A 144,179-nucleotide genomic window follows, 5' to 3' on the forward strand; every position below is an offset into this window, starting at 1 on the left:
ATCATGTAGATCTTGTATATCTTGTGATAGTGGAATGTGTATGCATGTGTGATGAGGGGAAGGGCCTCAATATGGGGGAGACCCTTCCCTTGTGGCCGAACCTTTATTTTTCTTTTATTGATAACCTTCTGATCATGAGTGTGTGGCCCACCTTGTGGACCAAAAATATCCAGACCGTCTATGGAGGGTGAACGTCCATGACAGTCCACCCTTGGACATGTGGCCCTAAAATGCACCTATAAGGGGCATATGCAAAGGGGTTTAGATGATGGTAAGGATTTGGATGTTTGTGGGGCCCTCTAGGGTGGTCCATACCATAATTTTCTTAAATTAAATTCCCTTTTTAAATAGTGTTTATATTTATTTATTTTCAGTTATATGTTGTTGTCCAGAACTGTTTGGACAGATTTTTGGGTCATCTTGAGGCCAGATTTTTGGACTTTTGGTGGGTGTTTGGTCCCGTGTAATACATGTTTCTTGAAATGTGGACCCTACCTATAAGCATGCAAAATTTTAGCCTCAAATGATCTCATTTGGGCCTCCAAAAGAGTGGGCCAATATGGGTGGACTACCAAATTTTCTGTTGTACAGTCCAGCAACATTGTCTCATGAAAACCTTAATTCAAAAATATTTCCACTGATAGTGGGGCACCTTTATGGACTCTCTCTTAGTATATACATGATGAGAGACCTTGGCCCTCAATTTCTAAAATTTAGAGGCCCTTGACCCACTCCAATGGAGTGCCCAAATTTAGGACAACAACATGCATTGTAGAAATTTCTTCCATGCTTTGCTGTCCTCTTTGTGTTTGCAGCAGATTTTGGGCCCCAACCCACTGGACTTGTGCATGATTTTTCGGGCCCACCTCTGATGAATCTAGAGGCCCATTAGGCCATGATTGTGGGGCTAACCAGCTAAACCAGCAAGCCTTATTGGACGTCCAACTAGTGGGCGTCCTGCATGGCTGGCCGTCAATGTGTTGGCCCACCATGATGTATGTTTCTTCCACACCGTCCCTCATTTTTTAATGGCCCATGTGGAGGTTGGGTCCACCTTAGGTGGACGTCTCCTGTGTGACCCACCATAGGGATGCGTGGAGCCCACCTTGTTAAATGTATGTGCCCCAGGCCGTCTAGGCCTTGGACCGCCCAAGCCTTGGGACGCCCAGGTCTTTGTGTTGCTGTTGGGCCCGCAGTTCAGCAGCAGGCCCACCTGTTTTGTGTGCCACCCCTTTTTCTTCATCTGGTGGGGCCCCCTGTAAATATTGCGGGCCCTTATAATAACGATTTCCACATATTGTAATAAGTTTTTGGGCTTCAGCAGGCCCAAATAGTTGGGTGGGCTGAAAATCCAGCAAGGGCCCCAAATGAACGTTGTTTTGACTGAAATTGCATTAAATGTGGGGCCCACCATATTGAGAAATCTATGATACATGATGCACACTTATATCTGGAATTTTTCTTGGGCTTAATTAATGCATAGTTGGGCTACCTTTCGATGGTCTTTTGTGGACCCAAGTATAGACCAGATTTTGGGAGTTCCTAGTGGGCCCAGAGTGGGCTAGAACGTCCTAGCTTGGCCCAGCCATATGTTGGGCTAACTTCCACCATTTTGATGGACTTATGGGCTGAGATAAGGGTGGTATTGGGCCCTTGGTTGCCTACTTAAATTACTAGTTATTGGGCTAATGTAGTGGGGCCCATTTCACCCAACTTAGACTTATTTTTGGGCCATGTTTTTGTGCTCATGGGCTGCCCATTAAGTTCAACTAAATGTATGGGTCCTATGGCCATTGGGACTTGGGCCTTGGGCCTTGATTTCCCTCTTTGGGCCTCTAATTGTTAATGGTAGTATTGGCCCTTTCCTTATGCCTTTTGTGGGACTTGTGTATGTGGTTCGAATGTGGGCCTTGGGCCTCGTAGCTGTATAGTTGTAGTTAGATGCCTTGGGAAAATGGTGGTTGAATGTCCCCATTATGGACCCCTCTAAGTGTAGTTGAATGCCCACCATAGTCTCTTGTTAGGCCTATCTCTATATTATTTAGGCCCGTAGCTTATATGCTTAGTCTCGTGGGCTACCCCAGGTAAATGAGCCCCCACTAGAGGTTATATATTCCTTATGAGGGATTGTCTAAGTGCCTAGACCCTGCTTGGTTAGGTAGAGAGTATATCTTCTCATTCACCTCATTAGCACCCCTATTCATCTTCATGGTGCACTCCCATATGCATCATATGCATGATTGGTTGAGGTATGATTGGCCATAGTTGTGCCATTGTCTAAGACATGTTAGTATCTCCCTGAGTGATGGATTTTTCCCCTCTTAAGCACAATGGATGCTTAGGATTGATGCATGGGTGATTATGTGATTCATGCATCTGGCATTACATAGCATGTGGATGTCTGCCCTTACTTCATCAGGGTTGTAGCTTCCACAGGTATATCGTGGATGGCCATGTGTGGACACGAAAATGATACTTAAGCATTTGGGGTGCATAGGATATCCTTGGGTGAAAGCCCCTAAACCTTCACGGTACCGAGAAAACGCTTCAACACCGAGACCGACTGGAAATCATGAGCCCCCGAGTGCCTTATACTGTTAGGTCGCGACTCCTACTGTTGCGAGGTTTGTTGAGATGGGGTTTGGCCTTACCCACCTGAGTGAGGGGGCATAACTAGGCTGAGTTTGACCAGCTCATAAATAAGTCCGCTACTATCGATCCTCGCTAGTGATTGGTTGTCCAAAGGCAAGTAGTGAGGTCTCCTACGCTCGTTTGACTGTGCGGGTCTTAGAGAGCAGCAGTTATCTTACAGTGTACTTAACCCCGGTGGATTCCTTATGATGGAATTGTACTTGATGTGTGGATTGGATATGAGGACTGGCATTACTTCGTATTACATTGGCATCGACTGTATAAGCCTTATATTGCATTGCCTTGGTATGGCGCTCAATACTCATGTATTGCATTGCATAGCCCTGGGTACGGCTTACTGCATTCATAGCTTAGCCTCGGTACGACTAGTATCATTCATGTTTCCTTTTGCATTCTCCCCTATCTTCTTCTGAGCACCATTGTCACACACCTTCACCGCTCTTTAAGCTTTCCATAAGCTTATGCACGATTGATGCGTGCAGAGATCCTAAGTCGGCGCAATAGCGGTGGGGCATTGGATTGGCACGAGCTGAGGACTAGTTACAAACCTTTCTTTTCTCCTTTTGATATTATGTATTTCCCTTTGAGCCTCATATACCTGTAAAGTTTTAATTCTTAGTGGATTTTGTAATGTGTTTCTTGTGGTTATGTTTCTGAGATTTACTTGCAATGATCTTAGGTATACTCGATTGAATCGGTTTTATGATATAGAAATCCTTCTTGTAGGATCCCTGGATCGGAACCTGTCTCAGGAGTCGAGAATGGGGTACTACGGAGGCTGTTGTGACCGGAACCGCTATCAGGTTCCTTGTGAATCCGGTCACTGAGTCTGGGGCGTGACAAAAATAGTTTTGCAAAATCAGGAAAATCTCTCTAAGTTTTCAGCTTTTGTCGATTTATCGAAAAGTGCTTTGATGAAATCAGACTCTATTATCGATGTCCTCGATACTCACTCGATGTTATCGAAATGAGGACTTCAGATGTCCAGCAACCAAACTGAACCTTGGGCTGAATTATTGATGAATCGATGGCAGGATCGATCCCATCGACATTCGAATATCGAGTTCATCGAAACAGCTTGATAAAATTGTAACGCCCTAAAATTCGAGGGTCGAGTATAACTCAGCTCCCGAGTTTCAAAACATCACTTATGCAACATATTTAATGATGGATGTATGTTGTCTGTATGAGTGCATAAAACATGGAATAGATTAAGCCAGACTGCAAATATAATTCAGGGATAAGTGAAGAACGCAAGCGGAAGACTTAAAGAAATACAAATGTACATGTGTAAATCCCTGAAATACATATACATACCAGGTCATACTTACAAGTGTTACTATCAAAATTACAAGTATTAAATGACATTATGTAATCCCAAAAGAAATCCCAGAATCCCGCGCATCAGAACAAGGCTCACTAGAACCCGCCTGAAAACTGCATAAAAGAGAATGCAGCCTCATCATCCTCGAACTCTGGCTCTGCCTCAGAGGTCGCATCAACATCTGCATCTAAGACAGAGTCTGGTGGGTGTTTAAACACCGCCCCAGAACGAGGGGATGAGTGATCAACTCAGTGGAACAATAAAGCAAAGGTTAACATGTTATCAATTCAATCAAGCAGTAATGATAAAGTAAAATAATCAAAAATGTCCTAAGTACTCTTGTTAATGCAAGGATGCATGTAGAATGATGCATGCCCTTGTGCGTACACCCTCAGCGTCTTCATCTTACATTACGCATGACATCGCCTCAAAGTGCGCCACCTCTTCCAGGCACATGCAAATGCGGTGCATGAACATGATTACCAAGTTGTTATTAGTCCTTTTCATACAGCAGGATTGGGAAGCTAAGGTACCTTCCTCATATCACCATCTAAACAGTGATCCATTCTAGGGTCGTCAGTCCTACACAATCTCATACGATCATATGGTTTTAGGTCGTTGCAAAGGGCTCATCACCAATCAATGCACGCCTATCATACCTTCGTTACTACAGTAAGGCTCGTCACCTCAATGCGGTATCCAGATATGCTCGAGGTCACTACAAAGGGCTCGTCACCAATCAATGTAAGCCGACAGCACGAATATAGTGTCCCATACCACCATAATCGGCTCACGAGTTTAGTTGCTCACTGGTCACTACGGGGAGGCTGGTCACCCCAACGTAGGCCGACAGCTCGACCATGGTGTCCCATACTACCATGTCCGGCTTATGAGTCTTAGCGGATCAAGGTACAACGGTTAATAGGATTTGCACTGATAAGTTTGGTACCCTAGATTCAAACAATAGCGTCCATACATGGTGAACATACATCGGACAATCGGGTTACTTGACGAGCTCGACTAGCACGAGCGCACGTTGGGTTGAACGACATAGAGTGCGCAAACACTCCGTGTGGCCAAACCACTGCCGACAACTCTAATACAACTCGGGTTCGTCAAATCACGTCCTTTGTGGCGAAAGCAGCCTCAGCCACAATCTCAAGGCCGATTACTGATTTCCTGGACTATTCCAGAGTCCCAAACACATTCCACTACAACAGATGTTCATATCGACAATTTAGAATAGTAATGGAACAACAACTCAAATCATGTGGTACGTAAGCATTTGAAGAATATCAACTTAACATGGATTTTCACATAAGTAATACTTGAAATTAAACAACAAGGAATGTAACTTGCATGAAGGAAATCATACACACTAATAAGAGAGTTGAGAATCGCTTCTCAACGCCCATACTAGGTTGATATATTACACACCAGATCATTCAGACATTTCTACAAACACTTAGAATACATAGGTCAACAAACATGACGTATGTTGGAATACACACATCTGGACAATTCCTTTTGCCAAGGAGTGACACACATACATCCTGCATAAATACACGACAAATAATCATGGCAATCATATGAGCATATTTTATACGTATACGGTACTTCCTACATACATATAGAATACACAAATCTCAATGTAACACATGCATATCAGGAACGCAAAATAAACATAACATTTAGCATGTGAAATCTCATCCATAACAAGAATAAACCATTCACTGGCATTGAAAGCCTTGAAAACCATAACCTATACGATTAAAGTCCGCACCTTAATCCAGAAATAGAGCACCGAATTGATTCAGACGACATGTCTTCGTCAACGGCGACTAGGCAACCTAAAGCAAGAATAAAAATGAGATACAACAACACATAAATTATTCTAAGCTTTAAAACAGATTAGGGTCAGGTTAACTTACTCAAGGATGAACCTAGAATCGCCGGAATAACGATTCAAAAGTGAAGGTTTAAGGATGAAGAAGAACAGGAAAGAATCTAAGATGATTCACCAACTTTCTCTCTCACTTTCTCTCTTTTTTCCTCTCTCTTTCTTAGTTAGGGTTAGGAAATTCGTATGGAAAAGAGAGTTAGAGTTTTAAGGTCTATATATAAGCCTAGCATTGATGAAAATAGCCCCAGGGCCAAGGTATACTTAGGTTATAACCAAAACAGGCCTCTCTCGATCCAACGGAATACTTTCGATGGGCCTTTTTCCATGAGACGTCGGACTTAAGCTCACTGACCATGGATCTAGGTCAGACTGAGTTTTCGTACCGATCGGATCTACAGATCAGCCGTGGCGGACCATACTCAATTCAACGGTCACCAAAACTCGATCAGGTCCACAAGCATAATGACATGCATGGGCCGCCTTCCCTGATCAGAGGGTGAAATTGGGTCAGAATCCAACGGTCAGATTGCTTAAAATTATCGCGCAAGCGACACGACTCAGATTTCATAAAATCACCTTTTAATTTTCACCGTTCTCACACTCTACACTCCGGACTCAAATAAATCGACCCAGAACATCATCTGGACTTGATTTTTGAGGTGATGGTCAAGTCCAACATGGTGACCATAACAGCCTAAGATCATCACCATCGGACTTTCGACGCGCGGTCCAGGTCCGATCTAAAGCTTCCAAAAATTTTCAAGAGCAACTAGATTTAACGATGAATCCCAGATTTCAGAGTAACATAGCACTAACTATTCTACAGGTTTTGAGTATGCAAATCAAATTTAAAGTGATTGATGCAAATTTCACAAGCAATCGAGTTTAGCGCTAATTACCCACAATTAGCTTCTAAGGAAAATAGAGGTAGTACTTGGGTCTTGGCACAAAATTTTTCGGGTCATTACAAAAATAGACATCTAGTCAGTTTGTGTCCAGAAAATAGCTAAGAAAAAACATGTGATTATCGATGTCTCGAAGAGAGTCTCAATATCTTCGAAATTTAAATCTCGATGATATCGATGGACCTTCGATGATATCGGATTGGGACACAAATCTGACCAACAAGCTTTCAGGTAAACTCTTTGAAATGTTCAAGGTATTGAGTGTCACTCGACGATATCAATATTCAAAGATCGATCATATCGAGACCAGGTCAATGTCATCGAAATGGGACACAAACTGTCCAGCTAGTTTATAGGAAAATTTCTTAAAAATATCGATGAATTGAAACTGGTATCGATATCATCGATAATCAAAATCAGATGATATCGAGGGATACTCGATCATATCAAAACCTGTTAAAAATTCTAAGGCAAGTTTGCTCTCATGTTTTTAAATGTCGAGGAATCGAACCATGTGTCGATGAAATCGGAGTTCGAAATCCGATGACATCGAAGCAGCTTCGATATCCCCGGTCAGTTGGCAAAAAAATTCAAAAGCATTTGATAGATGAAGTTTGTGTCATCAAGCAGCCATTCGATGTTATCGAGAGTGTACGCTCGATAATATCGAACTTAGTCAAAAATATGACTATTTTATTTCCGTTGGATCTTTTTGCCTATTTAATGAGAGCTTGTCTTAGGTTGTGCAGACAGAAGATAGATAGAGCTTTTGAGTGTTTAATTCAGATCATCTACCCTAAGCCCTTTTCTCTCATGGGAGTTCATCTTCCAATGCACCCTCATCATTGATAATCAATAGAGTGGATTAGGGAATGAACTTCTACATTCAAGGATCATTCAGCTACCACCTTAATGGCAAATCATTGAGCTAGGATACCTTGAATGCTTAGATGTTTGAATTCACTCTTGCTCTAAAATAGGTAAATATTTAATAGAGTAGGATTCTAACATAACCTTAACCCAACCTGTCGCCTATATTGGTACATCATCAAGTGTTGTGGATCAAGTGAGCTGAAGAATCTTCGTCACCAAGGAGGAAATCTTCATCGACGTGTATAATGGGGCTCATCTGCTTATCTATAAGTCATTAGAGTCCAGAGACCCTTTTGATCATTCCTTTTGTAGGATTGGATCAAAGGTGCTTCTCACCCCTTTCAAGTCCTCATAGGAGGCCTCCGACGGGAGAATATGTGTGGGTGCTGTGTGTTGACCCTTGCTCCTGGGGAGCATAAACTCGAGGTTCCTTGTGTGGATCCTTGGCCTGTGTGGCCTAAAACCTAGGTGCTATGTGTTGACCTTTGCTCTTGTGTAGGGCATAAACTCTAGGTTCCATGTGTGTATCCTTAGCCTGTACGACCTAAAATATGGGTGTTGTGTGTTGACCCTTGCTCCTATGTGAGGCATAAACTTGTGTCTCGAGAAGACATATTAGGTACCTTGTGTAAGTCTTAGAGTTAGCCTCGTGTAGGTTGCACTAGTTTGAGGTAAACCTGATTTGAAACCTCCGTTATTGAGATCCGGTACACTCAAGGGTTGAGTGTGTCCGCCGGAAGTGGAGTAAACACATAGTTGAACCACTATAAAAACAACTGTGTTTGGAATTGCTATTTACTTTTAATACTCGTGTGATTTCTCTGAATGTTCTCATAATGCTTGCTTACATGATTACCTAGAACTGATTAGAATCACATCCCACACACAGTCACATTCATCATGAATTATGTTCCTCATTTTGTTTATGTTTTGAATAGTCTCATGATTAGATCTTCTATTTGGCTTGGCAGCCATTAGAGTTACATTGAAGAAATCCTAGTACTCACATATTAATTCAGGATAGGGTTGATAGGTTTTCAGCCATCATAAAATTTTAAAAAGTCCTATTCTCCCGCCTCTAGGACACCTTAGCATATTCTGACTTCTATTAAAGCGGTCATTACCGCAATTTCAAGACAGAGGAGAGGAAGCAAGACGAAGGGGTAGGCAGGAGGTTCACTTGGTGGGAAACCAAGTTAAAGAGCCAACTGGCTATTGACTCACCTTTGACTCGCAGGTGCGAGTGTGGGACGGATTTTTGGTCCAACAAATCTTGCTGGACATACCTAAAGGAAGAAGAGAAAGGGAAGGAGAGAGAGAGAGAGAGAGAGAGAGAGAGAGAGAGAGAGAGAGGAGAGCTCAAGGTTGCTGAGTTGGAATCGAGTCGACTCGGTTGGAGCCAAGTCTGACTGGGCCGAGTTGGACGTGAGCCTGGTCCAAGCCTAACTGGATATTCCAGCAAAATGTGGGTGTGAGGGAGTAAAGGAAAGAATAGAAGAAAGGAAGAAGGAAGGAAGGAAGGAAGAAAGGAGAGTTCTGAGTTGACTCAGTTTAAAACTGAGTTTAGCACGAATCAAGCTTGCAAGATGAGATTTACTCTCGAGAAGGAATTAGAAGCTTTCCAACATCTCAATTGGATTTTGAAAATTGGCTAAGTCTAGTTAAAACCAAATCATTTGGGTATGTGCCTCTCAAAACTTTCATCGTTATTCTAATTTAAATTTAATTATTGTCGTTAATACCCTTATTAGAACATAAGAGTTCGTCCTCTCCAATTCCACTTCTAATCTCACCACGACTCTACACTAGATCGCGTGCAGGTGATTCATTCACAAGGTGAGGACTCACCCTTTGAGCTTCTCACTTAATTTCATCAATCTGGATATAGATGATAGCATGATTCCTCTGAGTTACTTACCTTACTATTGAATATGCTAAATTATTGTGCAATTAATTTATGTGTTAGATGATATACATCTCTCTTTAATTGTAACATGCATAAATGATTTGATGAAAACATGCTATCTTTTATTGTACCTGTATTAATTAACTATATGCTGCCACTTGCGCTTAAATGATTAATTGAATGGAACCTATCTTGGACTTATTATCTTGCGGTCCACATTTGCCTTACACGGCTTAGATCACACTTTTGCCTTACATCGCTTAGATCACACATTTGACTTATGTGACTTGGATCGCACATTTACCTGACATTGCTTGGACCACATGTTTGTTCTACGTGGCTTAGATCGTTTATTTGCCCTTCGCGGCTTTGATGGAATATTAATGCCATTCTGTGGCGTGTTAGTTATATTTGCATATCTTGTTGATTCTCAGTTCATTATACGAAGTTCGTTATGATTTTCAGGTGGAGCTGATAGTCGCTTGTCGATTTTCTAGCCATCTTGCGGAGTTCATACGATTTTCAAATGACGCCAAAGTTCCTATGTTGATTCTCTCTTCATCTTGCAATGTTCATTCGTATGATGATTTTCTGGTGGAGCTGAAGTTCGTTTATCGATTTTCTAGCCATCTTGTGGTGTTCACATATGATATGATTTCCAAGTGAAGTAGAGGTTTAAAGGTTGATTTTCTATTCACCTTACGTACTTCACTTGTACCATGATTTTCGGGTGGAGCTGAAGTTCGCTTATCAATTTTCTAGCCATCTTGCGGAGTTCACGTACAATGTGAGTTCGGGTGCAATAGAAAGTCGTATGATTGATTATTTGATTATCTAGACATATTCTCTTATATTGGATTGCTATTATATTTTTCTTATGATGAGATTCTATTGAATAGCTTAATTTTTTAGTACATGTGTATGATTATGAAATGCCCTATTTAATATATCTAATTTTGTGACTTGCAATCTATATTAGATTATGAATGATGAGTGCGCAATCTTAGAGGGTGTTCCTCACTGCGATAGCCATTGACGCTATCAAACTATAACAGTTGATGCAGGTGTAGAGCGAGTCGATGTTGTTCAATGGGTCACTAGGGCAAATCGGGTAGCTGAGGAGCTAGACGAGGTCCCTGCGGCCCACATTAAGCTCCACCATTAGATGATAGATGTTATGTCTTTAATTAATGAACTTTGCTATTTGAGGGTTATATAAGTCCTGTATGGGCGCTACATTTGGATATTTTTATTATGGTTAGAATGTTTTTATACAATGCATACATCCTATGTTCCCACGAAAACCCTCATAACTCCCTCATCGGAGGTTAGATTTGGACGATTTTTATCTCGTTGGAAAGCTAACTTGATAAGATTTCAAATGAAAAAAGAATCGCCTAATTCGTAGACTGTTTGATATCACAAAAACACGCTAGAAGGCTTCGATCCTCGTTTCTAAATCTCGATCATTAATCTTTAGAAATCCCGTGATGCAAATAAAACACTTGTAACTGACTCGTTATATGTCAGATTGGGTCGATTTTAGGTTCATTGGAAAGGTGAGTCAGTGCTCTGTCAAACCCCATAGAAATCATCACATTCGAAGACCGTATGGGCCTCCAAATGTAGGGCGAGAGTAAATGGTATAGAATTTTTCTGACATGCCTTGTTCCCACGAAAACCCTCATAACTCCCTGATCGGAGGTTGGATTTGGACGATTTTTAGCTCGTTGGAAAGCTAACTTGACAAGTGTTCAAATGAAAAAGAATCGCCTAATTCGGAGACACTTTGACATCACAAAAGCACGCTAGAATGCTTCAATCATCGTTTCTCAATCTCGACCGTTAATCTTTCGAAATCGCGTGAGCAAAGGTGAGTCAGTGCTCTTCGAAACCCCACTGGAATCGTCGCATTCCGAGACCGTTTGTAACTTCGAAAGTGGGGTGAGAGTAAATGGTGTAAAATTTTTTCAACACTGTTATTCCCACGAAAACCCTCAAATGAAAAAAGAATCGCCTAATTCGTAGACTGTTTGATATCCCAAAAGCACGCTAAAAGGCTTCGATCGTCGTTTCTCAATCTTGATCATTAATCTTTCGAAATCGCGTGATGCAAATTAAATGCTTATAGCTTCATCATTATATGTCGAATTGGGTCAATTTTAGGTTCATTGGAAAAGTCAGTGCTCTTCAAAACCCTACTGAAATCGTCGCATTCCGAGGCCATTAAAGCCTGTAAAAGTAGGGTGAGAGTAAATGGTACAAAATTTTTCTAACATCTCTGTTCCCACGAAAACTCTCATAACTCCCTCATCGGAGGTTAGATTTGGATGATTTTTAGCTCATCGAAAAGCTAACTTGACAAGATTTTAAATGAAAAAAAGAAGAAGAAAATCATAATTCAATGACCGTTTGATATCCCAAAAGCATGCTAGAATGCTTCGATCGTCGATTCTCAATCTCAATAATTAATCTTTTGAAATCACGTGATTCAAATAAAATGCTTGTAAGCCCCTCGTTATTTGTCAGATTGGGTCGATTTTAGGTTTATTGGAAAGGTGAGTCAGTGCTCTTTGAAACCCCAATTGAATCGTCGCATTTCGAGACCATTTGTGCCTCCAAAAGTGGGGTGAGAGTAAATGGCGCAGAATTTTTTCTGGCATCCCCTGTTCCCATGAAAACCCTCATAACTCCCTCATCGAAAGTTGGATTTTGACGATTTTTAGCTCGTTAGAAAGCTAACTTGACAAGATTTCAAATGAAAAAAGAATCACCTGATCCGGAGACTGTTTGATATCCTAAAAGCATGCTAGAAGGCATCGATCGTCGTTTTTTTAATCTCGATCGTTAATCTTTTGAAATTGTGTGATGCGAATAAAATGCATGTAACTCCCTCGGTATATGTCAGATTGTGTCGATTTTAGGTTCATTAAAAAGGTGAGTCACTTCTCTTCGAAACCCCTCTAGAATCGTCGTATTTCGAGACTATTTGGGCCTGCAAATGTGGGGTGAGTGTAAATGGTGCAGAATTTTCTTGACATCCCCTGTTCCCATGAAAACCCTCATAACTCCCTCATCAGAAGTCTAATTTAGACAATTTGTAGCTTATTGGAAAGTTAACTTGACAATATTTGAAATGGAAAAAAAATTGCCTGATTCGGAGACTGTTTGATATCCTAAAGGCACGCTAAAAGGCTTAGATTGACGTTTCTCAATCTGGATCATTAATCTTTCGACATCATGTGATGCAAATAAAATGCTTGTAACTCCCTCGGTATATGTCAGATTGTATCCATTTTATACTCATTGGAAAGGTGAGTCACTTCTCTTCGAAACCCCTCTAGAATCGTCGTATTTCGAGACCGTATATGCCTCCAAAAGTGGGGTGGGAGTAAATGGTACAAAATTTTCCTAACATCCCCTACTCCCATAAAAACCCTAATAACTCCCTCATCGGAGGTCGTATTTGGACGATTTTTAGCTCGCTGAAAAGTCGACTTGACAAGGATTTAAATGAAAAAAGAATCGCCTGATTCGGAGACCGTTTGATATCCCAAAAGCATGCTAAAAGGCTTCGATCGTCGTTTCTCAATCTCGATTGTAAATCTTTTGAAATCACGTTATGTAAATAAAATGGTTGTAACTCCCTTGGTATATGTCAGATTGTGTCTATTTTAGGTTCATTGAAAAAGTGAGTCACTTCTCTTCGAAACCCCTCTAGAATCGTCGTATTTCGAGGCCATTTGGGCCTCCAACTGTGGGGTGAGTGTAACTGGTACAGAATTTTTCCGACATCCCTTATCCCCACGAAAACCCACATAACTCCCTCATCGGAGGTCAGATTTGTATGTTTTTAGCTCGTTGGAAAGCTAAATTGACAAGATTTCAAATGAAAAAAGAATCGCTTGATTCAATGACCGCTTGATATCCCAAAAGCACGCTAGAAGGCTTCGATCATCGTTTCTCAATCTCGATCATTAATCATTCAAAAATACATGATGTGACTAAAACGCTTGTATCTCCCTCATTATATGTCAAATTGGGTGAATTTTAAGTTCATTCGAAAGGTGACTCAGTGCTCTTCGAAATGTCATTGGACTCGTGCCATTTCGAGACTGTTTGGGCCTCTAGAAGTGGGGTGAGAGTAAATGGTTCAGAATATTTCTAACATCCCCTGTTTAAATACTCATACCTCCTTCATCGAAGGTCGCATTTGTATGATTTTTAGCTCGTTAGAAAGCTAACTTAACAAGATTTCAAATGAAAAAAGAATCGCCTAATTCAGAGACCGTTTGCTATCCCAAAAGCACAATAGAATGCTTCAATCATCGTTTCTCAATCTTGGATCGACGTTTCTCAATCTGGATCGTTAATCTTTCGAAATCATGTGATACAAATAAAATAATTGTACCTCCCTCATTATATGTCGGATTGGGTCGATTTTAGGTTTATTGGAAAGGTGAGTCAGGGCTCTTCGAAACCCTCATGAAATTGTCGCATTCTGAGACCATTTGGGCCTTCAAAAGTAAGGTGAGAGTAAATGGTACAGAATTTTTTTGATATCCCTGTTCCCACAAAAACTCTCATAACTCCCTCATCGAAGGTCAGATTTAGACGTTTTTTAGCTCGTTGGAAAGCTAACTTGACAAGATTTCAAATAAAAAAAGAAAATCCTAATTTGGTAACCATTTGATATCGTAAAAGTATGTTAGAATGCTTCAATCGTCGTTTCTCAATCTTGATCATTAATCTTTCAAAATCACTTGATTCGAATAAAATGCTTATAACTCCCTCGTTACCTATCAGAGTGGGTCAATTTTAGCTTCATTGGAAAGGTGAGTCAGTGCTCTTCGAAACCCCACTTGAATCATTGTATTTCGAGACCATTTAGGCCTCCAAAAGTGGGGTGAGAGTAAATGGTGCAGAATTTTTTTGACATCCCCTGTTCCTACGAAAATCCTCTTAACACCCTTATCGGAAGTCGGATTTTGATGATTTTAGCTCGTTGGAAAGCTAACTTGACAAGAGTTTAAATGAAAAAAGAATCGCCTGATTCGTAGACCGGTTGATATCCCAAAAGCTTGCTAGAAGGCTTCGATCGTCGTTTCTCAATCTCGATCGTTAATCTTTTGAAATCGCGTGATGCGAATAAAATACTTGTAACTCTCTTGTTATATGTCAAGTTGGGTCAATTTTAAATTCGTTGGAATGGCGAGTCAGTGCTCTTCGAAACCCCACTGCAATCGTCCCATTCCGAGACAGTTGGGCCTCCAAAAGTGGGTGAGAGTAAATGTTAGAGAATTTTTCCGACATCCCCTATTCCCACAAAAACCCTCATAACTCCGTCATTAGAGGTTCGATTTGGACATTTTTTTATTTCATTGGAAAGCTAACTTCACAAGATTTCAAATGAAAAAAGAATCGCTTGATTCGGAGACCGTTTTGATATCCCAAAAGCACGATAAAAGGCTTCGATCATCGTTTCTCAATCTCGATCATTAATCTTTCTAAATCACGTGATGTGAATAAAATGCTTGTGACTCTCTCTTTATATGTCGGATTGGGTTGATTTTAGGTTCATTAGAAAGGTGAGTCTGTGCTCTATGAAACCCCACTGAAATTGTCCCATTCTGAGACCGTTTGGGCCTCCAAAAGTGGGATGAGAGTTAATGGTGCAGAATTTTTCTAACATCCCCTGTTCCCACGAAAACCCTCATAACTCCCTAATCGAATATCCAATTTGGACGATTTATAGCTCGCTGGAAAGCTAACTTGTCAAGATTTTAAATGAAAAAAGAATCGCCTAATTTGGAGACTGTTTGATATCCCAAAAGAACGCTAGAAGGCTTGGATCGACGTTTCTTAATCTGGATCGTTAATCTTTCGAAATCACATGATGTGAATAAAATGCTTGTAACTCCTTCGATATATGTCAAATTGTGTCGATTTTAGGTTCATTGGAAAGGTCAGTCAATTCTCTTCGAAACCCCTCTGGAATTGTCATATTTCGAGACCGTTTGAGCCTCCAAAAGTGGGGTGAGAGTAAATGGTGTAAAATTTTCCCAACATCCCCTATTCCACGAAAACTCTCATAACTCCCTCATCGGAGGGCGTATTTAAATGATTTTTATCTCATTGAAAGCTAACTTGACAATCTTTCAAATGAAAAAAGAATCACCTGATTTGGAGACCGGTTGATATCCCAAAAGCATGCTAAAAGGCTTCGATCGTCATTTCTCAATCTCGATCGTAAATCTTTTGAAATCGCGTGATGCGAATAAAATGCTTGTAATTCCCTCAGTATATGTCGGATTGTGTTGATTTTAGGTTCATTAGAAAGGTGAGTCACTTATATTCAAAACCCCTTTGGAATCATCGTATTTCGAGACTGTGGTCTTCTAAAAGTGGGGTGAGTGTAAATGGTGCAGAATTTTCCCGACATCCCCTATTCCCACGAAAACCTTTATAACTCCCTCATCGGAGGTCAGATTTGGACGATTTTTAGCTCGTTGGAAAGCTAACTTGACAAGCTTTCAAATGAAAAAGAATTGCCTAATTTGGAGACCGTTTGATATCCCAAAAGCACACTAGAAAGCTTCGATCATCGTTTCTCAATTTCGATCATTAATCATTCGAAATCGCGTAATGCGAATAAAACGCTTGTAACTCCCTCTGTATATGTCGAATTGTGTCGATTTTAGGTTCATTGGAAAGGTGAGTCACTTCTCTTCGAAACCCCTCTGGAATCGTCGTATTTCGAGATTGTTTGGGCCTCCAAAAGTGGGGTGAGTGTAAATAGTGCAGAATTTTCCTAACATCCCTTATTCCCACGAAAACCCTCATAACTCCCTCATCGGATGTCGGATTTAGACGATTTTTAGCTCGTTGGAAAGCTAACTTGACAAGATTTCAAATGAAAAAAGAATCGCCTGATTCGATGACCGTTTGATATCTCAAAAGCACGCTAGAAGGCTTCGATCGTCGTTTCTCAATCTCGATCATTAATCATTCGAAATCGCGTGATGCGAATAAAACGCTTGTATCTCCCTCGTTATACGTCAGATTGGGTCAATTTTAGGTTCATTGGAAAGGTGACTCAGTGCTCTTCGAAACGCCATTGGAATCGTCCCATTTCGAGACGTTTGGGCCTCCAAAAGTGGGGTGAGAGGAAATAGTGCATACTTTTTTCGACATCCTCTGTTCACATGAAAACCCTCATAACTCCCTCATCGGAGGTCAGATTTGGACGATTTTTAGCTCGTTGGAAAGCTAACTTGACAAGATTTCAAATGAAAAAAGAATCGCCTGATTTGAAGACCATTTAATATCCCAAAAAGACGTTAAAATGCTTCGATCATCATTTCTCAATCTCGATCATTAATCTTTCAAAATCGCGTGATGCAAATAAGACGGGTGTAACTCCCTCGTTATATGTTGGATTGGGTCGATTTTAAGTTCATTGGAAGGTTAGTCAGTGTTCTTCGAAACCCCACTAGAGTCGTAGCATTCCGAGACCGTTTGGTCCTCCAAAAGTGGAGTAAGAGTAAGTGGTTTAGAATATTTTCAACATCCCCTGTTCCCACGAAAACACTCATACCTCCTTCATCTGAGGTCGAATTTGTACGATTTTTAGCTCGTTGAAAAGCTAACTTGACAAGATTTCAAATGAAAAAAGAATCGTCTAATTCAGAGACCGTTTAATATCCCAAAAGCACAATAGAATGCTTCGATCGTTGTTTCTCAATCTTGGATCGACGTTTCTCAATGTGGATCGTTAATATTTTGAAATCATGTGATACGAATAAAATGCTTGTAACTCCCTCGTTATATGTCAGATTGGGTCGATTTTAGGTTCATTGGAAATGTGAGTCAGTGCTCTTCGAAACCCCACTAGAATCGTCGCATTCTGCGACCGTTTGGAACTCCAAAAGTGCAGTGAGAGTAAATGGTGTAGAATTTTTCTAACATTCCTTGTTCTCATGAAAACCCTCATAACTCCATCGAAGGTTAGATTTTGATGATTTTTAGCTCATTGGAAAGCTAACTTGACAAGATTTCAAATGAAAAAAGAATCGCTTGATTCGTAGACTGTTTGATATCCCAAAAGTACGCTAAAAGGCTTCGAGTGTCATTTCTTAATCTTGATTATTAATCTTTCGAAATTGCATGATGCGAATAAAATACTTGTAGCTCGGTCATTATATGTCGGATTAGGTCGATTTTAGGTTCATTGGAAAGGTGAGTCAGGGCTCTTCGAAACCCTCCTTGAATCGTCGCATTCCGAGACCATTTGGGCCTCCAAAAATAGGGTGAGAGTAAATGGTACAGAAATTTTCCAATATCCCTGTTCCCACGAAAACTCTCATAACTCCCTCATCGGAGGTCAGATTTGAACAATTTTAGCTCGTTGGAAAGCTAACTTGACAAGATTTCAAATGAAAAAGAAAATCCTAATCGGTGACCGTTTGATATCCTGAAAGCACGCTAGAATGCTTGGATCGTCGTTTCTCAATCTCGATCATTAATCTTTTGAAATCACGTGATTCAAATAAAACACTTGTAGCTCCCTCGTTATCTATCAGATTGGGTCGATTTTAGGTTCATTGGAAAGGTGAGTCAGTGCTCTTCGAAACTCCACTTGAATCATCGCATTTCGAGACCATTTGGGCCTCCAAAAGTGGGGTGAGAGTAAATGATGCAGAATTTTTTTGACACCCCTTGTTCCCATGAAAACCCTCTTAACTCCATCATCAGAGTTCGGATTTTGACGATTTTAGCTCGTTAGAATGCTAACTTGATAAGATTTCAAATAAAAAAAGAATCGCCTTATTCAGAGACTGATTGATATCCCAAAAGCACGATAAAAGGCTTCGATTGTCGTTTCTCAATCTCGATCGTTAATCTTTTAAAATCATGTGATGTGAATAAAACACTTGTGACTCCCTCTTTATATGTCAGATTGGGTCAATTTTAGGTTCATTGGAAAGGTGAGTCTGTACTTTACGAAACCCCATTAGAATCGTCCCATTCCGAGATAGTTTGGGCCTCCAAAAGTGGGTGAGAGTAAATGGTGGAGAATTTTTTCGACATCCCCTATTCCCACGAAAACCCTCATAACTCCCTCATTGGAGATCCGATTTAGACGATTTTTATTTCATTGGAAAGCTAACTTGACAAAATTTCAAATGAAAAAAGAATCGCCTGATTCGAAGACTATTTGATATCCTAAAAGCACGTTAAAAGGCTTCGATCGTTGTTTCTCAATCTTGATCGTTAATCTTTCAAAATCGCGTGATATGAATAAAACATTTCTGACTCCCTCTTCATATGTCGGATTGGGTCGATTTTAGGTTCATTGGAAAGGTGAGTTAGCGCTCTACGAAAATCCACTGAAATTGTTCTATTCTGAGACCGTTTGGGCCTCCAAAAGTGGGGTGAGAGTAAATGGTGCAGAATTTTTCTGACATCCCCTGTTCCCACGAAAACCCTCACAACTCCCTCATCGGAGGTCCGATTTTGACGATTTGTAGCTCGTTGGAAAGCTAACTTGACAAGATTTTAAATGAAAAAAGAATCGCCTGATTCGAAGATTGTTTGATAACCCGAAATAACACTAGAAGGCTTGGATCGACGTTTCTCAATTTGGATCGTTAATCTTTCGAAATCGCGTGATGCGAATAAAATGCTTGTAACTCCCTCGATATATGTCAGATTGTGTCGATTTTAGGTTCATTGGAAAGGTGAGTCAATTCTCTTCAAAACCCCTCTAGAATCGTCGTATTTTGAGACCGTTTGAGCCTCTAAAAGTTGGATGAGAGTAAATGGTACAGAATATTTTTGACATCCCCTATTCCACGAAAACCCTCATAACTCCCTCATCGGAGGTCGTATTTGGACGATTTTTATCTCATTGAAAAGTTAACTTAACAATCTTTCAAATGAAACAAGAATCGCCTGATTTAAAGACCAGTTGATATCCCAAAAGCATGCTAAAAGGCTTCGATCGTCGTTTATCAATCTTGATCGTAAATCTTTTGAAATCGCGTGATGTGAATAAAACGCTTGTAACTCCCTCGGTATATCAGATTGTGTCAATTTTAAGTTCATTAGAAAGGTGAGTCACTTCTATTCGAAACCCCTCTGGAATCATCATATTTCGAGACTGTTTAGTCCTCTAAAAGTGGGGTGAGTGTAAATGGTGTAAAATTTTCCTAACATCCCCTATTCACATGAAAACCTTCATAACTCCCTCATTGGAGGTCAGATTTGGACGATTTTTAGCTCGTTGGAAAGCTAACTTGACAAAATTTCAAATGAAAAAAAAGGTCACATGATTTGGAGACCGTTTGATATCCCAAAAGCACACTAGAAGGCTTTGATTGTTGTTTCTCAATCTCGACCATTAATCATTTGAAATTTCTTAATGCGAATAAAATGCTTGTAACTCTCTCGTTATATGTTGGATTGGGTTGATTTTAGGTTCACTGGAAAGGTGAGTCAGTGTTCTTCGAAACTCCACTGGAGTTGTAGCATTTCGAGACCGTTTGGGCCTCCAAAAGTAGGGTGAGAGTAAATGGTTTAGAATATTTTCAACATTCCCTGTTCCCACGAAAACACTCATACCTCCCTCATTGTAGGTCCGATTTATACGATTTTTCGCTCGTTGGAAAGCTAACTTGACAAGATTTCAAATGAAAAAGAATCGCCTAATTTAGAGACCGTTTGATATCCCAAAAGCACAATAGAATGCTTCGATCGTTGTTTCTCATTCTTGGATCGACATTTCTCAATCTGGATGGTTAATTTTTCGAAATTGTGTGATACGAATAAAATGCTTGTAACTCCCTCATTATATGTCGGATTGGGTCAATTTTAAGTTCATTGGAAAGGTGAGTCAGTGCTCTTCGAAACTCCACTAGAATCGTCACATTCTGGGACCGTTTGGAACTCTAAAGTGGTGTGAGAGTAAATGGTGCAAAAAAATTTTGACATCCCCTGTTCCCATGAAAACCCTCATAACTCCATCATCGAAGGTCAGATTTTGACGATTTTTAGCTCGTTGGGAAGCTAACTTGACAAGATTTCAAATGAAAAAAGAATAACCTGATTCGTAGATTGTTTGATATCCCAAAAGCACACTAAAAGGCTTCGATCGTCGTTTCTCAATCTCGATCATTAATCTTTTGAAATCGCGTGATGCGAATAAAACGCTTGTAGCTCTCTCGTTATATGTCGGATTAGGTCGATTTTAGGTTCATTAGAAAGGTGAGTCAGGGCTCTTCGAAACCCTATTGGAATCGTTGCATTCCGAGACCATTTGGGCCTCCAAAAGTAGGGTGAGAGTAAATAGTACAGAATTTTTTCGACATCCCTGTTCCCATGAAAACTCTCATAACTCCCTAATCGAAGGTCAGATTTGGATGATTTTTAGCTAATATATATGTAAATATGTACATATGTATATGTATGTGTATGTGTATGTATATATGTGTGTATATATATGTATACATATACACCCATACATGTACACGCGCGCGCGCACACACACACATATATATGGGTGCGTGTGTATACACATATACATACATATACATATACATATACATACACACATACACATATACACACACATATACATATACATTCATATATATAACCATATATGGTAGTTTATCTTATAAGAGTTATGACCTTTAAGAAGACGTGTAGTGTTCGTAATTTAATACCTTATGCAAATGCACTTCTCTTAGATAATTCCTTACAAAATCTTCATATTCTTGAAGAATTTAAAACAGCTCTTGACGAGCAAGATGAGAATGAAGTTAATGAAGTAGGGCAAGCTCCTTCACCACCACCACCTCCAGTGAAGTATTGTATCCAATCCGTCCGACCAGTCAAGCAGGGCACTCGACTGGTCGAGTGACAAGGAGAAAATCCCCATCACGATGTTCAAATGAACCACACCACAGGAAACAATGTGAATTGAACTTCTACCGTTGAAAAATTCTTGGGGGCCATAGAAGTTTTGGATCAAGTTTTTATTTGAATTTTCCCTTCATCCATGTTTGTATGATCTTATAAACATGTTGGATGACAAATAAACATCACCGTGGGGCCTAGCAAGGTTTCGATGGTGGAAATCATTATTCCCGCTGTTTCATGTGGTATGATCCACTTGAGCTCTGGATTTGCTTCAATTTTGGTCTCAACCCCTTAACTAAGCTGGAAAAATGGATGGACCGTATGGATAAATCATATGTATTCACTGTGGGCCCAATTGAGTTTACTTAGTACGATAAGAGATTTGATTTCCTTGTCAATAGGTTGGATGGGAAATCGGATTACGTATTGACTTACTCGGTATGCTCTTATCATACTGAGTAAACTTAGTTAGGCCCACCTTGAACGTATGTGGTCTATCCATGCCGTCCATCCCTTTTTCCATCTAATTTAAGTGGTTAAGCCCAAAATTGAAGCATATACACAGATGAAGTGGACATACCTCAACACAATTAGGATAATGATTTCCACCAATGAAACCTTTCTAAGCCCCACAGTAATGTTTATTTGTCATCCAACTTGTTTATAAGATTATACAGTCATGGATGAACACGGAAGATTAAAATATAAGCTTGATCCAAAACTTCCGCGGCCCTATGAAATTTTCAATGGTAGAAGTTCAAGTCAACTATTTCTTGTGGTGTGGTCCATTTGAAAATTGTATATGATTCATTTTTAGCCTCAGCCATAAATTTATCTGGGAAAATGGATGGACAGAGCGGATAAAATATATGAATCATGGTGGACCTCAGACTTTACTCAGTACGCTAAGCCTAATGAGTAGATGTGTGTATGTTTTCTATAGTAAGAAATTAGTTAAGATTGTTTCTTGTGGTGTGGCCCACTTGAGATTTGGATGAGCTTTATTTTCGGGTTCTACCTAAATTGAGCTTTCAATATGGATGGAGGGTGTGGATGCAAGGAAAGTACATCACTATGGGGCCCAGAGTTAGGCGTCCGAAACCGCCACTGCCAAACAGCCCCGTTCCACACGCGCGGATTAGCTACTGCAGGTTGAGCAGCGAGACTGGCTACTGAAGTGACATCAGCAAGTTTTGTGGGCCCCACTATGATGTATGTTTTGTATCCACTCCTTCCATCCATTTGGAGAGATCATGTTAGGGTGATAGCCAAAGAACGAGTTAAATCTAAAGCTCCAGTGGACCACAGCACAGAAAACAGTGGGACAATGATGCCCACCATTGAAAATTTCTAAAGACCACTAAAGTTTTAGATGAAGCTGGTATCTGTATTTTCCCTTATTTCATGTCTTTTTAAACTTTTGAATAGGTTGGATTTCAAATAAACATTATGATGGACCTTAGGATAGTTTTAATGGTGGGAATCACTCTCTCCACTGTTTTCTTTGGTGGGGTCCAGTACAGATTTTTATTTGCCTCATTCTTTGGTTCATCCCCTAAAATGATATCTAAGAATGGATGGACGGTGTGGATATAACACATACATCATAGTGGGGCCCACAGAACTTGGTGACGTCACTTCGGTAGCCGACTCGCTACTCAACCTGTCAGTATCTAATCCGCGTCCGTTCCGCACTTACACAAAAGAAAAAAATGGAGGAGAGTTAAAAATAAAAAAGAAGAACAGTAAGGGTTAGGGCTTCCATTGCAAGAGCAGAGAGCCGGAAGGAGACGCTGAGTGAGAGAGAGAGAGAGGGGGGGAAGGAGACGCTGAGAGAGGGAGAAGGAGACGCTGAGAGAGGGAGAAGGAGACGTTGGGTCAGAGCAGGTAGGTGCACTTTCAATGCAGCTGCGTTTCCACCACCCTCTCCCAAATTCGAAATGGATAGCCGTTGCCTGTAACAAAGTAACCTGTGACTTGAAAAACACCTAATTCCTCTGTTACATTTCTTGCTATCTTACCTGATAGAAAGTTACAGGTTGAGACTTTGTTACCTGTAACATTTCTCCGCCAAACACTAACTGTAAGAAAGTCACCTGTTACTTTCTTACATTTTACACAAGTTACAGGCATCCAAACGGCCCCCATATCTCATTTTCATTTTCCGTCCGTCGTCGACGCCGTATCTTCCTCGGATGATCAAATGGTGGAAAGAAGGAAGCCTCTCATCCTCTCCTCTACAAAAACCCTCCTCCATTCCGTGCTCAATCCATCACCAACAGAAAGGAGTCCTCCATCCGATCATAGCAACCCGTCGTCTTCACTACGATTAACGGCTGGGATTCTCCGTCGCTCGGGGGATTCAATCTCCGGCATTGGTCTGAAGGAGGCCTCATTGGACAATTCAGCTTTCATCGGTGTCTCCGCATTGGTTTTGAAAAGATTGTCCGTAGCTTCTGGCTCACTGGTAGAATTGCTTACTGGTTGTCTTCATTATCTTTGTGAGTTTGATTTTGTTAAGACTCCGTTTGGTTGTGCCATTCAATTGGATTGCAATAATTAGTTGGTGGAAATAACCATATTGCAATTAAATGCTTCTGGCAATTGAATATCCTATAATGGCTTGAACGGGGCGTCCTGCAATTTGAGGCCTACTTCTCTCATTATGTGAACATAGCCTCAGGTAAACTCAGTTGTGCATCCAAACTCAGTCGTACTGCCACGACACAACTGTAGCTTCTTGGTAGTTTGAAGAAACCATTGAATAATTGTGCCAAACTCACTGGCTCAATTTTTTCTTTTTCTTGATTTTTTTAATGTGTTGGCATTTATTGGCATGCATTTAAGCAATTGACTCTCACCAAATGTGTCCCACTGCCGATGTGGCACACCCAAAAATCAAACTCATCAACGATCCTAGCCATTTGATCAACGAACATTTCCCCATTTGATGGCTACCAATTGTGTATCCCACAAGTAGATATCATTCAGATCTTATGACTTGATTTTAATCTTATCAAAATGATGTGTGATTCAAAGTGACTCTTGTTTATTGAAAGACCAGTAGGTGAATTCAAAAGTAAAATGTAGTGTTTTGCAATTGTTGATGCTTGTAAAGGTAGCTTTATTGGATGGACTGGAAGGTGATGAAATGGAGCAACAGGTAACATACCACTTAGAATACTTGTTTGCAATGTTTGATGGTCTGGATGTTTTATGCAATTTGTTGCTCAATGGGAAGTAACAAACAGGATTCAAAACAGAAACTAGTGCAAAAATTTGAACTGATTCATAGCAGATTCAAAACTTGAAATCTCCAGAAAACTAAGAGAAAATCCACACATAAGAAATTGGGGATATATATGAATGGACTTTGAACCGTTTGTTCAACAATCTACCAGCCTGAGGCTAGTAATCATCATAAAGAAATGCTCCCTCCCTTCATTACTACCTCATAAAAAGAAACTCAAAATTTCGTTTAATTAGAAATCATTCATAAACCATCTCTTATATATTATGACCAAGAAGCCATATTTATAATCATGCATATACATATTTCTATATTTAAGTCCAATACTACTCTGAGAAGACAGTCTGATCTTTCTAAACATAAAGAAGCAGGTAAGGGAAAGACTTGAAAAATATCAATGTAAATATGAATAAGAAAATAAGGAAAAGACTCCTAGCAAGTCCTTGAAATTAGCTTATGTACGAGAAGAGGGATTCTATATGTTATATGCATGTCAATATTAGAAGATAATTTGAGTCTTAGGAAATCCTAGCACGTGTGGTCAGGTGGGCCTAAATGCCCAATCTAGGCCTCTATTGTACACACGTGGAATTGGCGTGTCCTGTATGGACTATGGAGTATGATTGCATTAACTCCCTCCCAGCTTGAAACAATTTTTCTTATGGGTTGATGCGTTTGAAATCTGAGAAAAGGACCTTTAATGTATGTGCATGTATAATACATGCATTCAGCCCTAGGCCTTTTAACGTGGGTTCGGTCTAAAGGTCCTACTTATTCAATTGTTCTCACTAACTTGTTCAACTATGTGGACAACCTATTCAATCAAGTACGGATTTATGTTTCAACACTCCCCCTGAAGCTGTAGCATATACATCAAACATGCCTATCTTATTAGTAATAAACAATCTTTGTGTACGTGGCAGAGGCTTGGTGAATACGTCGGCTAACTGAGCTTTGGATGGAACATATTGGGTGAGAACTTGGCTGCTATCTTCTCTTTGATGAGTTGCAGTCCACCTCTATGTGCTTCGTCCGTTAATGGAAAACCAGATTGTTGGCTATGTGTGATGTTGCTGGATTATCGCAGTATGGAATCATTGGTTCTCCATTGAAGAGTTAGAAGTTCCAGCAAAAGTGATTGTATTTACAACATATCACATACTGCATGACCCATGGCACTGTTTTCCGCTTCAGTGTTTAATTTGGTGACAACTATTTGTTTCGTGCTTTTCCAGGTGACCAAGTTCCCTCTATAAAGGTACAATATCCAAGATGTAGACTTCCTGTTTATGACGGAATCTGCCTGATTAGCATTTGCGTAGGATTTGACTTTGAGGTGCTCATGAGATCTGTAGAGAAGACCTTGCTTAGGAGTATTCTTCAGATACTGAAGGATGCGGACGACGACTTCCTAGTGCTGAACCTTTGGTTGATGTATAAATCTACTCACTGCACCAACTATGAATGAGATATCTGGTCGAGTAATAGTTAAATAAACCAGTCTTCCAATCAACCTTCCGTATTTCCCTAGGTCTTTCAAATGGTTCACCTTGATCCGAAAGTTTCTTGTTTGGATCCATTAGAGTGTCACGTGGTTTGCCCCCCAATAGTTTTCTTTTAATAAGTCTAACAATACTTCTGCTAAGATAAATTGATTCCTGATGCTAATTGGAAGCCCTTACATCATGGAGGGAGAGTGATGGGCGGCTTGGATGGGCCCACCATAATGTTTATGTGAAATCCGCATTGACCGCTAGGTGCCTCACCCCATGTTAGACAAAGGGCCCGAAAAAAATCCCTATCTGTGATTTAGGTGGACCACATGATTGGAAATAGTGTACAAGGCAATGCTTGCCCTTCGAATTGTTTCCCTTGGTGTGGCCCATATGAATCACGCATCGGCCTAATTTTTGGGCCCCATGCCTAAATATTGATGTGGCATCTAAATCTAATGGTAAGAATGATTTTCATATAATCATCACGGTGGGCCTTGTAAAAGTCAAGGGTGGACATCTCTCTCCCAAATGTTTCCTTTGGTGTGCTCACATGAATCACAGGTTAGCTTGATTGTTTCAACCTAGGCCTAACGTGGGATTACACATCTAATGGTTAGAGTGGATTTTAAATACACATCACAATGGGCCCCATAAAAAATCAAGGGTGGCGTCCCCTTCACAACTGTTTTAAAAATATAGATTTCTGCTCATATATTAAAAAAAGAATTTTATGGGACACCTATACTTGGTTTTTAACAGGCCCACCGTGATGTGTATGTGAGATCCACATCGACCATTAAATTTTGTAATCTCACGTTATGTCCAGAGCTAAAAAATCAGGCTAACTTGTAATTCATGTGTACTACACTAAAGGAAATAGTTGGGAGAGAGACGTCTAGAACCCTAAGGTGGATCTCTTATCTGTCATAGAGCCCACCCAGTCTGTGTTAGCATAGGACTCCACTCAGAGATGCCTGTTAGATTGATAAACGAGTCCTTGCCCTGGGGCTCCTTTCAAGTACCATAGGATGTGAGCTATGGCCTTCCAATGTTGAGTCTTTGGTTGGTGCATAAACTAGTATGCCATTTTCATTGTAAAAGAGTTGTTTGGTCGTGCGATAGTAAGGTTTATGAGTCTACCCACTAACCTTCGGTACTTCCCATGGTCTTTAAATAGCTTGCCTTTATCATCAGATAATTTTCTATTTGGGTCCATTGCGGTGTTGGCTTGCATTGCACCATAGCAACCCTATTTCTTTTAGAAGACCTTGCATGTATTTTCGTTGAGATAAAGCAATCCCCGAAGTAGATCGAGCCACTTTGATACCTAGGAAGTATCTCAAGGCTCCAAGGCCCTTTGAACCTCTTATGCATGTGATTCTTGAATTATGTGATGCCACCTTTATCGTTGCCCATATATTGTCTACATAGACGATTAGAGCCACCATTTTCTTTGGAGCCTGTTTGAGAAAGACAGTAATCAAAGACAATAATCGATGTAACAAATATGAAAACCAAAGGTGACTAACACATTGCTGAAATTTTCAAACCAGGCTCATGGAGAATGCTTCAATCCATAGATAGCTTTTCAAAGTTTGCATACTCTCCCTCTCTCTCCCTGAGCAACAAACCATGGAAGTTACAGCATGTAAACTTATTTGGATAACTCACCATGGAGGAAAGCATTCTTGATGTCCAACTGGTACAACGACTAAGACCTGTTAGCTATAACAAAGATCAAAACTCGAACAAAAAAATCTAGAGAAGAAAGTAGAGATATATTACCCATCATGTGATTGGTGGCCCCTGAGTCAATCACCCAAAGTGATGAACCAGAGGACACAACAAGGGCGTTACCTAAATTGGTGAGAGAGGTGGAGCTAGAGCTGTACACGAGTCGAACTGAGTCGAGCTTCGCATAGCTCGGTTCGGCTCGGCCAATAGCTAACCCTAGCTCGAACTCGGCTCAGCTCAGTCCTTAAGCCTGTCTGGCTAGCTCGGCTCGTTTCGGTCAACAGCTTGGGCCAGTTCAAGCCGAGTTCGAGCCTGTGCGGCATTTTCTCAAACACGTAGAATGCATCTTCAATTTCTCAAAGAATGCAAAACAGTAACAACATTTTTACTGGTATTTTATCAAACACCCGGAGAGCAACATCAAAATCAAACACCCAGTGAGCAACATCAAAATCAAACACCCGGTGTATCCATTCCTTCCTCACCAACACTTTGTTGAGTCATTTCATCAAACACTCGGTGAGTAGCATCCATATCAAAATAACCGAGTCACCTAGCTTAAGCTCGAACTCCCCTCGGAATTTTTTCGAGCTCCAAAAACCAGCTTGACTCGGTTTGAATCCAAATTTGAGTCGAGGCGAGTCGATCTTTTCCGAGTTGAATCGAGCAAGCTGACCGAGCTAACTTGACTTGTGTACAGTTCTAGGTGGAGCCAAACGAGGCCGAGTCTACAATAGTGCTCTTCCAAAGGTATTGCTCATCTGCATGATTGGTCTTTGGATCCAATTGATCCAGCCAACCAACCAAAAAAAAAAGAAGGAAAAAAAGATAAGCACCACATCTCACCACATTGGATGCCTTAGAACCCAATTGGTTCTGAAAGGGCGAAAGAAACGAGTAGATCTAATCAGCCAATCAAAATGACAAGATGATGGAGGCTTCAAACGATCACATCTTCACATCTAAGCAAACTTGATTGCATGAAGTATCAACGCTCTGATATCATGTAAAAGGTCCCAATGGACATTAGGATCAGCGTGTGGTGCATAGAAGAGAAGCAAGAAGTAGGAGAGGAAGAAGAGGAGAATGATAGAAGAGAGGGGAGAAGGTGGATACATGAGTTAGAGAGAGAATGGGAGGAAACAAACTTCGGGTTTTGCTTCTCCCGTATTGCTTTTATTAAAAGGATAATTACAATGAGAACTGAGTTCCATGAACATGCCAACCCAACAACACAACTACACATGCGTCTAATAGAATAGGCCTATACATGAGAATGACCCACGTGGATTTCTACAATCTTAATTTGCATTGTGCCAGGTGTTGACGTAGATTTGTACTCGGATCTGAAAATTGATTTTGCATTGAATCGTACAAATTATACTTCGACAAATTTTGTTTAGACCTTTATTGAAGGACTGGATCTATGGGGACATATGGATGGGAATTCATCTAAATCGACTGATAAAATGGAATACGCAAAGTGGAGAGTTACAGATGTCAAGGTATGAACATGGATTCTTAGCTCGGTTAATGCTAGATAAAGGGTCCATACTTCTCCAAGTGGCTCAAGAAATGTGGGAATATCTGTATGACTTCTGTAGCCAGACAAGCCAAGCTCATAAGTAACAGGTCAAATATGATGCAGGACATGAAATTAAATATGGAATGCAAGAAATCAAGCTTGTGATTATACCAATTTCAAACAGTCACAAAATTCCACATCCTACATACTATCAAACATTCAAAAAGGGGAATCTATGGGGTCCAAACCTACACAATTTTAGGGCTGGATCAAATAAAATTATAAGCCAAATAAGCCCAAAGGAGTGTAAGAATCATCCATTCTTGCAAAGGATTGTTTCCAACTTAAGAGATTCACGAAGTTTCAATTTGGGGGAAAATCTAGAGTTTGAAAATTGGGGATAATTGGGATTTGAGACTCTTTAAGGTTAGAGATTTGGATTAAGGGTTTTTATATATATATATATATATAGCCAAAAGAGAAGGAAATAGAGGAAAAAAAGAACTCGGGATGACCCATGCATGCTGGGCGGTAGATGGGCCTGGACACACGTGCGTGACAGGTCGTCCGCACGTGTGTGGGGCCCACAAAGTCGGAAATCGACTTCTAGGCTGAGATCAGCCAGGGATGGGCTGCCTCCATGCTAAGTTTCGCGTCGATCCATCGTAAGGCATGTGCATAGTATTCCGTCGAAGTTTCAGCCCCTCAGATGGGCCAGAATCTGAAAATTTGTTTGTGCACTGCTGTAGGAGAAAACTTGGATACGAAAGTGGGTGTATCTGAAGGTGGAAGGGTTGTGGAGGGTGATGGATATGGTGCATAAGAAGATGAAGATGATTTTGAGCGGATGTAGCTTCACACCATGGTAGTTAGCCCTTCGAGGAAGGGAGGGCTTCGCACCCAATTCGATTCTTCAACCCAAAGAGAGAGAGAGAGAGAGAGAGAGAGAGAGAGAGAGATGTAGGAATTTTTATTCATCAAATATCATTGCAATACCTACATGGGATTGCTATATTTATAAGAAAACTCTAAACCCAAAAAAGACAATTACCCTTGCGCCATGTGCGCGCACTAATATCAAAGCTAAAGCAAATAAAATAACTAATATAGGCAATTAAAGTCGTTCATGAAGTTTCTAATAACAAAAATAGTTAAAACTCAAAATCCTAGATCATCTAAAGTAGTGGGCCATGATCATGAGATCCGATGGAAGAATCTATGTGATGATCGGGTCCACTCCAATGTTCCATAACGGAGCCCCCTAATTATGAGGCCCTTCAAAGATGTCATCATCGATCCAAATCGAAAGTGGGGCTCGCCTCCTCGAATACGTGTGTAGAGGGGGCGTGTGCATGATGTCCCTATCAACTTTCCCCAGCTACGAAGGTTTCACCACTGGCGAAACAAAGCTCCTGAATTGCTCCAAGATGTCTGGATCAAGTCTTTGAAGCTCCTCCTCAGTGAGCCACATATCGTCTGAAGTTGGGTGTGACTTCCACTTGACAAGGAACTTTTGAAAACCGCCGGCTAGCGTCAATACAATCTGATGGTCTAGAATATTATGTGGGAAGGGTAGGTATAGGAGGTAGAGGCTGGGAAGATAGGTTGGGAAGAGGCCATGGGTCAAGGGAAAGATCTGGGGAACTGGGATGCTTAGGTGAAAGGCTGGACAATGTGTCAGTGGTCCCCTGAAATTAAACTAGATCCTCCATATTGAATGTGGAACTAATTCCCATGGAAGGTGAAAGATCTATAACATACGCGTTGGGACCATTTCATTTTATAATTTTGAATGGTCCAGCAGTACGCACGTTTAATTTCCGAACGGTTCCCTGAGGATACCGCTCTGGCCTGATGCGGACCATCACAGAGTCCCCTTCATTGAATCCCTTGAATCGTTTATGTTGGTTTGCAGAAAATTTGTATTGTTCATTATTAGTATTGATCTTTCGCTTGATTTTTTGATGTAATGAATGAATATGATGTGCAAAGGAATCTGCAGACTCTGATGGCCTATTAGATAGGAACATAGGGACAAGATCAATAGGCCTTCTAGGTTTCTAACCAGTAACGACTTCAAAAGGACTTAAACCTGTGGATCTATTGACAAAACTATTAAATGCAAACTCGGCGATAGGTAGTGCAGTGTCCCACGTCCTGGTGTGCTCCCCCACTAAACACTTTGAGCAAGTTTCCTAGGCTCCTATTGACCACCTCAGTTTGACCATCAGTCTGAGATTGGGTATCTTCACCAATGGTGGTGTTTACTCCGGTGGAGGTTTCAACTTGATGGACGCGTGCATCTAATTGGTCCAAATGATTATTAACCTGTTGTAAAGATGCTTGCATCCATGGTGTTCAACTTTTGGGTTATTCTCTTAAGAGACTTGGTAAGTTGCTCGGTGTTCATGATGGGGTGCAGACCAAAGCCGCGTCCAGTACGTGTGGGCATGCACTACACAACTCAAGGGGTCCTAAGATGCAACTATATGCGCCTAGACTCCACTATATGCACCCTAATGACCTTAGATGAACCTATAAGATGATATATGGACGAAATTACGCAACTCTACAAAAATCCAGCAATATGGCTGTTAAAATAAATGGACAACAGAAAATTCAGCAGCCTATATCATGAATTATGGACCTCTAAACAGCCCTAATTGAATGGGTGCGGTGCATAAAAAATAAATAAATATGAACCAACCCTTAATCATGCATTGTATTCCCCTATGACAACCTTGGTCTCTAATACCAAATTTGATGCAGGACATGAAATTAAATATGGAATGCAAGAAATCAAGCTTGTGATTATACCAATTTTAAACAGTCACAAAATTCCACATTTTACATGCTATTAAACGTTAAAAAATGGGAATCTATGGGGGTCCAAGCCTACACAACTTTAGGGTTGGATCAAATAAAATTATAAGCCAAACAAGCCCAAAGGAGTGTAAGAATCATCCATTCTTGCAAAGGATTGTTCCCAACTCAAGAGATTAACTAAGTTTCAATTTGGGGGAAAATCCACGGTTTGAAAATTGGGATTTGAGACTCTTTAAGGTTAGGGATTTGAGACTCTTTAAGGTTTCCGACTTCTAGGTTGGGATTGGCTAGGGATGGGCTGCCTCCATACCAAGTTTCGCGTCGATCCATTGTAAGGCGTGTACGTAATACTTCGCCGAAGTTTTAGCCCCTCAGATGGGCCAGAATCTGAAAATATGTTTGTGCACTGCTGTAGGAGAAAACTTAGATACGAAAGTGGGTGAATATGAAGGTGGAAGGGTTGTAGAGGGTGATGTATATGGTGCATAAGAAGATGGAGATGATTTGGAGTGGATGTGGCTTTGCACTACGGTAGTTAGCCCTTTGAGGAAGGGAGGGCTTCGCACCCAATTCGATTCTTCAACCTAAAGAGAGAGAGGAAGAAACGCAAGAATTTTTATTCATCAAATATCATTGCAATACTTACATGGGATTGCTATATTTATAAGAAAACCCTAAACCTAAAAAAGACAATTACCCTTGCGCTATGTGCGCACACTAATACCAAAGCTAAAGTAAATAAAATAACTAATCTAAGCAATTAAAGCCGTTCATGAAGTTTCTAATAACAAAAATAGTTAAAGCTTAAAATCCTAGATCATCTAAAGTAGTAGGCCACGATCATGAGATCCGATGAAAGAATTTATGTGATGATCGGGTACACTCCAATGCTCCATAACGCAACCCCCTAATTATGAGGCCCTCCAAAGATGTTGTCGTTTATCCAAATCGAAAGTGGGGCCCGCTGCCTCCTCGAATACGTGTGTAGAGGAGGCGTGTGCATGATGTCCCCATCAAAATAGGACCTTCACAAGTTAAAGCAGGGCTTATTTTTATTCTAAAATTAGCAGTCTATGGAGTGAGTCGACTAAGATTGAGCAGCACGATATTAGCATTGCTAAGTTGTCAGCGGTCTGGAAAATTCCCAATGCGCGGACATTGATGGAGCTTTTCATTAAGCTTCACAGTGACTTTGAGCTGGTGAGGAGTGCAATTCTAAATAGGAAAGATCCTAGGATATCTATGGATGCATATTCAGAATTACTTGCTGAAGGGACAGCTTTACATCCCCGTTCCTTCACCTATGTCAGTTGGTGATGCTGCCTGCTATGGCTGCAACCCCTTTAAAAGGGAAAGGAACTATATGAGTCAAATTAAGTGCTTCCATTGTGGTAGGATCAGTCATATATCCACTCTGTATAGACACCTAAAATTTTGTAATTTCAGTCAGAAGTTGGGTTATTTAGTTGTCAATTGCCATACTTGGATTGTTAAGGAACATGATATAGCTGAAGGTTCAAAGGACAACGCTACTCATGTTGTTGCTGTTGGTCCCTCTAGAGTCGACACTTCTCAATCAGATGCATTCCATTCACCGCTAGCCTACCTCACCCTTGAGTTTATTTCCCAACTTGTTTAGGTTGCTTAGGCTCTTTCTGCTTCAGGTATATCTGTTGGGAAATATTTAGATCAAAGGACTTCTGAATGTGCTTCTTAATGGCCAGGCTCATCTGCCTAAGAATAAGTTATTGAAGTGCACTAGCTTTATAATTTAAAGGTAAAAAGCTCCTTTTCAACTTGGCCTCCATTTAATCCAAGTTGAGATAGGTAGAACTGTGTCAGAGATCTCTAACAATCTCATGACACCAATTCAGTGCCAACCCCCTTAATTTTGAAGCAGCAAAAATGTAACTTGGCAGGCCGTGACAACTGTTACCACTTGAAGTGATTCTCTAATGACCTTAACCAGTCATGGAAGGCATTGGGGCTCAAATTTCCTATATAATCTTTAATTTCTATATTCATTAGATAGGTTGGGTCATCAACTTGAGGAGTTTGAGTTTCCTCAGCATAATTAGGATAATCATGATGAGGTGTAATAACCCTGATTTTCGTGACCCATTTGAGATCTCGACTAAAACAAATTAATATTTGATTTTTTGTTATTAATAAAAACCAAGCACTTAGCCCAGTTAGTAAAAACACTCTTGATGGAAGGATATGTTAGCGGATCGATTCCCCACACCGCATGAATTATATTTTTTGTCAAAATCCACCAAAACCTAGTGGAATCTTCTAAAATCAGGGTTCTCACTCTATTTAGTGGGGAGATCTACAGGAAATTCCTGCAGAAAACCCTGAACTTAAGAGCTGTTGGGAGAGAGAAGGAAGCCCTGCGAAAGGAGAGAATCCCCCAGGTAAGATTTCACCTTCCCGTTCTTATTTTTTGTCTAAAATCCCTAGATCTAACCAATGGCTTAACCCTACGTCCATCGTTTTGACTTATGGAGCTTTTGAATAAGGAAAACGGTTTCTGCGCAATTTCTGTGTATTAAGAAGATTGACTTTGAGAAAACCGGTCGTGTCATTCTAGGAGATTCAAATATAAGGATCCTAAAGTCATATTATGTTGGGACTTCGAATTTTAGAGTGATTCGATTGAGGAATTTCCATAGCGATCTATGAAATTGTATAACCTATAAGAGCTTTTGTCGAAAACAGATTTCAACTATCAATTATAGATGCCAGATATTCGGATTTAAGTGATCTTTTGGTTTTCCTGAATTCGATTATGAGAAAAACCTTTGGATGGGTTAGACCCAATTATGTAATCAATGGAATTAATCAAAACTAAGGAAGAAGAAGAAAAACCATAAATTTTTTTGAAAATCTGGATCGCATAACTGAACATATTCGATTTCGGTCGATCGATTGAAGTCAATGTTCAATCGATAGAAGGAGGTCGATTTTGTCGAACGACCAAAATTTAAAATTCGTAACTTTGTTCGACTAATCGAACTCGAGGTTCGATCGATCGAGGGTATCCTCAAGCGATTTCGATCGATTGAACTCGTTCGATTGAGGACGACCAAATTAGTCCAGTGAGCAAATTGATTTAATCTCACCATGCTCGATCGATCGACGAGCAAGATTTGATTGATCGAAGGTGGTCAAAAGTGTCCAAACTTAAAAAGTTAATTTGAAAATTTCATCGATCCATGGTCGATCGATCGAGAGATCGATTGAGGGTTCTCAAGCAGGCTTGATTGATTGATTGCATCGATTGACGGTTCCTGTTGTTTTCCAAATTCCAAGTTTAGAATTTATGTTTGGTCATCGTGCTTGGGTCAAGGGTGGAGCCCACTTGTTAGAATGTTATGATTGAATTTGAGGATGCTAAATCATCTTAATATGGCTTTGAAGCATAATTATACAAAGCGTTCGATTGATTGAAGTATTCGACCCTACCTCGAATAGGTGAGTGAATCCTAACGTGTCTCATACTTGTATGGTTAAAATAGATGATGTGGATGTTATGTTTGATATGACTGTGATGATTGCTATAATTGGCATGAATGATATGATTATCGTATTACGGTGCTATCATGCTAATTCAATTCTTGATATATGATTTCCATTTGAATATGTGAACATGTATGTCATTACAACCATAAATTTATTGTTTCCTCTCGTATTGGGAGATGTATATGTGACTGTGTATGTCAACGCATGGACATAGAGCATGCATCACATGCATCCATAGTGTTCCTGCGCTGATTCCTAGAGTCCAGCTCTAGATGACTGCATGCACCTTGTGCCTTGGAATCCTGGGGGATCTTCCTTGATGGTTGCACCTGGTAGATTCGTTGCCAGAAGCCACGTAAGTGGAAGCCTACTCATTGAGTAGATGAATGTATTACCCATGCCTACCTAGGTGGATGTCTGTAGGGTACAAGCTACTCATGCCTACCAAGGTGGATGTCTGACGGGGATGATTACGGGTTGACGGATATCGAACTTAAGCAAGCGGATGATCATTCCACTTGACATGCATATCATGACATCTCTGCATTCATGCTCATACTGCATACCCTTTTGTTTGTACAATCTTATATTGTGCTATGTACGAACCATGTTGGGTTTACTCACTAGCCTAGCCAACTAACGTCATGGATTAAGCAACCGTACAAAGATGGATGATGCAGGATGACTCAATCATGTGTAGGAATATGAGGCTGGGTTGGCGGATGAAACTTAGGATTAATGGTTTTACTTGGCGGAGGACGAGCTCGCTGCATTAGATGGATGAAAGATATTATTTATTTATTTGTTTTTTTTTTTTTTTTTTGAGATTTATATTAGAAACTTTAGTTTTCTTTCATGTTAACTGTTTGATTTGAATCATGTTTATAGTTATAACCTTGTTAGACAATGATTGATTGTTTAGTGGAATAAAGTCCTAAATGGGTGGACTTAGATTGTTTTTGGGAATTTATCTTACGAATGTGAATGTTTTGAATGAAGTATTGGTAGATGGAGTAGGACGGTTAAGTGTGTGAATGTTGATGTGATGACATTCTAGAATACATATAAGTGTGCCTCTTAACAATCGTCTAATGGATGAATTTATGTACACTTAGTGTACGAGTCATGGATCATAACTTGGGTCTAAAGGTGTCCACTCTGTATTTGAAGTGCGGGGCATGACATGAGGGGTTTTGGGTGCTCATAAACTTGCCTAAGGTATTAGGGCTGTTAATAACCTGTGTAGGTCTCGTTAGAGCTGGGCATCGAGTCAAGTCGGACCGAGTTAGCGCTGACCCAACTCGATCCGGTTTTGAAATAGGCCTGACCCGAACTCGACTCGACTCGGTATCGAGTCCAGCATGTAAAAAGTATCAAGTCAGTTCGAGTTGGCACCGATTCGAATCCGATTTGGAGAGAGAGAGAGAGAGAGAGAGAGAGAGAGAGAGAGAGAGAGAGAGGAGGTTGTGCAAACTTGAAGGGTGTGCCTGTGGAGCCTCTGTTTCTGAATTTGCAGAGATGAGTTTTTCCTAAAAAGAAAAAAAGAAAGAAAGAGTAGGGTGTTTGTTGGGCTTGGAAGAGGAGGATGAGGAAGGGAGGGTGTGCATACCTTTAGGGTGTGCTTGTGGAGCCTCTGTTTCTGAATCTGCAGAGATGGGGTTTTCCTAAAAAGTAAAAAAGAAAGAAAGAGGAGGGTGGTTGCCATGATCGGAAGAGGAGGAGGATGAGGGAGGAAGAGAGAGTTTAAGATCGGGTTAGGGTTTGTGTGTGTGTGTGTGTGTGTGTGTGTGTGTGTGTGTGTGTGTGTGTGTGTGTATATATATATATATATATATATATATCCGAAGCCGAGTCGAGTCGGTTTCGGATCGAGTTGAGTCACGTCGAGCTACTGGGTAACTCGAACTCGACTTGGTTTGAGTTCGGATTGGGAGAAGCCTACTCCGTTCGGACCGACTCATCCATTTGGTTCGGGTCGAGTCGGATCGGAACCGAGTCGGACGAGTCGAGTTTGCCGGATTGAGTCGTCCATGCCCACCTCTAGGTCTCGTGCTCATACCTAGTGTTTTAAGTATCGACGATATCGGTTGATATATCCCACGATATATCTTGTATCCCACTTGTGTGATGCAAAACGCACAAGTAGTGGGATATATCCCACATGTTCGATTTGGTAAGCATTTTCGATTTTCAATCCTTTTTTTTCCCTTGTAAATCATGTTAAATCAATGTCAAATTGTTATAAAACATGAAAAATCATGGATTGGGAGCTTCAATTTCGAGATTTGGAGGAGATGGGCCGAGTTGTGAAAAATTGAAAAAAAATTAAAAATTCCCAATTTCTCGCAAATCAGTTGCAATCTGTGTCCAAATAAAAAATCAAACATGTATGTAACCTTATCTAGTGATTCTTCTTTTGCTTATGAATGTATTGCTTGTGTTTCCACACGTCTTCTTACATTTATAATTTATATGAATAGACTTTGAATATTCTTGCATCAATTTAGTTAGACAGCGCATAGATTAGGACCCTATACAAAGAAAACCTATTATGTGCACTTGTTTTTTGTAATGTTTTGATTTATAATTGTATATTGATGTCTTTCTTAACAATAACTGAAGTTTCATTGAAAAATTCGACCAATTTCCCAATGTTTCCCCATGTTTCTAACAATAGCGATACATTACGCGATACAACTGATATATCCCATGCGATAACTGATATGTATCTGTTTCCCAAGGGTGTGATACGTAACGCGAAACCGATATTTCGAACACTGCTCACGCCCATGGTTCAGGCCATCTTTACCCAGCGTTTGAAACCTGTGTTGCCTATGCAAATAATTCCCATGACTCCATATACACTTTGGGATTGGCACGTGGCTTTCTAGAGTTTTTCCTGCTATCCTTTTCTAGGGTGGTGTCACCCAGCTTTGTTTTGTGCTGTTTACCTTCCATCTTTGCCATCTGGTCATCCATTTGGCTCAACTGTTCTAGAAATTGTTGGTGCACATCTCTCTGTTTTCTTCCGCTGTCCTAGAACTGTAAAGACTACGAACTGTTGTTCAACTGTCTACTAGCCTAAAGCTAGCAAGCACAATAAAAAAATTATTCCCCCCTTCATTGCTTCTGCACAAGAAACTAAGGATTTCGTGCATTCATAAATCATGCATAGATGAGACCTACATATGGCAAAGAAGCCATATTTATAATTATAAGCATGCATATACGTCTTTCCATTTTAATCCGATTCCAATCCTAGGAGACAATCTGATCTATCTCAACATAAAGGAAAGTCGTGCCAAATTTCTTTCTAAGCATTTAGGAGCAAATAACGAAAAAGACCGCTACTTAAAAGTAACATAAGTATGAAAATGAGGATTCTATATGTTATGTATGCTAACATTAGAATAAGTTCTCCTAGGAGAGACTGCCACGTGTGGTCAGGTAAAGCCTTGTCTAGGCCTCTTCTTGTACATGTGTGGAATGGGGTGCAATTGCATCTACACGTCTGAATTGTAAATTCGCTAAATTTGGATGTAGAATGTTTTAAGGTGTTTTACTTTAATGCACCTGAATTCTAAGATTTTCTTTATTTTTAATTAATTTTACGAAAATCATAAATCTTATGATTTATGATCTAATTCAGTGTATTCCTTTAATGTTTCTAAAATGTAGCCTACATTCAAATGTTGTGTGCATTATTCTTCAGAGAAATGATGCATGAGGACATGCTGAACAATGTGCAATTCCCTATGGATTGGTGCTGTACAGTGGAGCTCACCTCCACAGTCCAGTCTTTTCCCATTAGGGGGCACTGACTTTATTTAGAACTTCTTTCCTCTAGTCCTCCGTTCGTAATTGTTCTTCTTTCTAACTTTGGGTCCTTTTCTGTAGCAAAAACTATAAGATTCTTGTATCATTCACTGCAGTTTTGAGGTTTTGGTTGGATTTTTTTATTGGTAAAAACTAATATATTATGATCGGTTTCTTTTTCTAGGATTTTGCTGGTTGATGTAAATTTTCTGAAACTCATTCACTTTTCTTATAGGTGCTGGTCAAGAATGTTGAGACAAATTTAGGGAGGATTGGTACAGTCATTGTTTTAGATCCTCCTGACACAACTCTTCGAGGATGCACTAATGAGACAAAGTTACCTTCTCAATCTCAGCGCGTGATGGCCATTCTTCCTTCTTATGCTTTCCCTCGAACAGATCATCTGACCTTAGATCGAGAAGTTGCATATCTATCTCCTGTTTTAGCATTTAACCTTGGATTGCATGTATCGTGCTGGAAACTTCTTGTCCATGGGGGCCAAGAGTCTTTGAAGTTGTTGTTTGAAGGCAAAGAGAGTGAGTCAGATGAAAATGGGATCAAGGGTTCTGCCGTCCATGTGGAACTTCTTCCTCGGTCTCTTTCGCCTAGGTTTGCCTCACATTTGAGGGTTTCATTCGTGAAAATACCAGAATGTGGTACTCTAGAATCACTTAGGGGAAGTTCACTGATTGAAGCCGAAGATCGTCAAGAGATGATTGATTCAGCTTTGCATGATTACTTCAAAGTTGATAGGTATCTTGCAAGAGGTGATATTTTCTGCATTCAAATAAATTGGAATTGCAATTCAGAGATGTGCATTCCGTGCAGCAAGAAGACCCATAAAAATATCACAGGCATTACTATCCATTTCAAGGTTATTGCATATGCTGTTTTTCTCTTTTCTCATCAGAGATGTTGGAGCTATAAAGAAAAATTAAAGCAGAACCATACATATCATTGGCTAGGCCCGATGGATTATACACGTACAGCCTACATTTTGGTGATTCTAAATGTTCCTATGGGGTGCTCCATAATGGATGGGGGATATCTGAAAATCTCCCCCATTGGATGATCGTATCTTTCTGGTTGAGCTCCTGCTGAATGCAAATGTTTATAATTGGCTATTCTAATCAGATGGCTTGAATCATCCAATGAGGGAGATACTAGTCCATGATCAGACAAACCACATCAACAGAATAGCTTACCAAGAAGTGATCCCATTTGTACCATTACTTCGTCCAACAAAACAGAAGATGCTGTTTCTTTCAGTAGATCATCACATATTACTTCTATGATTGCAATGACAGTTCTGGTTGGTGGTAATTTTTGTTTTTAGGTCATAGCAATGGAGCCGTTAATTGAACCTTTTCTTCGTGTCAATTGCAAACAAACAGCACTTGTACTTGGAGGGAGTGTGGCTTCTGCTCTTCCCCCTGATTCACTGATTGGTGATTCCAAAGTACGTATGCCTTTGCAAGGGGATGTAGTTAAGAGTTTGGCATCTGTTCTTACACCACCTTTATGCCCGTCAGTGCTTTCTTCAAAATTCAGGGTCGCCGTTCTCTTGCATGGTCTTGCAGGTGAATTTCTGCCCTTTTTTCCAGCTTCAAAAATACATGGATTTCTATTTTCGACGTGCTTACTGACTTTTGCTTAAAGCTTGTAAAGTGTATTCTCAATGGAAGCTGATTTCTTCTTATTTGATAAAGCATGTTGACATGTTGACTATTTACATTCTTGAATCTGTTGAATATGCACTATTTGTTATAGGAGTTGCTTGTAACATTGCTCTTCAAATAATTCCCACAGGGTGTGGGAAACGAACTGTTGTTCAATATGTTGCTTGTTGCCTGGGACTGCATGTGGTGGAATATAGCTGCTACGATTTAATGACGTCTTCAGAAAGAAAGACATCTGTTGCACTTGAAAATGCCTTCAACACAGCTAATAGGTATTCTTGAACATATTGAGTTTTTTACATAATCTCCAGGGCCCTAGGCATGTTGTTCGTTAAATCTGTCTGTTGCAATATGATCACTTTACAATGTTTCTACTCTGTCTTGAGTACTTCTGCTTCTTTCAGATTAACCAAAATTTCATAATATCATATAGCTGATTCTACATATCTGGTAGTCTGATGCAGGACCATCCAATCACTACACAGGACCCACAAGGGGCTTCAATGCTGGCCAGTGGAAGATCAGGCCTAGATTATGGTCCAGTTGGACTGTGGTGTCCACAGTCCAATTGGGCGGTCCAGAATATCCATTGATTGGACTGTTGGGCACACGGATCCAACTGTAGTCTTTTAGGGGTTTTGAATACAACCATACAAGTGAAAAGGTCCTTTTCTACGGCTATAGAGACCTAGATTAGAATACAATTAATATTTGGACTCAGGATTTTTCTCTTATTTATTTTATTACGAGTTTCTAGGATTAGGTCAAGTAAGAATTGTTGAAAGGAATTTTTTCTGTATACAATTGAATAACTAATGTACATAGGGTATAAAGACTAGCTAAATAAGTAGGGAACTGGGCCTAAGCCCACAGCCAAAGGCCCATTAAGCCCTACACATTGTACATGATTTGGGAATTTATAAAAGAGGGGAGAAGCCCAGGGTTGCGTGCATTGAGCAAACCCTAAGTATACTTCACTCTTTTTTTTTTTTTTAAATTCTTTTTATTCTCATTCTCTCTCTTTTCCCTTCTTCCTTCTCTTGCAACTTCTTATGTTATCAGAGCTTGCTGCTTTGATCGGCTGAACAGATTCTTTTCCTTCATCTTCTTCTTCTCTCTGACTGTCTGGGTGCATCTTAGACTGCCATTTTGATAGTGTGAAATCTTCACATTTTATTTTTATTTTTTTTTAATTTTTTACAGGTAGAACCCAACCGTTAATGGCATAAGTGAGTGTTCCTCCTAGAGATCAATTGGATCAGCCTTTTTTTTTTTTTTGTAAAGCACCATTGCAAAAACATGCCTTATTGACTGCCTCATTGATACTCCGTTGTTCTTGATGATGATTGTGATTGTAAGAAGGATGCTGTGCAGATCATCTCACTGCAAGGTCCTTTGATCCTCAGATCTTCTGCTGGGATAGCAGTTCATTGGTGGGCAGTTGTTTATCCGTCCATGACTCTCCATCATTGCTGTGAGATCAGGATGCTGCTGATGACTCAGCATCACATCTGGACCTTTGATCTTTGGATCCACTTCGCTCAGCACACCCTTTTTTGTCATCTCTGCCCACCTTTATTTTATTTTATTATGCTCTTCCATTTGTTCCGCGGCGGTCAATCTGTTGATCGCAAATCCTCTTACATATGTTGGATTCTGTATGGATGTGGCCCACCTTTGGGCTTGCTATAGACGTCGCTGATCTTTTCCCAGACCTTGCATTCTGGCCACATGCTAATACATGTTTACTGGACTCTGTTTGCTGGTCATTTGTTGCTATAGACTTTGTTGCTGAATCTTCTATATCATCACATCTGAACTGTTGAACACCTACAAAACATTATTACTTGGCCAAGTGAGCCTATATCTCTAGACATATTGTTCATCCACGTGGGAATCTGCTCTTTTAAAAAATAAAAATAAAATAAAATCTGGGCCATTGCCGTGATCAATGGTTGTTGGAGTGCTGGAGTTATGGCCCTGGTTTGTGTTGTTGGAGTGCTAGTGACTCCCAGGTGGTGCATGATTTTGCTAGTTATTGATTTGTTGGAGTTGTCGGAGAGCTGGTAACTCCCTCGTGACCAACCTTTGAACACTTGTTGATGTGTTGGTGTTTAGGGCCACACGTGTTGGGGCCTTTGCTGCCGGACCTTTCCCGTGTTGCTGGACCGTTGCTGTGTTCTGGCATTGTGGATGTGGTAGTGATCCATTGTTGATGGTGATTGGACGCTGCAATTAGTGTGTTGGCCCCTTGCTGGCCCATCACCGGCCCACTCTGCTGTTCATGTACTCAACTTATTTTAGTATTTATTTTTCGCCGCTGATGGGTGTTCACTATTAGTGATGATTGACTGGCCCATGAATTTGACAGTTGCTAGTTGTTTGAAGCCTACACAGGGAATACAATGACAGACCTCTTGACATCACTTGCCACCTCAGGGATTGTGCTTGCTGCCTCTTTTGGATTGTCATCTTGGGTAATTAACTCAGGAGCCACTGACCATAAGACAGGTTGTTTGTCCCTCTTCTCTCTCCGCATCCAATTCTTGCTCTCCAGTTTCCTTGGCTAATGGTTCTCGGTCAAAAGTTCTTAGTTGTGGTAGTATCTCAACACCAAGTCCTCACATTACCTTACCCTGTTGTATGTTCTTGAGTTTCCTCTTAGCCTGCTGTCTGCAAGTAAACTTACCAAAACATTGAACTGCTCTGCCACCTTTTATCATTCCCATTGCATATTTCAGGATCTCAAGACAGATAATTGGTGGTGGGCGTGAATTACGAGGATTATACTGCTCGGAACCTTGCGTCGGTATAGCTGGTCTAAGTGCTCGTGCCCCTCTATTACAGTGGCATGCCCGGTATGGACAGCCCTCGTTAGACTCCTTGAGAACTCTTGTTCCTTATAATCTATTTCCTCTATTGAAAGTGAAGCATGTCAATTGGCTAAACGTAGATATACCTTTTTGCCACAACTTCGTAAACGGAGTCTATCATCATTTGAGTTAGTCCATACGGGTGTTTGGGGACCAATTCGATTACCTAGGTTTCATAGTTTCAGGTATTTACTTGCATTTATTGATGATTATTCTGTAATGATGTGGGTATTTCTGATGAAGGATCGATCTGAAGTATTTGACATGTTTAAATTTTTTTAGATTTGATATACGTACTGAGTTTGACACCAAAATCAAATGCCTTCGGTCCAACAGTGCTCTTATGTATCTCTTAACCCGTTTCCAAGAATTCCTTACTTCCACCGGCATTATCCATTAGACATCCTGCTCTATACTCCACAACAGAATGGGGTTGCCGAAAGGAAGAATTGACACTTGCTTGAAGTGGGATGGTCTCTTCTTACTCATATGCATGTACGTAAGCGTTTTTGGCACTTTGCTATTCGTACTGCATGTCATTTTATTAACCGAATGCCCTCCTCCATTCGTAATGGCAAAACTCCATTTTCTATGTTATTTCTCAATGCTTCACCATTTCCCATACTCACACAGGCATTTGGTTGCACTGCATTTGTCCATGCTCTACATCCTAGTTCTGATAAGGTTGATCCCCATGCCATCAAATGTGTTTTCTTGAGGTGTTCTCACACTAAAAAAGGGTATAAGTGCTTTGACCCACCCCGTAATCGGATACTGGTTAGTGTAGATGTGAAATTTTTTCGAGGATACACCATTCTTTTCCCCGCCCAGTCAGGGAGAGCATCTCTCCTCCATGGGAAATCTCTTTCCCCTTCCTCGGCCTTCCGTTTTCCCTCCTTCGGATGCCCCACATTCCTTGAACAAGACGATATCCCCTCGCAGGACTGTTCCTACGGTCCCCACTTCACGCCAATCAACATCTCCTTTGGTAGAGATTCCTGCAGCATCTCCTTCACCTTCGGAACAATACATCCTGATTGCTCTTTGTAAAGGTATTCGCTCTTATACCCTTCACCCATTCTCTAATTTTGTGTCCCACTATTGCTTGCGTCCATCCGCTCGTACATTTGCCATGTCTGTCTTAGTCGTTGTTCCTACATCGCTTCATGAGGCATTAACTCACCCTGGGTGGAAAAGAGCAATGGAAGATGAACTTGCTGCTTTGCATCGCATTGGCACATGGTCTCTTGTCACTCTTCCTCCTGGAAAGAAAGCAATTGGCTGTTAGTGGGCCTACACTATTAACTACCAACCTGATGGCACTATTGGACGCTTAAAGGCAAGACTTGTGGCTGCCCCATAAGGCTACACCCAAACTCCTAGAGTGGACTATGATGAAACTTTTTCTCCTGTGGCTAAGCTGAACTCGGTACGAGTGTTGATTTCTATTGTTATTAGCCGGTCTTTACCTCTCTATCAACTTGACATCAAGAATGCTTTCCTAAATGGAGATTTAATAGAGTTTACATGGAGCAACCTCCTGGATTTGTTGCTCACGGGGAGAATTGGAAAGTGTGCAGGTCAAGGAAAGCCATTTATGGACTAAAACAATCTCCTCGGGCATGGTTTAAAAAATTCAGTCAGACTTTGGATTAAATATGGCTTCCACAAGTGCCAGGTTGATCATATTGTTTTTGTGAAGCGGAATTCCGGAGGGATGGTAGTGTTGATCATTTATGTTGGCACCATAATCATCACAGGAAGCAATGGAGTTGACTACATAATCATCATAGGAAGCGACGAAGTTGGCATTTTGAAAACCAAGAATCATAGCAAAAGTTGGTTATAGATAAGGATCCTTACTCTTGCTCCGGTGGTAGACCTTCAGGAGTTTCAACACCCGGTCAAGGGTTCGAGCATCCATAAGTGGTGAAATCCCACTAAGGCGTGAGTGTGTGGGGTGTGTGTGCGTGTGTTATGAAAAAAAAAGAGTTGGTTATAGATAAAAGATTTTGGTCTTCTATGGTATTTTTTAGGGATTAAAGTGACCTAGTCATCCACTGGGATCATCTTATCCCAAAGGAAATACACTCTAAATCTGTTGGAAGAAACTGGACTAAAGGGGTATAAGCCATGTGATACTCCAATGGACCCTTATAACAACTTATCCAACAACAAGGGAGAATTCTTCGATAGTCCAGAGAGATACAAGGAAACTTATTGGCAAGCTAATTTATTTAGCCGTTATGCATCTTGTTGGCAAGCTAGTTTATTTTACTGTTACACGTCTTGTTGGCAAGCTAGTTTATTTAGTTGTTACGTGTCTTAATATATCATTTGCTATTGGCATGATGAGCCATTTTATGCATCAACCATGGGTCCAACATTAGGATGTAGTCTTACAAATTATCCGGTACTGGAAAAATGCTCCAAGAAAAGGATTTCTCTACAGGTCCAATGGATATCTCCAAATTGAATCTTATGCAGATGCAGATTGGATTGGTTCAGTAACAGATAGAAAGTCCACTTCTGGTTACTGCACATACATTAGAGGCAACCTGGTTACATGGAAAAGTAAGAAGCAAACTGTCGTTTTCAGATCAAGTGCCCGAAGCAGATTATAGATTTATGGGTAATGTAGTATGTGAGCTATTATGGATATGATCACTTTTACATGAACTTCCACCCTTCAGTAGTGGACCACTGATCTTGTATTGTGATAATCAGCAGCACATAACCAATAATCCAGTCTTTTACGAGCAAACAAAGCACATATAGAAGTAAACTGCCACTTCATTTAAGAAAAAGGTTGAGTCTTCATCCAATACATTCCATCCAGGTCCAATTAGCTAATCTTAGTGTTTGCATGCCGATAATATTAGTCGATATTATCTGTATCATAGCTAAGCAATACGAAACCCCAATGGAGTATAAAAAAAATCCACAATATTACTCAATTTATCACAATGTATCGTGCAATATCAAGATGCCGCGAGATATTGTCAGTCTCCTTTTATTGTTTCCTATGTATCAGATATTGTCAATACTATCAGCGAACTGCGACTATGTTGAGAGAAAACGCAAAAAACCTCAATTTCTCATCTTTTTCCTTCAGTCTTCCCTCTTCTAAACACCTTTCGGGTGGATTTTGGTCCATCTTGTTGAATCTTTTAGGAGAAAAACAAAGATTTCAAGCCAGAATCAAGATCAAATCGGATTTGGGGCCAGTTTCGATTCGGTGAGTATTCTCGCAATTTGATCCCTTTTTTTTTCTTTTGTTTAAATCATATCAAATCCGTGCCAAAAGGTTAGAAATGCTTGATTCTTTATGTTTTGCATGGAAAAGCAAGAGATTTGAACCTTCAATTTTGAGATTTGAAGGTAGGTGGTCTGATTTGGGGAAAAAAAAAAATTCCTCAAATCTCCCAAATTGGTTGCAATCAATGTTGTCAAAACGCATATGCGATTGTAAGCGATTGCATATGGTTGTGCGCACATGCGATCCCATATATATATATATATATGGGAAAAATTTTAAAAATGCAAAAAAAAAGAAAAGGGAAACTTCCCTAAGTGATTAGATAACTTATTTTACTTATTTTAGGTTCATTTGTGAGAAATACAATCAATTAAACAATCAAGTATGTCAACAAACTATTTAACAAAACAATCAACAAGCTATTTAATGTACAAATATGATTTATAAGCTATTTAATCATTAAGAACTTCGAATATATTGCAACTTAGTTATAAGAATTTTATTGATATAGCAACTTTCTAGTTTCAAGTTGCAACATAGGACTTGTAACTTACAACTTACAACTTAATGTACAAATAGAATTTATGAAAAAGAAAAACAACTTACAAAATAATGAAATATTAAAAATAAATATACGAATATTAAAAATAAACATACTTAGTACTTATAACATACAACTTACAACTTAATGTACAAATACAATTTACAAAAAGAAAAACAACTTACAAAATAATGAAATATTAAAAATATACATACTACTACTTATACTATATACATTGACCTAGTTGCCATTGTGGCATTTGATCACAACCATCATCGTCATCAGTGTTGTCTCCTTCTTTGATGTGTACTTCAACTTCTTCTGTTTCTCCATCATCTGTACGCACTAGTACTTCATCAACATCTAGTGGTTGATCTTAATCATGTCCTTCTACTTCCTCAATCTCGTCCACTGGTTTATTGTTGTTGCTACCCCCCCTCTCCTTTGTCTTATAGTGCAAGTACATTCTTTAACTGCCGATCCGAATGCAACATCTTCGACTTGGGCCTATGTTAGCTTCTCGCCAGCAAAGACTTGGTCCTCTGTTTGTATGAGCCACTCACTATCTACATCTAAATCATCTAGGCAGATAGGATGATAGAAATTAGGCTTTTCTCGCCTAGCTTAGAATTGTTCTCGTAGCTTCTAGTTGTTTTGGAGGAAGACCAAGTCTTTAAGCTTCTTTTATTCAAGATGATTTCTATTTTCGGTGTGAATCTGCATTAAAGAAAGTGCATTAGCGATGACTCGTGGATGTTACTTAGATTTAACTCCCTTGGATTTAAAACTAAATTCAATATTAAAGAGTGCATTGCCAAACTTACTATCTCGAACGTGCTCCAGTTGTGCTCTCAACCGCTAGCAGTAGATGTGAGTACAAGAATCTTCACGGTCAACTTCTTTAGTGTTGGATCCTTCTTGTTCTGGTCCATTCCATATGCGGACAACCTGTCAGCTAAAAGAACAGTTAAAGTAGGTTAGACTTTACAGATTGCAAGGAACTCTTTCTATATTACTTAGACATACTCGTGAAGACGTTCATACTTGTCAATTTCATTGTTCTATGCCTAATGATTATATATATTGAGAATATACTTGCGCTCTTCATATAGAAGTCCAGTAGAGCTTAAATATTGTCTTGTTCTTCTTTATTTGGAATCATTCTTTCCAACACATCAAGAAAGTCATCCATATACATTACTTCTTCCTCTGTTTGATCGGCGGAAGTGAAGAATACGACCTGATTAGGGATGTAGGCAGCCAAATACAATGGATATTACATTTAGCTCCCTCATCTTCTATATATAATATCTAAAATGGGCATGTAATCACGCTCTCTATAATTAAAATGGTCCATGATTTTATTTACAACCATCTGCATAGCATCATAGATATAACCAATTGGTGGCTTTCCATCTCTAACCACAATTGCAGCACAATCACCAAGGGTTTTGACGCTTTTATTGCCTTTAGCACTTGTGGCTAAAAGATTGCAAAGGGATGGTGTGTAGGATTAGCTTCCCTTCGGCCTTCTTTGACCAAGACCCATTGGTCCAATTGGCTAATACTACAAAGCTTCCAAGTCTGACTGTCTTTTAAATGCAATCTTTGTAGTGTTAAGAAAGCTGTAGCAAAATGAGTGACAATTGGATGTACCTAATGTGTTTTCTCATATGATGGAGAAGGACATGTTTGTACATTAAGACCATGATTCGTCTAGCCCTCGTAATCACTTTTATGTACAAGCTACTTATATTTTCTAGCATAAGATCTACACAATGTGCCGTACAAAGGGTCCAAAATAAATGACGCCTCTTCCCCATAAGAAAGCACGATCGGTGACTATATATGAGGCTACGTTGTCCATCATTACATGGACAATGTATTCCCCTCCTACTTCCTCATCTACACTATCTAATAATTTAAACAAATAATTGGGTGTGTGAGGATGGGCCGATGCATCAATGGACTTGAAGAACTTTGTCCCAGCTGGACAATTCACTAGAACATTTTATTAGAGTCTGACCGAATTTATTGGTCCATTCATCAGCTATGAAAGTATAGCTATAGGTTTTCCATGATTCTTTATATTCAACCATAAAACTTCTTTTATAATCAACCTTGGTTTTGAGGCCTGTCTCCCTCTCGTCCTGATATGGAGGAGGCTTAAGCCCAGTTCCAAATTGACCTATTGCTTCAATTATAACCTTGAACTTTTTCAACTTAACAGTGTTGAAAGCAACATCGGCTTGGTATAACCACTTAACAATATATTGAATCATGGTTTTCCTATCTTTTCGCATGCATCGATTTTCTAATGTGGTTTGTGCTCGTCTTTTTCTTCTACCCCTTTGGTCGACTACATCCTCAGGATGTGGTTTACACCACCTATCCATGTGCCCATGCCCACGATCTCATTTTGGCACTGATGGTCTAGACCGATTGGTCGATGTAGGGCAGGTAGGGCTAGGTTCATCCACATTAATCACATCTATATTCTCATATGCTTCTTGTTCCCATAAATTCCAGTCGAAGTACGACACCATCGTGTTTTTTTTTTTTCTTGATTGTTTATCCACGTACTCTATGATTTCCTTACGATTTGTGGAATAATATTGGGACATGCTCTTGCATTTGATCCTGATGTATGTGTAAGGTGTTGCTTGTGTTGCGCATTGCCACAGACAGTTACAAACCCGCATAACTCACCCACTATGTGAGCCTTTTCGGATAATGCCTGTATTTCCAATACGGGTCATTTGACTTAGATTTCAATGTTGAAGATTGGGAAGAAGAAGACATGATTCTTGTACACTTGTAAAGATAAAGAGAGTTACACACCTACACTTGTAGAGAGAGAGAGAGAGAGAGAGAGAGAGAGAGAGAGAGAGAGAGAGAGAGAGAGAGAGAGAATTACACTTGTAGAGAGTAGAGTGTAGGATCTAGAATCCTAGATAGAGTTGCACACTTACACACATACACTTTGTCTTCTTTAACCTTGAATCTTGATTCTTGTCTTGAGATTTGACTCTTGAGTTTTGAATCTTGTAGTTTGTACTTTAAGCCTACGTTTGTACACTTATACCACACTTGTAGATTCTTGAATCTTGAATCTTGTAGCTTATATCCTTGTACAATTGTAGTCTTTTTTGTACTTGTACACTCGTGTAAAAACGCACACTTGAAATAGAAGGTAAGTAATAGAGAATATAGATAATGTAGAGACTAGAGAATGAATGAGACTTGAGAGAGAGAGAGAGAGAGAGAGAGAGAGAGAGAGAGAGAGGGATTAAAGAATTTAAGAGAGAAAAATGTAGAGTGTTGATGTAGAAATCTGGTTAGCCTTCCTTGGACCTTCAAGTACCTGCACAGTGAACGGACAAAGGAGACCTTGGCTCATACATGGGACCCTTCGATGCCTAAGTCAGACAGGGAATCTGGGTCTGGTTGTAAACGAGGTTGTTAGGCTAGAGATTGTGCGTACCTTTCACCATTGGAGATGCTCCTATTTGTAGGTGAGGAGAGGCAGTTGCATAGAGATCTCCTTACTTGGTAGGGACGTGTTGTAGTAGGATTCTGGTTTCGAACACGTGGGGGAATATCTTGAGATCCTTGGCGAAGATTTCGGGATCATGATGTGTCACGGACGTCCTCCGAGATCTTTGGAGAAGATTTCGGGCGGATCTCTCTTAGATAGGATCTGATTGTTCGAAACCAGTTGGAGGCCGAGGTGGGGTTATGTCGACCTGACCTGGTGATAATATGCTGACCTAAGGTTATGCCGACCTAACTCCTTCAGTGAGTAGTCAAGCTTCGTTTGGCGTCGCGCAGATCAGTGGATCTTTCGACCTGCTGATGAGAGACCGAGCTCGACCTCATTCCTTGCTCGGTCTAGGGCCAACAGGTCAGATTTTTAGTCGCATATGTCGTTGTCTGATCTGGTGAAGTGCACTAAGTTCCGACCTGACCTTTTCTTATTAGTAGGTCCACTTTTCCCATAACAGTAAGCCCCCCTTACTTTTGAGTTTGCATAGCGGACTCGGGAATTAGATTGGTCTCTGTGAGGTCGGACTGTCTCGTACTTGGGAGTAAGATCTGCTTTTCATTAATATCGGATAAGGTGGCACGCCCAGGGATTGGGGTATATCCGCTATCATAGTACAACGCGCTCGAGGGTTTGCACACTGCTCGAGGTCATGTGCGCTAGGGGCACGCCTGCTCGGTTTCTAGCCTACGGGGTGTCGACGCGTGGTGCCTTCTGGAGAGACGGGACGGTTGGGGAGTGGGGACGCTCCACGTGTCTGAGCATGGGCGCTGAGGAGTCGTTTCTAGCTGCGCATTAAATGCGAGCATTGAGTGCTCACACGTGCAAATCTGCTATAAAAGGGGATGCCCTAGCATCGTCCGAGGCTATTTGCCCTATTGCCCTTCTGTTGCATTTGTCGTTCTTCTCCGGCTTCAGGCGATTTCCGGCGAGATTTCAAGCTTTCTTCCTCAATGAGCCTTGCACTCGTTCTTCTACCCCCTCCACTCCTTTGTCTCTTTCTTTTTCTTCGGGTTTCCGGTAGCCTTCCTACCTAGAAAATATGTTCGGATCACCTGATCAATGGGGAGGGGCGTTCCGGTGTGACGGTGGGGCAGATGATCTCCACCAGTGTTCGAAGTATCGGTATCGCTACAAGTTACGGTGGCCAGGGATACAGAAACAATACCGATATCGCCAATAATATCGCTGATAATTGTAAATGCGGGGAAACATAGGAAAAATGATGGAATTTTCAGCAAAACTTTAGGAGAGGTTAAAATGTACATATTCGTATATTTAGAACTAAAAAAATTGCAAAAAGAATGCATATGTAACAAGTATCCATTTAATGGGGCCTTAAAAGCATGTGTTGTTGTAAGAAATTAGTCCAACCATCTCATCTGACCTATTTAACCATCCAACCTTCCTTCTAAACATCCATCGATATTGCAAATATCAACAACACATGATATTTCACCGAGCAATCATCAACAATTGGAAAGGAAACGAAAGATTGTGGTCTCAATATCGCGCATGTTGTGATATCGATAATATCGAGATATTATCAATATTATCAATAAAAAATTGAACACTACAAACAACCATGTGCCCACGAAAGAAAAATTGAAATAAAATTTTTTTTAATAAACAAAATTTTGATGATATTAATACGTTGGCGATATTATTGAAATATTTTCGATACACCTATGATACAAGCATTACCAAGAATTTACATAGTCGAAAATATGGGGGACATTAGCGATATTGATGCATTGGCAATACAAGCGATACTTAGAATTTACATAGTTGAAAATATTGGTGATTATATTAGCAATATTGATACGTTAGCGATACTTAGCGATAAATTGCTAATACCTGAAATTTCTAATACTACCAGCGTTATTGGTATTGCTACCAGTGTTATCGGTATCGTTGAGCTGGAGGTAAAGATAATATCGGAAATATTTCGATAATATCAGAGATAATTAGAACGTTGATCTCCACCCTATGTCGAACCCATCGTCATTGTTGGTGGTAATGAGCAACAGGGACTTTCGGGCATCCCATGAGTCGCGGATGGTAGAACGGTCCTCCACTGAGCGGCCAAAGGATGCAGAGGCTGCCGCCTCAACGATTGAGGAAACCAGTGGGTCTTTGTTAGATGTGGAGTATAAAGGACCTGTAGGGTCCGTACTGACGGAGGCGGACTTGGTGCGGATCAGGTAGGGGTATCACATTCCAGACTTTGTGATACTCCGAGCTCCCAAATGAGCCCCAGGAGGGCGAGGTGGCCATCCACCTGGTTGCCCTCCAATGTGGGTTGAGGCTTCCTTTGCAAAGAATAGTGAGGAAAGTCCTCGCGCATTTGTGGTTAGCTCCTGGGCAACTAATCCCTAATGCTTGGAGGGCGCGGGTGGGGTCATTCATTCTCTGGTCCGAGCTTGACCAGATCGAGTTGACCGTGGATGAGTTTCTCCATTTGCACGAAGTGAAATCCAACCCTTTTCATGAGAGTTGGTACTATTTTGTTGCTTGGCCGAAGACCGGCAAGGCCATGATTATAGACGTCTCGAACTCGAATAAGAACTGTAAGAGCAAGTGGTTCTGGGCGTCGGGGGATTGGGAGGCGCTAGGAACTTTTGGGCTGCGTTCTTGGGTTCCAACCTCCTTCACTAAACAAGGTCAGTATATCTGAAATGCTTTTCCTGGACTTATTTTGTTTTCTCTCTCTGACTGTAGTCTTGGCAGTTCCGCCTAAGTTTCTTGTATGAGTGAGCGTGGAGGAGTGAGCTCGGATCGCCGAAGCCTAGTTGGTAGACGCCGAGCTGAGATCTTAGAAGCATTTGATCGTGCCCGATTTGCTACTCAAATCAGGTCTTGACTTATTCTTAACAGGTACATCTTTTTAGGAGATAGCTGAAGATCCTTTTCGCCCTTATGCATTTACTGACTACTATTTTTTGTCATGTAGAGATGCCCGATCAGAGCCGGTCCAAGTGAAAGGCTCCTTCTGCAATCAAGCTGGCCCAGAAGAAGCCTAGGTAGGCTCCAAGGTAAAAGGCGGTTGTTGACTACGCCGCTGTTTTTGCTGTTTGCTCCTTCAGACCAGCCAATGGTCTCTGGAGGTGTCGGGGTTGTCGCAGGGGCTGCCTTTGCTGCTGAGGCCCAGGTCCCTGAGGTGTGGGCAACCTCTAGATGTGAAGTCCAACCTTCCTTGCCCCAATTGGGCAGTCGGCTGGGGGCTGGGGCGGTGAAGCTCGGGCCTCCCTCTAGTCGCCCACTGCCGCAATAGGGGGCCTTATGCCCTGGATAGCTCGGCATGTCCCTGATGTTGAGTTCACCAGGGTGATAAATATGGCTCCGGATGCCATCGTTGGCCATTTGAAGGCTCTTCTACAGGGGTAAGTTGTTTTTCTCCGCTGTGGTTGTCTTTTTTTACTTAATAACTCTTGCGTCTTCTGATTGTGGGTTTGTTTTCAGTTCGCCCCTTCCCTCGTAAATGTCCGTTATGAGATACTACGTAGTAAGACGGAGTGCAAGGAGGCGTAGGCGACCTTATTACAAAAAAGCGTTGAGTCTGAGTAGCTCTGCTCCGAGAGCGCTAGTTTGAAGGCCTAGGTGGAGGGGTCGAGGACTGAGCTGGAGGGGGGGAAGGCGCTCCTCAATGAGGCTCTAGAGAAGGGTGCTCGGTGGAAGTCCGAGCTGGGGGAGCTGTGGCACAGCCACAACGTGAAGATGGAGGCCCAGGTGGCCATCTTGAAGGCTAAGGAGACGGAAGGCCTCCAAAGAGTGGAAGGAAGAGAGGGATGCTTTCTATAGCGTCGGGTACGACAAGTGCCTGGAAGACGTTAGGGAGGCGTACCCCAGGCTCGACCTATCTGCTTTTGAGGTTGGTCCACCTGAAGACCCCACTCCGCCGGGAGCTGAAGTCTTCCTTTCTGAGCAGCCACCCCTAGTGGAGCTTTGAACTTTATGTATTTCTGCTTTCATTATCTACTCATTTTATTATATAAATGAAAAAGAGTTTTTTGTTGCAATGGTTGTCATGCGTGAGTATTCAAAGTAGATTAATTAGATTGGTTCGTCGTTAGTTGGTGGGTCGGCCCTTTTTGGTCGTGCGTGGTATTAAGTACGAGCCCTTGTAGACCATGTAGTCTTGACGACGTTATTTATCTAGTGGCCTGACCTCTTCTTTAAGAGTCGGGCGGCTGGTGAGGACTGTTTCTCCCTTGCACTAAGGTAAGTCCTCGATAGGCCATGTAGATCAAGTTATTGTAGGCGACGAGTGAAAAGTAAAATATCCTGACTTCGGGATTTTTATTGTAAAATTTGAGGAAAACATGCGGGTTCCGACTTGGTCGGTTATTGTAGATTCTAGGTAACGAAATTGTAGCTTTTGGCCCTAGGCCTGCTCGGCTTTCATGGGTAGTAGATCTTCAGGTGCTCGACGTTCCATGGATGTGGTAGCGGTCGCCCTTCTATATTTTGAAGCCGATAAGTCCTAGTTCGGGTAGTGCCTATCACTTTGTAGGGTCCTTACCAATTCCGTCCCAAGACTCCCAAGCCGTGCTCCTTGGTGTTTTGGAAGGTTCAGTGGAGTACTAAATCTTCAGCTTGGAACCTTCTCGTCCTTACTCTGGACTTGTAGAATCAGGCGACCTGCTGTTGTCGAGCTGTGACCTTGAGTTGGGCCTGCTTCCTTTTTTCTTCGAGTAGGTTGAGGTCCAACGCCATCTATTCGGTATTTTGATCCTGGTTGTAGGAATGGGTCCGAGCGGTAGGGAGTCCGTTCTTGACTGGGATGACGGCCTCGGCTCCGAAGGCTAGGGAGAAAGGAGTTTCTCCTGTGGCTGTTCGGGCAGTGGTTCGTTCGATTTGCCTGGAGGACATGGGGGAGCTCTTTGGCCCAAGCCCCTTTACCTTTCTCAAGCTTGGTTCAGAGATAGCTCTTGATGATCTTGTTGACCGCCTCGACTTGACCGTTGGCTTGGGGGTGTCGAGGTGATGAGTAGACATTTTGAATCCTAAGGTTTTCACACATGCCTCGGAATCGATTATTGTCGAACTGCTTCTCGTTGTCAGAAACGATCATGTGCGGAATCTCGTACCGACATGTAATGCTTTTCCAGACGAAGTCGGTAATTTTCTGCTCGGTGATTGTGGCCAGAGCCTCGGCCTTGACCCATTTAGTGAAGTAATCGACCGCAAATTTGGTCTGGTTTCTGCCAGTTGGCAGAGGGCCAATGATGTCTATTCCCCATTGGGCTAAGGGCCATGGCTCGGTCATGGGGGTTAGCTGCTCAGGCGGCTGATGGGGTACTACTGCGAACCTCTGACATTTGTCGCACCTTTGGGTGTATTGTTTGACATCTTTCTAGATGGTAGGCCAAAAGCATCCTTATCGGATGACTTTGTGGGCGAGGGCATGACTGCAAGAGTGGTTGCCGTAGATACCTTCATGTATCTCTCTCAGGACGTACTCGGCCTCTTCAGGTTGGAGGCATATGTGATAAGGTGGGGAAAATTCCTTTTTATACAAAATGTCCCCGTCCATAGCATACCGGGCCGACCTGGATCGGAGTTTGTAGGCGTCGAGTTGGTCTTTGGGCAGCTTCCCTTCCTGAAGGTAATCGATTATTGGGTCATCCAGCACGATGTCGAATTCACTGGGAGAATCGTATTCGAACCGGAATTGCTAATACTTGGCTTGGTAAGAAACTCGATTGGGATCGACTTCGGGATGTCGTCTTCGGCCGCTGTGGCCAGCTTGCTAGCGTATCTGCTTTGGAGTTCTCCGCCTTGGGGATCAGGCCGATGTCGCACTTAGGGAATTTGCTGATGAGTTCTTGGGCCCTTTGTAAATAGGTGATCGTTCTCTCTTCCTTGCCATGGTACTCGTTTGCTATTTGGTTGACAACTAGTTGTGAATCGCTGCAGACTTTCGGGTTTTGGGCTCCCATTGTCGCTGCTAACCTAAGTCTGGCGAGTAAGGCTTCGTATTCTGCTACGTTGTTCGATGTTTGAAATCCAAATCTTAAGGAATATTGTGTGTAAGTTTGATCAGGAGCCTCCACGACTACCCCGACCCCACTGCTTTTAGAAACAGATGAGCCATCGATGTACAATGTCTAGAGCGGCAGGTTTGGCTTGGCCTCTTGACTTACAAGCTGATCGGTCTTGCTGCTCGGACTGGTTTCCAGGTTGTTTTCACATGCAAGCTTGGCAATAAAATCAGCCACAACTTGGCCTTTGATGGCGGTTCGGGGCTAATATTTAACATTGAACTCGCTGAGCTTGATCACTCATTTTGTGAGTCTCACCGACACTTTGGGTTTTTGGAGTACCTAGTGGAGGGGTTGGTTGGTCGAGACTATTATAGTATGGGCCTGGAAGTAAGGTCGGAGGCGGCGGGATGAGACGACCAGAGCCAGAGTGAGCTTCTCAATATCTGGATACCTAGTCTCGGTTGGGGTCAGGGCTTTGCTGACATAGTACACTGGTAGCTGTTTCCCTTTTTACTCTCGGATGAGGGCCGAGCTTACCTCTGCTGTTGAAACTGCTGAGTATAGCAAGAGTGGTTCTCTTCGCTCGGGCTTCGAAAGTAGTGGTGGTGAACCCAAGTACTGCTTGAGCTGTTGGAAGGCCAGCTCATAGTCCTTGGTCCACTCTATCTTCTATTTTCCTTTTAGCTGTTTGAAGAAGGGGAGACTTATTGGTGGCTCGGGATACGAACCGGTTGAGGGCGGCTATTCTTCCTGTGAGGCACTGAATTTTCTTCGTCGTCTTGGGCGAGCTCATGCTGAGCAGAACTTGGATTTTGTCGGAGTTTGCTTTTATGCTTCTCTGGCTGACCAAAAAGCGAATGAACTTTCATGAACTGACGCCAAAGGTGCATTTGCTTGGATTTAATTTCATCTGGTATCTTCGCAGGATTGCAAACATATCTTCGAGGTTGTTGATGTGGTCTGCAAATTTGATGCTTTTGACGAGCATGTCATCAACGTAGACTTCCATGGAGTGTTCGATCTGTTTAGCAAACATTTGGTTTACAAGTCGTTGGTACATGGCCCCAACGTTCTTCAACCTGAAGGGTATGGCGTTGTAGCAGTAGAGTCCTTTGTCGGTGACAAAGGTTGTCTTCTGCTTGTCGTAGGGGTGCATGGCGATTTGATTGTATCCCAAGTAAGCATCCATGAAGCTTGGGAGTTCGCGCCCAATAATGCTGTCGACCAGCTGGTCGATCCGTGTAAGAGGAAAATTTTCCTTGGGGTAGGCTTTGTTCAAGTCGGTGTAATCAACACAGACCCACCACTTCCCATTAAACTTTTTCACCAAAATGACATTTGCGATCCAGTTGGGGTAGTATATTTCTTCGATGAAGCCTGCTTCGAGGAGTTTGCCGACCTCTTCATCGATTATTGCATACCGTTTTGGCTTAAACGCTCGTCGCTTCAGCCTCACTAGTCGGTGGTCGGGGTTGACATTCAACTTGTGGACTATTACCTTTGTATTGATGCCAAGCATGTCCTGGTGGGACCAGGCGAATACATCGACATGTTTTCGGAGGAGATTCATGACTTCATCTTGCAAGGCTAGATTCAGTGATGAGCCGATCTGCACAGTTCTGGTTGGGTCGGATTCGTCGAACAGGATGCTTGCGAGATCTTCCGTTCAGCACCTTCTATCTACCGAGTCTTCCCGAGGGTCTAGAGAGGTGATGGTCATCGTTTGGTGCCAGGTTCTCGATGCTATGGAGTAGCATTGGCGAGCTTCTTGCTGATCTCCCTTGACTAGCCTGGCCCCCGTGCTTGATCGAGAATTTCATCGCGAGATGGTACGTTGATACCACTGCTCGTAGAGTGTTGAGAGAGTCGTCCGAGAATGATGTTGTAGACAAGAAGGGCAGTAGACCATCGTGAAGTCGATCATGGTTGTTGTTTGGTTCTGTCCTTCTCTCACTGTGACTGGGAGTTGTATGGATCCTTTCGAGGTGACTTTTGTCTCCCGCAAAACCGAGCAGGGGAGTTTTAACAGGTCGGAGTCGGGATCTCCCGAGTCCCATCTTATCGAAGGTTTCAACGAAGAGGATATCGGCTGAGCTGCCGGTGTCTACCAATATTCGAATTACCATACGGTTGATTATAGTCAAGGTCACTACTAATGCATCGCCATTGGGCTAAGGGCCATGGCCCGGTCATGGGGGTTAGCTGCTCAGGCGGCTGATGGGGTACTACTGCGAACCTCTGACATTTGTCGCACCTTTGGGTGTAATGTTTGACATCTTTTTAGATGGTAGGCCAAAAGCATCCTTATCGGATGACTTTGTGGGCGAGGGCATGACTGCCAGAGTGGTTGCCGTAGATACCTTCATGTATCTCTCTCAGGACATACTCAGCCTCTTTAGGTCGGAGGCATATGTGATAAGGTGGGGAAAATTCCTTTTTATACAAAATGTCCCCGTCCATAGCATACCGGGCCGACTTGGATCGGAGTTTGTAGGCGTCGAGTTGGTCTTTGGGCAACTTCCCTTCCTGAAGGTAATCGATTATTGGGTCATCCAGCACGATGTCGAATTCACTGGGAGAATCGTATTCGAACCGGAATTGCTAATACTTGGCTCGGTAAGAAACTCGATTGGGATCGACTTCGGGATGTCGTCTTCGGCCGCTGTGGCCAGCTTGCTAGCGTATCTGCTTTGGAGTTCTCCGCCTTGGGGATCAGGCCGATGTCGCACTTAGTGAATTTGCTGATGAGTTCTCGGGCCCTTTGTAAATAGGTGATCGTTCTCTCTTCCCTGCCATGGTACTCGTTTGCTATTTGGTTGATAACTACCTGTGAATCGCTGCAGACTTTCGGGTTTTGGGCTCCCATTGTCGCTACTAACCTAAGTTTGGCGAGTAAGGCTTCGTATTCTGCTACGTTGTTCGATGTTTGAAATCCAAATCTTAAGGCATATTGTGTGTAGGTCTGATCAGAAGCCTCCACGACTACCTTGACCCCATTGCCTTTAGAATCAGATGAGCCATCGATGTACAATGTCTAGAGCGGCAGGTTTGGCTTGGCCTCTTGACTTACAAGCTGATCGGTCTTGCTGCTCGGACTGGTTTCCAGGTTGTTTTCACATGCAAGCTTGGCAATAAAATCAGCCACAACTTGGCCTTTGATGGCGGTTCGAGGCTAATATTTAACATCGAACTCGCTGAGCTTGATCACCCATTTTGTGAGTCTCCCCGACACATTGGGTTTTTGGAGTACCTAGTGGAGGGGTTGGTTGGTCGAGACTATTATAGTATGGGCCTGGAAGTAAGTTCGGAGGCGGCGGGATGAGACGACCAGAGCCAGAGTGAGCTTCTCAATATCTGGATACCTAGTCTCGGCTGGGGTCAGGGCTTTGCTGACATAGTACACTGGTAGCTGTTTCCCTTTTTGCTCTCGGATGAGGGCCGAGCTTACCTCTGCTGTTGAAATTGCTGAGTATAGCAAGAGTGGTTCTCTTTGCTCGGGCTTCGAAAGTAGTGGTGGTGAACCCAAGTACTGCTTGAGCTGTTGGAAGGCCAGCTCATAGTCCTTGGTCTACTCTATCTTCTATTTTCCTTTTAGCTGCTTGAAGAAGGGGAGACTTATCGGTGGCTCGGGATACGAACCGGTTGAGGGCGGCTATTCTTCCTGTGAGGCACTGAATTTCCTTCGTCGTCTTGGGCGAGCTCATGCTGAGCAGAACTTGGATTTTGTCGGAGTTTGCTTTTATGCTTCTCTGGCTAACCAAAAAGCGAATGAACTTTCATGAACTGACGCCAAAGGTGCATTTGCTTGGATTTAATTTCATCTGGTATCTTCGTAGGATTGCAAACATCTCTTCGAGGTCGGCGATGTGGTCTGCAAATTTGATGCTTTTGACGAGCATGTCGTCAACGTAGACTTCCTTGGAGTGTTCGATCTGTTTAGCAAACATTTGGTTTACAAGTCGTTGGTACATGGCCCCAACGTTCTTCAACCTGAAGGGTATGACGTTGTAGCAGTAGAGTCCTTTGTCGGTGACAAGGGTCGTCTTCTGCTTGTCCTAGGGGTGCATGGCGATTTGATTGTATCCCAAGTAAGCATCCATGAAGCTTGGGAGTTCGCGCCCAATAGTGCTGTCGACCAGTTGGTCGATCTGTGGAAGAGGAAAATTTTCCTTGGGGTAGGCTTTGTTCAAGTCGGTGTAATCAACACAGACCCACCACTTCCCATTAAACTTTTTCACCAAAACGACATTTGCGATCCAGTTGGGGTAGTATATTTCTTCGATGAAGCCTGCTTCGAGGAGTTTGCTGACCTCTTCATCGATTATTGCATACCGTTCTGGCTTAAACGCTCGTCGCAGTCGCATCGACCCACGAGCTCTCTGACGGACGCGTGTTTCAAATGAGAGCATTTCATACAAAGTTCTTGCATGGGATGCTAGGTGGGTCCCACCGTGATGTTTGTGATAAATCCACACCGTCCATCTGTTTTGGGAGCTCATTTTAGGACATGCGGCTAAAAATGAATTGTATCCAAAACTCAAGTGGCCCTTACTAGAGGAAACAGTGTAGATTCGATCCGAACCGTACCTAACCTGATCCGACTCAATTTTCCTGACCAAGTCGGACTCGGTTCGGGTCAGGTCAGCAATTCAACGGGTTGGATCGAGTCAGAGGACTGGGACTCGGGTCCGGATCGAATCGAGTTCGGGTCAGTTAGTGGAAATTTCGGGCCGAGTCGAGTTGAGCCCAATCTGATCCGACTTGACTTGATGCCCACCTCTAGTTGTGGGGATGGTGAACACCTCAGACATCTTCTTTGGTGGAAGTCAACTCACAGGATGCCACTTTCTGTTCTTTTAGAGTTCTGCTGGTGACATGGATCTGATGCTCTAAGCTGTAGTGACTGATACTTTGGGCGTGAGCTCTTCGTGCTCGGTTTGAGTCTCCTCCCCTGACGGGTTCGCCAAAGATGATACGGATTTCCTCGGTGGCTTCATTATTGATGGGCTGCTTGTTCTTCCGATCTGGTCGTTCTTCCCTCTTGTTGACGTATTCCCGTAAGTGCCCATTGCGGATAAGGGCCTCGATCTCCTCCTTTAAGTCAAACAGTCACTGATTGAATGGCCGTGGTCGCGGTGGAAGTGGCAGTACTCCCGCTTGTCGGTATCGGATTTCATCTTGTTCGACCACTTGAGGATTCGTCTGTCCCGAACTTCCATGAGAACCTGTTTGGGCGTTGCATTGAGGGGGGTGCACGAGCTGAACCTACTTTCAGGTTGCCTCCTCGGGCACTGTCCTCTTGTCGGCTCGTCGTCCTTTCTCCTTTTGTTGCTATTGGTGGAGGTTGGTTCCTCCTTAAGTCGTTTCTCCCTAACCGAGCTCTCCTTGTTTCGAGCAGCCTTTCATGAATTGAAAAGCTTTTCAGCGTTGGAATATTTCTGAGATCCATTGAGGAGGTCGGCTAATGTTATTGGAGGGTTATTGCCGAGCGAGAAGAGGAACCTCCCCTCCCTTAGGCCTCCCATCATGGCGGTTAGGACAATCTCTTCCGAGTGCCCTTCTATTTGCATCGCTTCCAGGTTGTGATGTAGTCTTTCAGTAGCTCATCTTCCTTCTTAATAATAGTGAGGATGTGAGTAGTTTGCTTGAGCCTCTCATTTCCTCCTATGAAGTTAGTAATGAATGCTTTGCTGAGTCGCGTGAACGAGCTGATAGCTTCAGTTGTTGAAACCATTTTCTAGCCGCTCCTATTAGGGTTAAGGAGAACGCTTGGCACATAACTGTGGTTGATGCATCCTGAAGTTCCATCCAAGCCCTGAAAGATTCCAGGTGCTTGGCCGGGTCTGTGGTTCCGGAATAAGGGGCGATCTGTGGCATTCAGAATTGGGGTGGGAGCTGGGCGTGCATGGTGTCGGTAGTGAATGGTTGCTCGGTTTCTTCCAGTATCACTTCTACTGAAGTTGGAGCGTGTGCGCAATAAGCCTGCCGTATGTCGCCGATTTGGCCCCACAGTTCATTGAGCTTGGCTTCCCACAGGTCCTCGCTTTTGGCCACTGCCTCGACCACGGTTTCAGAAGCTTTGCTGCGCTCAATGTTGTCAAATCGCATATTCGATCGTGTGCGATTGCATATGCCTATGCACATATGTGATATATATATATATATATATATATATATAAATATATATAAATATAAATATAATATAAATAAATAATTTTTTTCGAAAAATTTAAAAAAACAGAAAAATAGGGGGAGAATAAGAAAAAAAATGAATAAAATATAAGAAAGTAGGGGGAACTTTCCTAATCCTAGGTTAATAGATAAATAATTTTATATGCCCTTGCAATACATTTAAGTAAAATAAAACCAATTAAACAATGAATTAAATATTAAGTCATCAACATTCGACAATATAATTAACAAATATCAATCAACGATTCAACATTCAACAGTACAGTCAACAATCAACAGCAACTTACTTAGTAAGTAAACAAAGTGAAGAAGCTATTTATTTATTATTGATCTAATCATCTACTATATACATTGATTTATTTGCTATTGTGGTATTTGATCACCACTACCATCGTCATCATCACCATCATCATCCGAGTCATCTCGTTCTTCCACATACACTTCTTCTTCTTCTTCTGTTTCTTTATCATCTGTATGTACTAATACTTTATCAACATCCAATGGTGGATCTTTAGCTTGATCATTATCATCTCCTCCTTCTATCTCTTTAATCTCTTCAATGGGTTGACCGCTATTACTCGCCCCGCGGCTCCCCCCCATCCTTCACCTTCGAGTGATACTTTCTTCAGGCACCGATTCGGATGCGGCATCTTCAACTTGCGCCCATGTTAGGTCCTCTCCAGCAAATACCGAGTCCTCCGTCTTTACAAGCCACTCGTTATCTGCATCCAACTCATCTAAGCAGATAGGGTCAAAGAAACTAAGCTTTTCTTTTCTAGTTTAGAATCGTTCTCGCAATTTTTGATTATATTGGATGAAAACCAAGTCGTCGAGCTGTTTTTGCTTAAGGCGATTCCTTTTCTTGGTATGAATCTGCATGAAAGAAATCGTATTTGATATTATTTATTTAGGTAATTAATTTATTTTACGCCTTACACTAAAAAATTGAAGTTTACAATTACTAAACTTACCACCTTGAACGTGCTCCAGTTGCACTCGCAACCACTAGCGGAACACGTTAGTCCAAGAATCCTTATAGCCAACTTCTTTAGAGCTGGATCCTTTCTGTTCGGGTCCACTCCATAGGCAGCCCACCAGTCAGCTGAGAAAAACAATTTAAGTAGGTTAGAGTCACTTTGTAAATTACATTGTAAAAAAACTATTTGTAAGATTGACATTCATAGTACTTATTGGGTAATTTCATTGTTTGATGCCTGATGACGTTATCTCTTGAGAATATGCCCTCACTCTTTGTATAGAAGTCCAGTAAAGTTGAGATCTTGTCCTGTTTTTCTCTATTTGGAATTATTCTTTCCAACATATCAATAAATCCAACCATATGCATGGTAAGTGCTTCTGTTGGATCAACATAAGTGAATAAACATGCTGGGTTAAGGATGTAAGTAGCCGAATACAATAGAGATGACATTTGTCTGCCTTATTTTCTATCTATAATATTTATAATTGGCTTGTAATCACGGTCTCTAGTTAAAATGGTCCATGATCTTATTTCTTGCCCTCTCCATCGCATCATATATGTAACCCATTGCAGGCTTCTCATCCCCGTCCACCAATCGCAACATAGTGACTAAGGGCTCAGATGCTTTTAGTGCCTTTACCACTTGTGTCAAAAAACTTTGGGAAATAATTGTTTGTGGAACCTGTTTCCGTTCAGCCTTTTTTAACCAAGTCCCACTTGTAAAATCAGCTGACACTACAAAGTTTCTAAGTTCCGATTTTTTTTTTTTTTTTTTGCATGTAATTTTTGTAGTGTTAAAAAGGCTGTAGTGAAACGGGTGAATGTTGGACGTAGCAAGTTACCCCCAATGTGTTTTCTCATTTAACTGAGAAGAAGGGCGTGTTTGTACATAAAGACCGTGATTCTTTTAGCCATTGCAATTACATTTATAAATAACCCACCTATATCTTCTAACATAAGATCAACACAATGGACCGCACATGGTGTCCAAAATAAACGACGCCTCTTCCCCATAGGAAGATGACCGGCCATTACATATGATGCTACGTTGTCTGTAATTACTTGTATAATGTATTCCTCACCTATTTCCTCAACTACATTATCTAGTAAGCTAAACAAGTATTCTCCAGTATGTGAATGATTGGATGCATCCACGGACTTCAAGAACATTGTTCCAGCTAAACAATTTACTAGAAAGTTAATAAGAGACCGACTGGATCTATCGGTCCATCCATCGGCCATGAGTAAACACCCATATGTTTTCCACAATTTCTTATATTCAGTTATAAAGAATTGTGTATAATCAACTTGGGTTGTCAGACATGTCTCCCTCATTTCATAATACGAAGGAGGTTTAAGCCCAAGTCCAAATTGACTTATAGCCTCAACCATAACTTTGAAGCTTCTTGATTTAATGGCGTTGAAAGCAATGCCAGTTTGGTAAAACCACTTAGCAATATTGAATAGTGGTTTTCCTATCTTTTTGTTTATATCGGTTTTCTAAAGTTATTTGAGACGAACCTTTGCCCCAACCCCTTTGGTTGACCACATCCTTAGCATGTGGTCTACACCATTTATCCATGGGCCTATGCCCTCGGGCTCTTTTCGAGACCATTGGTTGTGGTCTAGACCGACCTATCGAAGTAGGGGGAGTGGGACTAGCTTCATCTCCATTAACTACGTTTATATCTTCATATGCGTCTTATTCCATATATTCCTTGTGATGTGGGGCACTATCGTATCTCTTTCTTGATTGTTTATCCATATACTTCATGATCTCCCATTGGATTTCTGGAGTAATTTTGTCTTATGCTTTTGCACTTGACCTCGGTAAATGTGCAAGGTGTTGCTTGTGCCACGCAATGCCGCCGGAACCCACGTACCCACATAACTCACATACTATCTGAGTTTTATCCGAAGCACTACGATAGTGCCTATACTTCTAACCTGGGTCATTCGACTTGGGTTTCAAAGAGAAAGATTGGGAAGAAGACATTATGTTGGTGTGTGTATTAATTACTAAAAAGTAAAAAAATTAAAGTAAAGACTAAAGAGTCAAGAGACTAAAGAGATGAGAGAGAGAGAGAGAGAGAGAGAGAGAGAGAGATTTACACACAATTACAAATTTACAAAAACACAAATTCTTCACTTCTTGTCTTCACTTTTGACTTGAGTCTTGAGTCTTGAGTCTTGAGAGAATGTTGTAGACTTGTATTGTACTCTTGTAAGTTGTAACTAACCTGTAATAACTTGTAACTTGACAAACTTGTAAGTAACTTGTAAGTTGTGTTGTAAGTAACAAACTACAAAAAAAAAATGTTAGAGCTTAGAACTTGGAAGAAACTTAAACTATAACAAACTAACTTGCAACTTGTAAGTTGAGTTGTGGATTTGTGGCTGACTGTTTGAAACTCCATCAGGAAGTACCCTTAATCTTCAGGTAAGACTTGAGCATTGAAGGATATTGTGGATTTTCTTTGAACGCAGATGGGAGTTTCTTTTTTTTCTTCAAAAGGTGGAACAAAGAACACCCACGAGAACTGCAGTGAGATAAGAGAGAAACAGATGGATAACAAAGGAAGTGTAACAGTGAAGCTAGTTCAAAACAAGCAGTGTATGCAGAAAGAACCAAGATTCATGAAAAGTGAACTGAATGGAGGTAAACATGGATGTTCACAATTTTGTAGACAAAAAATACCAAGGTAGACGCTGCAATACCGTCGGGCTGATACCACCTTGACTGATGTTTTTGATTAACAAAGCTAATGAACAGTAAAATAGAGAGAGAGTAGGCGCATGCGCGTGCACATACACACACACAACCTGTCATGTGCACGAGCGCGCACACACACACACACACACAACCTGTCACGTGGACGCGCACACACACACACACACGACCTGTCATGTGCATGCAACATCTAAGCGGTCCAACAGGTTGGCTCCATCATGGTATAAAATTGTTCATAATGTTATATAGCCATTTATATGGCCTGTTTTGGCATTCACAAGCTGCGCTTCTCTTTTTCACTTCATTTTGTTGGTGTTAATTATTGCTACTCTGAAGTACAATATTGGAACAGATACTCACCATCAATAATTCTTCTACGACATTTTGAATTGTTCGCGAATTTATCCTCCAATGAGGGTTCACCAAGTGATCAAGCTGGCATTATGTCTGAAGTTGCATCTGTTATTAGGGAGTTCACTGAGCCAGTTCCTGAATGCAGAGATTATTACTCTGAAGAAAATGCAAATGTTGGTTCTGTAAGATGCAATTATTGCCATTGTCATTATTCAGAGGTTTGTTAATCTCACACAAACTTCTCTATGAACACACACATGCACACGTACATGGAAGCATATGTTCTGATGTGAAACGTATGCCACATGCAAGTCAATAATGTGCAAGTCCTGCTGCACATTAACTGGCCCTAAATTAGACAATTCTACTAGTCCACTCATCATGTTTCCCTACATGTATGCTGAATATAGCCCTATGGCCTATTTCTTCCACACATTTGGGGACTGCCTAGAGAGTGGACAGACCTTGTAACTGGATCAGGTCATCTTGAAGTGTCCCTTCTGAGCGGCTTGGATGTTGCATGGCATTGTCATGTATGCATGCATGTATATGTGGATTGAGAGGCACATGTGGGATCAGCAAACTTGCACTTTTCTGTCGCTTCTCTAGATTTGTTAAGAGTACCAAGAAGGTTATTGTTATTTTCTTCCAATACAGTATTTAGTGGAGGCTGAGAGGATGAGCAGACACCGGATACTGCTGGTTGCAGCTGCTGACAGTTCTGAAGGTTTGCCACCATCCATTAGACGTTGCTTCAGTCATGAAATAAGCATGGGTCCACTAAGCGAAGCTCAAAGGCTTGAAATGTTATCCCAATTACTTAAGCCTGTTTCAAAAGTTCCTACACATGTGAGTGAACCAAATGCATCCTCAAACTTAGTTTATGAGCTTTCTCTTCATAATGGAGGATGATCCTCTTGTCCTAGCAGTTATATAGTTACATACGGTGACGTTTTTCATGGTATCTTTGAAAACCAAATATATCAGGAGACTCAGTATTTTCCATTTATTGTTGAACTATAAAATATCTTTATGTTGTGTTGATGTTTTCATGATAAAAGATTCTTTTCTTTTCCTCTTAATTCTGTTTTTTTATCACTAAAATAAGCCTTCTTTACCACTATTTATTTATATTTCCCCTTCTTGAACTTCGAACTTTTTAGTTATTCTGTTTTCCATGATGTTTTTCTTTAATATGCTAGAAAAGCCCAAAATTTTAGAATCTCCTTGGATATTCCCTTGTTTAGAACTGGCCTTTATTTGTTACATTAAGCAGTCAACATTAACAGGTAATATGATTGTTGCTTGCAGATTGATATTGAGGATGTTCTAAAGGACATCACTGGACAAATGTCTGGGTTTATGCCCAGGGATATACAGGCTTTAGTTGCTGATGCAGCTGCAAATTCAGTACCCAGGCCCAGTAACAAAATTGATAATGCGGAGGCCCGAGATAATAATAGAAACCATGCTGTTGGTTCTAAGCCTATTCAGGACACTAGCTCATGTCAAAATGCAGCTCACAGTCTAGGTAAAGAAGACTTTGCAAAAGCTTTGGAGAGGTTGAAGAAAAGGAATGCTTCTGCATTGGGAACTCCGAAAGTAAGATGGTATAAACTTGGTGAAATGAAATTTCTTTCTTGATATTATTAGTGTCACAAAATAGAGATTTTCTTTTAATAATGTATGACACATTATACCATGCTTGAAATGAGAACATCTACCATAAGTTTTGGTTTTTGGCTTATATGAGTGGGACCCACTGTTCAGTGATCCAATTTCTGATATGTTGGGCCCTACTCTGGATAGCAATGCAGTAATAATCCTCACAGGTAAATCTTAACCCGTCAAATGATGGCCAGCAAAAGATAGTTAACAATAGAATACAGCTATAGCCATATTCAACCAAGAAAAGGCCAGTGATTCAATGGGTTGGATCTTCTACTCTAGGAAATTTTTGGCGCCAGTTACATTCAGGATGGAACCCATAATGCCAGCAGTTTGGACCACTGAACCATGGGCCCCACTTTCCCATACTGAAAACCTGAGCATATTGTAGATATTCTCTTTTCGATCATCATGTAGTCCCTCTCAATATATATGGGTGCATTGGATGCCAACCTTTCATGTTAAGAATTAAGTAAACTTTGAATGGTATGTATGAATGGACAGTCTTAGTTCTCCATGAAGAAAATTTCTCACTGCATGTAGAGTGGATGTTTGAATTTCGAAGTGCTATATGACCATAGGTGCCTAATGTAAAATGGGAAGATGTTGGTGGACTCGAGGATGTGAAGAAATCGATTCTGGATACTGTTCAGGTGAATCTTTCTTTCCTTGTATACGTTTGCGATCATTTCAATTGTCTCTTTGTTTCATTGGTCTATTAAGTATTCACTTTCTGGATATGTGTGGTCTGGAAGTTTGCACCTTATAATTTCAATTCTCTTTAGCATTATTTGTCTGCTATATGATTATTGTAAGAATGAGTTCTTTGGCTTAATGTTTATGAAGATTAAATATGCTAACTTTTTCATAGATATGACATCGACTTCATAGTACTGTTATTCTGCACATTTCATTCTCGAGGCTTCTCTCCTTTTCAGTTAGAGAAATGAGATGGCTAGTTGTGAATTGTGATATGAGGACCTGGAATCCTACTTCGTAATTTCTCACATGTGCTGATGTGGCATGTATGTGCAAGAACCAAGTGGTTCAGTATGTGGCTCTATTGTGTTCGTTCCATTGTCAAAACTCAGGCCAGTCTAGTCATCAGGAAGTCCAGACAGGTTCACAGTCCATATTCAACATGTCTTACTCACCTAATGACTTGACTGGCCTATTTTTAGGTACATACAATGTTTAAATATCGTTATCACATAATGTATCGTACCCTTGGGATACGGATACATATCGGTTATCGCATGGGATATATCGGTTGTATCGCATAATGTATCGTTGTTGTTGGGAAACATAGGAACATTGGGAAATTGGTTGAATTTTTTAAGGAAACTTCAAGGATTGTTGAAAGAGACATCAATACACTTAGAAGTCAAAACATTACAATAGAAGTGCACATAATAGGGGTTTCCGTTATATGGTGTCCTAATACATGCACTGTCCAACTAAACTGATGCAAGTATATTTAAAGTCTATTCATGTAATATATAGACGTAAGAAGACATGTATGGAAACACACGCAATACATTCAAAAGAAAAAGAAGAATTACTAGATCAGGTTACATGTTTGATTTTGTGTTTGGATACAAAGATTGCAACCGATTTGAGAGAATTTTCGATTTTTCCCAATTTTTCGCAACTTGCCCCATCTCCCCCAAATCTGGAAATTGAAGCTCCAAATCTATGATTTTTCATAGAAAACATGAAGAATCATAGATTTGTAACCATTTGACATTGATTTAACGTGATTTACAACCAAAAAAAAAAAAAAGAAAAAAAAAAGAAAAGAGGATACAAAATCGAATATGCTCACTGGATTGAATAGGTGGGATATATTGGGACTACCTATGCATTTTGCATCGAACAGGTGGGATACAAGATATATCGTGGGATGTATCGGCTGATATTGTCGATATTTAAAACATTGGGTACATACATGGTTTGCAAGTGTGGTGAGAATATGATGTGATATCCTACTTTCGAGAGTAGTCTTAGTTGTAATCGTCAATTAGGGCTTGGATTTATTTTTTCATGTATTATTTCCTATATCTTTCCATCATGTCTAACATATTTGATGAATGATGTGTACAGTTGCCTCTCTTGCATAAGGATTTATTTTCATCTGGATTACGTAAGCGGTCAGGTGTTCTTCTCTATGGTCCTCCTGGGACGGGCAAGGTAAGTTCGGAATATACTGTATATGGATAATGGAATTAAGGTGAGCTAGGACATTTCCGGTACTTCTGGATAGCATCTGCTCTCCAATTGAAACTATTTTCCATTACTCGTTTTCATATTATTACATGAGCAAATAATCTTCTTCCTCATATGTATCTTATTACAAAATATTCAGACATTATTGGCAAAGGCTGTTGCAACCGAGTGTTCCTTGAATTTTCTCAGTGTAAAGGGACCAGAATTGATCAATATGTACATTGGCGAATCAGAAAAAAATGTTCGAGACATTTTTCAGAAGGTACATTCTCTTGTTAGAGGAAGTGAACTGATTCAGGAGCCTTGTGTTAGCTACTTGTAAGAATATTATCTTGAACTGAGATCATGGCTATTTGTCTGGTGGGCCTTATCGTTATTTTCCATGGTCTGGAAATCAGGCCTGTACATTCATCAGGCAGGCCACAATTTTATGTTGAATGTGGATCCTCGGTCAAATTTTTAACTATCCACTTTATTTTGTTTTTATTTTACATGCCTGTCCTACCTGATGAATGGACCTACCTAAGTTTGTATAATAGCAGATACATGGTTGTGTCCACTTGATGAATGTCCTTTATCTCTAACATGTGCCTTAGTGGTACATGCGGAAAGGAGTTTCAAAAATCCTACTTCCATGAGTAGCATTGCATCTCCTGATTCAGTGCTTAAATGAAGTGTTTTCTTCTACCAACAATTGCAACACCAACTCTTATCTTCTACAGGCTAGATCAGCACGCCCATGTGTTATTTTCTTCGATGAGCTTGATTCACTTGCTCCTGCTAGGGGAGCCTCAGGAGATTCTGGAGGAGTCATGGACAGAGTGGTTTCTCAGGTGACAATGCTTTTATAATTTGTAGATTGTGTCACAATGCTTGTTCTGATTTTTGCTTTCTTTTTCTTGAACTTGTTTATTTTCTTTGACAGTATAATCCCCTGTTAAATTTTCTTTGACTGTGGTTTTCCTCCCTTGTTTCTAGATGCTTGCAGAGATAGATGGCCTAAATGAATCCACACAGGTTTGCTTGTTTTCTTTTTTCTTATTTAAAACTTTCTTTTTGAAGAATGATCATATCAATCGTTTGTCTCATCAGAACTTTGCTACTCCCCCACACACTTGTACCTGTGACCACGTCCAACCCCGCATGTGCATAGGAAATGCATGCTTTTGCAAACTGGGCCTCACCATTAAGGTAACTTGGCCAGAAATCAGGCTGGTCCACTCATCATGTGGGCCATTCATGTATGAAAACCATGGTATTAAAAAAAGGTTACGTTATGGCCGTAATGGTGATCATGTAACAGTAATGGCGGTGAACGTTATGCGATATGGGGCTCTGTTACTGCCAATTTGAAAAAAAAAAGGCCTGTAAGAGGTCGATTCCTTGAAAAAAAATTAACCGTTCTAGGGCTGTAACAGCTATTACGGCCCGTATCGTAAAACCATAATGCTGGCTTACTGTTATTGAATATTTTGATGAAAACAGTGTATAATAATTTTTTTTTGTAGCATCTCCATATTCAGTGTACATGTATGGCCCACCCAAGCATAAATTTTTTGCCCAGTTCAACTCCGTGGTGGCTTCCAGATGATGCATTCAGATACCCCGCATGTATGCCAACTTGTGCTGCATTAGAAGGTGCATGTGGGTTTGGAAAAGCACTGTTTTATCATTGTTCTCATTTTACTTCCTATCCACCCATTACCCTTTCTTTCTGCATTCTTCAGGATTTGTTTATTATAGGAGCAAGCAATAGACCAGATCTTATTGACCCAGCACTCCTGCGCCCTGGCCGGTTTGATAAGTTACTGTACGTTGGAGTAAACTCTGATGCTACTTACAGAGAGCGGTCAGTTCTTATCCAGATTTGTACATTGTTCTGTTCATCATGATTTTATATCTTGCACTTTCTGTTTGATCAATCCTCTCATTCCAGGGTCCTTGCTGCGCTTACACGCAAATTTAAATTGCACGATAATGTTTCTCTTTTCTCCATTGCGAAGAGGTGCCCTCCAAACTTTACTGGTGCGGACATGTATGCATTATGTGCAGATGCATGGTTTCATTCTGCAAAGCGCAAGGTAATTTTTGCTACATTTTTGTTGATGTTATAATTAACCCAATAGATCTTTCGTGTTCTTTTTTTTTTTTTTTCCATTTTTTGGTAGGCTTGTCAAGGAAACCAATTTACCTGAAGAGATAAATGTTGAACCTATCACATGTTGAGTCTATCACATGGAGAGATTGAAGAGGCAATTCATAGAACATGTGCTCTTGAAATTCAGGGCCCACTCATAAGGGGGACCACTCCTGTGTTGAAAATCAGACTGTCATTGTTTTTCTAACCATCGATTATCCTCTAGCACGTATGGCCTGTCTAATGAGTGGATTTTCTTGATTTTTGGGTATGTGCACATTCACTGTTACTGCCCCCCTGATGAGGAGACCTGGATCCTGCTAATGTCTGCCATGAATTGCCTTTTCAATGTCGTCCTGCATATCACCATAGCACTACTCATTACAAAAACCTAGTTTATTGGCAATTGTTGTTATTTGTAATTTTAATTGCATAAAGGAATTAATTTGTTTCTAGTGCCTGACTTGTTTGATTGTTTAAGAAATGCAGAATTGTGCAAATAAAATGCTGGCACCTATTGATTGAATAGTTAGTCATGCAGGATATGACCATTGGATTGTCAAGATCAGTTGACAATCTCAATCTTAATTCACGGAAAACAACCTGATTCACAGATTTTATATCTTACATGTATCACAACATTAAACCATCTAGTTTTGGTTAGCATGACATATCAGATACTAAGCATTTCACACAGAATTAGCATATCATCACACCATACTAGTGTTGAGCATAAAACCCTACTAGGTTTTGAGAAATTACCTCCAAAGTTTAGATACTCTCTTAAAAATATCACCTCCTCTTCTAAATTCATATCATTTATATTAATAGATTAGAATAGAGAAGCCTTGAAACCCTGAACTCCACGCCAAACCTGGTTGAATCAAGGTATCCTGTTGCAGCAACGGTGGCGTAACGGTGCCCACCTTTGCTGATACGGCGTAACGGCCGATACGTCCCCTGTATTGGTCAGATTTTTTTTAATCTATTAATATAAATGAATGCGTAACGGCCGATACGTCCCCTGCATCAGTCAGATTTTTTTTTTTTTGGTAAAAAAATCCATTAAATCCAGAAAAATCTAAATATTCCAAATATGCATTCATTTATAATTTTGAACATGTTTAGGGTAGTGTAACAATCCACTCTTTGGTGAGAAAGCTGTATCGGGCTGTCTGGTGAATTTATGAACTTGACAACCTGGAATTGACTGCAAAACTTGTATATTCAGGTTTCTGACTATCTAATAGCAATGATAGATATATTAAAATGAATTTTATATCAAAATATCTCAAATCTATAGGTGTTTGCTATTATTTACCAAAAATAGTATACATTACATACTTAAAGAATGAAGACATGCATGTTGCATAAATTACAATGTACATTCCATTTGAAGTCTTCAACATACCAGACACTTTTGTGTCCTATCCTATGATTCATGTCTTGTCATCCTTAAGAAAAAAAATAGTATTGTTTGATTAACTCCCTTGCAAGTTGATTAATGATAACATTAACTTGATTTTTTGTCAGGGGAGTTATTTTAAGCACAAGTTTGGTAGTGTGAAGTGTGTGCTTGCTTGGTCAATGTGTGGGCACTTACCTTAAATGTAACACACACACACACACACACACACACACACACACCAACAAAATAAAAATCTGCTTTGTTGTAGTTGCGCGACCTCTACGTCCTCGTCATCACCAGGCTACGACTGTGGAATGCGTACTTCATATCCATAATATCCAGTACTGGAGGGAAAAACCAGATTAACGAAACTAGTGGACGATTGATCTTGACCAAACAACAACTCTGATCTCGAGTAAGGATATCCATTAGTGCCAGTTAAATAGCTGTACTGCTGCTGGTCGTACTCTGACCACTGAGAATCTGAGATTGAGAATGTGTTTGTGACGAATAACTTTGATTTGGATCTGGATATCTGTATCCATATGGAACATGTTGATCAGAGGGACTACTCCAACATGAATGTGACGGAATAGACCCTGAATAATCCCATTGGCTAGAAGAGTAGCCATAAAGCCTGTGCTAATGTTTCGGACTTGTCGGTGCTTTACTGGTACTATAACCTCCTCCCTGCTGGCTGGCTGTATCGTGACTTAGTAGACTCACAAGTCCAACCTTGCACACCCTGTTGATGTTCATTAACTCCGTGATCTGTATATGGTTGTATGATGTGATGAGCAACACCAGAAGTGGGACCAACATCAGGTGCGTCATCATCACTACCATGATCTTCCGTCTCAGTCTCGCTACTGCTACTGCTCTTACTCTTCTGTCAAGTTGGGTTATGGATGAAATTTGCCCCTTTCTAGGTCCAACACAACTGCACGACTCTCTTGCTGTGCCTCAAGTACCACTGGGTCATCCACTTCCAATTCTTCATTGTCCTCTTCTACCTGTTTCTCCATTTCCTCTAATCAAGGCAAAAGCGGGTTGTCCTCATTATAAATATTGTCTAAGTTTATTGTACAGTAGTCCGTGTCACCGTCAGTCACTGTAATGCTCATATGATATCGCCGTGTTCTTAGCCTCATGTTGTAATGCATGAAAACAAGTCGATCCAATATCCTATTCTGTAATTTATTTCTATTCTTTGAATGGATAAGTGCAAAACAACTCCAGTTTCTCTCACAACTAGAGGAAAAAGTTGCTTGGCTCATAACTTACAATGCAATTTTTTTGGGAGTCTTCGCACTCTCTCCAAAATTCATCCACCATTCAGTCGGTTGTAACCTAAATACTGCATGTTGTGCAAGAGCATCTACAAAGTTGCCTTAGCGATTTCCAAATATATCTAATTCATTCAACGCCTTTGTTTGTACATATAAGTAGGGATCTAATCTCTTTATCACACTCTTTAGCCCAACACGAACCTCGTTATCCATAACAAATGTTTGGGCATATCTGTACATAGGATTTAGATAGTAACTTGCTGCATGGAGATTGCGATGGAGCTGTTTTGTCCATCTCTTGTCGATCTTCTTCCAGTATGACATGCAATGTTAAACGACGAATTGTCATCTTTGCCTTATCCATGACATCGTAAAGGAAGCCCATGGAAGGTGGTTCGTTCGTTTTAATAGGACAAGCTACCCTCGTTAGTGGCTCTATCACCATAAGGATCTTTACGACCTTCTTTCAATAGTTGTTGTCTCTTATGGTTTGGATAACCTGAACTGGTATCCACATGATGTCTTCTTTTCATGTTTTATGTTGAGCCAATCCTGAGAAGCAAACATCTCACTCAACTCTTCCCTATGCTGGTACAAACTCTCTAGGGCTATAAAGTTAGTTGCAAATCTAGTCGCTGCAGGCCTTAGCAACTCTCTCCATTTTGTAAACTTCTTCATTATTGTGACTACTTGATTATGGTTGTAAACGAATGTCATCACTTCTCTAGCCCTTTCGACCATCTCAGTAACACTCTTATTCTTTTCTATATCTTACAATATAAGATCAATACAATGTGCAACACATGGTGACCAGAATATATGTTGTTTCTTCAGCATCAACTTCTTTCCTGCAACCTTATATATTGCTTTGTTATCGGTCGCAATCAGCACTACATTCTCCTCTCTAATCTCATCCACTATTTTATCCAATAGGGAGAATATAATCAACATTTTTTGTTTCATCTAACGTATCAATTGATTTATGAACCATTGTTCCTAAGTGGAAATACACCAAGGAGTTGATCGTGCTGCGGTTGGTAGGGCCAGCTAACCATTACACATGATCGTGCATCCTCTGGCTTGCCGTACGAGTCTAAAGGTATAAATAACTTAGCTGTTTGCCTACCCAGCTTCTCAACGGAAGTTTTACTCCGCATTTGTTTGATCTTATTTTGTTTAGTTGACTCTATCTTTAATATAAATTGATCAACGGAAGGTCTCTTAGGTTCATCCACATCCACATCTACGGGGGCATCACGTGAAGATGCCTCTTGTTGGCTGCCAAACATATGCCCACTTGCAGTCATACTCCCTGCTGCGCTCCCACTCCTCTCTTGTTCACGTATAGACCCTCTCCCGCCAAACATGCATTGTTGTTCTTCATCTTCACAAACACTGCGTAGGCTCTCTCTAAGCCATAGTCACCTCCCGATTCAACTCTTCATGAGATTCCACATTCTCCTCATCACGAACGCCCATATATTCAGGACCAAACACCTCCTGTTGAGCCACATCTAGAATCTCATCTTTCTTCTTCTACACTGCAGCTCGTTTACCCTCTGACTCATCCAAGTAGGCCCTTTCGGTGTGCCCAATGCTCCCATTGTTGCCGAAAAATCAATAATATCGCCGATAATTTCGGTGTCGCCAAACCAGCGACATCGAAACCCCCCTTATTCGTATCTCTTACCGAAATCGGCGATTTCTTGCCGAAATTATCAGCGAATACGATAAATGGTGATATCAGCGAGATATCGCAACTACCCCTATTTAGACACTATTGCAAACTACCCCATTTTCCTTTAAAAATCGCTATCTTATCACTTACATGGTGTGCTAAAACGGTTATGTATCGGCTGTAACGGCCGATACGTAATGGTAACGGTGGGATCCGTTACGCGTTTCGCGGTCATATCGGCCATTACCCGATTTTGTACCCGTATCGGCCGATACAGGCCCGTAATGGTAACTTTTTTTTTTTTTTTCATTTTAAGCTCTGTTTTTGCTGTTTTTTTGAAACCTCTTGCTTTCAAACTGTTTCTCATTCCTTTTACTACTAATTTCGACCAACCTTGGGTAGGTATTTGAGATAAAAACACATTATATTACAGATTTTTTTGAATCAAAGCTCGGTGGGCCATTTTTCAGAAATTCGTCAAAAATAGGTCTTTATACTTTTTTTAATATGTTTTGCTGTTTTAATCATGTCATATGATGTGTTAATCATAGTAGAACATGTTAATGTGCATTTTACAGATTTGGGGTGCCATTTAATAATTTCTTTTATATTTTTTCCTATTTACGCATGAATTTTGGCCCCTTTTTTTAAAATTCGAAAAGTCAATTTTTAATGGTTGTTTTGCTGTTTTAATCATGCCATTTGATGTGTTAATCATAGAAGTACATGTTAATGTGCATTTTACAGATTTGGGGTGCCATTTTATATTTTTTTCTATTTGCGCATTTATTTTGGCCCTTTTTTTTGAAAATTTGAAAAATCATTTTTTAATGATTCTTTTGCTGTTTTAATGATGCCATATGATGTGTTAATCATAATAGAACATGTTAATGTGCATTTTACAGATTTGGGGTACCATTTTATATATATTTTATATTTTTTTCTATTTACGCATTTATTTTGGCCCTTTTTTTGAAAATTCGAAAAATCATTTTTTAATGATTCGTTTGCTGTTTTAATGATGCCATTTGATGTGTTAATCATAGTAGAACATGTTATGTGCATTTTACAAATTTGGGGTGCCATTTTTTTATTTTTTTAAATATTTTTTTTCTATTTACGCATTTATTTTGGCCCTTTTTTTGAAAATTCGAAAAATCATTTTTTAATGATTCTTTTGCTGTTTTACTGATGCCATATGATGTGGTAATCATAGAAGAACATGTTAATGTGCATTTTACATATTTGGGGCGCTATTTTATATTTTTTTAATATTTTTTTTCTATTTACGCATTTATTTCGGCTCTTTTTTTGAAAATTCGAAAAATCATTTTTTAATGATTCTTTTGCTATTTTAATGATGCCATATGATGTGTTAATCATAGTAGAACATGTTAATGTGCATTTTACATATTTGGGGTGCCATTTTATATTTTTTTATATATATATTTTTCTATTTACGCATGAATTTTGGCCCTCAAAAATAATTGCAAACACCTAAATGTAAGATATTTTCATATTACATTCATTCTAATATATCTATCATTGATAGTAGATAGTTAGAAAATTAAATATATGAATTTTGTAGTCAAATTCAGGTTATCTGGTTCATAAATTCATTAGACAGTCCGATACAACTTCTCACCAACGAGTGGACCGTTACACCACCATAAACATGTTTCAATTTATAAATGAATGCATATTTGGAATGCTTAGAATATTCCGGATTTAATCCATATTTTTTCATATTTTTTTGGCAAAAAAGAAATTTTGGCCGTTACGGGCCGTTACGCCCCCATATCCATATTGGTTTTGGAGGTCACCGTTACACCAACCGATACCGATACGGGACACCTTGATCACTTAATAACACCCAAAGTTCAAAAATCTCAAAACAACCCGTGTCGGTTTTGCGTAAATAAATTGAAAATTGAAAAAAAAAAACCAGAAAAATCGAAAAGACCTATTGTAGTTTCTTCAGATCTAGGTGACGACGCGTGGTTCTTCCTCTTCTGCAGCAAGTTTCCAACAACTCTCTCTCTCTCTCTCTCTCTCTCTCTCATTTTTAAGGCTCTATAAATAAGCCTGCAAAAAGCTAGACCGAAAGCCTGAAAAAGGCTGTAACTAAAGAGTTTCTTTGTCATTTTTAAAGCAAGGTCTTTGTATTTTCACGGCACAATAAATGAGAGAGCCTTGCGTATGATGCTTAGGCAATGTTATGATGCTCGAGTAGTGTATGAGTTTTATGATACTCGGGCAATGTTTGGTGCTTGATACATGGCAGTGTATGATGCATGATACACCAACATTCAGGAGTTGTACACGTGGCACACATATTAAGTTATAATATATTAATTAAGTTGTAGAACTAACTCACTAAGCCATGATTCCAAAATTAGATTGTTTGAACAATCCAAACCTCTAATTCACTCTTGTCAAAAATGAAAATAAAATAAAATCAATTTAAATAGCCTTTGATTCACTTGAGTATTATATCCTGCTCACTTTTGGTCTCAAGTCCTAAAATGAGCTCAAAAAACGGATGAACGGGGTAGATTTCTCACGAACATCATAGTGGACCCATCCTAGGTTTCCAGCGTAGGAACTTCCTGCTAAAGGCTTTCACAAGAAATCCACGTCTAGAGGGACGCAGTTTGGCTAGTGACGCTGCCACCGGCCAAGTGGCTAGTGGTCGGTGCTGTGGACCCCACCATGATGTATGTGTTTTATCCACGCCGTCCATCCACTTGGAAAGTTAATTTTAGGTCTTGATCCCAAAAACGAGGTAGATCTAAATTTCAGGTGGACCACACCATGGGAAAACAATAGTGATTGAATGTCCACCATTAAAAACCTCCTAGGGCCCACTGTAATGGTTATTTGACATCTAACCTGTGGATTAGGTCATATAGACTTGGATGAAGGGAAAATATATTTATCAGCTTGATCCAAAACTTTGGTGGCCCCTAAGAAGTTTTTAATAGTGGGCGTTCAATCAACACTGTGCGGCCCACTTGAGATTTGGTTCAACCTCATTTTTGGGCTCATACCATAAAATGATATGGAAGAATGGGTGGACGGCATGGATGAAACACATACATCATGGTGGGGTGACGCAGGACAGCCCTAATTATGATGCATGCTCATGGAGATAATTAAACAGCGAAAATAAAAGGAATAAATGATCTAAAATTCTAACAGTAATCATCATAACTGAGAAAATCATAAAGGAAACATGCAATGGAGCGGGCCATCACTACAACCATGGAGTATGGAATTCAATTACTACTTAGGTTGGATCCGGCGAGGGATGAGACCTCCCGATCTTGCATGGTCACACCCAATCGATCAATGAAGATCACTAGTCCGAAGAACCAAGAAGTTTCTCGGATTAGGGATTTGAGAATTTGGGGATTTAGGGTTTAAATCGGTTTTCAAGATTTTGATCGAAGAAGAATTAGCCAAAACTGAAAAATAGAAGGAAGAAAGTTATTACCTTGAGGAAGTTAGAGGGGCATAAGAAGAAATTAGAAGAAGAAGATCAAGGGGAGAGAAGAAGCACCATTAGAGAGAAGAGAGGAAGGAGGCAACCAAAGGGTTTGCTTTTCATTAATCAATAGTTGAAATTCGTGTTTATGGCTTTACCCCACTTAAATAAGCAAATAAAGACATAAAATTACTAAAATACCCCTAGGATAAGCAAATAAAGATATAAGATTACTAAAAGACCCCTAACTAAGTCAAAAAACGTGCAAATAACATAAGTATGGGAAAGTTTGGGCGCTCGGTCTTCTTTCTCCAATCTTCCTTCACATGTGTCTTCCCTAAGTGGGGTCTTCTATATGTCCAATCACATGTGAAAGGTCTTCAGCTCCTCAATATTCGCCTATCCACAAGGACGGCACTTGTGGTTGACGCTTTCTTCGTTGGTACACCTTGAATGCACCTGTGTCCGCATCAATTCCCCTCGGGTGAGAAAAACTCGACCCCGACGAGTTGAAACTTTTGTAGCGCTCAAGTAGATCTGGATCAATGCCCTGCAATGCGTCGCCCGACAGCCACGTAGATTCAGACGATGGTTTGTTTTTCCACCTGACAAGATACCTTTGGAAACCCCATCTCTCGTGGATACTATCTCGTCATCCAAGATTTTCTCAATTGCTTCTTTATGGGTAATGGGTGGAGGAGGGGGTGGTAGGGGTTGGGTAGCAAACTCAGAAAAAGGCCATGAAAGGGACGATGTATCAACAATGGGAGTATGGGCATGGACTAGATCTTCCACATTAAAAGTTGGATTAATTCTCATTTCAGATGGAAGGTCAACCCGATACGCGTTGGACCCAACCTTTTGTAATATCTTGAATGGTCCAGCACTACGCGCTTGTAATTTCTTTGCTGATCCTTGAGAGAATCGCTCTGGCCTTATTCGCACCATTACATAGTCTCCTTCTTGAAATTCTTGCACTCTACGATGAGAATCAGCTGAAACTTTATAATCATCATTGCTCTTATTTAACCGCTGTCCAATATGTGTATGCAAATCATGAATATGGCGTGCGAATGCATCGGCTGACTCAGAAGACCTTTGGGTAACAGACATAGGTAAGAGATCTATGGGCATTTTAGGTTTATAACCACTTACAATTTCAAAAGGACTCAACCCTGTAGATCTATTAACTGACCCATTATAAGCAAGTTCAGCAGTTGGTAAAATTAGGTCCCAAGTCTTAACATGTTCACCCACTAGACAACGTAGAAGATTTCCAAGGCTACGGTTTACCACTTCAGTTTGACCATCTGTTTGTGGGTGGTAAGCAGTAGAAAATTGCAAACGAGTTCCCATAATGTGCCACAGTGTCTTCCAAAAATAGCTAGTAAATCGAACATCACGATCAGACACTATGGTTTTAGGTAACCCATGGAGACGCACCACACCATCAAAAAAGATACGAGCAACATGAGACGCATCTGACGTCTTCGAACATGGGAGGAAATGCGCCATTTTAGAAAAACGGTCCACAACGACAAAAACGGAATTGTGCTTTTTTATAGTCTTAGGAAGCCCGAGCACGAAGTCCATACTAATGTCCTGCCACGGAGCATGTGGCACTGGCAATGGCGTGTACAGCCTAGTATTTTGCTTTCTTTGCTTTGCCAGCTGACATGTTCGACACTGCCCTAAAACTTTGGCTACGTCTCGCTTGAGGCTTGGCCAATAGAAACGATCTTCCACGAGGGCAATGGTCTTATCACGACCAAAATGGCCAGCTATCCCTCCTGAATGAAGCTCCTAGATGAGGAATTCACGAAGGGACATACAGGGAATACAAAGTCTGTCTCCCTTGAAAAGAAAGCCATCTTTAAGAACATATTCACCCATAATATGCTGGTCACTAGAGAGCGATGCGTAAGTACCCCCAAAATCAGGACATATGGGGTATTCATCTTTCAGTTGCTCAAATCCGACTACCTCTACACTCAAGGAGTTGAGCAACGCCACTCTCCTACTAAGGGCATCCGCTGGTTTGTTTTCAACCCCGGCCTTGTGTTTCAAAACAAACGAATATTCCTGAAGAAACGCTACCCACTTGGCATGCCTTGGGTTGAGTTTCTTCTGAGAATGCAAATATCTCAAAGCCTCATGGTCAGAAAACAAAACGAATTCTTGCGGTAGGAGGTAGTGTCGCCAATGTCTCAGGGATTGCACTACCGCATAAAATTCTTTGTCGTAAGTGGAGTATTTTTGTTTTGCCTCATTCAGTTTTTCACTGAAATAGGCCACTGGGTGCCCTTCTTGACTCAACACTCCACCTATACCGACACCAGACGCATCGCACGCTACTACAAAGACTTTAGAAAAGTCAGGTAGACGCATGACAGGAACTTCCACCATCTTGCCCTTAATTTCTTTAAAAGCCTTGACGGCGGCTTTAGACCACACGAACTCTCCCTTTTTCATGCACTCGGTAATGGGAGCCATGATCGTGCTAAAACCCCTAATGAACCGACGATAAAAAGTTGCTAGGCCGTGAAAACTTCGCACCTCATGAATGTTCTTTGGTTCTGGCCACTCAACTATGGCCTTGACTTTTTCAGGGTCTGCCCGCATCACTTCAGATGACACTATAAATCCTAAGAACACAACTTGGTTAGACATGAATGCACATTTCTTAAGATTAGCGTACAACTTTTCCTTCCTAAGGACACTACAGACCTTCTTTAAATGTTCAAGGTGTGATTCCTTAGTGGTACTATAAATAAGAATATCGTCAAAGTACACCACTAGGAATTTTTCCATGAACGGCCTCAAAGTTTGTGTCATCACCCGCATGAAAGTACTGGGTGCGTTAGTCAAGCCGAATGGCATGACCAACCACTCATATAGCCCATCTTTCGTCTTAAACGCCGTCTTCCACTCATCTCCTGGGCGTATACGAATTTGGTGATATCCACTCTTGAGGTCTATCTTAGAGAATATAGTAGACCTGGCCATCATGTCAAGCATATCATCAAGTCTAGGTATAGGGAACCTATACTTGACAAGTAATTTTGTTTATGGCACTACTGTCCACACACATGCGCCACGTGCCGTCTTTCTTTGGCGTCAACAATGCAGCACGACACACGGGCTCATACTCTCTTGGATGAAACCCTTTCAGAAGTTCATCAATTTGCTTCTTCAACTCTGCATGGCTGCAAGGTTCATCCTGTAGTGAGGAAGGTTCGGTAAAGTAGACCACGGGACGAGATCAATGGCATGTTGTATGTCCCTCATAGGTGGCAACTCATTCGGTAAGTCTTCAGGAAATACATCACTGTATTCCTTCAGGACCGAGGTCACCTCACAGGGCAACTTTGATGGAACCTCAGGTGTAATTTCTCTAGCTACAAGGGCATACACCATAGAATCCTCCTTAGCCTCTTTTTCAAACTCTCTTGCGTTGATTATATGTAAAGACTTAGGTTTGGATTTCCTCATTTCTCTAGGCTCACTTGCCTTCTCATCCTTCTTCTTCCCTAGTGTATTCTCAGGTGGCATGGGATTAAGTTTGATCTTTTTACCATTATACATAAAAGTACACGCATTCGAACGGCCAAAGATCGTGACATCATTATCGAATAGCCACGGTCTACCTAGGATAACATGTCCCACATCCATAGGTAAAACATCACACCACAGGGACTCTTTGTATGACCCAAATTCGATGGGGACTAGACATTGCTGGGTGACAGGTAGGGATGTCTTGTCAACCCAAGAAACTTTATACGGGTCTGGATGAGGTGTGGATTTCAGTTTTAAGCGATCTAAGGTGCTAGTGGAAATCACATTCTGACAACTTCCACTGTCCACTATCACCTTACAATTCTTTTCACCACACTTGGCAATAGTGTAGAAGATAGTGCTTCGACGCCAGTCAGCACTACTTCTAGACTGAGCTAACACACGCCTGACTACTGCAAGCGTTGCTTCTCCATTCACTTCTTTATCAGTAAGTCCTCCTTCAGGGTGATACTCTTCAACTTCATAATCACCCTGGTCATCTCCACCCTCGTGGGACTCGCCTATAACTAAGGCTCTCCCACGACTCTTCGTAGGGCACTGATTAGACATGTGGCCAAGGTTGCCACACTCATAGCACCTCACTTGGCTCATGTTATTAGGACCGGCAGCAAGAACCCCTTTGCCCTTGTCCTCCCTAGGCCTAGGCGGAATGGTCGCCTGTGCCCTAGGTTGATTACCAATATTAGGTCTAGTTCCTTGGGAACTAGATCTAGCATTGGAGTCTCGGGACTCAAAACGACGAAAGACAGGAGCCTTCAGATACTGCTCTAACTCCTGCACGACTTGATATGCTTCATCTAAGTCCGTTAAGGGCCGAGTAATAAGCTCGCGCTGAAGATCCGCACAAAGGCCCATCTTAAAACGCGAGAGCGTTACTAGAGGGTCTTCTCGGATATCACATCGCATCACATACTCTTCAAATTTAGTGATGTAGTCAGCGGCAGGCATTGACCCTTGGCGTAAGGATTGCCATTGGTCAAGGAGCTTCTGACGGTATGAGAGAGGAAGGTACTTCTCCTTCAACTTCTCTTTCATCTCATACCAATGTGTGATAGGGGCTCTACCAACTCTCTCTATCCTACGCTCGGTGTTGGTCCAGAAGAGCTTGGCTTGACCCACAAGCTTCATCTTAGCAAACCGCATTTGACGGTTTTCTGACATGCCATACCACTCAAAGTAGTGGTCCATGTCAGCAACCCAGTCAAGGAATGCCTTGGGATCCAAGCGTCCATCAAAACTCGGGGCCTCAACTCTCACACTCTTCATCACACGCTCATCTGGATCATAACGGTCTTGATGACCATATGTGGCTCGTGCCTCTCGCACCACACCACGACCGTTACCACGATCTCTATCCTCACTACCACCACGTGTGGCAGCACGTTCTTCAATGATTCCTTCCACTTGGGAGTGCGCATCTTCCCTTACGGCGGGGTTTTCCTTTTGGGACGCCTCTAGTTGCTCCACCTTAGTCATGGTAGTGGTAATTTGGTTCTCAAGGCGGGCAAACTCACGCCTTTGACCCGCTTCTAGGGCGGTTATCTTTTGTATCAATTGAGCAAGTTGCTCAGATAACTGCTCGTTATTCATGGTAGGTTGAAGTTCAAAACCTCTACCTCTTGTCGTGGGCATACAATGAAGACTTGAACCAAACTCTACCTAACTAGACTACTAGGTGTTATGACTTTCAAGATGAATGCGATGAATGCAAAACTACTATGAACTGACACAATTAAGTTGAAACAGGAAACAACTCAAATCTGGAAATTTTTCAGATTAGGAACTTTCTAAAATTGGAAACTTTCCTAAGTTAAACCTAAAAATCAAAACCCTAATTTGATAACTCGATCTAGACAAAAACCATGCAAGCCTAGGCTTTAATACCAAATTTGACGCAGGACAACCCTAATTATGATGCATGCTCATGGACACAATTAAACAGCGGAAATAAAAGGAATAAATGATCTAAAATTCTAACAGTAATCATCATAATTGAGAAAATCATAAAGGAAACATGCAATGGAGCGGGCCATCACTACAACCACGGGTTATGGAATTCAATTACTACTTGGGTTGGATCCGGCGAGGGATGAGACCTCCCGATCTTGCATGGTCACACTCAATCGATCAATGAAGATCACTAGTCCGAAGAACCAAGAAGTTTCTCGGATTAGGGATTTGAGAATTTGGGGATTTAGGGTTTAAATCGGTTTTCAAGATTTTGATCGAAGAAGAATTAGCCAAAACTGAAAAATAGAAGGAAGAAAGTTATTACCTTGAGGAAGTTAGAGGGGCACAAGAAGAAATTAGAAGAAAAAGATCAAGGGGAGAGAAGAAGCACCATTAGAGAGAAGAGAGGAAGGAGGCAACCAAAGGGTTTGCTTTTCATTAATCAATAGTTGAAATTCGTGTTTATGGCTTTACCCCACTTAAATAAGCAAATAAAGACATAAAATTGCTAAAATACCCCTAGGATAAGCAAATAAAGATATAAGATTACTAAAAGACCCCTAACTAAGTCAAAAAACATGCAAATAACATAAGTATGGGAAAGTTTGGGCGCTCGGTCTTCTTTCTCCAATCTTCCTTCACAAGTGTCTTCCCTAAGTGGGGTCTTCTATATGTCCAATCACATGTGAAAGGTCTTCAGCTCCTCAATATTCGCCTATCCACAAGGACGGCACTTGTGGTTGGCGCTTTCTTCGTTGGTACACCTTGAATGCACCTGTGTCCGCATCATGGGGCCCACAGAGCACCGACCACTAGCCATTGGCTAGTGGTAATCCGTTTCCGTCCAGAGCAAGGTGTTCTTTAAGGGTAACGGTGGTCGTAACGGCCACCACTGTTACCTTTACGATACATGTTGTAACGGCTGTTACGGCTCCTGAGCAATTGATTGATTCCAGGCTGGTAAGTTTGTTTGGTAGTCCCTATATGATCTTGGAGAAAATTCTAGCTCTGAGATTCAGAAAATTTATCTTTAAAGTCATTTTTGAATTCCAGGGGGTGTTTATGCTTGATAGGCAAATTCTAGATAGCGCCCTTATGGATCATGAATGCGTGACTTCACGTAAAGAGGAGAACACCGGTTTGATTTGCAAATTAGACTTTGAGAGAGCCTACGATCACGTAGACTAGGATTTCCTAGACCGTAGAATAGAGCGATACAAAGCACGTCTTGTAGCTGCAGGATATGCTAAGGAGTGATGACCACAATTAGGACCACTATTACAATTGTTGCAGTCAAAGGGTGGCCGGTCATTCCGGTAGTTTGACTGTGGAATTCTGTTGTTTTGGTATTTCCGGAATATGAGTGTGTGACTTGTTGGAAGCGGAGGGGAGTTTTGGGAACACCCGGATTTGAAAGTTCAGGCCTACCCTATATTAGAGTATCTTTTCCCTATCTAAGCTATGTCAACATAGCCCACTAGAAAATTCATCCGCTTGTCAAGTCTTGGTGTAATGCTCACTTGTAAATGATTTGTGTTAGAATTTTTCACTGATTAGGAGTCTAGGTTGCAACATTAAGTGGAGGGGTTGGATGAAGTCCTACATTCACTATGCTTCTTATTCTTTGCTAATTGGCGGATTGTTGAAATGGTATTTTAGAGCTTCCTGTGTCATCCATATATTGAGGGTGATTGATGATGTCCTGGCAACCTGCAATAGTAAACCTAGTAAAGAGTTCGTTCTCCTCGCCCTTTTGAAGCGTCCAACTTAGCGCCTCTGCCACAACCACAAATAGATATGACATCCATGTCAAACTGGATGATCAACATTAACATCCATACGCATAACTGTTTAGAGCCCGTTCTTTTTTCGATTGTGTATGCTCGATGTTGCAGGTTGCTAAGGAAATCCCTTTGGAACGAGCTTACTTCCGCCAGCAGAACCACCCAATGCCCTTGGGCAATTGCAGGTGATTTCAACTCGGTGGCAGCTGTAGATGAAAGACTGGGTGCGTCCTCTTCCACGCGTTTTAGTTCAAAAGATTTTGTTGAAGCCATCCACGAAGCAGGCCTCATTGATGCTGGTTTTGCTGGTAATCGGTTCACACGGAGCAACAACCGGGCAGGCCTTGCTCGAGTTTGGGCGAGGCTAGACAGGGTGCTGCATAATGATAGCTAGATTGAGGCGTTTCCACTTTTCAGAGTTGATCATCTTCCTTGGGCTAATTCAGATCACGCTCCTCTCCGCCTGTCCTTCCCAAGTCAAGCGAATGCGGCTCCCAGGCCCTTCAGATTTCTTCGAATGTGGACCCTCCATGATTCTTTTATGCAAGTTACTAGGGATGCTTGGTCAGCCCATCTCTCCCCTCAGCCTCTGTTAAACGTTCAGCTGAAGCTTATCAGAGTTAAACAGGCCTTGAGCATTGTTCGAAATATCGGTATCGCGCAATGTATCACAACCTTGGGATACAGATACGTATCGGTTATCGCACGCGATATATCGTTTGTATCGCATAATTTATCGCACTTTTGGGAAACATGGGGAAACATTAGCTAAATGGTTGAATTTTTTTATGAAACTTCAGAGATTATTTAAAAAGACCTTAATACACACTTTTAAATCATAAAATATCGAAAAAGAAGTGCACATAATAAATTTCCTTTGTATAAAGTACTAAGTTATGCGTTATTTGTTTAAGCTAAGGTAAGTATATTTAAATATGATGCATACCATTTATAAATGTATAAAGATATATATGAAAATGAGTCATATCCAAACCTCAATTGAAATTCATTTTAACATATCATTTTAGGGCATGGCTTGAAAAATAAGGCAGATCCAAATCTGAGGTGGACCACACCACACAAAATAGTGGTCATTGAATGATCACCATTAAACTTTTTTGGGGCTATAAATTTTTTGGAAAAAGCTAATATTTATGTTTTCCCATCCAGGTTTGTCAAACCTCATGAATAGATTGGATGACAAATAAACATTACGGTGGGCCCTAAAAAGCTTCAATGGTGGACATCATTGCCACCGCATTTTCTTGTGGTGTGGTACACTCGATCTTACATCTGTCTGCTTTTTGGGCTCATACCTTAAAATTACTTATGAAAATGGATGGAGGGTGTGGATTGGCTTGTGTACCACACATCAGCGAGGTATGGGTATGTGTCGTGTGAAGATGGGACACGGATTCCCTACTAAATCCTTTTGCAGGAGTGGGGCACACCGTGATGTTTGTAAGAAATCTACTCCATCCATCAGTTTTGTGAGCTTATTTTAAGACTTGAGGCAAAAATTGAGCAGGATCCAAGACTCAAGTGGGCCGCATTAAAGAAAAAGGTGGGTAGGTAAATTCCTACAGTGGAAACCTTCCTGAGTCGACAATGATGTTTACATTCCATCCATACCGTTCATAACGTCATTACTACTAGGATGAATTGAAAACCCAAATATTAGACTGATTCAAAACTTGTGGCCCCTCGAATATTTCAACTGTGGACCTTCAATCCTCATGTTTTCAGCCCACTTGAGTCTTGGATTCGGCTCATTTTTCGGTCCTGTCTTAAAATGTGCTAAAAAAACAGATGGACGGAGTGGATTTCTCACAAACATCGCGGTGGACCCAACTAAGTTTCCAGCGCATGAACTTCATGCGAAGTAGCGCGGACGATCATCCACCTCCAATTGTACAAACAGTTCAAAAGAGATCAGAGTTACATGGGTCCCACAATAATGTATTTATTATATTCACACCGTTCATCCATTTGGAGATATCATTTTAGATCATGAGACCAAAAATGAGTCACATCCAAACCTCAATTGGACCACACCACAAATAGCACTGAGGACAATGATTCTCACCGTTATAACATTCGTACGGTCCACCATAACGTTTTTTTTCCATCCAATCTGTTCATGAGGTCACAAAGACCTTGATGAAGAGGAAAACCAAATATCATACGATCCAAAACTTTTGTGACCCCCAAAAGGGTTTCAATGGTAGACGTTCAATATCCCGCTACTTTTTCCAGTGTGGTCCACTTGATCTTTGGATCTGTCTTATTTTTTGGCTTAACCCTTATGACGAGCTCGCCAAATGGATGAACGGTTTGGATATAACATATACCTCAGATGGGACCCACAAAACTTGGTGACGTCAACACATCATCCACGTCAGTGGTGTGCGGTACGCCAGCCCATCCGCATCTCGTAAAAAGGGCTCAGAGCCCTTTTTTTTCGAAGGAGAGAGGGTTTCGGCGTTCCGGAACCCTAAAATCTCTACCAAATCCATCATTTCGTTGAGAATATCTCCGGATTTCGTCGAGAATTTCTCTGGATTTCGCGATTTCAAATACAGCTTCCAATTAGGGCGATCTCCTTTACAGGTACCAAAATCTACTTGTTCAAAGGTTTTCTTTTTTTCCGAATAATGAGTCTGTTTGTCGATTTCCGACAATAATGGAGCAGTAATCATGCGATTTTGCACGATGTATCGGTGATGTCAATGATATATAGCGCGATATCGACAATATATTGTGCAATATCTGGATATTGAGATTTTTTGTATCTTCCTAGCGTTATCGGACGGGTTTCGTCTCGCTGGGGGCCGATACCGATAATATCGGCTGATAGTATCGATATTTCGAACACTGGCCTTGAGAAGTTGGAACAAAATCATCTTCGGGAATATTATAAGGCAGGTCCAGCAAGCTGAAGACGAACTATCCGCCATGGAAGTCCGCATGCAAAACTAAAGAAATGAAGACTTACATTAGGAAAACGCAACAGCAAGGCAGAAATTGGCGCATGAAGTTTTCTGGAAACAAAAGTCAAGAAATTCGTGGCTGAATGAAGGTGATAGAAACACTAAGTATTTTCACACTGCAGCTTCAGAACGAGTCAGGCGTGCAGGGATCTCTACCATTTCCGACCAAAACGGGCAGATGTGTACCTCTCAGGAAGATATAAAGGCTGTTGCAGTTTCTTTCTTTTTAGCCATGCTCCAAGCTGAAGCAACTGAGCCATCAGACGGTATCCTGTAGGAAATTCCCTCCCTTGTAACAGCAGACGATAACTGCGAGCTGATTGCCCCTCCTTCCTTAGACGAATTACATAAGGCAGTGCTATCTATCCCAAAAGATGGAGTGTCAGGCCCACACGGATTCTCCAGTGCTTTCTTCTTGCATTGCTGGCAGTTTGTGGGAGAGGACCTGCTTAAAGCAGCCGCCTCTTTCTGGAAGGAGCCCCTCTGCCAAGAGCGTTCACAACATCCTTAATCTGCCTTATTCCCAAGGCGTTGTCAGCCACATCATTTGCGGACTTCCGGCCCATCAGTCTTTGCAATGTCATTTACAAGATATTTGCCAAACTGTTGGCGTCCAGGCTTAGTGAGTTGCTCCCTAAATTGGTATCTTCTTAACAAGGGGTGTTTGTTCGTGGTCGCCCCATGACAAAGAACATAGCCTACGCCTAGGAGATCTTAAGGGACTTGAACAGGAAGGTCAGAGGGGGAAACCTTCTCCTGAAGCTGGATCTTGAAAAAGCCTACTATAGAGTGGACTGGGGTTTTCTCAAGCGGGTGCTCTAGAAATTTGGATTTAGCGTTTCTTGGATCTCTCTCATGGAGCGTTGCTGGGGTAACAACTGGTTCTCCATTCTTATCAACGGTGAAGCTGCGGGCTTCTTCAAATCGTCTAGGGGTCTGTGACAGGGAGATCCCCTCTCCCCAGGCCTCTTCATCCTGTCAGCCGAAGCCCTCTCTAGAAGCTTCAAAGCTATGATGACTAGAGGTTGGTGCCAGCCTTTCCAGATTCGCAGGGGATATGCCCAATTGCCACTCACCTATTGTTCGCAGATGACACTCTCTTTTTCCTTAACAGGAGTAGAGCTTCGCTCCTCAGGCTCAAAGCTCTATTAACTGAGTATCAAGCAGCTTCGGGCCAGAAAATAAATCTCCGGAAAAGTTCTTTTGGGTGCTCAGATAAGCTGCCAGCTGGGCGTATCAGTTCCATTGAGCGCATTCTCGGGATTAACCGATCCTCTTCCGGTCTTCGCTACCTGGGAGTCTCGCTTAGCAGGGGCAAAATTAAGTGCGCTGATTTTCAGTTTGTTGGACAAAGTGGATAGCAGGATAAGTGGATGGAAAGCCAGGCACCTCTCCCAAGCTAGTAGGGCCACTCTTATCCGCCATGTTCTTAGTAGTATCCCCCTCCACGCCATGGCTGGAGCTATTGTCCCGGCTCAGGTGATCGCTAAACTGGAAAGAAGCTTTGCCAGATTTTTCTAGGGATGGGCAGATGGAAGAAAAAATTTCATTGGATTGCGTGGCCCAAGATTGCGAAGCTTATTGATGAAGGCGGCCTCGACATCAGGAGTCTTTCGGATGTGATCAAAGCCTCCAAATTGAAATTGGTGTGGGACATGAGGTTTGGCTCCGACATAGGGTTGTGGGTTCAGCTCGTGAGGGCCAAACACTCCCAGGATTTAAATCCTAGCAGCAAGGATTCCTCAGTTCAGCCCGCCTCCCCGCTGTGGACAAAAATCAGATCTATGCTTCACTTGGTGGAGGAAAATGCGCAGTGGCTGGTGGGTGAGGGTGCCACCAGTCTCTGGAATGATAATTGGTCAGGCCTAGGCCCTTTGTTGAACAGGGTAAGTAGGATGTTCCCAGCTGATCTCCTCTCGCTGCAAGTCAGGGATTTTCTGGGCCTAACAGGGCCGCTCCCCCCATCTTCGATCCTCTCCTTCTTGCCCCAGTATGTGATTGATGTCATCTTTCATGCAGGCCTAGCAACGTCCAAGGACAGCGACTGCTGCATCTGGCCGCTGGATTGGTTAGGTACCTTTTCAATTAGATCGGCATGGGGCCTTTGCAGGTAGCACTCCAGCGTGACTTCTTGGGCATCTTGGATTCGGCAGGCTAATCTCCCTCCTAAGATGGCTGTCCTCCTCTGGAGAGTTTTCCTTAACGCGGTCCCTGTGGACTCCAACATCCAATCAAAAGGCATCCAAATGGCTTCCAAGTGCAGCTGTTGTGGTGAGGGCCAGGCAGCTTCAGCAGATGTGGAAACGATCCGTCACCTGTTCCTCGATGGGCAGTTGGCTTCCAGCATTTGGGATCACTTCCGGCGGATCTTTGAGATCCATCTCCTCCCAACTCCCTCGGTGGAGGCTCATTTTAGGCAGTGGTGGCTAGCGTCTGCGTTAGGGGGGTTTTATGTCCATTTTCATAGGATTATCCCCAGCCTCATCATCTGGGAAATTTGGTGTGCGAGAAACGGTGTGAAACTTGATAGTAGACCTTGGCGCGCAGCAAAATGCATCTCCAACATCTCCTGATATGTTTCCGCCATTTTCCAGAATCCAAAGTCCTTCGATTTGCGGTGTTTTCACAGGGACAGGGTGAGGGATTTTTTGATCCTCTCTCCAGCCCCTGGCACCAATAAGCACGTCAAGATTATTAGATGGATCAAGCCTTCAGGGGGCTGGGTCAAGCTTAACATGGATGGGTCGTCTAGAGGAAATCTTGGGCCATCAGGGGGTGGCGGTATCCTTCGTGGTTATAAGGGTGAGTTTCTGTTGGCCTTTGGGGCCGGCTACGGTTTTGGGACTAATAATTTTGTGGAGCTGAGAGCAGTCCACGATGGGCTTCAATTGTCCCTTAACAGCGGATTCTCCAACACCATCATCGAATCGGGCTCTAAGCAAACGGTTGACAACATCTTGGCCAAGTCGTCGCTCCCGTGGCAGGGGCGTCCCTAGCTGTTCAGGATTTTGGCCCTGCGCACATTCAACTCATCAAAAGAGAGGGCAACGGCCCAGCTGATAGCTTAGCCCGAGAGGCGAGCTTGAGTCAGGTCCCTTCCCTTTTTTGCAGCGAGCAGGACCTCCCTGAGCTCGTACAGGGCAGCGTGTTCTTAGATAAAGTGGGGCTTGGTTCTCTTAGAATCGTCCAATAGGGTTCTTTAGATGGGTTGACTTTTTTGTTTCTTTGTTTCCTTTTGTCGGTTTTGTTGTATAGGGGTGGCCCTGATGGGCCCCATTTGTTAATAGGACCCCCTGGTCTTCAAGGGCTCTCGAAGGTGTGCAACTGGGTTGTATAGTTTCATCTTCTCATATATGAAAGTGCCGAGTTACACACACACACACACACACACACACACACGGATGACACCCTTTTCTTCTATGAGGCGAATGATGAGTCGATTAAAATTTTGAGGAAGATTATGGTGTGTTTTGCAGTAGCTTCTGGTTTGAGAATCAATGTGGAGATATTCAGTGTCGAAGAGGGCAGGCTTTGGAGAAACTAAGTTGTCGACAGGTACGGTTTACACTTTTAGAGAACTGGATTTGGAGATATTCAATGTCAAAGAGGGCAGGCTTTGGAGAAACTTAGTTGTCGGCAGGTACAGTTCACAAGAGGGGGGTTGGTTTGTGAACCAATCTTTGTCTTATAGGGCTTCAGCCGCGTGGAAAGCGATGATGAAATTACAACCCATTGTTCTTGGAGGCACTTCCTTCAGAATTGGCAATGGATCATGTATAAGATTTTGGGTGGACATCTGGTGTGGCACTGTTGCGCGAAAGGACTCTTTCCCCCTACATTGCTCATTTAGCTCCCGATCGGTTCATTAAAGACAGGGAGTGCTTCTCGACGGAAGGTGGTTAGATAGTTTGGTCTCCCCCTTGCCGCATAAATCTATCAGAAGAGAAACTTACGGAGTGGCCAGCCTTATTGCTCTTGCTAGATTCGATCAAGCTGGACTTGTTCCAGGAAGACAAAATTATTTGGTCAATCAGAGTTCAGGGAAGTTCTCGATTAAATTGCTTTATAATTTGCTCTCCGATCGCTCTAGTGTTTCCCTCCCTTATTTCCATTGGTTCCATGGAGCCCCTTCTCAGGTTGTTGCCTTTGTCTGGTTGGTTGGGAGGAAGAGGATTCTCACTATCGATAACATGCAAAGACGCTCTCTTATCCTTCCCAATATTTGCTTGATGTGTATGGAGAATGAGGAATCGATTGATCACCTTTTTATTCATTGTCCTTTCGTTACTAAGGTTTGAGAGTTTTTCCTTTGTCTTCTCCACGTGGATTAGGTTATGCCGAAGAAGACGAACGATCTCTTGTGGGCTTGGCATGGAGGTGGAGTTGACAAGGCTCCGAAAGCGGTTTGGTGTTTGCTCATTATGGTAGTTCTTTGGGTTATTTGGAATGCCTGAAATGGTAGATGTTTCAGAAATGAGGAGGAAGGGGGTAGGGAGGTCATTTGTAAAGTTATTCACTTGGTGACGGAGTGGGTTGCCTTTGTTAAGGCAGCTCCTGCTGTCCCTTTCCCTTTGTAGTTTCTCTTTTTGCTCTCTTTCCTCTCTTCGAGGGCGATAAAATTATCATCTTTGAAAAAAACAAATTAATGAGTTTAATTTAGTACGAAATGTCATGAAATTGGTGCAACAAAGAGCAACTTTGATTAAAAATCTAGTAGTAGCGAGCGTGCACCCCACACTTTAGAAGGGTGAATGCTACGCTACACACTATTCACTATTTAAAACACTGTTCTTAAGAAGTATTAATTAAGAACGTTAACCAAATGTGTTTAACAACTATTCATGTTTGAAAAAAAAAAAAAAAAAATGCTTAAAAGCACTTAGCATTGCCAAACTTGCCTAAGAGAAGGCTATAATGGTGATGACGATGACGGTTTGCATTAAAAAAGATGTTGATGATGTTGACGAACGCATATATGTAAAGAATGTTTGCTATTAACATTTGTCTCATAAATTTAGCATGCAGGGGAAAGAGTAATGTTATGTATAGTAAAACATAAAAACAAATAGAATTAGTCGAACTTTTTTAAATGAGATATATTTGGCTTACATATGGCTGAAAGTATCTCAATGTCCATGTCATGAATTTTGTGAAGAGCAGAGGCATAATCACAGTTCTTTATCTGTTCCTGTATCAGTTTTTGGTGCAAAATATCATAAAATCTCATGATGTTTGGTGCAACCAAATGCAGCCTTTATTAACAAACTAGTAGCAGTGTGTAGCTTACACGCTATTCGCTATTTAAAACACTGATAATAACATACCAAGTGCATGTGTTGTTTTGATGCTTGCATGTATTTTCTTTTTGTAGGCTTCATTCCATCAATCAGAGGCTTCATGCCCAGATGGAGAGGTGGATTCAGTTGTTGTTGAACTTGATGATTTTATGAAGGTATCACATAGTTGTGCTATGATAGACCTGTCCCTAGGAATGCAATTTGTTCTGTTAGTTATCATATTTGTTCTTACAGGCATGCAGTTGCCACTCTCAATTTCACCCATTCTGATGGGTAACCATTAGAATATTGAAAACGAGGAAGTATAGGAGGAATTATAGGATCCTTGACATGAGGTTTTGCACTGTATAATCTGGATTTCAGATCCGATAGTAGGTCCCGTGGGTCAGTGATCCAAACCATCTGTCTGCCTATGCCCTGAAATCTCTTTTATATGACAGTTCTAGCCTTCCAATTCTGGCCCACTACTGGAGGGTTAGCAAGGACCACTTTCAACATAAAGGCTTGAGATTGGTGACTATTCAATCTAGGAGACTTCGGAGGGCCTTGGTGCTGAGAACCCAAGTGGAGGATCAGATAATTACTCATTGAAAAGGTCAAAGTTCTGTTATTCATGTGCTCACATTTACAGGCCTTCAACTTCTTGACAGGTCTTGGCGGAACTATCTCCATCTCTATCGATGGCTGAACTTCAGAAGTATGAGCGGCTACGAGATCAGTTTGAAGGGGCTTTTTGAAGTAACAGTCCTACCTAGTTCTGAGATGTGGGATCAACAGCTTGAGCTGCGATTCCTAGAATGACAAGAGCATAGGGAAGCATTAAGGGACCGTTTGGCGTCTTTACAAATAAGAACTTATTCGCTTATTTCTAAATAAATAAGTCTTATTTTTGTAAAGCTTTAATTTTACATCTTCATTTTTTTTAGAAACTAGCAAATAAGCTCTTAAATTTTAAGTAATTGAGAGATCACTTTTTAAGAGCTTAATTGGTTTAGGCGTGTGGAGGTTTAGGGCTTTAAGTGTTGTTGAAAATTCCAAATTTCCCCCTCATATCCTCTTTGCAATCTCTCTTTCTCACAGTTGGCACACATGATAGAATGACCCATACTGAAGGTGGGGCTCCACATAATGAATGGTCCACATTAAGGTTTGCCCACACTTGATCCCACATAATGGACAGTCAACACAAATTTAAGTGTGTATATGTGATAAATGTATAAGGTTTTTTTTTTTCAAAGAAGGATGGCGACTTGTATGTAATAATTATCCAAGGGAATTTTAAAGAGAGGGATGGCGATTTGTATATTTATCCAAGGGAATTTTAAAGAGAGGGATGGTGACACATAACTATATATATCTAGGGGAATTCAAAAAAATACCTAATTAATATTGAATTTACATTCCAGTGCATCTTTCAATTTTTCTAAAAGCGACATCATTAATCTATATAATTTCCATTCCACTACCTTCTAGCATGGCCATCGTTTGAGCAAATGAGTGGGTGGGCAGCAAGGATGGGCCCCATTGTGATATTTATGTAAAATTTGCCCTGACTACCACGTTCGTCACCCCATGTTAGGCCAAGGTCAAAAAATGCAGCTCCATATGTGCTTTAGGTTGACCCCATGATTGGAAACAATGTATGGAGCAATGATCACCTTCCAAACTATTTCTATCCATGTTTCCACAGTGGGCTCAAGTAATTGTTGGATAGGCCAGGCCTAAATTTTTTTGGAATATAATGGTTAAGAGTGCAGTTATCATGGTGGGCGGTCTAGAAGTCAAAAGGGTAGACGGCTCTCTCAGCTGTTTTATTCTGGTGTGGCTCATCAGAATCACATGTCAGCTTGATTTGTTTAATCTCTAGGTACAATATGGGAGGGTCCTTACTCTTGCCCGGGTGGTAGACTCTCAGGAGTTTCAACTCCCGGTCAAGGGTTCAAGTACCCATAAGTGATGAAATTCCACTAGCGTGAGTGTGTGGGGTGTGTGTGTGTGTTAAAATAAAAAAAAAAGAAGGTACAATATGGGACTAAATATCTAATTGTCAGAGTGGATCATACAGAAAAATCATGTTGGCTATGCTCAAAATCAAGAGCAGCATAGCATATTAAGTTTTGTCAGGGCCCACTTGGTGTATACGAAGTCCTCCGACCATTAGAGGTGCAATCCCAGCTTAGGCTTAGGGACAATATCAGGTTGACTTGTGATGTAGGTAGGCCACACCAAAGAAAATAGTTGGGAGATACGTCCACCCCTTGATTTTAACAAGGCCACGGTTATGTGAAATTCACTCCCAACCATTAGATGCCACATCAAAATTCATGTGGAGCATACCAAGGTAAACAGTTTGGAGGGCCCTATGTACACTGTTTCTAATCATGTAGTCGACAGGAGTCACTGGTGTTCAGGGTAGATTTTACATGAACAACATTGAGAGCCCACAATTGAAGTGTGGGTGCGATGTACAAATGGACCACCTAGAAGTCGGCCGGAGCACAAATATTGTACCTACCACACGTTCCTAACCATTGATTGGGAGGAGTTTTTAGGAAGGTGGGTGGATCATAAATGGATTTTCATCTGTTATTCTCTCTATTTTCAAAAATAAAAAATAAAAAATAAAATCCAGTTGAACGGTTTGAATTTAGGCCTACCTTTGTAGACGTTTTTAATGATTTTAAAATCTGTATCAATGAACATATGGTATTGCACGTGAAATATCACATATATCAAAGAGTGCATTTGTGCAAAACATTCGGAATCGATGAAATTTTTCAATAAAATGTCAGATATATCGAAAGAGAAATGGCTAGACGCTTGGAACTCAAAAGATCGTGGAAAAGTCTGCACACTAAATCTTCTTTGTATAAGGGGCTTAAACCATATGTTGTCTAAAAGAAGTGATGTGATTATGTTCAAAAGGAGTTCATATAAATCATAAATCATACAAAATAAGTATGAAAATAATTTTTTTCCCCAAACAAATTTGGGAGGATGGATTTTTGCAGTTTTGTTTTTTTTGTGATTTTTTTTCTTGAATTTCCGGTGGGACAATGTATAGCCAATGCACACTGTAATGTATTCTTGTATCGATGAAACATATTATGCTATGAAAGATTTTTGGCACAATTTCATAATGTATCGATGTATTTTGATATAAGGTTACATTATGATGATATGTGTTGATTGATGTCTTAAATCTGTAAATCAATAGGTCTGTCGATGACAGCTCGATGCCATTGAGCATACTTCGATGCCATCGAAGGCTGCTTTATGCCATTGGAAAAATTTAAAAAATCCATATTTTATCGCTAGAATGGTTTGGTGTTTAGTTCGATGACATCGAAGATGTTCAATGCCATCGACGGTCTGTCGATGCCATTAAATGATTGCGTAGAGTTGCGTAAGTGCGGGATTTGTTTCTTATTTCGATTGTGATTCTCATAGAGGCTATATATATGGATGCAATTGGGAATATGGTGTATCTCAAGGCTCCCTAATTCGTTCCAAAGGGATTTCAAGGGCTTGTAAGGGAGATTTGAGGCTTGTTCGAATTGGGTAATCTCAATCTTTTGTAATTTCTACTTTCATAGTGCATTACTATCGCTTTGTGCCGTGGTTTTTTTTTTCTTGTAAGAGTTTTTCTATGTTAAATTTGGAGTGTTTGTGATTGGACTTGGTTGAGCAATTAGAATACTTTGCTTGATTCATCTTTGTGTGCTTCTGTGGTCCCTTAACAAGTGGTATCAAAGCAAATGTTGTGGCGTAGTTTGAATTTAAAAGCATAGTATCAATGGCTTATAATCCTAAGTTTGATGTTGAAAAATAATTCGAGAAAATAACTTTGAACTATGGAAGATCAAGATGACCAGTTTCCTAGTTCAGAAATGATTGGATGATACATTCATTGAAAAGCAGTCGGAATCTATGATAGATGAAGAATGAAACAAGATGGATAAGAAAGCGATAACCTTTATCCAATTGTACCTAACGGATGAGGTCTTTTACAATGTTATGAGAGAGAAAACTTCAACAAGTATATGGGCGAAATTAGATGACATCTATGCGAATAAATCTCTTAAGAATTGTATGTACTTAAAGTTGCAGTTGTTCAATCTGAAGATGGTAGAGGGGGCTGATGTTGAGGCTCACATTAGTAACTTTAACAATGTTATTTATAAATTGCTGGATGTGGAGGGAACGATGAAAGGTGAGGATTAGGCATGCATCTTGTTAAAATCTCTCCCAACTTCGTATGAGTCGTTTAAGGATTTGTTGTGTACCAGTAGATCGACCATTAGTATCGATACCATTATCTCAATCCTTTGATGAAATGCGATGAGAAAGAAAAGTGGTGTCGTGGGTGCCTCTACTGATGATTTAGTTATGAGGGGGTGAAATTTTGAGCATGATAATATATCTTCTCGATCGAGGTCCAAATCAAAGGATAAGGGCAAATGGAAGTTAAAGTATTGAAATTGTTGGATATATGGGCACATGAAGAAGGATTGCACAAATCCTAAGGCAAGGAAAAAGAACTCGGAGGCTTCTTCTAGAGAGGCTAACACTGGAGAATCTGATGAAGGTACGAGTGGTTATGATGTGATGTAAGTGTCCATGGTCAGACATTTATATGATGATCATAAGGATGAGTGGATTTTGGAAACTGGGGCATCATATCACATGACTCCTCATTGGAGTGGTTCACCAACTACAGAGAATGTGATGGTGGCCAGGTATTTATAGATAATGATAATGCATGTAATGTGGTGGGTGTTGGATCGGTGTGCATCAAGATGTTTAATGGCTTGGAGTGTATCTTGACTGAGGTGAGACACGTTCCTGATATAAGGAAGAGCTTGGTATCTCTTAAGAGCACTCAAGACGATCGTGTCTTAAAGTTTCAAAGGGGTATTCATAGTCAAGAAGGCACAGCGGAACGAAAATCTTGACAGGTCGATAGAGAGCACTTCATCAAGTGGAGCGGTGACATCTGTAGTAGATTCTATGTTTGCACGTATGTGGTAAGCACGCTTGGGTCATATAAATGACTTAGACATAAGTATAAGAGCAGGTGGAGTAGCTACCTATGAGAAGAAATCCTCCGTGAGATCACAAGTTGCCGGTGAGATACATGGATAACTCAAATGTTGCATATGCCCTCGTTACAGATAAGGGGGATCCATTTACTCTTCAGGAGGCTCTTAATGAGCCGGATGCTCAAATGTGGAAGGTTGCAATAATGATGAGATGGACTGCTTGTATAAGAATGAGATGTGGGAGCCAGTGGAGCTTCTCATTGGTCATAAAACAATCAGGTGTAAGTGAATCTTCAAGAAGAAACATGATAGATACAAGGAAAGGTTGGTAGTGAAGGGATACGCGCAGAGAGAGGGTGTTAACTTCACTGAGATATTCACACCTGTAGTGAAGAAAATATCTATCAGATTCTTGTTGGCGCTGGTTGCCTAATACGATATTGAGATGGAGAAAATGGATGTGAAGACTGCCTTACTGCATGAGGATTTGGAAGAGCAAATACATGAAACAACCAGAAAGCTTCGAAATAAAAGGGGCATAGAATAAGGTTTGCAGGTTAAATAGGTCGTTGTACGGCCTGAAACAGCTGCTTAGGCAGTGGTATAAAAAATTTGATTCTTTCACGGTGAGTTAGAAATTTATCAAGAGTGAATATGATCATTGTGTCTATTATAAGACACTAAGTGATGGAAAATACATCATTCTGGTGTGGTATGTTGATAATGTGCTGATCGTCAGTCATATCATGTTTGAGATCAACATATTGAAGACTTAGTTATCAGGGACATTTGAGATGAACGATCTGGAGGCTGTAAAGATGGTTCTCGGCATTGATATATATAGAGATAGGAAAAAGGAGCAGACTTTGGTTGTCTAAGAAAGAATACATTGAGAAGTTGTTGATTAAGTACGGGATGGACAGGGCAAAGTCAATCAGCGTTTCTCACGCGGATCATTTTAAGATTTCTTTTGAACAATGTCTTAAAATTGATGAAGAAAAGCATGAGATGTCTCGTGTGCCTTATTTGAATGCAGTTGATAGTTTGATGTATGCCATGGTCTGTATGAGACCGAATATTTCACATGCGGTGGGTGTTATTAGCAGATACATGTCTAAGCCCAGAAAGTAACACTGGGAAGCAGTGAAATGACTACTTTGATACATTCGAGGTACACAGGACTACGTTCTATCTTTTGAGAAATTAGGGGATAAGTTAGTAAGTTATGTGGATTCTGATTACGCGGTTAGTGTGGACAATATAAGGTCGACTTTCGGTTACTTGTTTGTACTAGAGGGTGGAGTGATCTGTTAGATGTCGAAGCTTCAGTATGTGGTGGCTCTTTCCACGACCGAAGCGGAGTATATGACAGTGACAGAGGCATTAAGAAAAGTGTTTGGTTAAAAGGGATGATAAATAAGTTGGGGCTTCAGCACGAGGCCATACCGGTTAATTGTGATTGCGAAAACGCGATCAATTTAACTAAAAATTTTGTTTATCACTCACGTACTAAACACATTGATGTTCGTCACCATTTTATTTGATAGGTGCTTGAGGAAGAAGGCATGACATTGGAGAAAGTTCACACGAGCATGAATTCGACTAACATTCTCATTAAGGTGGTTACCACAAAGAAGTTCAAGTTCCGTGACACTTCTCTGAGCTTGACAAAGGCGTAAATGGAAGATGGAGTGTGCACGAGAAGTGATGGTGGATCTATGATGCAAGGCGGAATTAGAGATGAGGAAAAATGAGTTATGAAGAATGGCGTTTGAAGACATGGTAGAGATTGTTGATTGATGTCTTAAATATATAAATCAACAGGCCCGTCGATGACAACTTGATGCCATCGAGCAGATTTCGATGTCATTGGAAAAATCTGAAAAATTCATGTTTTATTTCGGGAATATGTTGGTGTTTAGTTCAATGACATCGAAGATGTTCAATGCCATCGAAGTGCCATCACACAGAGTTATACAAAGTTATTGAGTGCGGGATTTATTTCTTATTTCGATTATGATTCTCATAGAGGCTATATATATGGGTGTAATCAGGAATATGGTGTATCTCAAGGCTTTCTAATTCATTCCAAAGGGGTTTCAAGGGTTTGTAATTGAGATTCAATGCTTGTTTGAATCGGGTAATCTCTATCTCTTGTAATTTTCCGCTTTCATTGTGCATTACTGTCACTTTGTATTGTGGTTTTTTCCTGCAAGATTTTTTCCATGTTAAATTTGGATTGTTTGTGATTGGACTTGGTTGTACGATCAGAATACTTTGCTTGATTCATTTTTGTATGCTTTTGTGGTCCCCCAACAATTTGTGCTATATAGGGATTTGATAACTTCCCCCAATTACTTTTTTGGCCACATGTGATTTAGATAATATCGATTGATCTATTGGTTGATATTATTGATATTTAAATTACTAGATGTGGTTTATTTATTTAGTTTAAAGGCAATGTGTATTAAATTAGCAATTAAGTCTAACCACAACTGTCTTACCTACGATGCCTAGTTGTGTCATGAACAAATTGGTGAAGATTCGCTCACTATCGGCCATCTTACCTACAAAGCTCATTCCATGATGACTGACAAAAAGACATCTATCTTGCGAACCATGATTATCTTGCCTACTACATGTAGTTGAGTGATGAGCATATTGTCAATATTAACAACTGTTTTGCCTATAAAGTCCACTTGAACAGTGAACATATTATTGTGATCAACGACCATCTTGCCTATGAAGTCTAGTCGAACAATGAACAAATTGTCATACTCGACAACCATTTTGCCTATGAAGACTAGCATCTTACTGAGCGACGAACTGACTGTTGTTAGTTATCCATTTTCCTTTTCTTTTTATTTATCTTTTCCGCGGATTATAAGCATATATAAAGTATCAATAGAATACTCTTCTCTTTAGGCTGTTTCTTTTTTACAATATTTGTCTTATAATTAAATTGTACTAACTATCATACACTTAATTGAAAGTTCTTTAATTTGACATTAAAAAAATACTCATTAAAAAGGACAAACTCACCCATCCGCAAATTGCTTGATTCTTTGTAATTGATGGTGGGAACAACCGATCTATACGGAACTTAGTCTTTCAGTCTATTCGGCGCCTGGGGTCAGAGGTGTTCGGTTCAAATCAAGACACATTCATCTTTGCACATCCGGCACATACACACCACAAAAACACAACTAGCAAGGGATGCAACCTAACCTTAAAAAGTAACGAGGCTTAGTGTTGGGTCTGGGCCTCTAACCTCTATATTTCAATGGCCACTGTTTTGAGTAGTAGTTTGCGCCGACCACTAGATTGGGCCCAAGTTTTGAAGACCTTGTTAATTCCATATTTCCCTTTAAGGTTTGGTTTGGAAGAGTCAATGAACAATCCGAATGATTCTAATCTTTCATAAAAATGGGCATTGGTGGGTTGAAGGCTTGCCACAACAAGTCGGCTGGGATGAACAACAATTTTTTTTTTTTTTTTTTTGGGTTTCAAACTGTTAATCAGGCTTATTCCTTGGGATACTTATGATTCTTTGAAAACCATTGCAATCCAAATACTAGGTGCGCTACAATAGGGGCAAAACAATCCCCTTCACCCATCCGCAATAAGAAGGGCATTTTTGTCGTTATGGAACTTACCCAAGGTACTCTTGAAGCAGGGGTAGAAAGCCCCTACACCCATAAGAGGCTATAATTTCCCCTTTTTCGCCTTCTTAATTACGGGATAGCCATCCTCATTTGGGTTTTCTACTCTAAATGTGAATGGGGCCCACCTATGTTAATTTCAGTTATCGGCACCGTCCATCTCTTTACTCATGTCCTTATCCTTCATGGTGCCAAAAATGAGGCTAGTTTGAGTTGTAGTTTCGCCCTAAGAAGTCTCAGCAATTGAGAATTTTATGAAATATTAAAAAAATGACTAGTGTTGGGCTCGGGTTTCCGCTTTAATACCAATTTGACACAGGACAATTAACCACTTGCTCTAAAAGCTCGAACTGATAGAGCATGGCGAATTAATCCCTTTATCTCATAGCTCAGGGCCCACATTTCATGGGTTAGGACCTCGGCCGAACCACCCTCGTGGGCCCCAAATCACATGAGATAAAAAATGAGGAGGATACAATACTTAAGTGGAGTTTGTAAAGGTAGGGATTCAATCAAAATTGTTTAATATCGGTAAATGTGTCAAATTAATATATTTCAAACATTTCAGACGTTAGTTAACAAACAAGTTATTCTAGATTGACTATTAGTTTTCCAACTTCAGATTCAGACTTCAGATTTCAAATTTAACAAACAAGCCCTTAGGCCCTGCTTGTTAACACTTAAATTTTTTTTTTTTTTACTTAATGCGGAATTAGGAAAGCGCTTGGTGTTTAGTGTTGTTTGTTAACGCCGAACGTGGAAAGTGCTCCCTAATTTTGTGCCGAATTTTCTCGGTGACCAAGGTCTAACTTAATGGTAAATCAAGAATGCGCTCATTGAATTTTTTTTAGAAATCCAAAATTACCCTTGGTAGAGAGATTTTCTCTTTTACATAATACACCATCCAACTTTTAACTTGTCGCACTTCTTTATGCCAACCATGATTTATGTATTAGATCCACATTGCCCATCAACTTTTCTATATCATTCTAGAGCACAATCCCCAAAAATAGTCACATCTAAAGCTCAAGTTGATCACATTCATGAATGTAGTGGGAATGGAATGACTACCACTAAAATCTTCTTGAGTTCCACCGTGAAGCTTATTTTCTATCTAACCTCTTCATAAGGTCACACAGACTTGAATGAATAGAAAATACAAAAATCAGTTTGATCCTAGCCTTCTGTGGCCACAAGAAGTTTTCAATGGTAGGTACCTAATTCCCACTGTTTCTTGTGGTGTGGCCCATTCGAACCTTAGATTTGACCTTTTTTTTTTTGTGTTATTTTCTAAAATGATATGAAAAATGGATAGATGGTGTGGATAAAACATATACATTAAGATAAGCCCCACATAGCCCATACTTTTTGTCCCTAGCTTCATTCCTTAAAGCGGATTGGCTGGCGTACATACCGTGCAAAGAAGTGGGTTGACACTGGGAGTTGTAAAAACGGTTCAAAGGATGTCAAAGTTACGTGGGCTCCAAAATAATGTACTTATCATATTCACACGGGTCATCTATTTTGTGAGATAATTTTAAAGTATAATAACAAAAATTATTCATATCCAAATCTTAAGTGGACCACACTAGAAATAGCAGTGGGACAATGATTCTTACTATTAAAACATTTGAAGGGCCCACCATAGCGTTTATTTGCCATCCAATCTGTCCATAAGGTCACACAGACTTGGATGAAGAGGAAAAACAAATATCATATTAATCCAAAACTTCTGTGACCCAAAAGGGTTTCAATGGTAATGTTCAATCTCCCAATGTGGTCCACTTGATCTTTCCATCTGTCTTATTTTTCAGTTTAAGCCTTAGGACAAGCTCTCCAAATGAAAGAACAGTTGGGATATATCACATACCTCATGAAGGGACCCACATTATTTATTTTTTAGTGTGTACACCAGCCAATCCGCTTCCAGTTGGTGGGAGTAGCACCCAATTCCCTCTCCGATTGAGGGGAGCAGATTGTGTGAGACCCCAGATCCATCAAGGTGGGTGAGACCCCTGAATGTGGGGGCCACTGTGATCTATGTGACTACATCCCCACAATCCATCTATATTGAAAGCTCATTTTAGGGCATGATTCAAAAAATGAAGCAAATCCAATTATTAAGTGGACCATATCATTGGAAACGGTGGTGATTGACCATTAATGGGCCATGAAAGTTCCGGGCCACATGAGATTTGGATAATCCTTAATTTTGGAATCATTCCTTAAAATGATTTGGAAAAATAATTGGATGACATGGATAAAACACATACATTAAAAATTTCCCGTGGGCAATAGATGCTTTGGATTAAGATGATATTTATGTGGTCATTTCAGCCGGATCCTTTTGACATAATCAACAGATCAAATGGCAAATAAATATTACAGTAGAATATATGAAGGTTCTAATGACAGAGATTCAATTACCATTATTTTATATGGGTAAGTGTGTCAAATTAACATATTTCAATAACTATTAGTTTTCCAACTTCAGATTCAAACTTTAAATTTAGATTTCAGATTCGGACTTCCACTTCAGATTTAACAAACAGGCCCTTAGTGTGACCATTTCCAAGTGGGTTTTAGCTTGATAAATATTTTGCATATTAATGCTGTCCTTCCATTTATTCTGATCATTTTAGGACATAATCCTATAGATTAATCTGATTCAAATCTCAGGGATAGCATCCAATTGTAAAAATGATTAATCACCATTAGAAGTTTTCCATAGGCCATAAAACTTTCAGACGAAGCTGATACCTCTGTGGTCTATTCATCCATGTGTTTGAGACATTATTAAGTGGTTGGATGGTGAGATTATAATATTTTTGAATACAATAAACATTCAGGTGTACCCAACAGTTAGGGATCCACCTACCGTTCAAAGTGGGCACCGAAATCGATGAGCGGAGCAGCTGTTACCCGTGTAACAACATAGTGGATATTACCGTAACCCTGCGAGGCTCACCTTGAAGTATATTTTGTGTATCCACTCCAAATTTCAGGTGGTCCATACCACTAGAAATAGTGATGAATAAACACTAAAAGATATTGGTGAGCCACATAAGTTTCAAATCAATCTGATATTTGTTTTTCCCTTCATCCATGCCTTATTCATGACATTATTAACAGGTAAAAAAAAAAAAAAAAAAAACCTTACATTGGGCCCTTTGAAAGTTTTAATGGGTAATCATCACTGTTTCCATGGTGTGGTTCACTTGTGATTTTTCATATGCTTAATTTTTTGGAACACGTCCTAAAATTGGCTGGAGAAACGGATGGACTGAGTAGATATAAACACATCATGAAAGTGAGCCACACGGTAAGGGTACGGGTAACAGCTTCCTCAAGTATGCAATCCGATTCTGCTGTTACTCGGGTGTTACCCTAACCGGGTGGGGCCAACATGTTGTATTTTTTTTTTTTTGCATATTTATTCCCTTTATCTGATTTTACATATCATATTAGGATGCAATCCCAACCCGTAAGAAGATGAAAATATTTGGTGGACCACACCATACGAAAAAGTGATGAATGGCCATTAAAAACATTTGTGGGCCATAAGTTTTAGATCAAGTTGATCTTTGTATTTTCCTTTCATCCGGGGCTTTTTAGGTTATCAAACTTGTACTCGATACGTGTTGAAATTATACTCGCTCGGGATCGTTTGGCGCATCCTTTCACGGTTATGGTGTTTCGGTCTTTAGAGTCCTAATGCTTCCTAAATTCACCAGAAATAGGGTTTAATGAGTCCGATTGCGTTCAAAAAGAACGTGGAGTACCCTTGCACCCGTACAAAGTATCAGGAGAAATTTCAAACTCGTTGGGATCGTTTGGCAGGTCCTTTCCCGGTTCCAGGGTTTCCACCTTTAGTGTCCCGATGCTTCTTGAAGTCTCTTGAAATGGGGTTTCCTGAGTCCGATTTGGCTCGAAAAGGACATGGATTACCCTTGCACCCGTACATGCCATTCGGGATTGTTTGGCGCATCCTTTTCCGGTTCCTGCATTTCAGCTTTTAACTTCACGATGCTTCCTAAAGTCTCCTAAAGTAAGGTTTACTGGGTCCGATTGGGTTCGAAACAGACGTGGAGAACTCTTGCACCCGTTCAAGCTGGCTAGAGTAATTTTGGACTTGTGCGGGATCGTTTGACACATCCTTTTCTGATTACGGGGTTTCTGCCTTTAGCGTCCCGATGCTTCCTGTAGTCTTTTAAAGTGGGTTTTAATAAGTCCGATTGGGCTCAAAACAGATGTGGAACACTACTATACCCGTATAGGCTACCTAGAGTAATTTTAGACTCATTCAGGGATCTTTTAGCGGATCCTTTCCTAGTTGCAGCATTTCGGTCTTTATTGTCTTGAAGTCTCTTGAAGTGGGGTTTATTGAGTCCAATTGGGTCGAAATGGACGTGGAGCACCCTTACACCCTTACACCCGTACAAGCTACCTAGAGAAATTTTGGACTTGTTCGGGATCGTTTGGCATGTCCTTTCCTGATTTTAGTGTTTTAGCCTTTAGCCTCCTCATGCTTCCCGAAGTCTCATGAAGTAGGGTTTACTGCCTCCGACTGGACTGGAAATGGACGTGGAGCCCCTTGCACTAGTATAGCCTACTCTGGAGAAATTTTGGACTTGTTCGGGATCGTTTGGTCCATCCTATCCCCTTTTCGGCATTTTGGCCTTTGACATCTTGATGCTTCTCGAAGTCTCCTTAAGTAGGGTTTACTGAGTCCGGTTGGCTCGAAACAGACATGATGCACCCCTAAACCTGCAAAGGCTACCTAGAGTATTTTTGGACTCATTTAGTATAGTTCGGCGTGTCCTTTCCCAATGAGTATAGTTCGGCGTGTCCTTTCCCAATTTCGACATTTTTGCCTTTAGCGTAATAATGCTTCATGAAATCTCCTGAATTGGGTTTTACTAAATCTAATTGGGCTCAAAATGGACGTGGAGGCACCCGTACAGGCTACCTAGAGATATTTCCGACTCGTTTGGGATAGTCTGTCACGTCCTTTCCCAGTTCTAGTGGTTCGACCTTTAGTGTCCTAATGCTTCCTGAAGTCTCATGAAGTAGGGTTTACTATGTCCAATTTGGCATGAAACGGACATGGAGCATCCCTGCACCCGTACAAGCTACTTAGAGAAATTATGGATTTGTTCGGGATTATTTTGCACATCCTTTCCCAGTTCCAGCATTTCGGTCTTTAGTGTCCTGATGCTTCCTGAAATCTCCTATATTAGGGTTTACTCAGTCTGATTCAAGTCAAAATGGATGTGGATCCCCCTTGGTATTCTGTATTTGAATGGCCTTCCTTATGCTTAGCTGAACAGCGGTGAAGTGAGGCAAAGTGGGTCAAAATGATGTGAAGAAATTTCAAACTAATTGGCTGACCCAGGGTGACCTAATGTCTCTGAAATGGAAGTTGAGCCTCTTTGCACCTGTACAGGCTTGCCGGAGGAATTTTCGACTCGTTCGGGATTGTTTAGGGCAACCCTTCACAGTTACAACATTTTGGCCTCTCTCATCTAGGGGTGACCTGATGTCTCCTGGTGTGGGGTTTACCTAGTCCGACTCAGGTGGAAACATATGTACAACCTCGTTATTCCTTTACATGCTTGTTAGAGAAATTTTGTACACATTCAAAATTGTTGACTGTGCCTTTAGGTGCTTCCGGTGTTTCGGCCTTCGGCATACTAATGCCTCCTGAAGTATCCTGAAGTACAATTTATTGAGTCTGATTCGGCTCGAAATGTAGGGACCCTCCTTAAACTTATATAGGCTTACTCGAGGAATTTCGGGCACATTCATGATTGGTTGTCGCACCTTCAGGAGTTTAAGGCGTTTCAGCCTTGGGCATTGCGATGCCACCTAAAGTCTCCCGTTTTACTGAGTCCGATTCTGCTCGAAACAGACAGGCACCCTCCTTGAACATGTGCAAGCTTGCTCGAGAAATTTCGGGAATATTCGCGATTGGTTGGCGCACCTTTAGGCTTTTTTGGCGTTTCAGCCTTAGGTGTCTGATGCAGCCTGATGTCTCCTAAAGAGGGGTATTCCAAGTCTAATTTGAGTCGAAAATGATGAGGACCCTTCCTAAACTTATACAGGCTTTTTCAAAAATTTCAGGCACATTCGTGATCCGTTGGCGCACCTTTAGGCGTTTCCAACATATCAACATTAAGTGTCTAGATGCAACCTAATATCCCTTGATTTGTGGTTTATTGAGTCTAATTCAACTCAAAATAGACGGGGACCCTCCCTAAACCTGTACAGGCATGCTCAAGAAATTTCGGTCATATTCGTGATCGTTTGGCGCACCATTAGGCATTTCGGCCTCGGACATTTCAATGCCACCTAAAGTCTCCTGAAGTGATTTTTACTGAGTTTGATTTGTCTTGAAACAACAGGGACACTCTCTGATACTGTATAGGCTTGCCTGAGAAATTTTGTACACATTCGTGATCAATTGCTGCACCTTTAGGCGTTTCCGACATTTTTAGCCTTGGGTATCCTAATGCAACCTGATGTCAACTGAAGAGCTGCATATCGAGTCCGATTTGAGTCGAAATTGATGAGGACCCTCCCTAAACTTGTACATGCTTGTCTGAGAAATTTTGGACACATTCTTGATCAGTTGCCCCACCTTTAGGCATTTCCAGTTTTTCACGCTCGGTTGTCCTAATGCAACATGATGTCAATTTAAGAGTGGTAAACCGAGTTTGATTATAGTCAAAATAGATGGGGACTCTCCCTAAATTGTAAAGGCAAGCCCGAGAAAATTTTGGAACATTCGTGATCATTTGGCACACCTTCAGGCATTTCTGACGTTTCGGCCTTGGGCATTCTAATGCCCCCTAAGGACTCATGAAGTGTGGTTTACTGAGTCCGATTTGGCTAGAAACGGACAAGGACCCTCTCTGATCCTGTACAGGCTTGCCCGAAAAATTTCAGACACATTCATGATCGGCTGCTGCACCTTTAGGCATTTTTAGCGTTACTGGCTTGGGTGACCTTATGCAACCTGAAGTCTCAAGAAGTGCAGTTTACTGAGTCTGATTAGGCTCAAAATGAACGAGGACCCTCCCTGAACTTGTACATGCTTACATGGGAAATTTCAGGCACATTCGTGATCGGTTGGCGCACCTTTAGGCATTTATAGCGTTTCAACCTCAGGTGTCCTTATGCAATTTGATGTATCCTAAAGAGGGGTATATCGAGTTTGATTTGAGTTGAAACTGACAAGGACCTTGCTTGAACCTGTACAAGCTTGTTCGAGAAATTTCAGACACATTTGAAAGTGCTCTTGTTTGTCAATTAGCTTGAAGTCCGAGTCTTAGAGTCAAGTGAGCCCCAATAAAGATTCAAGACTAAAGACTTGGCAAGTTAGAAGCGTCAAGTGCAAAGCTAAGGTAAACTAAGCTTCACAAACCTAGCCAAAGCCTACACTAAAAACATCTGAAACATAGACCATACTTGACCAAAAACATCTAGGTATAACCCTTGTTAAGTATGTTAAAGGCTTAATTTGGTAGCTAATGGAGTTAAAAGATCAATCCAAAAAACAGCTACATTCAATATCATCGAAGTGACATCGAACTGTCTTCGATATTATCAAAGACAGCTCGATAACATCAAGAATGAGCCTCAATAGTCCAGTAACCAAACTCATATATTCTGGACAATCTCGATGACATGAAACTTATAGTTTGATGACAACGTAAAAGACTCATATTACTCCAACAAGTCTTCAAGGAAAATCACATATGCTCGATGACATTGAATTGAGGTTTGATGACATTGTAAATCAACACATAGTATCCAGTGAGTTTTCAAGGTAAATCAGGGTATCTTCGATGACATCGTGAAAGTGCATATTCAGTCCAACAAGTAAATGTAATATATCTTGACTGCTTCGATGACATCGAGTTACCCTTCGATGACATCAAAGGACCTCTTCGATGACATTGAAGGTTTGTTCAATGTCGTCGTAAATGGATCCAATCTATCTAGCAACCTCAGGTTATTTTTACAAAAAATTTCAATGGCATCGAGTCATCCTTCGATGACAACGAAGGACTCTTGATTACATCGAACAAAAATTATCTAACAATTATTTGAATATCTTGTTGCATGGTTCGATGTAATCAAAGAAGGTTCGATGACATCAAAGGTAACTTCAATGACATCGAAGACTCTTTGATGACATCGAACCTGATAGTTTTCTGCCTGTTTTTTGATCGTTGAGATTTTATTTTATAAAGCTTTTAGGGTTGCTTCCTAGGTTTTTAAGTGAGTATTAAAGAGAGCTTTGAGAGAGTTATTGTAAGAGTAAATAACTTTCCTCTTAAGCTCTCTTTCCTCATAGGAGTTCATCATTCAATCCATGTCTTAAAGGCAATCATTGACAAACATTCAAAGCTTGGATTGAACAATGAACTCCAGCATTTATAACGGTTCAACACCTCTTTGTAATGGTAAATCTATATGCTGAATACATTGAATACTTTTTCCTTGGGGATTCCTTCTATATCTTAAAGAACAATCATTACCTAGATAGGATTTTCCCAAAACCCTTGACCCATCAACCTCGGCATCAACATTGGACATCAATCTTGCGATTGCTATACAAGGGAGCTGAAGGCTCTTCAACAACCTGGAAGATCTTCACCAACTATTCTTAATGGGGCTCACTCGCTTGTAGGTAAGTACACAAGTCAACTTTGTGTTTGAAAACCTTTCATTGTGTTGAAATTCAGAGTTTGTTTTTCCTCAAACTCGCCAAGTCCTATCATACGCCTCTGACGGGAGAATACGTATAGTGTCTTGTTAGTGCACTCATTCATGCACACTTGTCAATCACGTGAACTGTTGTGTCAAGTAGTCCGGCAAGCCCTTGGAAAATGAAGATCGAATGGAGCAAAGGCAATGCTCTTAGGGCTTCAGAGATGTCAAATGACTATTGAATTCTTCACCTCCTCTTTATTTTCAATGTTTATCCCCGTTCAGGCAATTAAACTGAGCTCACCCCAATTATGATTGAGATTCTCTATAAACTTGGGAAGCGGGAGCCCATGTTCCTTCCAACCATGATTTTTCATTAGATTGTCTCTGCTTTTGAGTCCAATACCACTGGAATACCATTTGGTCAGTTGCTTTGTTGTCTAGCCAACCAGTTTGGCATGAAAGGGGACAAGGGCGAAATGCTTACCGCACCCAAATTCACAACTAACAGTCTTAGGAAGATGAAACTTCCTCTGGGCATGGGTCGTGGGAACAAGCTGAAGATGAAGAACCTCGGGAAGATGCTCCTGACCCAGCTGAAGGCGTTGCTGCCCCACAATCCCCACCTCCTGATCTTATGGGTTCTTCAGATGACATTCTATCCACCATTAGAGAGCAGCAGGTGCAGATTATTGAGCACCAGTCTCGGCTAGAGAGGATGGTTCAGACCATGGGAGAGGCCATTTACTCCCTATAATGGATTATGTGATGGATTGCGGCTCACCTGTCCTGCAGTTAGGATGATTATGTGTCAACTAGGCCAATTGGCTCTTCTTAGTTTCTTGCTATCTGTTGATATGATATGGTCATTACTTTTTGAACAAATTTCTTTGACGCCAACCCCAACACTTTTTGGAATTGGGTGATGGTGTTCATGCCCTAATTACACCCAACTCAGTGTTTCAGAGTTAAACTGACATTTAAGCCTAACATTTTGTTGACTACTTAGGCTCTACATTAATCTAATGATACTTTGTTTGTCACAGTTCAGTTATATTATGATTATAGTTCCTAAGTCTCTTCACTGCTATACACAACATGCTCATATTTGCATATCTTTGTCTTACCTAATTGGAACATCTATTTTTTTATTCATCTATATATTATAGACTAACCCTTTGTCAAATACTTACAAAAAGGGGGAGGTGAATCAACCCACCAAAACAACCCATTATCTTTTGTAGGGACAATTCTTCCTATGTTGCAGGTTGATCATGGAAGACATTTGTTCACAACCCCAAGTCTAGGGTCGCTGTTGAGGGTCAAATATTGCATATTGAACCCCATTTATATCTTGGTTTTTTGTACATGATATTGCTTAATGCCCTATTTTACTCATGTTTGTGTTGCAAGGTAAATTTAAGAGCTTGGATTGGAAAAGGTGTTAAGAGCATGGATTTGACGCTCAAAGACCACCAAGGCAAAGAATGGATCTTAGGAGATAAAGATTGAAGATTTCAAGGTCTCAAGATTCAAGGAAACCAAGTGGAGAAGGAAAGATGTCAAAAGAACAAGTGCAGAAGTCACATTGACTGTGTCATCGATCACCATTCGATGACAACGAAGTTACCATTTGATGACATCGAACACGGGTCAATGACATCGAATTTATGAAAGAAAATCAAGTTGGTCACTGGACAAATTGAAGACACTTTCGATGACTCGAGGACTTGTTTGATGACTCGAAGCCTTGTTCGATGATATCGATGACAGTTCAAGGACATTGAATTTTCTGAGGATTTTTGGCAAAACTGCTGGACATATTGGGCACCATCTTCGATTACTCGAATGCTTCCTCGATGATATCGAAGACTTGCTTGAGGACATCGAAGGCCTCTTCAATGACATCGAATTTATTGAAGAAATTGAATTAACTCTTTGGACTGTTTTGGACGCGTTATCGATTCCTCGAACAACGTTCGATGACATCGAAGGTAGGTTTGATGACATAGAAGGTTATAGAGTACGGGTGAAGCTACAATAGTGTGAAAAAGCACGTAGAAAAAGCACATTTGATGACATAGAATGATTTGCATGAAGTTACGCAGAGTTACGCGGAGTGAGTAAATTTGAGGCAGTTTCCAGATTTTTCCCAGTCGGTGCGAAAGGAGGTGTTGCTTAACTATAAATAGGAGTTCTAAGGGCACTTCTAGGGATCTATTGAGGGTTTGGAGGAGCGAAGCAGAAGGGTGGAGAGCCGTTGCCAAGCATTTTTCTTCTTTCTTCCTTAGTTTTTCATGCTATCTTCTAGGGTTTTAAAATGCAATCATGTCTATGATTGGCTAAACCTCTTAGCTAAGGCTAAGAGGTGAAGCTTGTAGCATGATGGGTTGTTTTCTATTGCTTTGATTCATGTTTATGTTGAATTCTCTTTTATTCTAGTTTGATATTTAAGGAATACCTTCAGTTTTTAATGGTTTGTTGTGACTCAAATTACAATAGATCTGTAATAGCTTTGATTATGTCCTTTTCATAATTTGAGATTGTGAAATTAGGAAATCCTATTGTTCACCATTGTCCCTTGGGCATGGTTAGATGACGGAATCCCTTCTAATCTTCATAATTCTCTTATGTTTGATTGTGGGATAGATATTTCCTATTGTTTGCCATAGTCTATTGGGCATGGCTAGGTGATGTAATCCCTTATAATCTTCATAATTCTCATTTGCTGAGAATTAGGTCAAAGGAAGTTCAGATTTAGTTTTACTGAGATATCTTCCAACTGGATAAGATAGAACTCTGATTCCATTTGTGTCTTTGATCAAGTAATAGATCTCCCTGATTGCTATAAGTGGATCCTTGTCTTTTCCTACCCTTCCCATCCCTAACAATTTTTCTAGCTTTTCACCACTCTGCGAAAATTTATAGTTTATTTCAGCAAATTTTTTGGATTTTTTAAAGTCAAAACGGAGTGTGTGATTCTCATTCTGGAGATGCTCATTTTCATCTTCTAATAATTCAATTTGTTTAGTAAGCTTTGATGATTCAGTTTTTAGGGATAGATTGATTCTTTCCAACTTATCATTATCTGAATAATATTGCTGCAAATCATTGATTAGATGTGTATTAATTTCTAGAGTTTTATCCAAATCTTTTTGCAGCAATTCCTTTTTATTTTCAGATATTCCAAGTCTTTTAACAATGTTGATGCTATGAATGTAAAGTTGATTATAAGCATCTTGTAGTTTGTTATGTTCTTCTCCTTCTTCCTTTTCAGTTTCCTCCTCATCTGATGGAAATGATTCAGTGGCTTGGTGTTCTTTCTCGTTTTCAGTTTCATTGGGAATGATTGGAGCAGTGGAGACCATAAGGATTTTCAAAGATTTCTGATCTCCATCACTCTCTGAGTCACTAGATTCTGAGTTTGACTCTTTTGTATCATCCCATGTGGCAGCCATTGCCTTACCCTTTGTTTTTTTGTTAGAGCATTCAGTAGACAGGTGTCCAAATCTCTGATAGGAATAACACTGTGGTTTTTTGGTCTTTTTACCAAATTTACCTGAGGGTCTGTTGTCCATCTTTCTTCCTTTAAATGGACGACCACAATTCTTCTGAAAGAATTTCCTGAATCGTTGTGCCAGCAAAGCTACTTCCTTATCTTCATCTTCTCTTTCACTTCCATTGTCCTCATTTGTTGTTTTCTTTAAAGTTTTTAGAATAGTTGTTTTGGATTTATGAGTTTGTTTGAAGTGTAGTTCAAAACTTTGTAGGGAACCTACTAGTTCTTCTACTTTCATTTCATCAATATTCCTACATTCTTCAATGGTTGTTACTTTAGGGTTGAACCGTTCTGGTAGTGATCTTAGTATTTTTCTACAAATTTTCGAGATCGGAACTTTCTCACCTAATCCACCCATGGAGTTGCAAATAATATTCAATTTTGTGAAGAACTCCATGAACGTCTCATGCTATTCCATTATGAGACTTTCGAATTGTGAGATTAGTAGTTATAGTTTAGATCTCTCACAGTGCTTGTGCCTTCATGGGTTGTTTCCAATAGATCCCATGCTTCTTTGGATGTCTCATACATACTTATTTGATTGAAAATATCTTAGGACACAACACAATAGATGGCGTTCATAGCTTTAGCTTCAGCAGTCTGTTTTTCTTTATCGAACATCGTCCACTTTTTTTTTTTTGGGTTTGGGTTTTGTAATGGTTGTGCCATTATCAAGTACAATTTATTCAAATGGTGGCACATATCTACTTTCAACTATGTCCCAAACATCATGATCCAAAGATCTCAAAAAGTAGTGCATTTTAGCCTTCCAGTATGCGTAATTTGAGCCATTAAATACTGGAGGCTTAGTGATCGATAAGCCCTCTCCTTTGGCCATATTCCCAACTTCAATCAAGATCACTCTCTAGGCGACGAAGCCCTTAAAGATAGACCCGCTCTGATACCAAATAAAATTGCGGTAAAGACCGCTTTAGTTGAAGTAGGAATATGCTAATATGTCCTAGAGGGGGGTGAATAGGACTTTTTAATAATTTTATAATAATTCAAAATCCTATCACTCTAATCTTAACCACAAGCATATATTAGGATTACTTAGGAGTAACTCTACTGGCTTCTAAGCCTGGTAGAGGATTAAATCACAAACTATTAGAGAGATAAACAATATGTAAACTAGTTTATGATGGATATGACTGTGTGTGTGTGTGGGGTGTGATATCAGATAAATGAATATGAAAGTATTTAAAGAAATCACATAAATAATTGAAAGACAATATCAATCTCAAACACAGTCATTTTTATAGTGGTTCGACTACTTATCTACTCCACTCCTAGTAACTGCACTCAGCCCTTGAGTGTACCAGATTTCACTAAGGAGGTTTCACACGGTTCACCCCAAACCCAAGGTTTTAAATCAGGTTCACCTTTAACCTTTACAACCTACACCTAGGCTGACTGTTTATGCTCTCACGAGCAATGGTCAACACAAAGTACCCACTTTTAGGCATACTGGCCAAGGATCTTCCACAAGACCCTAACCTGTTTATGCTCTCACAAGTAAGGGTCAACACAACGCACCCACTTTTAGGCACGCTGGCTAATGATCTTCCATAAGACCCTAACTGTTTATGCTCTCTATAGAGCAAGGGTCAACACAACGCACCCACCACATACACTCCCACCGGAGGCGTCCTAGAGGACTTGCAAGGGGTGAGAAACACCTTAGACCCAATCCTACAAAAGAATGATTAGAAGGGTCTTCTAGACTCTGATAACTTACAGATAAGCAGATGAGTCCCTTTTAGCTCGTTGACGAAGATCTCCTCCTTTGTTGATGAAGAGTCTTCTGCTTCCTTGAACCGCAACTCAGAAGATATACCAATGCATGGCGACGGGTTGGGTTAAGGTTATGATGGAATCCTATACTCTCAAATATTTTCCTATAAAGGAGATAGAGTGATTCCAATCATCTATGCATTCAAGGCATCCTAGCTTAATGATTTGCCATTAAGGTGATAGCTGGAGGATCCTTGAAGGTGAAAGTTTATTCTCCAATCCACTCTATTGAATATTAATGATGATGGTGGATTGGAGGATGAACTCCCTTAAGAGAAAGGGCCTTGGGTATATGATCTAAGGTTAAACACTCAAAAGCACTTTCTTCTTTCTCTCACAGCAACTAAAGACAAGCTCTATATATATACGTAAAAAGTTCCAACGGATATAAAACGGTCACATTTATGACAAAGTTTGATATCATCGAGCAGGGTTGATATTATCGAGCATATACTCTCGATTGTATCGACTGGCCGCTCATGACACAAACTCAATTGTCATACGCTTTTGAAACCTTTTGCCAGCAGGTCGAGGAGATCGAAACATGTGTCGATGTCATCAGATTTCGAACTCCGATTTCATCGACAAGAGGATCGATTCCTCGACATTTGAAAATGAGAGAGACAAAGCCTTTGAAAATTTTCAGGTCAAGGATATGATCGAGGTACACTCAATATCATCGGAATTTGAATGTCGATGATATCGAAGGTCGTGTCGATGCATTGATAAATCCAAAGATTTTATCAGTGAGCTTGCTGGACAATTTATGTCCTTTCTCGATGCCATCGATCCGGACTCGATATCATTGATATTTGAATATCAATTTTATCGAGTGACCCTCGATCCAAGATAAAAAAATCACTTGAAAAATGTTGCTGGAAAACAGTGTCTAAGACCGATATCATTGAAGGCCTTCCGATATCATCGGTTTTTGAATTCTGAGGATATCAAGGAGTATTTCGATATATCAAAGTTCATGATTTTCTTTAAAAAATAGGGACACAAACTCTCTGCTGTCAATTATATCGAGTCAACTTCGATAGACTCGAGTTTCAAATATCGATGATATCGATAGGGGTATCGATACATCGATAATTTTGTCCAGAAGAATATGTGGTTGCTGGACATCTTTGGTCCTCATTTCGATGATATCGTTTAGTGATCGAGGACATCGACAGCGCATGTCGATAATATCGATCAGTATATCGATAAACCCGACAGAGCTAGAAAACTTAGAGATTTTCTAAAATTTGAAAAAGTTTTCTAACTTAAAACCCTATGATGTTTTAATTTATTTTAAGGGTTTTAATCACCTGGTGTTTTGGGACATGGGATGTGAGGCTTAGATTTACCTGTGGTGAGTACGGGCACACATCTGGTTGAGGCAAACGCTTTGACGATCTTCCTATGAGGCTTTGCAGTCTACCTGACTCAACACTCACGTTAATTGACAAACCAGGACACTTTCAATGTGTATTAAATTAGCAATTAAGTCTAACCACGACCGTCTCACCTACAATGCCTAGTTGTGTGATGAACAAATTGGTGAAGATTCGCTCACTATCAGCCATCTTACCTATAAAGCTCAATCCATGATGACCGACAAAAAGACATCTATCTTGTGAACCACGATTATCTTGCCTACTAATGTAGTTGAGTGACGAGCATATTGTCGATATTAACGATTGTTTTGCCTATAAAGTCCACTTGAACAACGAACATATTATTGTGATCAACGACTAGCTTGCCTATGAAGTCTAGTTGAACAACGAACAAATTGTCGTACTCGACAACCATCTTACCTATGAAGACTAGCATCTTACTGAGCGACGAACTAACTGTTGCTAGTTATCCATTTTCCTTTTCTTTTTATTTATCTTTTCGGCGGATTATAAGCATATATAAAGTATCAATAGAATACTCTTCCCTTTAGGTTGTTTTTTTTTTACAATATTTTTTCTTATGATTAAATTGTACTAGCTATCATACACTTAATTGAAAGTCCTTCAATTTGACATTAAAAAAATACTCATTAAAAAGGACAAACTCACCCATCTGCAAATTACTTGATTCTTTGTAATTGATGGTGGGAACAACCGATCCATACGAAACTCAGTCTTTCAGTCTATTCGGCGCCTGGGGTCATAGGTGTTCGGTTCAAATCAAGCCACATTCATCTTTGCACGTCCGATACATACACACCACAAAAACACAACTGGCAAGGGATGCAACCCCACCTTAAAAAGTGATGAGGCTTAGTGTTGGGTGTGGGCCTCTAGCCTCTATATTTCAGTGGCCACTGTTTTGAGTAGTAGTTTGGGCCGACCACTAGAGTGGGCACAAGTTTTGAAGACCTTGTTAATTCCATATTTCCCTTTAAGGTTTGGTTTGGAAGAGTCAATGAACAATCCAAATGGTTCTAATCTTTCATAAAAATGGGCATCGGTGGGTTGAAGGCTTTCCACAACAAGTCGGCTTGGACGAACAACAAGTTTGTTTGTTTTTTTTTCTTTTTTTTGGGTTTCAAACTATTAATCAGGCTTATCCCTTGGGATACTTATAGCTCTCTAAAAACCATTGCAATCCAAACACTAGGTGTGCTACAATAGAGGTAAAACAATCCCCATCACCCATCCGCAATAAGAAGGGCCTTTTTGTCGTTATGGAAATTACCCAAGGTACTCTCGAAGCAGGGGTAGAAAGCCCCTACACCCATGAGAGGCTATAATTTCCCCTTCTTCGCCTTCTTAATTATGGGATAGCCATCATCATTTGGGTTTTCCACTCTAAATGTGAATGGGGGGGCCCGCCTACGTTAATTTCAGTTATTGGCACCGTCCATCTCTTTACTCACGTCCTTATCCTTCATGGTGCCAAAAATGAGGTTGGTCTGAGTTTCTAGTTTGGCCCTAAGAAGTCTTAGCAATTGAGAATTTTGTGGAACATTAACAAAAATGATCAGTGTCGGGCTCGGGTTTCCGCTTTAATACCAATTTAACACAAGACAATTAACCACTTGCTCTAAAAGCTTGAACTAATAGAGCATGGCGAATTAATCCCTTTATCTTATAGCTCAGGCCCTACATCTCATGGGTTAGGACCTCGGCCGAACCACCCTCGTGGGCCCCAAATCACATGAGACAAAAAATGAGGAGGATACAAGACTTAAGTGGAGTTTTTAAAGGTAGGGATTCAATCACAATTGTTTAATATGGGTAAATGTGTCAAATTAATATATTTTAAACATTTCATACGTTAGTTAACAAACAAGTTATTCTAGATTCACTATTAGTTTTCCAACTTCAGATTTCAAATTTAACAAACAAGCCCTTATGCCCTGTTTGTTAACACTTAATTTATTATTATTATTATTTTTTTACTTAATGCGAAATTAGGAAAGCGCTCGGTGTTTAGTGCTGTTTGTTAACGCAGAACGTGGAAAGTGCTCCCTAATTTTTGGCCAAATTTTCTTAGTGACTAAGGTCTAGCTTAATGGTGAATCAAGAATGCGCTCATTGAAATTTTTTTAGAAATCCAAAATTACCCTTGGCAGAGAGATTTTCTCTTTTACATAATACGCCATCCAACTTTTAACTTCTCTATGCCAACCATGATTTATGTGTTAGATCCACACTGTCCATCAACTTTCCAATATCATTCTAGAGCACGATCCCAAAAAATAGTCACATCTAACGCTCAAGTTGACCACATTCATGAATGTAGTAGGAATGGAATGACTACCGTTAAAATCTTCTTGAGTTCCACCGTGAAGCTTATTTTCTATCTAACCATTTCATAAGGTCACATAGACTTGAATGAATGGAAAATACAAAAATCAGTTTGATCATAGCCTTCCGTGGCCACAAGAAGTTTTCAATGGTAGGTACCCAATTCCCACTCTTTCTTGTGGTGTGGCCCACTCGAACCTTAGATCTGATCTTTTTTTTTTGTGTTATTTTCTAAAATGATATGAAAAATGGATAGACGGTGTGGATAAAACATATACATTAAGATAAGCCCCACATAGCCCGTACTGTTTGTCCCTAGCTTCATTCCTTAAAGCGGATTGGCTGGCGTACATACCGTGCAAAGACGTTGGTTGACACTGCGAGTTGTAAAAACTGTTCAAAGGATGTCAAAGTTACATGGGCTCCAAAATGACGTACTTATTATATTCACACCGATCATCTATTTTGTGAGATAATTTTAGAGTATAATAACAAAAATGATTCATATCCAAATCTTAAGTGGACCACACTAGAAATAGTAGTGGGACAATGATTCTTACTATTAAAATATTCGAAGGGCCCACCATATCGTTTATTTCCTATCTATCCATAAGGTCACACAGACTTGGATGAAGAGTAAAAACATATATCATATTAATCCAAAACTTCCGTGACCCCAAAAGGGTTTCAATGGTAATGTTCAATCTCCCAATGTGGTCCACTTGATCTTTCCATCTGTCTTATTTTTTAGTTTAAGCATTAGGACCAGCTCTCCAAATGAAAGAACATTTGGGATATATCACATACCTCATGAAGGGACCCACAGAACTTGCTGACGTCAACACACCAACCAAATAGGTGGCGTGTGGTACACCAGCTAATCTGCTTCCAATTGGTGGGAGTAGCACCCAATTCCCTCTCCGATTTAGGGGAGCAGATTATGTGAGACCCCGGATCCATCATCCATCGAGGTGGGTGAGACCCCTGAATGTGGGGGCCACTGTGATCTATGTGACTACATCCCCACAATCCATCTATATTGAAAGCTCCTTTTAGGGCGTGATTCAAAAAATGAAGCAAATCCAATTATTAAGTGGACCATATCATAGGAAACGGTGGTGATTGACCATTAATGGGCCATGAAAGTTCTGGGCCACATGAGATTTGGATAATCCTCAATTTTGTAATCATTCCTTAAAATGATTTGGAAAAATAAATGGATGACATGGATAAAACACATACATTAAAAATTTCTTGTGGGCAATAGAGGCTTTGGATTAAGATGATATTTATGTGGTCATTTCACCAGGATCTTTTTTACATTATCAACAGATTAAATGGCAAATAAATATTACAGTGGAATATATGAAGGTTTTAATGACAGAGATTCAATTACTATTATTTTATATGGGTAAATGTGTCAAATTAACATATTTCAATCACTGTTCGTTTTTCGACTTCTGATTCCAACTTCAAATTCAAATTTCAGATTCGAACTTCGAACTTCAGATTTAACAAACAGGCACCTAGTGTGACAGTTACCAAGTGGGTTTTTTAGCTTGATAAATATTTTGCATATCAATGCTGTCCTTCCATTTATTGTGATCATTTTAGGACATAATCTCATAGATTAATCTGATTCAAATCTCAGGGATAGCATCCAATTGTAAAAATGATTAATCACCATTAGAAGTTTTCCATAGGCCATAAAACTTTCAGACGAAGCTGATACTTCTGTGGTCTATTCATCCATGTGCTTGAGACATTATCGAGTGGTTGGATGGTGAGATTATAATATTTTTGAAAACAATAAACATTCAAGTGTACCCAACAGTTAGGGATCCACCTGCCGTTCAAAGTGGCCACCGAAATCCGCGAGCGGAGTAGCTGTTACCCATGTAACAACTTAGTGGGTTTTACCATAACCCTGCGAGGCCCACCTTGAAGTATTTTTTGTGTATCCACTCCAAATTTCAGGTGGTCCATACCACTAGAAATAGTGATGAATAAACACTAAAAGATATTGGTGGGCCACATAAGTTTCAGATCAATCTGATATTTGTTTTTCCCTTCATCCATCCCTTATTGACATTATTAACAGGCTGGATGAAAAAAAAAAAAAACACCTTGCATTAGGCCCTTTGAAAGTTTTAATGGTGAGACAATCATCACTGTGTCCTATGGTGTGGTTCACTTGTGATTTGGATATGCTTAATTTTTTGGAACATGTCCTAAAATTGGATGGAGAAACGGATGGACTGAGTAGATATAAACACATCATGAAAGTGAGCCACACGATAAGGGTACGGGTAACAGCTTCCTCAAGTATGCAAACCGATTCCACTGTTACTCGGGTGTTACCCTAACCGGGTGGGGCCAACATATTGTATTTTTTTTGCATATTTATTCCCTTTATCTGATTTTACATATCATATTAGGATGCAATCCCAACCCGTAAGAAGATGAAAATATTTGGTGGACCACACAATACCAAAAAGTGATGAATGGCCATTAAAAACATTTGTAGGCCATAAGTTTTGGATCAAGTTGATCTTTGTATTTTCCTTTCATCCAGGGCTTTTTAGGTTATCAAACGTTCGGATGGCACTTGTGCTGGATACGTGTTGAAATTATACTCGCTCGGGATCGTTTGGCGCATCCTTTCACGGTTACGGTGTTTCGGTCTTTAGAGTCCTAACGCTTCCTAAAGTCACCAGAAATAGGGTTTAATGAGTCCGATTGCGTTCAAAAAGAACGTGGAGCACCCTTGCACCCGTACAAACTACCAGGAGAAATTTCAAACTCGTTGGGATCTTTTGGCAGGTCCTTTCCCGGTTCCAGGGTTTCAACCTTCAGTGTCCTGATGCTTCTTGAAGTCTCTTGAAATGGGGTTTCCTGAGTCCGATTTGGCTCGAAACGGACATGGTGTACCCTTGCACCCGTATAGGCCATTCGAGATCGTTTGGCGCATCCTTTTCTGGTTCCTGCATTTCAGCTTTTAACTTGATGATGCTTCCTAAAGTCTCCTAAAGGTTTACTGGGTCCAATTGGGCTCGAAACAGACGTGGAGAACTCTTGCACCCGTTCAAGCTGGCTAGAGTAATTTTGGACTTGTGCGGGATCGTTTGACATATCCTTTTCTGATTACGGGGTTTCTGCCTTTAGCGTCCTGATGCTTCCTTTAGTCTTTTAAACTGGGTTTTAATAAGTCCGATTGGGCTCAAAACAGACGTGGAGCACTACCATACCCGTATAGGCTACCTAGAGTAATTTTAGATTCATTCAGGGATCTTTTAGTGGATCCTTTCCTAGTTTCAGTGTTTCGGTCTTTATTGTCTTGAAGTCTCTTGAAGTGGGGTTTATTGAGCCCAATTGGCTCGAAATAGACGTGGAGCACCCTTACACCCGTACAAGCTACCTAGAGAAATTTTGGACTCGTTGGGATCGTTTGGCATGTCCTTTCCTGATTTTAGTGTTTTAGCCTTTAGCCTCCTCATGCTTCCGGAAGTCTCATTAAGTGGGGTTTACTGACTTCGATTGGACTAGAAATGGACGTGGAGCCCCTTGCACTAGCATAGCCTACTTTGGAAAATTTTGGACTTGCTCGGGATCGTTTGGTCCATCCTTTCCCCTTTTCGGCATTCTGGCCTTTAACATCTTGATGCTTCTTGAACTCTCCTGAAGTGGGGTTTACTGAGTCCGATTGGCTCGAAACAGACATGATGCACCCCTAAACCTGCAAAGGCTACCTAGAGTATTTTTGGACTTATTTAGTATAGTTTGGCATGTCCTTTCCCAATTTCGACATTTTTGCCTTTAGCTTAATAATGCTTCATGAAATCTCCTGAAGTGGGGTTTACTAAGTCTGATTGGGCTCAAAATGGACTTGGAGCACCCTTGCACCCGTACAGGCTACCTAGAGATATTTCCGACTCGTTTGGGATAGTCTGTCACGTCCTTTCCCAGTTCTGGCAGTTCGACCTTTAGCGTCCTAATGGTTCCTGAAGTTTCATGAAGTAGGGTTTACTAAGTCCAATTTGGCATGAAACGGACGTGGAGCATCCCTGCACCCGTACAAGCTACCTAGAGAAATTTTGGATTTGTTCGGGATTATTTGGCACATCCTTTTCCCAGTTCCAGCATTTTGTCCTTTAGTGTCCTGATGCTTCCTGAAGTCTCCTATATTAGGGTTTACTGAGTCTGATTCAAGTCGAAATGGATGCGGATCCCCCTTGGTATTCTATATTTGAATCGCCTTTTGCTTAGCTGAACATCGGTGAAGTGAGGCAAAGTGGGTCAAAATGATGTGAAGAAATTTCAGACTAATTGGCTGACCCAGGGTGACCTAATGTCTCTGAAATGGAAGTTGAGCCTCTTTGCACCTGTACAGGCTTGCCGGAGGAATTTTCGACTCGTTCGGGATTGTTTAGGGCGACCCTTCACAGTCACAACATTTTGGCCTCTCTCATCTAGGGGTAACCTGATGTCTCCTGGTGTGGGGTTTACCGAGTCCGACTCAGGTGGAAACAAATGTACAACCTCATTATTCCTTTACATGCTTGTTAGAGAAATTTTGTACACATTCAAAATTGTTGACTGTGCCTTTAGGCACTTCCGGTGTTTCGGCCTTGGGCATTCCAATGCCTCCTGAAGTATCCTGAAGTACAATTTATTGAGTCTGATTCGGCTCGAAATGTAGGGACCCTCCTTAAACTTATATGGGCTTACTCGAGAAATTTCGGGCACATTCATGATTGGTTGTCAAACCTTCAGGAGTTTAAGGCGTTTCAGCCTTGGGCATTGCGATGTCACCTAAAGTCTCCTAAAGTTCGATTTATTGAGTCCGATTCTGCTCGAAACAGACAGGCACCCTCCTTGAACATGTGCAAGCTTGCCCGAGAAATTTCGGGAATATTCGCAATTGGTTGGCGCACCTTTAGGCTTTTTTGGCGTTTCAGCCTTAGGTGTCCAATGCAGCCTGATGTCTCCTAAAGAGGGGTATTCCAAGTCTAATTTGAGTCGAAAATGATGAGGACCCTCCCTAAACTTATACAGGCTTTTTCAAAAATTTCAGGCACATTCGTGGTCGGTTGGCACACCTAAGGCGTTTCCAACATATCGGCATTGAGTGTCCAGATGCAACCTAATATCCCTTGAATTGTGGTTTATTGAGTCTAATTCAACTCAAAATAGAAGGGGACCCTCCCTAAACTTATACAGGCATGCTCAAGAAATTTCGGGCATATTCGTGATCACCTTTAGGCATTTCGGCCTCGGACATTTCAATGCCACCTAAAGTCTCTTGATGTGATTTTTACTGAGTTTGATATGTCTTGAAACAACAGGGACACTCTGATACTGTATAGGCTTGCCTGAGAAATTTTGTACACATTCATGATCAATTGCTGCACCTTTAGGCATTTCTGGCATTTTAGCCTTGGGTGTCTTAATGCAACCTGATGTCGAGTCACAATTGATGAGGACCCTCCCTAAACTTGTACATGCTTGTCTGAGAAATTTTGGACACATTCTTGATCGGTTGCCCCACCTTTAGGCATTTCCAGTTTTTCACGCTCGGTTGTCCTAATGCAACATGATGTCAATTTAAGAGTGGTATACCGAGTTTGATTCGAGTCAAAATAGATAAGGACTCTCCCTAACTTGTAAAGGCAAGCTCGAGAAATTTTTGGAACATTCGTGATCATTTGGTACACCTTTAGGCATTTCTGACGTTTCGGCCTTGGGCATTCTAATGCCCCCTAAAGACTCATGAATTGCTGTTTACTGAGTCCGATTTGGCTAGAAACGGACAAGGACCCTCTCTTATCCTGTACAGGCTTGCCCGAAAAATTTCAGACACATTCATGATCGGTTGCTGCACCTTTAGGCATTTCTAGCGTTACAGGCTTGGGTGTCCTTATGCAACCTGAAGTCTCATGAAGTGCAGTTTACTAAGTCTGATTAGGCTCAAAATGAACAAGGACCCTCCCTGAACTTGTACATGCTTACATGGGAAATTTCAGGTACATTTGTGATCGGTTGGCGCAGCTTTAGGCATTTATAGCGTTTCAACCTTGGGTGTCCTTATGCAATTTAATGTATCCTAAAGAGGGGTATACCGAGTTTGATTTGAGTTGAAACTAACAAGGACCTTGCTTGAACTTGTACAAGCTTGCTCGAGAAATTTCAGACACATTTGAAAGTGCTCTTGTTTGTCAATTAACGTGAAGTCCGAGTATTAGAGTCAAGTGAGCCCCAATAAAGATACAAGACTAAAGACTCGACAAGTTAGAAGCGTCAAGTGCAAAGCTAAGATAAACTAAGCTTCACAAACCTAGCCAAACCTTACACTAAAAACATCCGAAACATAGACCATACTTGACCAAAAACATCTAGGTATAACCCTTGTTAAGTATGTTAAAGGCTTAATTTGGTAGCTAATGGAGTTAAAAGATCAATCCAAAAAATAGCTACATTCGATATCATCGAAGTGACATCGAACTGTCTTCGATATCATCAAAGACAGCTCGATAACATCAAGAATGAGCCTCAATAGTCCAGCAACCAAACTCATATATTCTGGACAATCTCAATGACATGAAACTAATAGTTTGATGACAACGTAAAAGATCATATTACTCCAACAAGTCTTCAAGGAAAATCACATATGCTCGATGACATTGAACTGAGGTTCGATGACATCGTAAATCAACACATAGTATCCAGTGAGTTTTCAAGGTAAATCAGGGTATCTTCGATGACATCGTGAAAGTGCATAGTCAGTCCAACAAGTAAATGTAATATATCTTGACTGCTTCGATGACATCAAGTCACCCTTCGATGACATCGAAGGACCTCTTCGATGACATTGAAGGTTTGTTCAATGTCGTCGTAAATGGATCCAATCTATCCAGCAACCTCAGGTTATTTTTACAGAAAATTTCAATGGCATCGAGTCATCCTTTGATGACAACGAAGGACTCTTGATTACATCGAACAAAAATTATCTAACAATTATTTGAATATCTTGTTGCATGGTTCAATGTAATCAAAGAAGGTTCGATGACATCGAAGGTAACTTCAATGACATCGAAGACTCTTCGATGACATCGAACCTAATAGTTTTCTGCCTGTTTTTTGACCGTTGAGATTTTATTTTATAAAGCTTTCAGGGTTGCTTCCTGGGTTTTTAAGTGAGTATTAAAGAGAGCTTTGAGAGAGTTATTGTGAGAGTAAATAACCTTCCTCTGAGGCCCTCTTTCCTCATAGGAGTTCATCATTCAATCCATGTCTTAAAGGCAATCATTGACAAACATTCAAAGCTTTGATTGAACAATGAACTCCAGCATTTATAACGGTTCAGCAACCTCTGTAATGGTAAATCTATATGCTGAATACATTGAATACTTTTTCCTTGGGGATTCCTTCTATATCTTAAAGAACAATCATTAATTAGATAGGATTTTCCCAAAACCCTTGACCAATCAACCTCAGCATCAACATTGGACATCAATCTTGCGATTGCTATACAAGGGAGCTGAAGGCTCTCCAACAACCTGGAAGATCTTCACCAACTATTCTTAATGGGGCTCACTCGCTTGTAGGTAAGTAAACAAGTCAACTTTGTGTTTGAAAACCTTTCATTGTGTTGAAATTCAGAGTTTGTTACGGGAGAATACGTATAGTGTCTTGTTAGTGCACTCATTCATGCATACTTGTCAATCACGTGAACTGTTGTGTCAAGTAGTCCGGCGAGCCCTTGGAAAATGAAGATCGAATGGAGCAAAAGCAATGCTCTTAGGGCTTCAGAGATGTCAAATGACTATCAAATTCTTCACCTCCTCTTTATTTTCAATGTTTATACCTGTTCAGGCATTTACATTGAGCTCACCCTAATTATGATTGAGATTCTCTATAAACTTGGGAAGGGGGAGCCCATGTTCCTTCCAACCATGATTTTTCATCAGATTGTCTCTGCTTTTGAGTCCAATACCACTGGAGTACCATTTGGTCAGTTGCTTTGTTGTCTAGCCAACCGGTTTGGCATGAAAGGGGACAAGGGTGAAATGCTTACCGCACCTAAATTCACAACTAACAGTCTTAGGAAGATGAAACTTCCTCTGGGCATGGGTCGTGGGAACAAGCTGAAGATGAAGAACCTCGGGAAGATGCTCCTGACCCAGCTGAAGGCGTTGCTGCCCCACAATCCCCACCTCCTGATCCTATGGGTTCTTCAGATGACATTCTATCCACCATTAGAGAGCAGCAGGTGCAGATTATTGAGCACCAGTCTTGGCTAGAGAGGATGGTTCAGACCATGGGAGAGGCCATTTACTCCCTATAATGGATTATGTGACGGATTGCGGCTCACCTGTCCTGCAGTTAGGATGATTATGTGGCAACTAGGCCAATTGGCTCTTCTTAGTTTCTTGCTATTTGTTGATATGATATGGTCATTACTTTTTGAACAAATTTCTTTAATGCCAACCCCAACACTTTTTGGAATTGGGTGATGCTGTTCATGCCCTAATTACACTAAACTCAGTGTTTCAGAGTTAAACTGACATTTAAGCCTAACATTTTGTTGACTACTTAGGCTTTACATTAATCTAATGATACTTTTTTATCACGGTTTAGTTATATTATGATTATAGTTCCTAAGTCTCTTCACTGCTATACACAACATCCTCATATTTGCATATCTTTGTCTTACCTAATTGGAACATCCATTTTTTTTATTCATCTATATATTATAGACTAACCCTTTGTCAAATACTTACAAAAAGGGGGAGATGAATCAACCCACCAAAACAACCCATTATCTTTTGTAGGGACAATTCTTCCTATGTTGCAGGTTGATCATGGAAGACATTTGTTCACAACCCCAAGTCTAGGGTCGCCGTTGACGGTCAAATATTGCATATTGAACCCCATTTATATCTTGGTTTTTTGTACGTGATACTGCTTAATGCCCTATTTTACTCATGTTTGTGTTGCAAGGTAAATTTAAGAGCTTGGATTGGAAAAGGTGCTAAAAGCATGGATTTAACGCTCAAAGACCACCAAGGCAAAGAATGGATCTTAGGAGATAAAGATTGAAGATTTCAAGGTCCCAAGATTCAAGGAAACCAAGTGGAGAAGGAAAGATGTCAAAAGAACAAGTGTAGAAGTCACATTGACTGTGTCATCGATCACCATTCGATGACATCGAAGTTACCATTTGATGACATCGAACACGGGTCAATGACATCGAATTTATGAAAGAAAATCAAGTTGGTCACTGGATAAATTGAAGACACTTTTGATGACTCGAGGACATGTTTGATGACTCGAAGCCTTGTTTGATGACATCGATGACAGTTCAAGGACATTGAATTTTCTGAGGATTTTTGGCAAAACTGCTGGACATATTAGGCACCATCTTCGATTAGTCAAACGCTTCCTTGATGATATCGAAGACCTGCTTGAGGACATCGAAGGCCTTTCAATGACATCGAATTTATTGAAGAAATTGAATTAACTCTCTGGACTGTTTTGGACGCGTTATCGATTCCTCGAACAACGTTCGATGACATCGAAGGTAGGTTTGATGACATAGAAGGTTATAGAGTCCGGATGAAGCTACAATAGTGTGAAAAAGCACGTAGAAAAAGCACATTTGATGACATTGAATGATTTACGTGAATTTACGCAGAGTTACGTGGAGTGAGTAAATTTGAGGCAGTGTCCAGATTTTTCCAAGTCGGTGCGAAAGGAGGTGTTGCTCAACTATAAATAGGAGTTCTAAGGGCACTCTTAGGGATCTATTGAGGGTTTGGAGAAGTGAAGCATAAGGGTGGAGAGCCGTTACCAAGCATTTTTCTTCTTTCTTCCTTAGTTTTTCTTGTTATCTTCTAGGGTTTTAAAATGTAATCATTCTATGATTGGCTAAACCTCTTAGCTAAGGCTAAGAGGTGAAGCTTGTAGCATGATGGGTTGTTTTCTATTACTTTGATTCATGTTTATGTTGAATTCTCTTTTATTCTAGTTTGATATTTAAGGAATACCTTCAGTTTTTAATGGTTTGTTGTGACTCAAATTACAATAGATCTGCAATAGCTTTGATAATGTCCTTTTCATAATTTGAGATTGTGAAATTAGGAAATCTATTGTTCACCATTGTCCCTTGGGCGTGGTTAGATGACGGAATCCCTTCTAATCTTCATAATTCTCTTATGTTTGATTGTGGGATAGATATATCTTATTGTTTGCCATAGTCTACTAGGCATGGCTAGGTGATGGAATCCCTTATAATCTTCATAATTCTCATTCGTTGAGAATTAGGTCAAAGAAAGTTCAGATTTGGTTTTACTGAGATATCTTCCAACTGGATAAGATATAACTCTGATTCCAGTTGTGTCCTTGATCAAGTAATAGATCTCCCTGATTGCTATAAGTGGATCCTTAGAAACCTTAGTTCCCACCTTTGAATTTCTTAAGTTTCTTATTAAATCTTTCACAATTACTTCGTTTTATTTCTAATTTAGATTTACATCTTCTTCTAGTTCTACTTCTAATTGCTTTTAGAATACTCACGAGATTAGTCCCTATGGATTCGACCTCAGTCTCACCGAGATTATTACTACGTCGCGACCCTACACTTGGGGTTGTGAACAAGTTTTTGGCGCCATTGCCGGGGACTAACGGTTGTGTTTTTCTAAGATTAACTAGTTTTAGAATTAGGTTAAGATTAGTGTTTGTTTACTTTCTATTTTTAGGGTAGGGTTTTTTCTGAATTATTTTTAGAAACTAACTTACTTTCTAATTCTAGGTTTAGAACTTTCCTAATTTTTTTTTTTGAACTTTCCTTTTTCGCTTTTAGAAACTAGGTTACTTTCTTAGAAACTTTCCATTTTTGTTTTATAAATTGACTCATCTCTCTATTTCTATTTTAGAAACTTTCTTATTTCTTTTTTAGAAACTAATTCACTTTCCTTTTTCTTTTGTAGGATCCCGATATAGAAACTACTATTTCGGTAACTTCTTTCTAATTCTCTCCCTTTCTATTTTTAGATTTCTATTTCCCTTTTCTTTTTAGGTTTAGGATAGATTTTGAAATTGAGGGCTGAGAGTGTTTCATTCTTAAGTGGGTCTGTGATAACACTCGACGCCTCTTGAGTGAAGGAGGATTGGTTGAGGGGTTATCTATCCATCACAAGATTAGAAAAGAGTTAACTGAAGTTATGGCTGCCAATCAACTGGCCAATTAACCTCCAGATCCACCTTAACCTAGGGTTGAGGAAATTCAGAATGAGAATGAGGTGCATCAAGCACCCCCGCCTTGTACTTTAAGAGATTATTTACAACTAGTGGGGGTAAGCACACCTTCATGCATGTTTTTTTTTCCCGAAAACACAGATATATGGATATCAAGCCAAGGGTGATCCAACTCCTTCCAAATTCCATGGACTTGAATATGAAAATTTATATTTACACATGAAAGAGTTTGATGAGAATATAACTACTTTATATTTTTTGAACGTGTCTGAGGACACGGTCAGGATGAAACTCTTTCCCTTTTCTTTGAAAGAGAAAGCTAAGACATGGTTGCATTCACTACGTCCTCGATCTATTGGCAGATGGAATGATATGACAAGAGAGTTCATAAAGAAGATTTTTTTCATACCATAAAATGAACACCCTCAAAAAGTCAATCATGAACTTTGCCCAAAAGGAAGATGAAACATTCTTCTAATGTTGGGAGCGGTTCGAGGATCTTGTTAGTTCATGCCCACAACACAGTTTTGAAACGTGGCACATTACACACTTTTTCTATGATGGACTGACATCCTCCATGCACTAATTGGTGGAGACAATATGCAATGGGGAATTCATGAACAAAAACATCGATGATGTGTAGGATTATTTGGACAGACTTGCCGAAAACGCACAATCATGGGACGTCTCCCCAAAATCGAGCACCACCTCTAGGCTTGCTCAATCAAAGGATAGGGGCAGAATATACCTTTTGAAAGAGGATGATGATATCAATGCTAAAGTGGCTAATCTCATAAGGAAATTCAAGGCCATGGAACTAAAGAAGGATAAGGCTAAGGAAACTGTTTGCGGGATTTGTCTTTACAACATTCACACAACTTAAAATTGCCCAACAATACCTGCTTTTCAAGAGGTACTGAATGGGCAATCTAATACTGTGAATAATTACCAAAGGCCTTTCAATGGGCCCATCTCCAATACATACAATCCTAGTGGGAGAAATCATCCAAACTTTAGTTGGAGGAATGGACAAACTGCTAGTCCTCAAGGATTCCCTAATCAAATCCCAAATCAAGGGAAACCTCAGGAGGACCCAGTTTAAAAACATATTCGAGACCAAGAGTTACTCAATCAGAATTCGGCACAAGCATTCCAGGATATCAGATCAGCATTGGGAATGCTTGCGTCGTCGATTAAAAGGATAGAGTCACACTTAACAATTGGGGAGAAAGGGATTCTTCCAGCCCAACCTTTCCCCAATCCTAAACCGCAATACGAAATAAGTGATCCAAGCTCTTCAAATCAAATGGAGCAAGCTAAGTCTATCACCATCCTTAGGAGTGGAAAAACAATTGACAAATCTATTCCGGTAAGAGCTGAAATGTTAAGGACCCGAAAATAGACGAAACTGATAGACCTAGAACTGCTCCATAAGAATTAGAACTGGAACTTCAAGGTAGGCCGATTGCATCATTCCGGTTGAGTGCACTAAAACCTCTCTCCAACTCTCAGGACATTCTAGAGGTGTTAAAACAAGTGAAGGTCAATATTCTTCTACTTGATGCTATAAAACAAATACCTTCATATGCCAAATTTCTGAAAGACTTATGTACAACCAAAAGATGACAAAGTATTCAAAAGAAAATCTTTTTAACAAAGAAAGTGAGTGCCATCCTAAAGTAAGATGTGCCACAGAAGTACAAAGATCCCTATAGCCCAACCATCGCTTGTATAATTGGGAATTACCAGATTGAGCACGCACTTCTTGACATAGGGACGAGTGTAAATCTGATCCCATACTCTCTCAGTTTGGGTATCTAGAGGGATAATTGAGGATGTGTTGGTCCCGATTGACAAATTCTACTACCCAGTAGATTTTATCATCCTGGATACTTAACCCATCGTGGATATGAGCGTTCAAATTCCTGTAATCCTTGGTCGTCCATTCCTTGCTACATCAAATGCGATCATTAATTGTAGGAATGGAGTCATAAATTTATCTTTTGGAAATATGACATTGGAGCTCAATATCTTTTTCAACATGAGTAAACAGGCTGAGGATGATGATGACACCTATGATATTAACTTAATTGATTCTTTCTTGAAAGATAGAACACTTCTGACCTTATCCTTTGATCTTTCAGAGACGTGCTTGGCCCACTCCCATGATTTAGATGATGATATGTAATGTCTCAGAAAAATTCGTACAAAGACCCGAGTACCACCTTAGGCAGAAATCCCTAAGGACCGTTGTAACGCCCTAAAATTTGGGGGTCGAGCATATCTTAGCTCCCAAGTTTCAAAATATCACTTATGCAACATATTTAATGATGGATGTATGTTGTCTGTATGAGTGCATAAAACATGGAATCGATTAAGCCAAACTGTAAACATAATCCAGGGATAAGTGAAAGACGCAACCGGAAGACTTATAGAAATATATGTGTACATGTGCAAGTCCCTGTAATATGTATACTCTGCCAGGTCATAATTACATTCATGTGTGTCTCAAAATGCAAGTATCAAATGAAATAAACCATTACAAAATAAACCCTGTATCCCCGTAGATCAGGACACGACTCAAATGAACCCGCCTGAGAACTGCATACAAGAAAACGCGTCCTTATCATCCTCATACTCCTACTCTGCCTCAGGAGTCGCGTCATCATCTGCATCTAAGACAGAGTCTGGTTGTGTTGAAACACCTTCACAGAATGTGGGAGTGAGTGATCAACTCAATGGAACTATATAGTAAGAGTTAACATGATATTAAATCAGTCAAGTAGTAATGATAAGGCAATACAATCAACACGTCCTAAGTACTCTTGTTAATGCAAGGATGTATGAAGAAATGATGCATGCCCTCGCCTGCACTCCCTCAGCGTCTTCATCTTACGGTACGCATGACAACCTCTCGCAGTGCCAACGACTCCAATGCACATGCAATGCGGTGCATGAACATGATTACCAAGTTGTTATTAGTCCTTTTCATACAGCAGGATTGGGAAGCTAAGGTACCTTCCTCATATCAATTCCCAAACAGTGATCCATTCTAGGGTCGTCAGTCCTAGACAATCTCATACGATCATATGGTTCTAGGTCGCTACAAAGGGCTCGTCACTAATCAATGCATGCCTATCATACCTTAGTTACTATCCTAAGGCTCGTCGCCTTAATGCAGTATCAAGGTATGCTCGAGGTCACTACAAAGGGCTCGTCACCAATTAATATAGGCCGACAACGCAAATATAGTGTCCTATACCACCATAATCAGCTCACAAGTCTGGTGTGCTCACTGGTCACTACGGGGAGGCTTGTCACCCCAGCGTAGGCCGACAGCTCGACCACGGTGTCCCATACCACCATGCCCGGCTCATGAGTCTTAGCGGATCAAGGTACAACGGTTAACGGGATTGCATCGGTAAGTTTGGTACCCTAGATTCAAACAATAGCATCCATACATGGTGTACATCCACCGGGATAATCGGGTTACTTGACGAACTCGACTAGCACGAGCACACGTTGAGTTGAGCGACATAGAGTGCGCAAACACTCCGTGTGGCCAAACCACTGTCGACAACCCTAATACGACTCGGGTTCGTCAAACACGTCCTACGTGGCGAAGACAACCTCGGCCACGAACTCAAGGTTTGATACCGATTTTCTGAATTATTTCATAGTCCCAAACACATTCAATTATAACCGCTATTCATATTAACAATTTAGAACAGTAATGGAACAACAATTCAAATCATACAGTATGTGAGCATTTGAAGAATATCAACTTAACATGGATTTACACATAAGTAGTGCTTGAACTTAAATAACAAAGAATGTAAATTGTATGTAGGAATTCATACACACCAATAGGAGAGTTGAGAATCTCTTCTCAACGCCCGTAAATAGGATAATATATTACACATTAGATCATTCAGACATTTCTACAAACACTTAGACTACATATTCCAACATACATGACGTATGTTGGTGATAACACACCTTTGGACAATTCCTTTTGCTAAGGAGTTGACACACATGCAACTAGCACAAGTACACGACAATTAATCATGGTAAACACATGTTCGTATTTCATACGTATACGATACTTTCTACATACACAAGGAATACACAAATCTCAATACATCTCATATATATCAGGAACGCAATATAAATATTGCATTTGGCATGTGAAATTGCACCCACAATAATCATAAACCATTATCTAACATTGAAAGCCTTGAAGACCATAACCTATACGAATATAGTCCGCACCTTAAACCAGAAAAAGTGCACCGATCTGATTCAGACGATAAGTCTTCGTCAACGGCGACTAGATAACCTAAGACATGAATAGAAATGAGCTACATCAACACATAGACTATTCTAAGCTCTAAAACAGGTTAGGGTTTTATTGACTTACCCAAGAATGAACTTAGAATCGCTGGAATAATGATTCAGAAGTGATGGTTTAAGGATGCAGAGTAGTAAGAAAGAATCTCAAGATGATTCACCAACTTCTCTCTCACTTTCTCTCTCTTTTCTCCTCTCTCTCTTAGCTAGGGTTAGAAAATTCGTATGGAATAGAGAGTGAGGGTTTTAAGGTCTATATATAGGCCCAACATTGATGAAAATAGCCCCAGGGCCAAGGTATACTTAGGTTATAACCAAATTGGGTCTATTTCGATCCAACGGAGCACTTCCGGTGGTCCTTTTTCCACGTGCGGTCGGACTTAAGCTCATTGACCATGGATCTAGGCCAGTCTGAGTTTTCGTACCGATCGGATTTACAGATCAGACGTGGCAGACCAATCTCAATTCAATGGTCACCGAAACTCGATCAGGTCCACAGGCACTATGACATGCCACGGCCATCTTGCCTGATCCGAGGGTGAAATTGGGTCAGAATCCAATGGTCAGAAAGCTTAGAATCGGTGCGCAAGTGACACGACTCAGATTTCATAATTTCATATTTAATTTCTCAGCTTTCTCACACTCTTCACTCCGGACTGAAGCAAATCGACCCAGAACATCATTTGGACTTGATTTTTAAGGTGATAGTCAAGCCCAACCAGGAGATCATAAATGTCTAAGATCATCGCTGTCGGACTTTCGACCCCCGGTCCAGGTCTGATACAAAGATTCCAAGTACTCCCGAGAGCAACTAGATTTAGCGTTGAACCCTAGATTTCAGAGTAACATAGTGCTAACGATTCTACAGGTTTTGAGTCCTGCAGATCAAATTTGAAGTGATTGATGCTAATTTCACAAGCAACCGAGGTTAGCGTTAAATAACCCACATCAAACTTCTAAGGAATTTGAGGTAGTACTCGGGTCTTTGCATGAAATTTTTCGGGTCATTACAACCGTATTCTGTAAAATTTAGGCAAAATTTAGTTAAATACTAAACTAAATAATTGGTGGATTTAGCTCAAACCACTATTTATACAAATGGCAAGACCTAAAACCATCAAAATAGCTAACTCAACACTACTTAAAAACCTAGGAGAAATCCTAAAAGCCTGTTGCTCTCGGGAGTACATTGAAACCCCGTATCGAAACTGGGCCGTGTGTCGAAAGTCCGATGACCATGAAACTATAGGGTTATATTCGTCTTATTGGGCTTGACAACCATCGCGGGAATCGAGCTCAGATAGTATCCAGAAATGTACAACTTGAGCCCTGAGTGAAGTGTGTGAGAAACGCGAATATCTTTAGCAAATATAACAAAACTTAAGTAAATTAGGCTGTTCGCTTACGTGCAAATTTAAAGATTTCAGACCATCAGTTTTTGACCAAACTTCACCCATGGATCAAGAAAATTTTCCTGCAGATATCTATATACTTGTGGCCCTAATCAAGTGACAACGACCGTTGATCTGATACAGGTCCTTCACGATCGATCGGCCTATCCAATTTCATTGAAACCACATTCTAGCATAGATCTATTGTCAGGGAACTTACCTTACACCGTAAGTAAGTAGTGGACCTCTAGATGAACCCCGCCTACCCGAAAAAGATGCCCTTTGGTTATAATTTAAGTATATCATGGCCTTAGGGCCGTTTACATCAGTACTGGGCCTATATAAAGCCCTTAAACCACCCCATTCCTATCCCATACGAATTTTCTCTAACCCTAGGAGAGAGAAGAGAGAAAGGAAGAGAAAAGAGTAGGGAGTGAGGGGAAATCTTTGGAGTTTGCTGCTGTGATTCTTTCCCACGACTCCACGCACTGAATCGCCTTTACATCTAACTAACCAATCCTTTCCAACTATGATTTGGGTAAGAAATCCTAACCCTAATCTTGATTTAGAAAGCTGGATTAAGCAATTAGTAAACTAGCTAACCTATTTCATGATTTAGGTACGCGCGTTCCATTTTTGAGAACGTAGAATTCGAACCGAGTTCGAATCAAGTATTTTGATGAAAGGTGCGGACTATAAATGTTTAGGTTATGGTTTTTAAGGCTTTCAGTGTCAGCTAATGATTTATGTCTAACTTGATTGCTACCATATGATCTTAGTTACGACGTTTTCGATAAATTATACATGTGTGAACTATGTTGAATATGAGATGCATTCCATGTGTTTGTTGAAATGTTTGAATGAATATAAAATTATGATTTGTTCTTGTCATGACTACAAATCTAGGATTCATGCTTGTTGTATGTATCATGACCTCTTTGTGTAACGAATTGCTATGGATCATGTCGTAACTAATCTAGTCTATGTATTTAGAGTGTGTAGCCTAAGTGTTTGAGAAAAATGTCTAAATGAGAAATTGTTTATGATTTGTATTTATTAAGTGTATTAAGATAGGATTCTTAATTTCCTTAATCATATGTATAGTTTCCTTCATGTAATCATATTTGTCATTTTGCAATTTATGGATAAAATACAAGTGCTTGGTAACAAGTTCAATGTGTTTGATGAAATGCTCGTATGAGAGATCTATTTGGAATGTTTGTTAAATGCTGATACGATTATCACATGTGTCTATATATTGCATCTGAGTAGGGTTGGGACTACAACGTAGTCCAGTCAATCGGTAACACTTTCGGTCTGGGTGGCTGAATTAGTCTCACTACATTAGGTAACTCGACGAATCCGAATCGCACGACGATTGTCGACAGTGGTTAGGCCACAAGGGGTGCTTATGCACTCCATGTCGATCAAGTCTGCGTGTGCTCATACTAATCGAACTTGCTAAACAAATCGATTGGCCTATTATGTGTTTACCATGTATGAACATCACTACTTGAATCTAAGGTACCACTTACCAATGTAAAAGCTCGTTTCAACCATGGTACCATGATCCGCTAAGACTCATGAGTCAGGCATGGTGGTATGGGACACCGTGGTCGAGCTGTCGGCCTATGCTGGGGTGACGAGCCTCCCCGTAGTGGCCAGTGAGTAACTAAACACTCGTGAGCCGAATATGGTGGTATGAGACACCGTATTTGAGCTGTTAACCTACGTTGAGGTGACGAGCTTGCGAAAGTGACCGCGAGTATAAACTCTTGAATTTGCTTATCCACTGCTTTTCAATAGGGGTGATGCCCTACAACTTGCCTATTGTATGTGAGTAATTAGGATTGATGACCCTAGATAGATCTTCGATTTGAGTTAATGATATAAGGGAGGTACCTTAACTTCGCAAATCTGCTGTATGAATAAGCCTAATTAAGTACTCGGCTAACACGACCATGCACCGCATTGCATGTGCTTTGGCGAGGAAGCTGCACCTTTGGGGAGTTTGTCATGCATGAACTTGGTTGTCGGAATCACTTTTGAGGGAGCTTTGTGCAAGGGCATGCATCATACTGCACACCATCCCTGCATTAACAAGAGTAACTAGGAAGTGATTGTTGTATTGCTTTATCATTACTGCTTAATTGACTTGATAACATGATAACCTTTGCCTTATAGTATTACTGAGTTGATCACTCACTCCCACCTTGGGACGATGTTTTAAAATACCAACCAGACTCCATTGTAGTTACAGGTGAGGATGAAGTCTATGCAGCTGAGTTTGACTTCGTAGATGAGGAGGATGAATTCTCCTATGTTCAGTTATCAGGCGGGTCTTCGTAGACCTTGTACTGATTCGATGAGATTACAGGGTTAAATGGATTAGTTGGACATTACATTTTGACATTTTTTATATTTTGAAACAAACCTTGTATATTAAACCCTGTTACATCATCATACTTTGGAGTTTGTAAAACATTTACTGTTCAGATATATATGTATTTTAGTCTTCCGCTTGCTAAATTTAATTATATCTGAAGTATGATATGTTGTTTTAGTATAATCCTACTCGTGTTTAATGCATTGATATGGACAACATCTAAACATCATTATCCATGTTGCATAAGTGATGCGCTGGATCTCAGGAGTAGAGCTTTGCTCGACCCTCGAAATCCGGGGCGTTACATGATATGATTAGGGAGACGAATGCTATGCTTGATACTTTGCCGGTATTTGAAGTTAACCGGTGGAGGTCACAATTTGAAGAATTACCCCAAACTGATGTAGTACCTCTACCGTCTAACCTCAAGGCATCGAAGCTTGACCTAAAACCTTTGCCCTCTGATTTGAAATATGTCTATTTAGGTCAAGATAAGATATACCCGGTGGTAATTTCTTTCCATCTTAAGCAAGAATAGGAGAGTATGCTTATCTCTACTCTCATTGAGCATAAAGGAGCCCTTGGATGGTCGATTACGGACCTCAAGGGAATAGACCCTTTGATTTGTACTCACCGCATTTATCTAAAGGATAATGCGAAGACCCCTGGGCAACCATAACGAAGATTAAATCTAAACATGAAGGAAGTTTTTAAGGCCAAAGTTCTCAAGCTATTGGATGTGGGTATCATATACCCTATATTCGATAACTAATGTGTGATTCTAACTCAGGTAGTTCCTAAGAAGTCTGGAATCACCATCATAACCAATGCTAATAATGAACTCGTGCCAACTAGAGTCACTACTGGTTAGGGAATATGCATTAACTACAAGAAGTTGAATACCATCACAAGGAAGGACCACTTTTCTTTACCCTTCGTTGATTAAATCTTAGAAAGGCTAGCTAGTCATTCTATAACTATTTTCTTAACGGGTATTTAGGCTACAA

At 40.7% G+C, this 144,179-nt stretch overlaps 1 protein-coding gene and 1 non-coding gene across 15 annotated transcripts; one reads left to right on the plus strand and one right to left on the minus strand.

Moving 5' to 3' along the window:
- Positions 1–23,250: 23,250 nt before the first annotated feature.
- LOC131234441 (peroxisomal ATPase PEX6) lies at positions 23,251–104,617 on the plus strand. 14 transcript variants are annotated; one of them, XR_009165711.1, is made up of 17 exons: positions 23,252–23,952; positions 39,893–40,531; positions 40,994–41,237; positions 41,467–41,608; positions 44,078–44,194; positions 67,795–68,014; positions 68,454–68,645; positions 69,108–69,398; positions 70,046–70,117; positions 71,568–71,654; positions 71,830–71,952; positions 72,413–72,523; positions 72,669–72,707; positions 72,783–72,881; positions 73,199–73,328; positions 73,418–73,539; positions 73,627–73,767. XR_009165711.1 is itself a non-coding variant. In XM_058231315.1 (17 exons), exons 1-17 carry the CDS (start codon positions 23,689–23,691, stop codon positions 97,972–97,974), a joined length of 2,946 nt encoding a protein of 981 aa, XP_058087298.1. In that variant the 5' UTR covers positions 23,255–23,688; the 3' UTR covers positions 97,975–98,616. The 14 variants fall into 14 exon arrangements, 11 of the variants coding, with proteins under 11 accessions (XP_058087307.1, XP_058087301.1, XP_058087298.1 ...); XR_009165712.1 differs by having other exon boundaries at positions 73,214–73,328; XM_058231315.1 differs by lacking the exons at positions 72,783–72,881; positions 73,199–73,328 and adding exons at positions 97,361–97,441; positions 97,918–98,616 and having other exon boundaries at positions 23,255–23,952; positions 73,627–73,771.
- Positions 104,618–135,466: 30,849 nt separating this feature from the next.
- LOC131235868 (small nucleolar RNA R71) lies at positions 135,467–135,573 on the minus strand. The gene has a single exon (XR_009166385.1). It is a non-coding gene; the product is annotated as a small nucleolar RNA R71 (small nucleolar RNA).
- Between the last annotated feature and the right edge of the window lie 8,606 nt (positions 135,574–144,179).

This window comes from Magnolia sinica, chromosome 19 (assembly GCF_029962835.1).
Source record: "Magnolia sinica isolate HGM2019 chromosome 19, MsV1, whole genome shotgun sequence".
Classification (NCBI taxonomy): Eukaryota; Viridiplantae; Streptophyta; class Magnoliopsida; order Magnoliales; family Magnoliaceae; genus Magnolia; species Magnolia sinica.

What these genes read in the sequence shown, in the direction of transcription:
- LOC131234441 (XM_058231314.1), top strand. Translation starts at nt 23,689, where the DNA reads ATGGTGGAAAGAAGGAAGCCTCTCATCCTCTCCTCTACAAAAACCCTC. An exon ending in CGATTCTGGATACTGTTCAG is followed by an intron (nt 70,118 to 71,567) that starts GTGAATCTTTCT and finishes TGATGTGTACAG; the next exon opens with TTGCCTCTCTTGCATAAGGA. An exon ending in GTCCTCCTGGGACGGGCAAG is followed by an intron (nt 71,655 to 71,829) that starts GTAAGTTCGGAA and finishes CAAAATATTCAG; the next exon opens with ACATTATTGGCAAAGGCTGT.